The sequence below is a fragment of the Excalfactoria chinensis genome, chromosome 2, assembly GCF_039878825.1.
Source record: "Excalfactoria chinensis isolate bCotChi1 chromosome 2, bCotChi1.hap2, whole genome shotgun sequence".
Lineage (NCBI taxonomy): Eukaryota > Metazoa > Chordata > Aves > Galliformes > Phasianidae > Excalfactoria > Excalfactoria chinensis.
Genome location: NC_092826.1, coordinates 107247924 through 107369819, shown reverse-complemented (window position 1 = coordinate 107369819; position 121896 = coordinate 107247924). Strand labels below are relative to the sequence as shown.

General features: G+C 39.6%; 1 protein-coding gene across 1 annotated transcript; it reads left to right on the top strand.

The window, feature by feature from the left end:
- The first annotated feature begins 342 nt into the window (after positions 1–342).
- On the top strand, positions 343–82612 carry HIBADH (3-hydroxyisobutyrate dehydrogenase). Its single transcript, XM_072328662.1, has 8 exons — positions 343–501; positions 8096–8256; positions 12631–12740; positions 16621–16742; positions 66709–66842; positions 67667–67743; positions 74753–74909; positions 79384–82612. Exons 1-8 carry the CDS (start codon positions 420–422, stop codon positions 79540–79542), a joined length of 1002 nt encoding a protein of 333 aa, XP_072184763.1. The 5' UTR covers positions 343–419; the 3' UTR covers positions 79543–82612.
- Positions 82613–121896: the final 39284 nt, after the last annotated feature.

The following is a 121896-nucleotide window of genomic DNA, read 5'->3' as shown; positions in this document are numbered from 1 at the left end:
GAAAGGCAAGCGCCTATGTGGCTCACTGCCACAGCGCGGCCCGCTCCCTCCCTTCAGGGAGCGGCCTTAGCATAGAAGGCAGCGGCGAGAAGCGCTGGAACGCCTCCGCGGGCAGCGGGGTTAAGTTACCACCGCCAGCTGCGCTGCCCCAATACGGCGCCCCAGCGCCTGCCCGGCCCCCGCCGCGCTCCGCCCCGCTCCTGGCACCGGCCGCGGAGAGCTAGCAGCGCAGAACGGGCACGGGGCGGCCGTCATCGAGCGGCGGGCGGAGCCGGGCGGTCACGGGGAGGAGTCTGCGCCGCCATCGGCTGCACTCCCCGAGGGCCGGCCGCGGTTGGCTGCTGCAGCTGCCGCTCACGGCGGGGAGGCGGAGGGGAGGGTGGCGGTTGGCCGGAGGTCACTCGGCGCCGAGGCGCAGCATGGCCGCGGCTGTCGTGCGCGGGGGACCGGCGGGCTGGTGGCGCTGGCACCGGCGGGTGCGTGCCGCTAGCGCGGCGATGGGTAAGAACCTGTCCCCCCCTGCGGCTCCGCGCTGACACGGGCGGCGGGCAGGCCGGGCCTGGATCGGGGCTCGGCCGGGCAGCGTCGCCGGTCCCCGCGCTGTCACGGGCGGCACCGCGCCGCGCGGGCCCCGCGCCACCCCGCAGAGCGGCGGCCGAGGGGATGGAACCCACGGGAGCGCAGCGGGGCTGTCACGGCGCGATGCGGCGGCACGGAGACCGGCACGCTGCCCAGATCTGCGAAGGTCGCCTCAGGGGCTCGGAGTGGCCTCATCGCATCAGTGTTCTGCCTCGTTTACTTCGAATAGCGTGCGTGGAGAGTGAGAGAACACACACGTGTTCTTGGCGGAACCAAGTGACACATTAACGATACCAGTGATATGGATCTGTTCTGTTCGGCCGTCTTAATCATTGCACCTAGTTATTTCCCCTAACCTGAAGGCAGACCCAGCAAGCACTTTTTCCCGTGAGAACTCCACACGTGCTCAGTTCACGGGTGGTGAATGGGGGGATGCATTTCAGTGTCCTCTCAGTGCTAGGGGAAGAGGGAATGCTCCGGCAGTGCAGCCACCCGAACCTTTTCCTTCTCTGAGCCTTAAAAAGCGTGCTTCAGCCTCACAGTTTGACCTGCTGAAGCAGATAACTGAAAGCAGCGTTTTCAGTCTCATTTTGGAAGTGATGTAACCAGCCAACATCAGTAGCAGCTCATGTATGTCATGTTAAACTCCCAACAGACTAGTAGGTGAAGACTTTTCAAGTAGTAAAGTGTGGTACGTGCTTCTAAAATCATGGCACTTAAAGAGATTTGGGAATTACTCTGATCATTACTTTAAAGTAAGTTTTTAAATTCTGATTTGGCCTTAAACCTCGTTTAAACAGATCAGTGAAAAGCGTTTGACACTTAAATTTGGAATCAGCTCTCAGTGTTCTCTTGCTCAGTTTTATCTCTGTTACTAATGGGTGACTTTTCTTCACGGTTGCAGCTCTGATTTTATGCCAGGTAATAGCTCAAGTGCAGCAGGTGTATTGGTCATGTGCTTGTAAAGTTAAATACAGGACACCTCCTTGTGCATTCAGTACCTTTAGTGGCACTGCTGTTTTTGTAGCAGCAGCTTCCAATGCATTTTGGACTTTCTGTGTATGGTAGTCATCAGGAATATCTGTAAGAGCTTTGACATCCCATCCTGATCGATATCCTGGTTGCCATGTTTCATGGTGAGAATACAGTGCGCATGAAGATGGTTGGTGGTGAGCACAGCTGCAGAAAGCAACCAAAACTATGACACTGACTCTTTAAGTTGAAAGATACTGTGCCATTGACTGAAAGACCTTATCAAGAAGCTAACTATAAGGAGAAATTGTGTCTCTCTCTGCAATCTCCCACAGAACAAAGTTTCACCCTCAGTGTTTAAGCTATTGACTTAGTAGTGACTGCACTGAAAGTCCTTTTGACTCTGAAAACTGTTCATGGGATGAAGAGCATTAAGCTTTCTTATCTGCTAAGCTCTGTTGCATTGTTACATGTCTGGTTATCTTAATCTCTAATGTCTATTAGGTTTGCAACCCTTTTCTTTGGCTTTCAGTAGACTAAAAGTTGTATTTTGATTAGGGATTTCAATGAGTGTTGTTCTGAGTGAACACTGTGGTAGAGAAGAAGCTCTGTGCACTCTGATGAATCTGTCCAACACAACATAGTATGACACAACACAGTGGTCTGTTGCCATTCATTTACTGAATGTTCCTTAGTTTGTTAGTTGCTCTTGGACAACAAACCACGGTGGGTTGGTTCTTATGTATATACTAGAGAATTAAATCTTCTGGGAGGAAAAAGATGAAGGCTGATTGTGGAAAAGCATCTTGGTTATGTATGTTTGTGTATTGGCATACTGGATAGTTGGCAGAGAAGGTATTGACTTGTGATGTGCAACTGATACTGTTGCTGACAAAGGTGCTTCTTGGAGAGGATGTTTATGGTCATAAAGCATTTTTTTGGGCTAGGCGTAGATAAATCCTTCCTGGGGACTGTTGGTAGGGATGAAGGAAGAGGGATGTTGATGGCTGAAAGATTTACGGGTCAAAGAAATGTGTCATCTAAGGGAGCTGTTCGTCAAAGAAGATGATACCCTACTAGAGCATGCAGATGTCATTGCAAACAGCTTTGTATGAGTAAAACCCATTCAACTTAACAGTTTAAAAACACTTCTGTTGATGCACGAGCTGTGTGTGAACTGTTGGATGATTCCATGCTCTGGTGCAAGGAAGCATTAATTACTAAGGAAGGATTACAACTGAAAGACCTACTGCTCTAAAGCCCAGCGCATTACTTAATTAAGAGATCAAGTGTACACTTGATGTTCTTTTTAGATGAAAAGTACTTAGTGTATGTTTTTGTCTTTATTACATTAATAAACATTTAATAAGATATACCTACAGATAAGAAAAATGATGTAAGAATACTGACGCTTAGAAGATAGTGTGCCTGTTTTTCATCATCAGACCTTTACAGAGGTGAGGAGAACCAAGTGGGACGATTTCAGTGTAAAGCTGGCCAAATTTAGAGTCTTGTAATCTTCTTAAATTATGATTTTAGCAGAGTGCAGTTCTCAAAATCATTGCATGAACTTTAAAAGCCTGTGACCCTTGGGCAATTTAAATTCCATTGGCAAAGCTTCTAGGAGCAGAAAGACCTGATTCGACATGAGTACAGCTAACCTTCCTAACTTCTGTGTTTCTCCATCTATTTCCCTCCATGATCTACTTCAGTAGAGACTGCATGAGTTTCCATAGAGAACTCTGCACAAAACACAGAAGCTCTCTCTGATCCTTTCTTTTGGAGCAGGAAAGTGAAAAGAGTGGTGGTGTTGGGGTCTTTTTGTTGTAGCAAAACTCCATACTCTGAGTCAGTGGCAACAGCTTTCATTCAATGGCTCATACTGAGCTACTATCATGTTTCCCTGTCCATGTCAAAATACTTCACAGGCAGCTGTACTTTATCATACAGCCCCAAACAAAAAAAGCAGCCTTCTTTATCAGCTTTGACTCACTATGGTCATTTTCCCATGCTCCTGTTAGCTCTCTCCTACTGGATGGGAAAGAACCCAATGCTCAGTGATTCAGAGGGTTCAGGATTGTTAGAGAATTCATACCAGAGATGAATTTGTGGGCTCTTATCCTTTATGCCACTTACATTTATTATGTTTGGCATGGTTGCTAGGAATTCCAGCCCAGGAGCTAGGCACTTTTGGTGAACGTAGTTCAAGATGTGTTTTTTACAGCCAAAAAGTAAGTAAAAAAGTTGATATTACAGTTGAAGAGTCACTGATTTCTTGGGCTTATTCTTGGCCAGTTAGTCTGTGCCTTAGAGTACAGGCAGACTAGACTTTTTCCAGCTGTCCTGTCTGTGATCGTATCCAGCCACGAGTTGTTTTTATTCTGTGAATACAAGAAGATGGAGCCTGCACTGCATATGATACTGTCTGTGCAGTCTACTCTTTGCAATGAATTCAAGGCACTGCTGGAGTTGAAATCTTCTTAAAGCTCTAAGAATCATTGCCTCAGGAAATAGTCTAAAATGAAATGTGTGTGAAATGATCTTTTCAACTTGTAGCTGTCATTGTTCAGTTCAAAAAGAAAGTTACTTTAAATAGTATTTAGTAGCTGGAGAAGACTTGCTTTTAGGGTCATTGACAGGCCAGGTATTCTAAGGACAGGATTAAAGGCAGGTTACTGTCTGTGCACTTCTGACTTTCCTTTCTTAATAGAATCATGGAATCATAGAAATACCCAGGTTGGAAAAGACCTTGAAGATCATCAAGTCCAACCGCAGCCTAACCAGTACCCTATCTCTAAAAAAAACCTCTGCTAAATCATATCCCTGAGTACCACATCCAAACAGCTCTTAGACACATCCAGGGATGGCGATTCAACCACCTCCCTGGTGAGCCCATTCCAGTACCTAACCACCCTTTCTGTAAAGAAGTTCTTCCTAATGTCCAACCTAAACTTGCCCTGGCGCAACTTGAGGCCATTTCCCCTCGTCCTGTCACTTGTCACTAGTGAGAAGAGACCTGCCCCACTCTCACTGTAAGAACCTTTCAGGTATTGGAAGAGCGTGATAAGGTCTCCCCTCAGCCTCCTTTTCCCCAGACTAAACAGCTCCAGCTTCCTTAGCCTCTCCTCGTAGGGCTGATTCTCCAAGCCCTTCACGAGCCTCGTTGCCCTTCTCTGGACCTGCTCCAGTACCTCCATATATTTCTTGTGCTGAGGTGCCCAAAACTGGACACAGTACTCGAGGTGAGGCCTCACCAATGCCGAGTACAGGGGCAGGATGACTTCCTTAGTCCTGCTCACCACACCATTCTTGATACAAGCCAGGATGCTGTTGGCCCTCTTGGCCACCTGGGCACACTGCTGACTCATGTTCAGCCATGCATCAATCAGTACCCCCAGGTCCATTTCCTCCACACAGTCCTCCAGCCACTCCGTCCCAAGCCTATAGCGCTGCCTGGGGTTGTTGTGGCCGAAGTGCAGGACTCGGCATTTGGTCTTGTTGAACCTCATCCCATTGGCTTCATGTATAAGTTCACCTATGCTACTGGTCCTATTTCCAGTGAAGGAGAATTCATTTCATGCGGTTTCAGTGATTATTTCAAAAGTAGCTTCTGTTGCTCCTGCTACTGATGTTCTGTACTCTGTTAGTTGCTGGAAGTGAACTGAGCGTTTTTTCAGCTGTGCAGTTTCAATAGATTTTCTCATTAAAGCCAAATGGACTCAGTGCCACAAGGACAATTGCTGCAAATGCTTACACAATGAGATGGCATTAGCTAAGCATATGTGTATGTGGATTTGCAGAATATGAATTTTGAGGTTCTTGAATTATATGCTTCTTAAAAAACCAAATGTGTGCTGTGTATCCAGAACTCTACTGTAAACAGTGCCTAGATATTCAAGCTGGACATCACCTTCCATGTTGGTTACTGTGGAGTTTCATCGAATATGAAAATCCAAAGAATTGTGTGTGCTTAAACATCCTCTGTCCGGCAACTTCCCATTGGCTTAAATAGCCATTATGTTATATTATGTGCCAGGATTTTACAAGTAGTTGATTAAAATGTAACTGAAATCAACACTGTTGTGTATGTTTCTAAGGGACTTTTATTCATCTTTTGAAACAGTTTCCTTCTATTTGAGTACCTGAGGGTCTAGAGGTTTCTTAAAAGCTGTCAAATATTAAAGTAGCCAATTTAATGTTGGACTGTGAGAAGTTAATGAAGTTAGAAGCTGAATCACGAATTGGATTATTACTCCTAAGACGTCCCATTTCCTGTAGATTCGAACATTAATTAGCATAGAAAAGGAAATGGAACCTGATTCATTAACTTTTAGGAAAAGAGATAACCACTGAGATAGCCAAAAGGGGAAACAGTAGCACACAGTGAGACAAAACTATGGGGATTGACTGGGATGTTGCCACATATTACAGCCTGTCTGTATTTAGCCTTTTGGGGATTGTGAAATAAAGGGCCTTAAGAAAGGCATTATAGTAGAATGAGTTAGCTTCATGGACATTTACATTGAGAGGAGGGTCTTTGAGAAGTAATAGAGGTAATTGTTGGCAATAGGTTTGTTGTTATGGTCCGATGGCCAGAGGCTTTTTGCATCTTAATCATAGAAGGTGATGATAGGCAATCATGGGAAGTCATTAAAACAAAGCAGCCTTCTGTAGTGACATGGTGGAGACAAGCAAGGCAGGTGAAGAGAGGAAATGACACAAAACAGCGTGAGCAAAGTGTCCTTCTCAGTTCCCAGTATTTCATCGAAGGATGAGACAAAATTGCATACAGTGAAGCAGGTGGCCAAATTTTTATATAACTGAGAAAGAAAAGCTGTATCTCACATTAAAGTTTTGCTAGAATTAAGGTAAATAGCATCCACTATACACTGGTATTAAGGGGTAAAGATGCTGAAAACCAGGACTTGAACCTCTTCAGGAAGCTGGAGGCTGCTGACTAGCAAACAGAGTAGTTTTAGGTCAATGGAAGTGATATACTTGGGAAGTCTGACTCATAGAAACTATGAGAAGGGACTTCGAGATGATCTTTATGACTGATGATGGTGTTTTAAGCTCTTTCTTCATTTGTTTCCTAGATTTGGCATGTAGAGCTTCGTAAAAAAGCAGTGTGACTTATCTCAATTTGCACTAAGTGTTTGCCCAGTTCAGTTTTATTTTAAACTGTGCTACTCCTGTAGCTATGTAATTACTGCAGGCGTCTGTTGAAGCTGTTTCAGACCAAAGTTCTCTCGACGAACTTGATCTATTAAATGTGGCACTTCCAAAATAGCTCTGGAGATGAAAGAGCATGACCATTGCTGGCTAAGAAGGAGCTTAAAGTCAGAAAGACTTTAAAATGATTAATCAAGTGTTATTGGCCTAGAGAGGATTCATCACTAAGCACTGAGACCTCTTAGAGTCTAGATCCAGCTTAAGCACTTCTGTATGTGTGCTTCTGAGTTACAGTAGTTCCATGGCTAGCCTTGTTTCTGGTTGCTTAGTTGCCACATGTTGTAGTGTTTGTTCTGCGTAACTTTTTCCTTTCTTGTGAAGGAGAAATTATCCTGTGTAACTGACAAAGAAATCTAGGAACCACCAAATTTGCTGGCATTGGGTCAGGAGTGTTAAAAAGTGGTGAAACATTGCTTGCAGTATGGGAATGCTTGCAGTATGGGAATGCTTGCAACACTGCTTTCTATCCAGCATGCTGGAGGCCTGCAAAACTAGTGACTAATCCAGCATTTGATACTCACTGACTGTAAAAAGTAACTGGCTGAAAGTGCAGTGTTTTCCGTTGGTTACGGGATATGCTTTACAGTTCTACCTTGGTAGCAGAGCAGATAGAATTCAGCACACATCCCAGTAAAAATTTAATCATTTTGTATTTATACAGTATTTTGTTCTATTTCTCAATATTTGCTTTTAAACTGTAGTGCAAGCGATTCCATGGCTCAAAGAATTGGCAGTGGTTTATTATGGGGAATTTCACCTTTAGATTTGGGCTTTATGTCTGACTGCAGGATCAGAATAGTCCGGTTATTGCCTGTATGTTAGAAGCTGCAGGAAATAAAGTGGCAGCCTCAGTCCACCTCTAGAGAACAAGTGCAATATCCCGGGGCTGTAGCCAAGATTGTGGAGAAGTCTATAAAAAATATATGAAAAATGATTTTGCTTATCCAGTTTAGGATTTAGACACATAATGGAACAGAGAGAAGCCTGCATGCTTTTAAGTCCTCAGACTGAAACTCTGATTTTAGCTTTCAGGGATGTTGCTGAAGTTTGATTATTCCTACACTCTTTGAAACATCTGCATTTTCCTCAGTAATTTTATCCGACAAGTAGAAAAATCATTCTGGGATGGCATTTGTGGCTCAGTGTAAGCTTTACAGTTTAAATTATGTGGAATAGGATTCACGCTTTCCGCACTTTTGAAGCTTAAATATTTAAGTTGTTTAAATCATTGCACACTAATTACGTGCTTTTTGTTGTGTTATTATCACACTTTAAGATATGGAAATATTAATGTTTATTGTTTTGAAATCAGTATGTTCTAGGGCAATGGCTTCCAAAACCCCCGTTGGATTCATTGGTCTCGGGAACATGGGAAATCCGATGGCAAAAAACCTGATAAAACATGGGTATCCAGTTATTGCATATGATGTTTTCCCAGAAGCATGCAAGGAATTTCAAGACCTGGGTGCTCAGGTATAGTAGTACACTTTCTCTGTTCTGACAGTAACTGTATGTATTCAGTGGTGATTACATGTAATGGTTTTTAAATAATCTGTTTGGCTTGGTTTTTTTTGCTTTGTTTTGGTGAAGATCCTATTCAGAACTAAACAGCTTATTGAATGCAATCAGAATCTGTGAGATTTTACATCAAGCGAAGGCGTAATTTCACCCTAAGCTATTTTCATGCTGTCAGCTAGAATTGCTACCTGTTTTATTTGTGTGTGTCATTGTGTTTGTTGTTTCTTTTATGAGAGTAAGTTGATGGCCTGTTCTTTCACCTCCTTTCTGTTGCTTCCTCCTCCCCCAGGTCTAGATGGCCAGTGAGCTGCTTTTCATCTGGTTCCTACCTTGACCTTTTCAGGTTAGATGACCCTAGTTAAAAATTCCTGCTGGCATAGCTGTAAGGGTTATAGGGACATACGAGCTTTCCTGCTGCTTCAAGGTGCAGTCCTCGTGAGTTGGGGAAAAATCTAATTATTTAAGTGCTTATTTTCTTGGAGGTGAGGAAGGTTATAGTGAGAGAAGAGGAAGGAATGAAAAGGGAAAAGGGGGGAAGGAAATTGATCACATTAAGGAGGCTTACCTTCCTGCCATATACCCTGTGAAGTCTTGGCCCTGTTCCAGCCTGTGCTATTGCTTTTGTTAGTCTGTTAATACACCCAGAAACCCATTTCATTTCTCACATGTTTGGGGCTGTCTTTTCTGAATATCTGAAACATAGATGTGTGGCTTTGACGTACTTCAAAGCTATAGCAGTTCAGGTAGTTGTGGATGAAGGATAGGTACGTAGAACATGGAAATAAAGAATGTGCTTGAATAAGGAGAAACCAATACAAAAATCATGCATGGAAGAAACTTTGCATCAGTGGCAAGGAAATTTTAGGTAAACCTAGTTAGAAGAACTGTATGCCATGAAAGTCTAAACTTTTGGAGCTAATTGCAGCCATTTTAAATAATGAGATAACGTTAAGATTTCTGACATATGACAGTGAAGTGCACCTCTTGATAATTAATTATTGTTCATGTGAAATAATTACAAAATCTTGGCCTGAAGTAGGAAAGTTGGCTTTTTAGCTTCTTTTCCTATCTGCTGTTCTTGTTTCATTGAAGTAGCTGAGACCCTCAGTGATGAGCCACATCTTGAGTAAGAGACTGCACGAATGAAATGGTTTGAGCAATCACTTACGTTCTGAATTCACTTTCTGCAGTGAGATCTCTTTACTGTGCCTGCCCATTTGGGTAACTTATTGCCACAGTAACAGAATCTTTAGCATCCACTGCAAGACTTCATGTGGAATATTATAGGTGAACTATAATGCTCTAAGAGCCAAAGCTATGTTTTAAGATTGTAAATCACTAATAGAATACATGAGTAGGCTTAAACACAAATAAAACACGCTTAAAGAAAATATTTGAACATAACTTCCTCTTTTTGATCTACGGGTGTAAATCCTACCTCAGCACTTTTCTCAGGACTTAGAAACTTGTGGGTCCAAAGGGCCTTGTAGAAACTGATGTAGAAGGAACATTGGGCTCTAAGGACTGCTTTTTCTTTGGTCTGGCTGGTAGGGTAAAACTATCAGGAATGTTACAGAGGTGAAAAGATGCCCCCCAAGAGACAGTAAACATCCTCAAATGTCCATTGTTTAATGTCAGTGCTACTGCCAGGGTAGGTGGAAGACAGGGGTTGTTTGATTATAAAGGCTGTGACTCCAATTACATTATCCTCTGAAGTAAGAACTGGGAGGTAGTATATGTAAGGAGGCAGCCACCTGCCTGCTAATAGTGACTGGTAAGGGAAGAACTGACTGAGTGGGAGTTATTCACCCCTCTAACAGCTGGGGTGAAAATAGGGGGAAAAGTTTACAAATGGGGAATAATGAGTAGTAAGTACTGTGAGCAAGTGAGCTTCTTGCACTCTTGTTCTCTACTGTATTTTTGCTTTCCTCATATTTAACCTTTTCTTTCTCACAGTGCTCTGCATATATCATATTATACTTACATTGTCTCAGCTTATGTATCTTTCAGTCATATCTCAAATTTGGAAATACTGCTGGAGTCAGCTGATGAGTAGAGCAGTATAAACATGGAACGTTTTTGTGCTGTATTTAGTGAGAATGGCATTTCAGGCAAGAGGATCTGTTAATTGACTCACTGTAAATATAAAGAAAAAAAATAGGGAAGTATTTTAGAACAAATATAAGCAGATGTACATGGACATCAGTCAGTGACCAGTGTGAAGAAAAGTCTGTGCTATCCAATTGCATACTGCAAAAATTAGCTCGAACTGACCCATGTCAGAAGATACATGGAACTTGGGCTGCCAGTCTCCCTAATATGATCTATATCAATAGTCAGCAGTATTTGGTATTTTTTTTCAATGTTACATACATATTCATAATAACTTCAAATGCTTGATGTTTTTTTAATAACATCCAAATCATTCAAGTTAACATAATTCTGAGACGCAAAGTTCCAAGTAAAAAGAAAAGCGTGCTGCTTGTTGAAAGAGCTAGCTAGGTTTCCCCTGAGATTATTAATTATATTGGTACCAAAAAGTCAAGAATAACAATTCCCACTTGAATTCCCGTGTTTTTTGCTGTACACTTCATGGTGGCAGAATGATTTTCCTTTGTGTGACTGCAGAAGCGCTGTCACACTTAGTGTGCATTCCTAGTCTCATTTTTTCCTTTGTCATACATTTTTGTAACTTGAAATTGTAAATTGTCGCATTTTGAAAGACATGAATGGAAAAATGAATTTCTGTATACACGACTACTGCACTGTGTCTTCTATCTGTGTTGCTTGAGCTTTCTTTATATCAACAATAAAACAGCTTCATCTTATCTGTAAGGCTGAGTAGAAATGTGAGGCTGTTACCGTTTTTAAGATGTGTGTGCAATACTGCATTTTTCAACATGCTGAAAGATGAAAACAGACCACAGGATCTTCAGTCGATAACTTGCAAACCTTTGAGAATACTGGAGGTAATATTTTCAAGTAAGAAGATGTATATAAATCCAGGCTCTAATTACACATTTCCTCTCTACTCCTCTAATAATACACATTGGGACTGAACTGAACCAGAGACACTCTGAACTAAAGGCAAAGGTGTCATACACAAGTCATAAAATTAACTAATCAGGTATAGAATCTTTTCTGCTTATAATTGCCTCATTTATTCTTCCTAATGTTTGTTCTTTGGGCTAGGATATGTTTCCTTTTTCTGTCTGTGCATGGTACAGATGTTGTTAACTTACATGTTCAAAACAAAATGTACAAGTTTTTAAGTCCTTTTTTATTTTAGAACGTTTTTACAGTGAATATACGTTCTTGCTTTCTTTTACTTATTTCACAGTAGTGGCAGTCAGGAAGTTTATCTTGTTGTATTCCAGAAGTCCTTTAAGTTTTTAGTTGTCATTTTTTCCAAATATGTACAAAAATGCTTTCTTTGGTGCTAAGACCTTAAAAAATAACATTGTATACTAAAAGATAATATATTCACATAAATGCCTTAATATCAAAACTAACACAAAAAGTTAGCAAATACCTGTAGGTATAAACTGATAGGGAATGATGAAATGAGATCAACTCTTTGCTCATTTGTATGCCTTAGAGAAAGGAATCAATCTTAAGAAAGCTTTTAAACTGCAATTTCTTAAACCCTAATGCCATGTGGAATGGAAATTCTGGTTTATTCATATTGCATTATAAATGCATATAAAATTGTACTTGAAATATTTCTTTAAAATTCAAATATATATATACAGTATATTTTTCAATTTGTTTAGACGTTTTGGTGAATGATGCTTGAACTGATAATTTTTTTATTTACAAATGTCAATATAATATTTTGAGAAACATCATTGAGTTTATCTGATGTTATTTATGGTGAGGTTGGAGATACAGTAAGTCTTTTTCTTTTTTCCTCAGTCTCCCTCTCTCAGTACAGCATTAGAAGAGAGGAATCCAACCAAAAGGTTGGAATCTGAACAAAAAAATAAGACTTTTGTGATCCTTAATGTTGTTTCTACTTAGAAACGTAGAACAGTATTTTCTTTAGAGGCGTGTTTTAGCATGAATTGAAGATTCATGAATGGATTACGAACATTTCCACTGATGGATGTTCTGGAGAAGCAGAACATCCTTTTTTAATTTATTTTTATATTTTAATTTTCTATCTTACTCATTCAAATTAATTGACCTTTTCATCATAAGGCCAGATCTTGCCTTCTAGGTTTTTTTTTTACCTGGCTTAGTTGTCACTAATGAATTGCAAATGTTTGGCAGCTCTTCCTCAAGAAGGGAAAGCTTACTTAAATTTTCTTATTTTTTTTTCTTTTAAAGGTAACGGATTCCCCAGCAGATGTAGCTGAGAGAGCAGACAGAATTATTACCATGCTGCCTTCAAGTCCCAATGCAATAGAAGTTTACACAGGAGCAAATGGAATTCTAAAGTAAGAATTTACTGCAGTCTGAAGAATTCCCTCTTGTACTCAAATCACTGTTACAGTGTTTGTCACATGATAGCTTGTACTGGAAATGCTGTCACGGCTTGAAGCTGTGATTGAGCACCTGGTGGGAAGGCAGGGCCAACCCAGGGGAGCTCAGGTACAAACAGCATACCTGAGTGACCAGAAGGGATGGAGCCAGGATTCATCCCTTTCCAGACCTCATTTAAGGTTTGGTAGGGATGGCAAGGGTATCTTACTAAAGATACCTCACGGGCATTTTGAAGGTAAACAGCTTCTTTCCTTTATTTCTCTTCCCATTGCTGATGCTTTTGAGTAGATCTTTATTTGCTGTGACCTGGGACCTTGTTGCTCTGCTGTCTTGTTGCTCTTTCCACTGTGTTAAATAACTATTGCTGCGACTCTTAATGTGCTTTCAACATACTTATCTTGATGCTCTCTATTTTTTTTTTAATATTGATATTTCTAATTACATGAGGACTCTTAAACTGTGATTGTTTTGATTGACTCGTGGCTAAAATCAAATTTTATTTCAGGTAGAATAGCAGTTTATGTGAATGTAAGACAACTGACTTAGCAGACTTCTCAGACATACATCTCTTACAGATAAGGTTATGCCCTGCAGACAAGTACAACTAGAATAATTGCTGACAACAATTATTTTTACTTTTTTCCTAGACATCAGACCTCATAAATGAAATGCTCTGAAAGATGCAGTTGTTTCTCATTGTGTTAAAAGTGAGTTAACATAGAATAGCTGACAAGACTCTGTTAATTTCAACTCATATTGTCTGTGGTCTTGCAGACTCCTTACTGTTGATAAAGGAATTCTTGGATTTTTATGTAAAAATGAACAGTAGGGATCACTGAGAATTCTTGAATCTGGTGTTGTATATCACACAGAAACAAACTGTCTTATTGCTTAAACTACAGTAACATCTGTATCTGCTCATATCTAAGAGTGAAGATCAATGTTACAATCAATTCCTTACTTTATTGGATATAATTGGCTTTTCTGAGTATAAAAGGTGACTTAATCAGCTTCTCATTTTGGCTTATTGAAAATGCTTTTATACGCAATACTGTTAAAAATAACTCTATGTGCTGAATAGCTTGAGGCCTTGAGCTTAAGTTCAGTGGTTTTAATGGAACTTGCACAGAAGCAGTGGGCTTTAAGATTCAGTCTGATCTATCTTTTGCCATAAGGTTCCTGAATGTCTGAAAAAGGAGTCGCTCTCCCTGTTCCCAAAACTATGAAATAAATCTGTTTAAGAGATGATTGGCTTCAGATTATCAGTTTTGTGTCTGACTGATTTGACCAGGGGAAAAAAAAAAGCGAAAATATGTCTGAAACCTCAGTTTTGTTTTGCTATTATTTTCTAAATTCAAGTAGGCTTCAGTCTTCAGATCTGCAAAGAAAACTGCTTCACTTTGCCTTGTGTTCACTAGCTTCACTACCTTTCCCTGTTTATTAATCAAGAAAATACCTGAAGAGTTTGTTTAATGTGTAGCAGTGGTTTTGTTAGCTTTTGTGGAAGGATTCCCACTGAGTCTAAAATCCATTATTTGCAGAGTTCTAATAATAGAAATAGTTTCAGGGCTTGCCAAATGAATAAATGAATAGTATTAAAGCCTCTTCTGGCCATGTGCAGATTGCTTCTAGCAAGATGACTAAGGCCACTCATTACCTAGATCTTGCAGGATTGTGATGCTATCCATCTTAATAATATAGAGGAAGAAACATACATACAGATGAGAAAAGTACAGTAGGTCTTCTAAAACTAATGGAATTAAAGTTGTTGCTTGTAGGCTGTATTAAGGTGTAGTGACTAGAAAATGAAATGGAGGACAGCGATTTTTCTTTCCTGCTTCCAACACAGGAAGCTAAAGGGTTGCTTTCTTCCCTTACTGTCTATGGTTTAATTCTGCACAAAGCAGGACTGAGCAGATCTAAGTCTCTGTAGCTTAGACCCTTCAGGGAAGAGGGGTAATTGGATCAGTCCCACAAATCTGGGCAAACAGCTGTGGGAGAACTGTATCCAGGATGGCAGTGCTTTGAAGACTGCTTGGCAGTACTTACTGCCTGCATTATACCAGTTAATACAGTTAATCTTCTGAGTACCTAATACTGGGGGAAACAGGATACAGAAAGCTGTCATGCAGTTTCTCAGTCTGCATATTCAAGAGAAGAAAGTGTTATTTGACAGCAGTGTTTAATTGTTGCTCTGAGTGGTTTCCTCACTGACAAGTGGTTTGACCCTGATCATATTATTATTTTCTTTTAACTTTTTTGAGCTTTTTCTGAAGAGAACGTTGATATTCTAGAACATTTAAGGGTTAACTTAGTCATCCTGCTGTTTCAAGGGAATTTGTTCCACAGAACACTGCGTATAGAATCATAGAGTCATAGGATCATTAAGGTTGGAAAAGACCTCTAAGATTATCAAGTGCACCTTATCACTATGCCCACTAATGATGTCCCCAAGTGCTGCATCTGCATAGTTTTGAATGCCTTTCACGATGGTGATTCTTCCACCTCCCTGGGCAGCCTGTTCCAATGAGCTGCTGCTCTTTCTAAGAGCAAATTTTTCTTGGTATCAACTTGAAACTTAAGGTCTGAAGTGTTAGTCATCTCTGCTGACGCAAGGGAGGTTCACTTCTTTTATGGCTTTAAACTAAAAGAGGGGAAACTTAGGTTAGATGTTAGGACAAAATTCTTTACTCAGAGAATGTTGAGGCATTGGCACGGGCTGCACAGAGAAGTTGTGGATGTCTCATCTTTGAAGGTGTTCAAGACCAGTCTGGATGGGGCCTTTGGCGGCTGGATCTGGTGGGTGGCAGCCCTGCCCATGGGTTGAAGCTCAGTGATCTTGAAGGTCCCTTCTAACCCAAGCCATTCTTTGATTATTACTTGTCCTGTCACTAGGTATTGGGGAGAAGAGGCCAAACCCCACCTTTCTCCTTTCAGGAAGTTGTAGAGAGCGGTAAGGTCTCCCCTGAGCCTCTTCTCCATGTGTAGAAAGGCTCTTTGTCTAATGTAACATGTAGCTTTAAATTACTCACCTTTTTATGACTTAAAAATTATGCTGTTAGATTTCATAGTGCTTGTGGGTCCAGTGGACATTAAATAATAGTGCAATTGAATGGAAGGAGGGCTAAGTGTATAGGAGATTGTTGTTGAAGGCATTTTAAAAGTTAATTGCCTTGTTTTAATCACCTGTGCAACTTTTTATGTTCCACCACTTGAGATACAATTTATCTGCACAAAATTACCAGTTGTCACCATGGAAATTTTTCTACAGGCTTTGCTTTTAAGTCTGTAATGGGCTTTTGATGTTCAAGTTATGATCTTTATGTAAAATAAATTGTGAAAATAATTAAAAGAATGCAATCAGACCATTCTGATAAGATGCTTAAAATGCTGTATATGGAAAGAAATCTATATTAAGGTGTATAAAAATTTTAAGCACTATCAGCATTTAGTTCCATTGCTTGGAATGTATCTTCAGTGATCTGTATATGATAAACTGTTAAAGCTTGTAAGATGGCAGGCTTTCCTAGTGAACTCCTTTTGTGTGTGGTTGTGTTTGTTTTGTTTTTTTTAATGTAGTATCTAGTAAAATAAAATAAAAAATAAAAATCACTTTAGTGTGCCTGTGTGTTTTCAGGTCTTACTGTGTTTTGAGCCATTCAGACTCAGTGCAGTAGATACACTCAGGAGTATGCACACTGAGCAGACCTTGCTCAGTAGATTTTAAACCCGTTTTTTATATGCTAGTAATTAAATGTGTATTTATCATACTGAGAAAAGTCATTGCCATGATAATTGCACCGGATATTTAATAATAATTAATCTTTATTTTAGGAAAGTGAAGAAAGGCTCATTATTAATAGATTCCAGTACTATAGACCCTTCAGTTTCGAAAGAATTAGCTAAAGCAGTTGAAAAAATGGGAGCTGTTTTCATGGATGCACCAGTTTCTGGAGGTAAGTCTTCATTAACAGTCTACCTCATTGGATGGCTTGTCTTGTTAGCTGCTACTCTGTGACCTTGTTGGCATAATTTTCTTTTTTGTTACATTACATTAAAGATACTGTATATTTTCTGAAACATGGACAGATATTTACCTCTGTGGAAAGAGTTTAGTGCTTTCTGTGACACAGGGCACAATTCTGTTTGTCATCTCTTGGCTGAAGGCAGTGCTGTAGCAGTTAAGAACCTCAGGATGATAAACCAGATCTTCTAGTGCAGAGTACTTTTTGTTCTTTGATGCGGTTGTACTACAAACTTCTTTGGAGCAGTTGAGAAAGCTTGGTGTTTAAGTTGCTTTACAAATGTTTTTACTCTCTAGAAATATGCTTTTGTGATTGACCTGGATTAACTGAGTTTTCACAAGATACACGGTCCTTTTAATTTAGCTTCTTTCACAGAGCTGTATTATGATGCAGGTGTTCACATCACTTCAGTCTCCATGTGTTTACGTCTGTTATGGCAAAGCTATTTGGTTACTGTTGGGCAGTTCTTCTATTTTGTATGTATTAAAGCTAAGAAAAAGGAGAAAAGAGGATTTCATTGCCAATAAATGAGAGTAGGAGCTTTCCTCTGATTCATAATGTTTGTGTGTGGTTGTGTGTGTGTTAGTTGTCTATTCTTGAAGCTGGAGATTGCTAACTACTGATTTCTGAGCACTGAATCCATTGTAAGAAATAATCTAGATTAGGGAAGTCTGTCATTTTGTGGATGAAGGAGAGCAGTAGCATAAAATTAAGGTTTTGATAACAGAACCTTAGCTAGTTGCTGTTGTTGAATTATTATCTGAAACTTCTAGAATTAGAAGATGAGGAAAATTCATTTTATATGAGAAAATCTTGTATTTTTTCTTTCCACAGTTCATCCTAAGAAATTAATGTAAATAGTTTCCTTTACTTTTACTGTCTTAATCAAGATGACTCAGACAGTTACATCTGAAAGAATAAAAACACAAAAGGTATGAGAGAATTTGGTTTCACATCATTTATCAAAGTCATGATGAATGAGCTAGAAAGTGTACAGCTGGTATTTCAAGTCATCGGGATGAGTGTAGATGAGGATCAAAACCTAACCTTTTTTTTTTTTTTAGTCTTCTAGTGAAAACTGAGGTAGGATTTGGCAACACATTAGATGCCAAAATAATCATCTTAATTCTAATGTGAATACAAAGCAGGAAGAGCCGAAGGATATTCAAGATCACAGTGGGGGAGACAGGGATTCTTGCTTACAGCCAAAATATTAGGCGTTGTTTTATAAATACCTGAGGTGTGGGAGCTATAGTGGCGAGGCTGGTCTCTTTTCAGTAGTGCGTGGGGACAGGACTAGGGGCAATGGGCTGAAACTTCAGCATAGGAAGTTCCGCACGAATGTGCGCAAGAACTTCTTTACAGTGAGGGTGACGGAGCACTGGAACAGGCTGCCCAGGGAGGTGGTGGAGTCTCCTTCTCTGGAGATATTCAAGACCCGCCTGGACGCCTACCTGTGCGACGTGGTGTAGGGAGCCTGCTTTGGCAGGGGGGTTGGACTCGATGATCTCTAGAGGTCCCTTCCAACCCCTATAATTCTGTGATTCTGTGATTCTGTGAAGTTAAATAAGTTCTCAGCAGAGGAATGAAAAGCAAGGAGAAATGTATGTATTTATATCCGATCCTTTTCTAAATATAGCATAGAGCTTTATTCTTATTCCTTGGGCAATTCTGACATCTTTTATGTGGTTCTCTTCAATCCCTTTCCCCCTCAATATGTTGTCTATCTGAGGGAATTTTTTTTTTTTTGGACACATCTCTAATTTGTTTTTACTGATAATTTTTTTGCTTTAAGGCTGATTGTGCTATATCTACAAAGAAAGAAAGGAAAGTTTGATTCCAGAGCAACTCTAGCTGTCTTTTGTGTCTTGTTTCTTTGGAAAGTGTTAGATCTGAGACTGGGTTTATATTACAGAATACCATTGTCTAGTCTGAATACACATGGCTGTTCAGGTGTTTAGTGGTTCATCTAAATACAAGTTGTTTGCTGTTTGATGCGAATGTCAGGTTAAGTGATATTCTGAAGGAAGGGGAAAGAGTTTTCTGTCAAATAGCACACTGTTCACATCATGTTTAAAGAGTGGCCAGTTGCTTGAAAACTGGAGATTAATCTTCAGTGTTATGCTTTGGGTTTTCATGTCTTTCAGAAACTAATGCATCTTGTTGTTCTGGGTATTTCTGTGCATCCTGACTGCATTGTTTGCCGTTGGACAAAGCACTAGATGGAGAAGTACGCTCAGCTCTCTAAAAATGGGCAGGTGTTTTGTTACTGTAAAATGCAGTAGCCTTGGCAGGAGCATCACTGAGGGAGCTTACAGTCCAGACCCATTAAGTGGAAGCTAGTGTACCTCGTTACTGTAGTGTTATTTTGTGTTGACTAACATTAGAAAATACTTCTCATCACAGTAGGTGCATGCAGATTATGCTGCTAATGCTTTTTAGAGATAGCACTTGCTTTGTCCTGGGATTAGGATCCCTTGGTCCCTGTGAGAAAACTATGTCACAGTCCAGTGCTGCCCTGCTCTGTGAACTGTTTGTGAATGTATGTGAATGAGAAGACATCTTCACAATCCAAGTTTAATATTTTTTAAACCTAGTGCAGCAAACATATTTTTCTTAAGATTAGATTCTGCACCTTTGTACGTGTAAAAGGCTTTTAGTGCACAAACTATTACAGTCATATCTAAAACTGATTTCCGTTGCCACTGAAAGGAGTATGGGCTGAGCAAGAGGTCTAAATTTAGCCTTGAAGATCTGGGTCAAGTTAGTCTTGTCACTGGAGGTTTAATTCTCACTGTGCAGTTCAGAGTGAGCTTTTCTAGTGTTTTTTGCAGGTATCACTGTAGCATCAGTCTCTGTTTGAATTCAGTACACAAAATACAGATTGTCTAAAGTACAGTGGATAAAAAGTTTGTGGATCGTTGTTTTTAATTTCCAAAGTGATATCTTCTTCACTTTAAGCACTATTAGTGTTCAGATACTGGCTATCAGTTCCTGTTTGCTTCAAAATATGTTGTGCTGCATGTTGCTGGAACTTCACAAAGATGTGAATTAGCATCTTGATTAGCTTTTATGCTTTTGCAGTTATAGGTACATAATTGAAAACTGTTTAGGTATGTTACTTTAGAAACTTAGGTAGCTCTTTCCCCTCACTGTCTGTGTTAGCCAGGGTAGGAGTCAATAAAAATGTCAGGCTGCTAATTGTTAATAAGAGCTGTCATAGAGAACTGGAGTCATGTTAAAGTAGCAGTAAACACATTCTTGCAGGAACAACGGGCTGGAGTTTTTAATCCAGCTGTCACTTCATATTATTTCATCATACAGTAGTGCTTCCATAAGCCCCAGCTAACTGTTAAGCAATGGAAAGAATATTACTAAAAACACTGACAAATTGAGACTTCTGCTGTCGGGATAAAATGTGAGACCTGGAAGTATGTGTTGCAGGCTTACTTATGTTCAGCTTGATCTATCCTTAGCATGGTGCAAAGTAAAACAATGCTTAGAAATGCTGTGGGTATCTTTTGTTTTGTTTTGTTTTGTTTTTTCATTCTAAGATTTTATTCTTTTAAGGAAAAATAAGGGTGAGCTTTTCAAAACTGGAGAAATGATTGGATATCAAAGTGTAATTTATGGCAAGATGGAAACAGGTCAATTAGAAAACTGTTGAATGTTTCTTTTGCTCTAACACTGAGGGATCATTGCGGGGCCATCTCCAATAGAGACTTACATGGGTTACAAGTATATCTATGTACATTCATGCTTGCAAAGATTATTTGAAAGATATTTTTCATTTTCTTAAAATGGTGATGAGTGGTTCAAACACTGCAGCTCTTGGCTTATAAAATGTTCTCTAACAATACATCAGTGATGGATTTGTCATAATAAAGCTGGTTTTATAGAGCTGTCTTTTGTTGGAGAACCTCAATAGAACTACTCTTTAAACTGGCTTTCCTAAGTTGGATACCCTTCACTTCTTGAGCTTTATGCATTTGTTGTTTAAATTATTATTATATATATATATTTTTAAGAGAAATTCAATATTATGAATTCATGGGAGTTGGTCAGTTGATTGAACAGGAGCAGTTTTAAACTAAAGGAGGTGAGTTTTATATTAGATGTCAGAAATTTTTAACTGAGAGGTTGGTGAGATACTAAAACAGGCTGCTTAGGTAAGTTGTGGATGCACCTTTGGAGGTGTTCGAGGCCGGGCTGGATGGGGCCCTGGGCAGCCTGATCTGGTAGGGGGCAATGCTGCCTACGGCAGTAGGTTGGAACTGGATGGTCTCTTGATTTCCCTTCCAGCCTAAATCATACTGTGATTCTATGATTCTAGCATCTCTAACTTGAGAGACTATGTACTTTTTTACTAGATGGAAGATACAAAAGAAGGAATTGTCTGTATTTAGTGGTGGGGATTATTTGTTAGCATTTGCCTTTGGGGCCTATTAATGCAGTGATTGGAAGATGTGTTGCAATCCTTTAAACACTGTCAAGAAGAAGCCTGCATCATTAGTTTTAAATCCTATATAAGTGCATTCATGATTGCCACAATGTTCTCTTTGCTCCCGAGTGTAGCACTTCTACCTCACTTCTTCCTCTGCTCCTCAGTTTCTCTGTATACATTTTTGCCAAGTGTTTCTGATCTTTATCATTTTTTTACAAAGCTTAGTGATTTTGGGACAGCAGTAGAAATTCAGTGTGCAGCCTTGTAATATTAAGGCATTATGGAAAATGTTACTGAGATTTTCTGAAACTTATTCATGCAGGAAGTAACTGATAACAGAAGGGGAAGTATCGGACTAACTGCCATTGAAGGAGGCCGAAACAACATCAAGAAAATGTTTTCGAAATCTGAGATGCTTAAAAAGCTTCTGATTCCTAATAATGCCTATAGAAGATTTGAAACTATTTAACGATTTTTACATTTGTTGCAATAAACCTTCTTTAATAGAAGCCTTTTTCCTTGGAGACAAAAGAGAAAGGAGTGAAGATCTTAAAGACACACACTGTCAAAATGACTCTGAGGAAGTATAAACCCAGAAATCACTGTACTGGCAGCAGCTTCCGTTGCAGAAGGATTAGTTCTTAGGTTTACTGATGTGCTAATTTTGAGTGTAGTTGTCTTCAGTGGGCGTTATACTTTTTTGCATTCTCCTTAAAATGGAAATAAAGATAATATATAACCATCCAAGAATAAACAGATTTATTGAGAGTGTCATCTGAAAATGTTCACTGAGGTGGAGAGAATCATTCCTACAATGACCTAAGGTGTGGGATGACTGATTTTTATTAAAGTACAGTGTATATTTTGGCATTAAAAGTGCATGTAGTCTGGCCAACTAGTGACCCATTTGTAGGGAAACATATCTGTCTCCATTTATTCGAAGGTGTAAAGATGAGTTATTCAGGCAGGCCCAATGGGATATAACCAGGAATAGTGGCTTGGAAATTATTAAGGAAAGAAAAATGCATGCTGTGTCTACCAGGAAAAGCTTCCTAACAACATTCTTCACACTCTGTGGAATAGCTTTCCAAAGGGGATGGTTAAAGCCAAACATCTGAACATGCCTTAAACTGTACTGGGCAGAGTTCTAGGAACTGTTCTGTAGGGAAAAACTGTTAACTGGCGGAGGGATGGCTACATGATCTAATAGGTCTTTTCCATCTCTAATGTCTGCAATTCAGTTGTGTACTCACACATGGTGTTCAAAAACACTTAAAAGAAAATAGTCCAGATGGAAATTGAAAATCCCTGTGGCACTCTTTGAAAAAGAGCAAGGGATAAGTGTGGAATTATGGCCAACATTCCTTTTCTCAATAAAACTGTTTCTAATATCCATGGCTGCATGTAAACTGTTACTGAATTCATAATAGCTGCTCTGTTTACTTATGGTTCATCCCATCAAACTTTTAGAGAGGGATACAGAGTAAGAAAGATTTCAGCCAGTTGTAAGTTCTTAACTTTTTAAAGTTAAGGAGGTACAGGTGGTGTTTGGAAATGTTTCTGGAATGCATTGATGACTGAAACTTTCTGCCAGATTTGCTTTGTTCTTAAGTGTCCATGAGCATCATCTTCTATTTTTGCTCATTACATAGTGTGTTGTTTAAAGAGTGCATTTTTCATCTAGCTAAGGAACTTAGCATGACTGTTGTGCTTGGGATGGTGGGGATGATCAGCACCCTGTCTCCCTCTGAATCCTACTTGTGTACTGCATTAAATGTGAATGGTACACATCAGGAATGAGCCCAACACCACAGCACACTGGAGCTAGATGGATAAACTGGAGCAGGTAGCACAGAGCAGAACTGGAAGTACACTATGCCTCCACTTCAGCCTTCACCTTGAGGACAATACTCACCAGCTGCAAGCACTGGGGGTGCCTTGGAGAAAATGTAGCATGTTCTGACCTTAAATTAAATGCTGTTGTACTTGCAACAATTCAGTGTTGCCTTCAGTGTACATTTTCAGTTTGCAGGTGCAACTTCCTCTTGTTCAAACAAAATAATCCCACACCAATCCAAAGAAACCTGACTTGGTTAGATGGATTTAGCCCCTGAAGAGTTAAAATTGCAAGCTTTAATTTGTCTTATAATGTGAAACACATCAGTAAGCATTACACTGAACACGTAAGAAGAAACATTAATATCCTAAGTACCTGAATCAGTGTCTCGGGAGATTTTCATGCAAACTGCTCTTTTGAAGAAGACTCCATTGTTAGCCCCATTAAACACATACTATTTTAAAGGAGTGGAATAAAACAGGTAGGAGAAACTTTGCTGTTGGATCAGAAAATGGTGCAGAGGCCTTTGAAACTAGTCTTTGAGAGTAAAGCGTTCATTGACCCTTTGAATGGCTGAATCCAAGATCAGAAGGAAGAAAGGAAGGTTGATCTTCAGTTTCCCCTCAACTGAATGATGTTAGTGTTATGAGTTAGTTCTGTTTTTAAAATCATGGTGATGAGTGGAGTGAGGTGGGGGTTTAGGTGGGAAAACCATTGTAAGTTGCTAGCTTGTAGAAAGTTGTCTTGTAGTGGAGTGCATCTTTGTTCTGACAAGTTTCTTAAGTTGCGCCAATAAAAAGAGGGGGAAAATGGTCTATCAGAAGTATTCCCTCTGTACTTTAAACAAATACCTGAATATTACTCAATTTTAATGTTATTTTAGTATTACCAGCTTTGAGACAATTCAGAAGCTTAAACTTTTGCTCTTGATTAATCCTCAAAGAGCACATAGTAAAAACAAGATTTCCTAATACTTTATGCTTTGGCCACGTTTGAAAAGTCTATGATTTGTATGATGAAACAAAAGCATAAGAAAAACTGTATGGTCTCTAACTGTTGATATGCAGTTAGAATTCATCTGTGAGCACACAAACTATGTAAATGTTCACCTTTCAGTGTCTTCAACAGTAGTTGATTCACTCCTTCTATCTCCTCAAATGCAGAGGACAAGTGAGTTCCTAAACTGGAAAGCTAGAGTTTCTAATTACAGTTCTCTTAATGCAAAGCACAACATGCAACCCAAAGTGGAAACAAAATGACTTTCTGCATTGTGTTTGACCTTTGACTTTAACTCTTAAAATGTAGGTACCTCCCTTATTCCTGTAGTTAATTTAGATGGAAGAAGAACTGTGAAAGAATATTGAATTTGTCTCCAGTGAAATTGGAAGTGTAAAACATTGTGTATCACTTTATTAAGACCTTTATGTATTTTAAATCACATAATGATTTGATGCTATCATTATATGGTATTTAACTCTTCATAAACTTCTGGGGCTTTTTTAATATGTAATTAAGATCATTGGCAATAATACTAATCTGACATGATTACTCATTTATGTTATTTGACTTGAGTTGCTGCAAACTATTAGATCCTAGTTGCTTTGCAAATCTGGAGGTTAACCATGTGCAGTCAGAAACAACACATTTTTTGCTGTCCTTTTCTTTTCAATCTGAGTATTTCCTCTCCTTTCTGAGAATGTTTGGTAGGAATGCATGGCCTGTGGCTGTTTGTGTACTTGCTGAAGTGAGTACAGAGAAGATCACTTGGACGTGGGCTGAGGAGACTTCTTCTTGTGTTTACTTTGTTAGATCTCTTGGTTTTGCATAAGTTCACGACTTTTCAGTAATCAGCATAAATTCAGGTTTTAACTATGGATTGTATGTGCAGGTATATAACTATACTTAGGTCTTCAAACTTGGTTGATGTCTCATGTTTGTCTGATATAAATCTATTTCCACAAATTGCTACAATCGATAGTGGTCTGAAAACTGTATGAGAGATCAGCTCTGTAATCTTTTCCATGAATAATGTGTTGAATGTGGTGAAAAAATAGATATTTTTCTTTCTCTTTGAGAATTTAATGGGCAGGTGGTGGGTGGGAACCTTTTTGCTTGCGTACTATCAGTGCATGAGGCCCTGCTGTAATAGAGCTCTCTTTTAGAGCTTTCTTATCTCTATCCATCTTAGAGTTTACATTAGTGGGAGGCTAGGGGTGATGCCAGGGCACTGTGAAGATTTTGTAGTGGAAGACCAAATGAGGAGCTGATGTGGATCTGGCAAACAGGAGAACTTCCTGAGCTGGAGCATCTTCTCATCAGCCTTGGCCTGAATCCTGGCTGCTTCTGAGTGCTCCCACCTGCTGCAAGATGGAAGTCCCACAGGGAACACTAATAGCATCACTCACTGCCTCCACGTGTCATAAGATGTAAGGCTTGACTGCTGTGGAACAATGCAATAAAAGTTTCCCAGGGCCAACACAAATGTACATGCACACACAGATGTTCCAGTGCTGAACAGAACTAGGCTACAGGAAGGCATTTCTATTGGTGATGAAGTAACTGACATGTAGTAAAGAAAATGGCAAGTAATCTGTTACCGGTCTGTCACTGACACATTTTTTTTTGTACTGTATGAGCATGCTTAGCAATTCATACTAGTGAAGGTGATTATGTACACTTAACTTAGCATGTTGTTTTCCTTAGCAGATAATTACACCAAATTTGAATGAGGCATGTTTTGATAACAGGGTTGAAGGACTCTTAGAAGATTGAAACAGTAGGCAGCAAAGCTTGTTAAGGAGGTTTTATTTTACAAGCCCTCAAGAATTCAGAATATGGCTTGCATACTACTTAAAGTCCAAACGTCCCTTATAGGCTCTGTTTCAGAGCCAGCATCAAATCTATGCTATACTTGTCTAAAAATCCAAACATGCACTCTTGGCCCTTACTGTTTACTGAATCAGAACCCTACTGTATCCACTTGCACTGTATCTAATTTATCATTAGTTGACCACAAAAACTAAAGTTATTTATATATTGGCACCTAACGACTCCACTATAGTTAAGGGTCTGTTGGCATTCTATTATAAACCTTCCCTTTGAGAGGTTTATAACTTGGTGGTTTTACTTTTGCTTCAGGCTCAAACGCCCCATTTTTAGCCAAGCACAAATTCTTGTACAGAATTTCATTTAAATCAGTTTGGTTGTTCTTTATTTTTGATTGTAAAAGTTGGTGAATGGAAGGGATCACAGCATTTAATTTTGGCTTCAGAAACATTTTGGTCAGACTATATAATGACAGAAAAATGGTGCTTTTATTACATTTTTTTTTTTTTGGTAGGCACTTAACCCTTCCGTGAATGCGCCAAAGTTATTAAAACCATGCTTTTTTTCAGGTTGCTCCCAGTACTCTTATGTCAAACATCCTTTCCCACCCACCCACCCATCTTGTCTGCCTTTCCCAGCAGCGTGTTTTGAGGAAACATCTCCAGGCTTCTGGCATCAGTATGGGGGATGTAGATGCAATAACATGCAGTGGATGTTCTGTTGTGAAGCCTGAAGCCAGCCAGTACAATGGAGCAAACAGATGGAATTTAATTGGAAAAAGACAGGCCAAATGCAGTTGTCAGTCAAATATAGCCCTATGCGGCTAAGAGTGGCATTTGCTACGGCTCTGCCGTTGCTTGTGGGATGCGTGTGAATTACTACTTGGGTGTCGTAATCCTCACAGTCTAAAAGTGGTGTGCATTACCATTTTCACATGCTCCTGGATGCTGAACCACAGAGGCATTTTGGCTCCTTCTAGTAATAAATTTTTACCAAAGTACTGTAGTATTATGCTAATTAAGTTCTTGCCCCACAAATAACATATCTATAATGACTCAGTAGCACTCACAGTAACACGGTGCCAGTGTTCTTTTACATGGTGATTTAAGAATACAAAGGAGGAGGACTGCGTACAGAGAGACAGAAGCTTTTATTAGACCAAATAATACAGTTGAAAATAGAAAACAAGTCTTTGAGTCAGTTCTTTCATCACATTATGCAAGAAGCAGTAAAGTACAATAGCTTTTTTTTTTCTTTGCGATTGAATTACACAAATGAAAAAGCTACTGAGTAGAAAACAAAGTGGGAAGAGGATATGTGGTTTGGCAACTTCTTGCGTCCTCATCGTTTTGAGGTCATCTAATTTCAGGTAGTGCGTTTGGATCTGTAGAGTGATTCCTACCAATTGGACAAATGCACAATAAAACTGATTTCTGTTTTGTCATATGTCTCATTGACAAGAAAGAAAACAAAAGCAAGAGTAAAGTTAACTGTGGATGCAAGTATCAACAGCATTCTGAACCGTGGGCCACCGGAACCCACTGAAGCATTTGAGAGTCTTCCGTGTCTTGTTTTTTTCTTTGCTTTTGTTTTTCCTAGCTCTAGGTGACGTCAAATAGTTCATCCTGAGCTATACAGAGGATTTGTTGTTTGGTGTCACCTACATCCAAGGATTTATTGTTTTCTGTTTTTCATATCTAGCCTTGTTGATATATAGTTTAAACCTTGTCAAAGAATAATTTGGCACAATGACTTCTACCCCTTTTTGCCTCTCATAGAAATGGGATAGTATAGTGTTACAGTTTTAAGGTTATTTTCAAGGCAATGTCTCCTGCAAATGTGATCTTGAAGTGGAATCATGTATGCTTGGCAAGCTATGTTTCATTACTACTGTATTTGTGTCTCTTCAGCACAGCAATGTTGGATTCATTATAAAATGCTATCCCTCACCTCCTAGTTCTATAACTGAAGCAGAAATAACGTCCACTGATCCACTGTGTTTTGTATTCTGCTTTTTTTAATGAGGTCACAACTGGGAATGAGCATTCCTGAGTCTCTGTTATAATGACTTGAGTATCTTCTATATTGGCTCATGAAATAAAGCACGTTTTCTAATTTCCAAATGTTGCCCTGGATTTCCAATGATAGAATATACAGCACTTCTTGGGAGAAAGAGAGCTGGAGAAAGTTTATTGGTTGAGAGGTACTTGTCTGTAAGTACCTGGCACAGAGTGCAGTTGCAAAAGAAGCAACTAGGAGTGTTTCTTTTATTGGTGTGTGGATTCAGCATGGAGATTTTACTGTTCTTAATGCTCACGTAGGCTGCTGAAACTACACAACTTTGTCTGCAACTTTCCCAAGTCTCTAGGATACAATCTACCTATTCGTGGTTATTTGCATGTGTTGCTTCAGTTCAACCTTGGACTTTTACTTTTTGACTTTCCCAAGTTGAGGATGCATTTTCTGACAGCAGTACAATGTGGATATAGTAAAACTTAGAAGGCGATCTGTTCAGCACTTGATTACTTTGCCCTGTGGAAACCAACAAATGTTACTGTCAATATGAATAAGTACTACAGTGAGGTAGAACTCCGCAGTTTTCAGCGTATGCATTAAAATCAAAGGGTAGAGAGAGAGCAATTTAGATCATGCATAAAACCACTGTATTAATTGTTGCACGCTCTTGACAAATAAAAGCAAGCAAACTAAAAACAGGACAGAAGGATGGGCCTGATATTTTTTCTGCTAGATCTTATATGTTTGTAAAAACCTCTGTAATATTTCTTCAAGTGTTTAGGAATTACTAGTACTGCCTCACATCTAACCTGTGTGTTGTATGTCTAGAATGGAATGACTATTGAAAAGCGCACAAAAAAACCCAAAACAATACAGGTTGGTATCCCTGTTTATTCAAACAGGAGATTATTTCTTAAACTACATCCTGTGACTTGTATGTCCTATAAACCAGAAGACAATAAATCTGGTGTATTTGGTGATAATGGAAGTACTGTCGTGAGATATAAGTAACTGCTGCCTCTTCTAAAAGTTATTTCTATTATTATGACAATGCAGCATAATCATAACTTCATACAAATCACAGAGTTTTAGCTATTAACTAATAATATTTGAATGTTTCACCTTATTATACAAGCGATGAATGTTCCTTGTTACGTTGACTCCAAGTGCAGTTGGTCAGCCAGCAATTTCTTATTGTGAGCTTCTTCATTAGCAGAAATGCTGCAAGATTAATTTTCTGGATTTTCTGTTGTTTTCCCTCGTATTGTGGTATCTTTTAGAATTCTTACTATTGTAGAAAAGCAAATAAGGATTTAATTGCAGTTCTGTGCTCAGTGCTAAGCCAGATACTTGGCAGACTACTGTCTTCAGGGTTTCTTTTCTCTGCTTTGCAATGACCTCAACTTGACCTAAAATTAATACTTTCTGTAGGAATTGCAATGGCTCAGGCTCGGAAGGGTTCTTGTCTGTCACTTTGTGGTTGCTTTGTGTGTATGCATGTGTCTGCACTTTTAGTTCCTAACAAAGATAGAAAAAACTAATTATGCATTTTAATGCAATTTGTATTAAACTGCTTTCAAATACTTAGCGTAGCTGCGCAGACATTTAGATAGCATCGTTTTCTTTTTAAATAATACATGCTGGAAATACAGTAGCTTTAAGATATCTGTCAGTCTGTCTGTTTTAAATCCATTTAAAATACTAATCATAATTCATGTTCCCTCATTCTTTCCACATTTAGGAGTGTTACCTGGGTTTGGAATAGCCAGCTGTCTCAAACACTATCCGCATTTTTTAAAGGAATAAGAAGTCTTGGCAGACACTGGAACAATTAATTGCCTTTTTCAGCCAAGTCAGGTTAGGAAAGTATTTCTGGGGGAGGGGGCCGGGTGGGAGGAGAATACAACCTTCTGGCTTCAAGTTTGACTCTCATTAACCCTTTAGGAATGGTAGACTTTCTGCTAAGTAAGGTTCTCTGTCTCTGACAATTGTGAAATTGATTTCTTAATTAAAATATTCCAAACCTCTATATGTAAGACCAATATGTTTTATCTGGGGGAGATGTCTGAGATGAGATGACACATGCTGAATTTAATTCATGATAGATTTGAAAATGTCTGAAGTGAAATAAGCAGTAGAATCTGTATTAAGGAATCATAACCTCCTTGTGTGTGCTTTTAGAAAGAAGGATGGTGTTGTCTGAGACACAGGATCATGTTATCTTCCTCTAGTGTTAGGACAAAGTATTTCCAAGTTGAATTTGCTCACCACATTCAACACCTTGTCTTAACCACCACTGCCTGGTTAAAATTTAATTTCTACCTCCATATTTTTGCTTATTTTCATTCTAAAACCAGAACAAGTACTAAATGTAGTGTTCTAAGTGTAGTGTTCTAATTACATGCGTCTTCGCATTCCTGAAATGTTTTGTTGGAAGTGTCAGCAATGTTACGCAGTCTGCTTTTTCACAATTCTGTGTATCTTTTGGTGCCAGGGAATCAATTTATGGCAAAGAATTTCCAAAGGAGTTGGTTTTAACACCCGAATGCTTTTGTACCGAAGACTGTTTGTTTGTTTGTTTCAATTGTCCTTTATGGAATAAACTACTAGTAGTTTAGATTGGAAACTGTAAAGTTAAACTTTTTGGAATCGTTACTGCCCCAAGTGGGAATATAAACCATATTGAACAAAATTTATTTAGTCTATTAAAAAGTCAGCCTAAAACTACTTTTAATTAGTTTACGCTATTACATCACTTCTAGCAGGGAGTAGAACTTGTGCAGAGTAAAAGGAGCTCTATCAGGTGAGCTGACTGTGGCCCATATGGGGCTTTAAGATAATGATGAGTTTAAATTTCCTCTTAGAGCTAAGTGAGAATAAAACTGGAGGCCATAAATACTCTTGGCCAAGGCCATTAAATGAAAAAGCTGGGAATTCTCCAGCTCTTGACTTAAATTGTTTGTTTATCAGCTGGCGCCTAGTCTGGAGTCAAGAGCTGGAGATTTCTATCTGTGACAGAACTTTGAAACTCTTGCAGGACACTTTCATTTTAACTTAAGGTAACTTGAGTTTATAGCTTTGGCTTTAAAGATTACTAATGATTTACTCATTTCCTTACCATTTAACCAGAGAGGACTTTTTCCCAGGAAGGAATCTGTGTTTATTTAGGGCCTTTGTCTGCGGAGGGATTAAAAGGCAGCCCACCAGCATTGTGAACTTGATGGTAATAAAAGGTCACCAACACACACCATAAAAACGTTCTTACTATGGAATTAATTATACAGTGTAATTTTACAAAGCATTTCAGCAACCCTCCTTTTAGACTTCTGCTGCATCTGATTTTTCCTCAAATGGGGAAGAATTCAATGCTAAGGGTTGTGTGAATTAGCCTGTGTGTATGTGTACAGTGTAATGTACTCATTGGCAAGTTCAACTTATTATTTGAAATAACTGTAAAATCTTAGCTGGTTAGATCCGGACATTAAAAAGCTTTAAAACTTAAATAAAACTCTGTAACAGAAGCAACACAATAAAGAAAAAAGACTAATTAGCTAAGAAATTCAAATGATTAACTTAAACGCTGCTGCCATGTTTGGTATTTTTATAGAATATTGCATATTTTCCAACCCATTAAGCACTGTTCACACAGATTCCTGGTACGTTTTATAAGCCACCAGGTGGCATTGTAGCCTAGCCTGCTCAACGTAGGCGCTTGATAATTTATGAAAACTTGCACAGAATACAATTCTCGCCTTCACTCCATTTAGTTATTTTCTGTAGGTTTTAGGGCTTAATTTATAATGTATGATAATTAATATTCCTTTAAGCATAGTGATTTAGTGCTACGTTTTGTTGACAAGCATAAAAAAGTGTTAAAATTGCCATACCAGAGTATTTACTTGGTATTTATTTAGTAAGGTGATAACAACAGAACTGTGTTCCTATTTAAGTTAATGAATGAACTTAGATTTGTGGGCTGGGATGCTTGCAATCATCTCTTAAAAGCTGCTGAGTGCAGAGGCGTAAGAGTATGTGTAGAAGAATCCGTATGGTTTCTTGTATGAAGTGTGAAGGTTTCTTGATATCTCCAAAATAAAATTGAAAAAGCAAATTTATGAAGTTGTTTTTGAATCTTCTCTTGCCTTAAGCGTGTTTTCTAGTTACTGTTTAATCATACCCTCCTTACTGTTTTAGAAACAGATAAAAGGAAGCACGCGGCCATTAGAAATAACTAGGAAATCATCTTTCATCACTTAACTAAATTATTACATGGCTAATAACATGTGTCATGTGGCCCATTTGACAAATCTAATATGATGGCATAGTCAAAAGTGTAATAAATCCCTAGTCTGTGTAAGTGGGATTTTTTTTCCCGACCTTGTATTTTTTGAATGTGCACTTTAATGCTTTCAGCCTAAATGCTACTGCAGTAATTTACCTGCAGTTTTACTAAGTGCCACTCCTCTTGTACTATTGCCCTTTTTCTTAGTGCACTTAATGGACATAGCCCATTTTAAGAAATGTACGTTTTCAAATTAAGTGTCTCTGACCTCCCACCTTGTTCAAGTCCAAACATACATGTTTTGCCTTAGTCTGAGTGTCTGAGATGCAGCATAATGAAAATACTAAAAATCCAGATCCTAAGAGAATAAGAAAGAAAGACGATCATTCAGGTAATGCTTTAAGCAGATAAATCTTTAAAAGTAACACTGATCTGTTCACTAAGAGGAGTAGTAGTAGAATAGGTAATTGAGGCTTTTGACCCTGGATATTAAACTTTTAAACTTGATACAACAGTCTGCCTTTAAGCTTTGTTGTATACTGATATTGCTACTTACTTAACATCAAAAAGCTGTGGTACTTTGCCTTTATAGATTGTGCCTGTGTTCTGGAATTGCCTCCTGCTGTCCTTGAACTGTTTCTTGGTTTAACGTGTTAGATTTTCTCATCAAAGCTTTTAAGCACAACGTTTAGTTAACACTTGCTCTATCAAATCTGATACAGTAGACTGTTTTGGAATAAAACTGTTCTTTTCATTAACAAACACGATAGCTTGACAGGCCTCTTTCCCAGCACATCATGCTTTCCTTGTGTAATGATATGCACATGCAGATTTTACATTGCATGTAATCTTTATATTTGCCCAGTTTGCAGTCATTGCTCTAGGACTAGAGTAAATGACTGTTTTTTGCCAAGATTCCAAAAGTAAACTGGCCTCATTAAAAATAATGGTTGCTGAGGAAAGAATCTCTGTAACTTGGAGTGTTTTTCTTATAGACCTGTTTAATCATAATGCAGTTTTGATTCTGCGTCTGCCAGCTCAGTCTGGTGTGACACCGCTGCTACTGGGAGCAATAATGGGAATCACAGAGCAGAGGTGAAAAACAGGAATGTCTGGATTAAAGGAAGAAACAACATGGGTATCTTTTAAGATCCAGTGCACTAATTGAGTTAGCCTGATAAAAAATTGGGGATTGGGTGAGAAAGGGCGAAGAACAAACCAATAAAGTGCGTTTTAATGTCTTCAGAAAAGAGATTTCTACTTTACTTTTCATTTGACATAAGTAATGTGTGTGTACATATAGGGTCCAAAACGTGCTAATGTTGTGTTTTGCTTTGCCAATTTTTAAGGTAGTTTCATCGACCTGTTTTAAATCAGAAAATTTAATGAAAGTGTATAATGGGAATGTTTAATTACTATAATCAGTTACACCTACCACCATTTTAGAGTGGCTGGATTTTATAGTATTTGTATACTTACTGCTTTAAACTTTACAAGAGTTATTTCCTACACAGACACTTCTGATTTTTTTTCTTTCTTTTTGTAAAAGTTTTTAGCTTTTGGGTCAGTAAAAATGGAAATGCTGAAGCGTGCAGCATGTGGTCCTTAGGAAATATGGAAAGTGTTTGACTGCTATATAGTCCAAAGTGGGATTTTATAAGATCACGTACATAAATATATAAAGGTTGTGTCTGTACGTATGATTTTTTTGCAGTTGATGTTCCCAGTAATATTTTTTTCTAACCCTACATGAAATTTCAAACAGTACAGAAAGGCCTTTTCTTAGGGGAATGAAAAAATTTCTGCATACTGCCAAGGACTCTTAGATCCATAGCAGACGCACTGGGATCCCACTACTAAAATAAAGCAAAATCTAGTTATCTTTTTTAGCCCAGCATTGGTTAGTGGCAAAATGCAGATATCACATTAATGGTACCACATGAAATTTCTTACTCCAGAAGCTGGTTAATACCCAGCTGATACGTGCTTGGAAATAAATGTAGAGAACAAAATCAGTGCTACTTGTGTAGAAAACACCCTCCAGTTTTTATAGTAGATGCCCAGAACCATTGGCTTCACCTTTTCTAGGATTAGAGAATGATAATTTTGCAAACCAGGTGTAAAGTAGATCCATAAACTGATCATAAGGTAAGAACTAAGAAGATTTAACTAGTTTCAGAGAAGAAATCTGCAGAACCTGCTTTCAAAGTGGGATTCACAGCTGACATTGGTTGTATAATGGAGCACTATTGAGGATAGTTACGAACAATATCCCAAAGAAGTCCTGTTACAGCCTTTTGTCTGTACTTAAATTCTTCTGCATCTTTGTTCAGGGCTGTACCTGGCTGGGCACACTGTAGTGAGACTGCAGAACTTATTCCTTCTAGGACAATGAATAATAAGAAAATCTCAGCTCTGTGGTTCTTTGAAATTTATTGTTTCTCTTTGCCCAGTACAAATGGTTAGATGACCGCTGTCACAAATAAATGAAAGATGTTCGCAGGGAAAGGAATGGATTTCATCATAGAACAGGATGTTATCAACCTGTTCAGCATCCAAGTACTAATTTCATTTTACAGTGCAAAAGCAGTATTATTCTCTTAGGCAACAAGCAAAGGATTTCCTCTCTGAAGGAACAATATGAATCCTGGAAGAACAAGCATTACTGTCTTTTATGGGTTTGTAAACAATGTTCCTGATATAAGCACTTTTGTACTTCTTTGTTTTCTTAAAAATAAAGCACCAATTAGGGTGACAACTGGTTAAAAAATAATGGTTCAGGCGTTATTTTAAGTACATCATTTTGTGTTCCCATTTGAGTCTTTTTAATGACGTCGGAAATAATATTTAAAGCTAGTAGTAGTGCTCATAAACTGTTTAAAGTTCTCACCTATGAACTATATTTTTTTAGGCGCTGGTATATGTGGGGCAAGTTAAATAGTATGCATATGTGCATTTATATCCCTGTTCTTTTCTCTTATCTTACATTGCCCTACCTTACACATCAGAAATGAGCCAATAAAATGAATAACAAAAAGTGTAACATTTCCTTAGAACAACAGCAACCTAAAATAACCATTTTATAATGCCAATGAGGTAGTTGACTGTGTGCATTACTGGGTAATAAGATATTCTCTGATGTGTTTACTGCATTCAGCCTTCCACGCAAATATGTATCAAAGCCATAAAATGACAGTAATTGTAGTAGTGTACACCTTACTTTCTTGCTGAATTATTTCTGCTACATTAATGATTATCCAGTGAATTAATTTTTGTTGCAACTATAAACATTTCCAGAAAGGCGAATTGATAGATTTTCAGTTGGACAGTAACTTCATTGTGTTGTGATCTCAATTTTTGTGTCTGTGTGCAGCCTCTTGATGGTTAAAATTTACAACACTGCAGTTCCTCACAGCACTGAGAGAAGGACTTTGTAATTATTTATACATAAATAACATATAGACATATAAAGTGTTACGAAAAGTGCAGATGAATGTGATTAGACACTGGAAAAAAAACCTATGACATTGCTTTAGTATAAGCCCTTTGTTCCACATAATGTGTTGAATGAGGGATATTTGTGTTCTCAGCATAATCTCCATGTTTTACCAGTAAAAATGGACAGGAAGGTTAAATGGTGGAGGCTGTATTGAAGGAAGAAGATTCTCTAAAGAAATGGTAAGGGAAAGATAAATAAGATCAGCCTGACTGTCCAAGAAGCCTTAAGTTAGCATGGATTTTTTTTTGCTTGGGCATGGCATCATCTATAGAATTGTTCTTAACGTATGTAACAACAGTGATCCAGTGATGTGTTGGACTTAATATTTGTATTACCCGACTAGTTCTAGAACAGGCTTTGGGATGTGTGTGGGATCCAGAATTAGGATGAGTTGATACATGAACCCACAGCTTCTCTGAGCACGTGGTTTTCACTGCATTTGAGTGAACAAACGGACTGAGTCACAAATTTGCTGGGTTGTCTTTGTCTTGGATAGACAGTGACAAATACTAAAGGAAAGCTAACAAATAGTTCTCTTCCAAAGCGTGCAGCCTGCAAGAAACTGCTGGCATATTTAGTCAATCACATCCATAGATGCTCCTTGGAAAAAAATAAAATATAATAATAATAATAATAAGGTGACCAGATTAGGACAGCTATAAATAAGCCGATAACAAGAGTTATTTTCTTTGTGTTGTTTATTTTAAGTGGGTTATCATATCACAGTGAGAGAAGCTTCCATTCTTTTGAGTTTTGTGTGTCTGCACGTACACTGGCATTAACAAGACCTGGGAATTCTGTGAGAGTGGAAGCCTAATAATTATCTCTTTGCTGTCAGAGAGCTGGTCTAGTTGATGCTTAGTTTTTGCAATGTGTAATGTCAAGGTTCTATACCAGTAATTAGTACCAACACTTCCCACATACTGAATTTATGGCACTGTGACCACATTTTTACATATGTTGAGGGGATACTTCAGTAACCCTCTTAACATGAGGATATTAAGAACTATGGTATATTATCTTTCCCTGGAAATTTAGTTTGCTGCTTTTTTTTTCTTCTTCTTTTTTTCTTCTTTTTTTGTCTGACAGCAACCGTAATGAGATCAAATTGTATTATGCTGCACTGCTTTCCACTTAATTATACATTGCACTTAAAAGTAAGCACCTTGCTGTTCTGCCAGAGTAATGTGGAGCTGTTAAATACATTTTTGAAGACCTTTTAAACTGTTACAAGATATTAAGTGGCCAGATTAAGCAAAAAATACTGCCCTGGAGGCCTGCCAGAATGCAACGTAAGTTATTGCTATCCCATCTCTGAACTGATGGTATTCTAGGAATGGATGAACAAAGGAATAAGTTTTTTTCATGGGCTGGCATGTGAGTATTAGATGCAAGCTAGATAAAAGTGATATTTAAAAAACAAGCAAACAAAAAACATTACCTGGGAGCTCTCCTAGTAGTAGGATCCCAGAAACTGAAAACTGATAATTTGACTGAGCTAAAGGTAAAAGATTATCAAAGCCAATTCTGAAAAACGTCTGGCATAATTTATCAGCAGAGACACCGTCTGCAGCAGGCATGTACGCATTACCAGTCTTATCAGCAATACCGATATATTTTGCTGCAGGTCAAATAGTCAAGCCCTTTTCTAACTATAAACAGTACATGGGCACATAATTACTTGCTTCTAAACTTCAGTGTTACAGACCTTCCTTTTCTGTCCATTGCCATAATAACTGAGCTGTTTCTAGTTAGTTTTAAAGCAGAAAATACATTAACCGTCTACATTTTAAGCTTCAGTTTATAAAGATTCTTATTTACATGTAGGGAAAACCACACAATCTGTTTTAGCTCAGAATGTATTGTAAATAGTGTATCACTTGATATGCTTCTCTTTTTGTTTTCACGGGATTGAAGTCCATAATCTTAGAGCAACTTCTATACAATTTCTCTATCTTGTGTGTATACATCTAGTGTTGGTGAACTTAAGTGGTGTTTGTTGAGAGCTTTATTTACCAAATGGAACGAATGCCTTATGGTTATCCAGATCCACAAGTAGGAACATCTCCAGAAAATGGTAAGGGTTGTGAAATCAGCTCAGTGCAGTGGGGAACTAGTGTAGTGGGGTCCAATAAGGATAGGAGTGAATATGCTTGTTCATAGTACCTACTGCTTCTACATAAACTATTATGGAAGAGATAGTATTTGGGTCTTGGTTGAAGTTCGTGAATTGTGCTGTGTGGTGGGAATTTGTTTTCCATGACTGTTCTGGACATTGTCTCATTTCTGTGCAGTGGGAATTCTTGCCTGATTTGTATCTGCAGTGTCTAATTACAGTATGTCCAAAACTTGATAGGTAGACAGACTTCTAGCTAGCCACACAGTAGGTGTATATATTCCGCTGCCAGAGATGTAGCAGAATTTTGTAGGTCTGGTACTCTCCTTTATTTGTCCCTTTCACTACACTGATAACACAAAGCGCAGGCTCTTCAAGTCATTTCCACAGTTAGATGTCTATTAATAGTGGCATTTATTTTCAGTCAGCTGTTTTTTATTTGAGTTCTGATGCTGACTTGAGAAAGATTGCCGATTATTAAGAGTAAATACAAAGATGATGTAGTTCTGAGCTTCCCTACACATATTCCTAGTTCTTCAGCCCATGTGGTTTCATTGGCTTTCCCAATGACTTCCTACAGATCATAAAAATATTTGTGTGAGCGCTTCAGAGAGTGATATTACCATGTTATGTAAATGGCCAGTGAAAGGGCCAAAACATAGGAGATAAGGATGAAACTTGTGGACCATCTCCAGTTCCAGATAAAATACAGATCATAGAGGTATTTTTCATGCCTTGTGATGAAAAGAGCTGATATCTTACTGGTTTGGTGACATCAATACATCTTGTTCTCATGGGAAATAATCTCCCAAGCTGATCTGTAGGAAGGAGTTTATATGCCTTTTCAGTTTAATGTAGTCAATGGTATGCATAGATATGGAGATTCTTTCCTGTAAAGAAAACTTTGCTGTAGGGGTTTGAAACTTACTGGAGAAATATTGCCTGTGACTCATTGGGGTGATGAACCTTAGGAAATATTTCTCCTGACATATTCTCTAGTTCTGGTACCTGACATTTAGCATCATTTCCAAAGTAACTAGGACACAAGCACCCTCCTTTATGTAAACTAATACAATTTTATTGTAAGAACTGAGGTGACTGAATTGATGTTCATCTACTGCCTTCTCTGGCTGGGGAGATGTTTATGGAAATACTCCTCTTGTTTCCTCTTTGGGCAGTATCTCTCTCTACATTATTACCAAGACCAGCACTATCAATTTGAGTCATTAAGCATGAGAGATATCAATTCAGTATGCAGGCAGATTTGTAATGTTGCTATTGATAAGGAAAGGAACAAAGTAATTAAATATGTCTATTTTTATTTCTGTCCTTGCTAGTAGTGCAGGAGAGCATTTATTCTAGCAATTATTATCCACTTGCACTTGTTGCAATTAGCAGAGTATCCAGAATGGCTGTGGGATGCCTGGCCGGAGCATCTATTATTTTTACTATGCCTCAGCTAATGCAACTAGAGTAGAGTCTTGACCAACATAGTCAAGAGAACAGAGTTACAAGACAAGAAGGAAGACGTGACTGTTCTAGTGAAAGGAGTGCTATCAGACCACCGCTGTGATGGACCTTCTCCGGTAGAGGTTTGGAGAGAACTGCAGGAGGCTGGCTCATGATTTGTTGCATGGTACTGCTGTCCTGAATCTGTGACCCCTGGTTTGTGTTTTCTGCGGAACTTCAAAAGGGAGCGTATTAAGTGGCAATAAATTTAATACAATGCTTCCTGCTTTGAAGCTAAGATGAGCCTGTTGTAGAATTTCATTTTGCTTGGGAACTGATGTAGCAGGCTGTACCCCACGGTAAAGTGGAAGCAGCTAGAGTAGAAAAACTGATCGTAACAGTGACAAAGCAAATTGCAAAGAAGCCATTCAAGGTACCAGAAGGAAGCTTTCTTTATCTAGGATGATTGAAAACTGTGACTAAAATGTTTCTGCCTGTCATTCCGCGAGATTAAATTCTCTGATCCACCATTCTTTTTACTTTTTTCTACTGGGTTATCTTATCTGTGGTATAGCTATCACTTTGACAGTTTAATTGTGTGTGTCTCTTGACCTCATTAATGATAGCCCTCCATTGGCCCACTCTTCCTCACTTTGACCAGGTGGCCATATGGCTTCATTTTAACTTCCTCCCGTGAAATATTTCAAGTGAACATTCTTCTCCCAGGCAGGAAAATCTTCCTATAGAATGAATCTTGCTGTATGTCTCTGTGACTTGAGGCTCCTTGTTTACTGTACTTTCCTTTTCCCAGTTTGCTTTTTGCAAAACTAGTTAAAGCCATCTCCGGAGTTTGCTGTCATCTTTCATTGAATGTTTATCATCTCACTCATAGGTTTTGTTACTTAAAACTTGGTGAGACCTTACCATCTTACCATGATGTCGTAACATCTTTTCTGCAGTTCATCAAAGTACAACAGCAGGTGGTAGGTGGGGAAAGTACGAGTTTATAAAGAAAAGATGGCTTGCCGAGACTGAGAATATATAATGGTTCACTTAACCCTTCTGACATAATTCTGTCCATTAAACAGTTGATATTCAAATCTCAAATAGCAGCCCGTTTTGTCAAGTTAAACTTGCCAAGGAAAATGGGACTTTTAGCACAGACACGAAAATTAAATGCCAAATCCAAACTTCTGAGATTTGGTTAGCATACACTTATTTCATATGTGACCTCAGAGATGCTGCTTGAGGGATTTGTTGCTCCAGAGAACACAGTTGAAATGGAAGGTTGTGTTTATGATTGGCACTGGCCTCATAATTGAGTAATATATCATTTCTCCTCTCTTCATCAAGGTGGTAACTATAATTTTGCTACCAAGAGTGATCTCATGTCTCCATTGTATTTGATCTTCTGTGCTTTGTGACTTGAACAGAATTACTATTTTCTCAAGGTGATTGTTTCTGAAGGTAACTAATTGTGTTGTTGGTTGACTGTATTACTGATGGTAGAATAAAACTGTACTTAGATGTCAGACTGTTCTACTGCATTCTGTGTATGTTAACTTGTTTTGTAGTTGGCTTGCTTATCTGACACAAGCGGTGAAGTTGCTGTACATATGCACAGAACTTCAATGCAGGGACACTGACACAAGGTTATAAACTGGAAAATAATTCAATATGATTATAGAGTCTCTATTACACATTACTGATAGTATTTAAATGTGAAACTGAAAGGCAGTTCTGAAAGAAGTCTGTGTACAGAGTAGATTTGTGTATTTCTTGCCCGGACTTCCTTTAACAAAGCAGTAAAACAGTAGCATTGCAGTATCATCATGTCAGATCGCACAAACGAAAGTCTGGGACACAAACAGTCAAGTTCAGGATTTCACCAGGCAGATCTCTATTAGTTTAATGCATTTACGTGGAATAATTACTACTGTTATACAATCATTATCCTCAGGTAATATTTCAGTAGTAAATGTTCTTCTACTCATGTGTGCTGGTCTTTTGGTTGTTTTATATAAATGGAATGGAAGGTAAATATTAAGTTGTATGGAGAAAAATCCAGTAGGGGAAAAAAGGAATTTTCCCTGGATTTTCACACCAGATTCCTTTGCATAGTCAAAAAGTTGTTTATTTTGGAGCTGTAGCCTGGTAACACTTGTTTTTGTCTTCTTATCTGCACAACCCAAAGATTTCTTGTCTCTTGCCACCACTTCACAGGTGCCTCCATTAGACCATGGCCTTGCCTATGTCTGCAATTTCTTTTCTCTTTTGAAAGTCTCAGGTCTGCAGTTCACCTTTTGGCAAGTTCTGTGAAACGTTGGGAAGTGTTTATTATATATTCTTTTCATTCATCACATATGTTAAAATAATGCAGGTGAACTATATTTGTGTTTTGTTTTCTGTTTTTTTAGTGTAAGTTAGATGGAAGCTGGCTATATGGAAATAACAGCTCCCATCTGTTTTGGAATAAATTAGTTGTCATAGTGTCTTTACAAGGTGAACACTTGTCATAGACATCCTTCTGTTTCTGACTTGATTATACTTCTGACTTGACCACTTCAGTTTTCAGGGAACTTGAAAACTGCTGAAGAATGACCTTACAGGCTCCATTATTAATCTCACGTACATAAAGGAATGGTTCTCAAAGAAAACATTCAGAACTCTGCACATAATGAACTGAGGCAAGGGAAGTACATGCTCTGCTTTGTTTTCTTTCTCTTTTGGTTTGTATTTTGATAGAAATGGCTAACATTTTGCAGAAGCAGTTGAGCCAGGTTGTCTAATGTTTTGTACCAAATTGGATACTAAAATACTTGCATTCAGGTCCACACACATATATTCTTTTCTTCTAGGCTCACTGCAAGTCTGCTTTTAGTATAGTATTTGTGAATAAATTGGATCTACTCTTAATTCCTTTATGAGAACAGTGTCTGAGAAGAAGTATGGTAGCTGCTGGGAATGTGGGAGACCACAGATGCCCAACAGCTGCTGTTGAGGGGATCCCAATGCCAAGCAGAAATCAGCTTCAGTACAAATGATCTCTTATCTCATAACACTGTCTCAGTGAGCCCAGGCAAAAACTCAACTTGGCTACCAGGAGTAACACAGTGAGTGCGACAAGATGGGTACTCAAATTGAAATGTTTAAAATAAATAAATACATACATAAATAAATAAATAAATAAAAGAGGACCAGACTTTTTCTGGCAGTCTGGATGAATGGAAAAGTCTGGCTAGACAGGAAGGTTACTCTTTTTAACCCTTTAAAATGCCCTTTAATTATTGGCAGTGACCCTAAGTGAACTAATTCTGATCTACACAGAGATTTATTTCTCTAATCTCTCTAAGATCTGTTTCTGTTTTCAGAATAGGAAAACTACAGCTGTCTTAACCTTCCCTTCTGCTCTGCACCTTTTGCCACCTGCTGCCACTCAGTCTAAAAGTATTGCAATTTCTTCGCCCACAACCCACCATTTAATCTCCACATTGTGAACTAGTTATGTTAAGGGGGAAAAAAATAAGATAAACCTTTTACAAGTCCCTCAGACTTATTCTGATCATTTGAGAGTAGAAAATAGCAAAGATACATTGGCTTCTGGGGAGATACGGTGACAAAAGTACATTCAATTAAACTGTAAGGCAACAAATTAAGATATGTGATCAAACAGCATGGAGTCAAATACAGTTCAGTGTTGATATAAACTGGTAATCACTAAGGAAAAAAACACTTGATTAACTCCTTATTGCTGCCTGATTCTGAATTAGCTGGGTACACTTAAGACTTTTTTTTCTTAAGCTGCTAACTGTATATCCTTGCATGCTAATTAGCAAAAGCTTCTGTTTAATGTTGATCAGCATATAAAACAAATGTTGGTGTGTATGAGAAGCAAGTCCTAAAAAGTAATACTGAAATGTAATTCCAGTATAGAAATGAGCAATGTGCTACTCCACTTTTATGGGTAACATGTTCCGGTTGTAATGCTTTCACAAGTATGCAGCTAAAATGGAGGAGACCTTCAGACTGATGAAATAGAATTTAAAACATAGGAGAAGGAAGAAAATAATAATAGTTTCCTTTCATTTTAACTATTGCACTTCCAAGAGTATACATGGGTAGAAGTATATAGAGAGGCAGGGTATATGGACGGAATAAAAAGCTCATATATGTCTGTTTTTTTAAAGGACATTGGGGCCAACTGAAAGGCAATAAACCAACAACTAGGACTCTTTTTTTTTTTTCTAATTCATTGCAGTTTTAATGTATGGAGTGAACATGCTGCCATAAGTTATCATTTAGGGCAGAAGCTTGTTAGATTAAAGAATTAAATCAGTATATACAGCTGCCAAGAACACCCACAGCTTCATTAGACACAATTAAACAGAAATCTATGAGACGTATGCATTTTCATACTTCACTGCATCAAAAACCTAGCAGATGACAGAGGTTAAGAATGAATAATTTTCATGTTACTCTCATGTAGGATCTCAGACTTTTAGATTAAAAATAATAATAATCATAAATCTTCCCTGATTTTTTGCTTCTGGAATTTTTGAATGTATGTATGGGAGAAAGCTTTAAATGAGAACACTGAGCTGTGTGAGCTTTAAAGCTGTATTTCTAATGAACATCAGCACTGAATTTCACATAAAGCAGGGATAAAACTTGCCATGGGAATTCTATGAGCAGACTTCATGATTTCTTTGGCATTTTTGAAGGAAAGGCATAGGGCTTTTGTAGCTTGGTCTAGAAATACCTGAGTGGTGCAACTCTTCTTGCTTCTGGTAGGAAGGAGGTAAGAGAAGAAAAAGTCAACAGAAGGAGCTTTTTCTTCCTGCCTTGATTCTGTCTACTTGCACTCTTTTTTCTTTTTTTCTTCATATTACTACTCACATTTCTTCTGTTGGTGGGGAAATCATTATGCCCTGTTCTTAGCAAGAAAATGAGCAATTAAGAGCTTGGCTGTCAATTCTCCAACTACCCTGAGCCTGTACTATAAGGTGCACTGTGACTGAGGGAGCAGAAAGCTACGTAGAATCCTGTTGGCTTGAGGGTACTTCTGTAATGGGCTTACATTGCAAGCTTTTGATAGCAGAGGGGCTGCAGGGGTGACCTCTATGACCACAGCCCAACACTGCCCCATATCAGGCCAAAGCCAACTGCACTTGTTCCAAAGGAGACTTGGTGCTGGCCAGAGCTTAGCCATGAGATCCCTGCAGCCCACGGAGGAGCCTTCTGTGCAGCAGTGGATATGGCTAAAGGAAACTTCAGCCCACGGAGTGCCCCCACAGGAGCAGTCCTGGTCCAGGGCTGCAGCCTGTGGTGAGAAGCCCATGGTGGGGCAGGAGATCCGGAGGAGTTGTTGCTTTTGGATACCCTTGCTGGAGTGGTTCCTGCAGATTGGGCTCCATGTTGTGGTCATGTGTTGGAGCAGCACTTGAGGAGCTGCAGCCTGTGGGAAGCCTATGTGGGATCAGTTTTGAAAGGGTATCCCATGGAAGGGACCACACATGGAGCAGAGGCAGAGAGTGACCATGAAGGAGCAGCAGAGGTGAAGCATTATGGACTGACTGACTACAGCCCCCATTTCCCTTTACAGCTGGGGAGGAGGAGATAGAATAAGGTAGACGGGGAAAAGATGGTTTTAGTTTGCTTTTAGTTCTCACTGCTCTCGTCTGTTATCAATAGGTAATAAATTATATTAATCTCCTTTATGCTGAGTCTGTTTTGCCCATGACAGTAATTGGTGAGTGAATTCCCAGTCCTTATCACAACCCACAAGGTTGGTATTTTATATCGTATTTTCTCTCCCTGCCCTTTTGAGGAAGGGGTGTGAGAAAACAGCATGTCGGAGCTCAGCAATCTACTGGTGTGAAATCACCACAGCTTCTCAGGTGAAGAAGTTAGTTGACTTGATACTTGCACTGTATTCTTGAAATACTTTTCTTTGGATTATGTGTTCTTGTCTTATTTTCAGTGAAATGCGTCCTCGTGTTGCTTCTTTAGATTCCATTTATACAGCTGTATCTTGATTTGTACTAAGTATTTATGTCACATAAATCAAGAAGAATAGATTGAGTCTGGCTGCAGTATTTGTATTATTGTTACAGAAACCTTACATAAAGTTGGCTTGATTTTGGTCAGGCACCAAGAGACTGGGGGTGATGTCATTGGAGCTGTCATTGTTTTATCTGGAAGGTGTCAATGAAACTGAACTCTCTCACAGTGCTAATTTATCTCTGCATGGGGGTGTCATGGGTTTTGGTGATAGAACATCGTCATGTGTGTAAGAAATGGCAGAATGGAATTCGTTTTAGATGATGTTTTCTCTCAGACTGTTGCCCATTTTTAAAAACAAATGCTTTTTCCTGCCCTCTCTTTAAGGAGAGGATGAGGAGGTGGATGTGAGTTCAGTGCCCATCTTTCCATTGAAGACTATAGGCTATAGACTTCTTAGGAGCGAGGCTTTTAAATCTCCTTTGAAAGCAAGGATCTTCAATCAAATCCAGATGTGCCAATGATGTGCATTTCTATTCTACTTTTCTTTCTTTCTTTGTCTCATTCTAACCCTGCCCAAATCAACAAAAATAATCTTCTGTGGGAATGGTAATCCTTTTGACTTCCTCAGGGTTATTCACACCATTTGTGAAGACCCTTCACTGAGACTGTTCATTTTATGCTTCAGACACCTTGCTTTATTGAATTTGGATGCCTTTATAAAAATATGAGCATAAACATGAGCTTTTTCCAAAATCACCTCTGGTACTATCAGTTTTATTCTGAATGCAGACATCTCTTTCCCAGTGTCCTTGCAGATGTCTTTATTGTTTGCTCTGATTTGCAACAAACACCTTTCCATCTCCCTCCTACCACTCTGCAGTCTTAGAAAGGTTTTGCTGTCCCACAATTATTAGTACTCCCATTCACACTCCAGTCTCACCAAATCTGATTAGGGTTTCTCTTTTTTTCCACAAAGTTGGGTATGTTCTAAGCATTGCTGACATTCTACCTAGGTTTGCTTTAGAATCTCCCCATGCTATTGATATGACTGTGGTCCATGACCCAGTTATCTCAAACCTTGGTAACTTGTGGGTGTTTTGTTTTGTTTTGATTTTTTCTTGGCCTCTCACGTTCCTTTGTCTCCCTTCTGTTATCTTTAACCTAAAGACTGCAAACTGCTTTAAATGTTTTCCTGGAATCCTTTTCCTGGTTTCTGATCTCTGTCTGCATCACAGATCTCTTACCTTTCAAGGCTTAAAACAATGCTTATCTCACAAGTATATCTTTTTTCCCCATCTCCCTCACTCATGCCAAGCATTCTGCCAGCACGGTGTGCTGTGCCATTTTTCCAGTTTCTCCCAGAGCTTGACTCATATCTTCCTTCACAACGGCCCAAGTTCCTCGTTATTAATCAACTCAGCATCTCACAATTGCATTTCAATATTTTCCCCACAGTCATCCAACACTGGCTCTTTAAAAATTGGTTTAGCAGTTACTTTTAAAGACAAGAGCGTTTGAGTGTAGATGTCTTCCCCTCATCCTTTGCTCTTCACCAAAATTCACTTTTGAAAGGTGCTGAGAGATAAACACTTAGAAATGCAACTTCATTCCTGTGAAGGAGAGCGGGGTTAGAGAAACTTGGCTTGACTTGTTGTCTTCTGCCCTGAGTATTGTGTATTGATTCAGCCAAGCAACCGTGCTGTCGCTTTGTACTCGTTATAGTTGAATTCTTAGTTTCAGAAAATCCCATCAGTATTATTGCTCACTAACAATATTTCTTCTGCTTGCTGGTAGTTTGGAAAACAAATACTTCAGATTTGGCTTAGATGCTAGATATAGACACACCAGTTCGTTGTAGCAAGCTGCATTATCTGCTACAGTCTCCTATGACAAATCTTGAGTAATTATTCTAAACAAAGGCATGCAATTTCATGACAGTATTTTGAGTGGAATCTTTAGATACAGAGAAACTCTACACTATGATGCCATACTCTTCCTCACCTAACGTTTTTATTACACACTGGCATATTTACATGATGAATCCTCTAAGTAAAATCTTTCATATCTCTGCATCAGGGGAAATTTTTAATAGCTCAGGCTACTTTTAAATTATATTCCATAAATAAACATGTGAAAGAAGTAGGTGGTTATTGCTGCAGCAGTCCCCCTAATTGAACAAATCCAAACACCGGTGTGCTAGAGAAAATGAGAAATTCTACTTCTCGTTACCTGTACCCCTCGGTTAAAGTAAATATCTCAAACAGAGCTCATTTCTTTCTCAGCGATGTTTCATGTTTATCTGTTTGCTTTTTAAAGTACTTGCCACATGAACTAGAATTCTGTCCAAGTTTACTAGCTCTTGTTTCCAGTAGTAAGTTATGTAGACAGTGTGGCTTTAACTCGTGTTTGATTAGAAGCTGTATGTTTTCAAATTAATTTCTCTCTAAGCTCTTTGCAAGGAATTGTAACCCACTGCAGAGAGGTTACAGTACTATGGACTTTGTCTGTTCTGCCTTAATGATACAAGGGAGTAGTTGAGCAAGAATAAATGAGGTACTTTTGGTGGGTAAAAATGTGAGCTGACTGTCAGTGTGAGATCGGTTCTAGGAGCAGTTAGCCAGCAGTAATAGGGCACACTTGAGTAATTGAATTTGCATAACAAGGCTTGCTGAAGAGAGCTGACAGGCCCAGAGATTTGTCTGGCTGGAGATCTCCAGATGGACGTGACCACACAGCAGCTGGGTGGCACGTTTCTCAGCATGGCCAGCAACACCCAGGCTGTCAGCTGGCCCCTGCGATGGCGGAGCCCTGGCAGGACAGCTGGTGGCTTCTGACAGCCCGCCGCCCCGCTAGAGGAGCTTTTCATCCTGCCTGTCAGGGTACGGGACCTGCGGGGACCAGTGGGAGGATGTAACAAGTCACCAGTGAGAGTTGTTAAGATGCTTCAGAAGCCTACTTCTGTTAAATGGCTGCTGCTGTGCTGCTGAAAGCGAGCTTCCTGAAAGCTCTTTCCATCCTTTAACAAGGACAGGACAAACCCGTTCTCCAGCATTTTGTTTGGAGATCTCTCTTTTGGTGTTAGTTTCTACATGTTGGGTTTCAGTACCAATATTTGTGCGTCTAACCAAGCATGCCCCGTCAGTGACATAAATGGATTTTGATGGACTCGATACATTTGTAAGACAAAATGCTGGAGCTTTTTTCCTCCTGTATTCCTTCCATCTGAACTAATCCTGCTGTATTCTGGATTTACCATATTCAGTCAGAAGGAGCAGTTTGTGGAAATACGCTGTAAAGGAAAGTGTTAATAACAATCCTGGCAACAACCATTCTACTTGTACAGTGTGCACAAAAAGACAGTATAGGTAGGAAAAGAACGCGTGATTCTAGTAACCTCAGTCCTCAGTCATCCTCCATCAAATTATGTAAAAAATCATCTTTTATTGTTCCAGTTCACCACAAGTTCATAATTTAGATCATTCAATTTCCAAAATAGGAACAAAACCATTACAAACTCTCATCAGCTTATCCTTTCTGGCCCCGTTGGTGGTACATTCCCCACTAAATAGGTGCCACAACTGACAGAAGTAGGTGCTGCAGCTTAACATACAGGCTAGTGGTTTGAGCAGACCCTTTTTTTGGTGTATACAAATCACCGTGAACAGGGGGAACTAAGATTTTTATTGGACATAGTATCCCTAAATGTCCTAACTTCTTAAGGATTTTCTTACTTCATCCAATTCATTAATTTACTTTCATGTGGGAAGACTGGAGGAAGGATGTTTCCTACTGTTCTTCAAGTATTAGAGTTTGGACTGTTCTTAGGAGGTATCATCCATTGATTTTGCCTAGACAGTAGCCCTAACTGCTGCCCTGAAAAGCAGTATATCAAAATGGGACATTAGTCTTTTCCTTCTTATTGTAGTCTCTACTAGAAAGTAATGTTTAGCCTTCGTAAACATGACCAGTAGATACTGGTATTCTTTTCTGCCTTTATCACTTGATTGGTACTGCGACTTATGATTATGACTTATTATGACATTTGTCCACCCCTACCTTCCACCTCTGGAAACTTCACTACCTGTAACAAGCATGCCTAATTCTGCTGTGGCCTTTCTCTGTTAGCAATCTCAGCTCAGGGCAACCTGGCTGGAAGCTCTTCCCCACCCATTCCATAATGCGAAGGTAACAGAGGCACTCCCGTATTACTGCTGTAATGGTTCATGTCTCAGCAGGTGGGCTGAGGTTCCCTGTCTGCACTTCAGCACTCTGCCTTTGGTCAGGCCAGAGCCTGTCTTCGATGGAGGAGGATGTTGTACCTGACTGAAGTCAGGACAGTCATTGGCAGAAAAGGCCTTGCACATACAGGACCCTGTATTGGTGAGAGCAGTGTGAAACAGCTTTGTGATCCGTCCCAGCCACACAGTTTTTGAGCTGGCTGTAGCACATTAACTTAGTGCTGGGTCTTTCTTTCACTTCAGAATTATTTTGATTTGATGGGGGGTCTTTTTATCGAATGCATTGCGATGGCGCTTTAGAGGCTGTCCAGAAAGGGTTTTCTCTTCTAAAAGAAGTCCACATGAATGGGGAACAAACCAATAAAGACCGCTCTGTCTTGTAGACTTGTGACATTTTTAGTTAATTTTTTTTCTTATTGACTACATTCTTAATATGCAATAAGTTTACAAAAATATATATCTCTCTCTTTGAAAGAAATGGAATAGTCCCATTCAGCCCTTATTTTTTTTTTTATATCCATTCATGAAAGAAGCTGACATTACAAGTCACAGTTTTTCTTGAATCCTACAATGCTGCAACATAAAACTTAAAAGATTTAGCTTGCAGAATGGTAAGCTCAAAGCATTTGTGTTCAAACAGCTGTGATAGATGAGCAAATCACTAATTTGTTCTCTTCAGATTAAAAAAAAAAATCCCAAAAACTAGAGAACATACTTGTATTCCTTTGCCACTGTATTTTTTGGTTGCATACATTGTTTTGGAATGGGAGACGCCTTCAAGTCTGATGTATGTATATTCCCTTTAAGTCTCTATTCTAAGTAAACAGAAACCTTTGACTGTGCTTTTATCTGATTCCGGAGACGTCCTTTTTTTCCATGAATTAACTCTAATTTTGGGAAGTACTGTCGATTGAACAGGCTTTCCTGACATGCCAAACAGCTTCCTGAGGTGATGTTTTCAAATGCTTACATCATCATTTGACTGTTTCATACATTGAGTTGTAGCTATCTCTTGATATGAGATGTAAAAAAGCCTTTTTTAAGACAAAGTGCTGCATCTTTTGATTCTTTATGAGATTCTGATCCACTTGCTTTCCAGTTTTTGCACAAAAAAAGCAAGGGGTCTTACTTGAGACAGATATGGAGGCTGCACTGAGATAAGGAATGCAGTATGAAAAGTATTCCACAAAAGCTAAGAGGAATTATTGAAAGGCAAAAGTACACCTTATATTTTTAGCCAAAAGCGATTAAGGAGCTGGCATTTCAAATGTTGTACCAGGTATCATTAGCTTCCCTGATAAGACTGCAATGTTAGGCTCTGTTTAGCAGATCTGATAATTGTCTGTATATTAGCTGTGCCAGTGTGGATACTTTTATGCCAGTTGCTCAGTGGTTGGTTCACGCATTTAATTTCTGATGCCATGTAGATTATTCAGTTCACATTTTGAGCAGTTATGTATTTAAATATATATAGAATTAAATATGCTTTGTGGGTTTATCAGGCAACAACTCTTTTCTGCCTTCCTCCTTCATCCGCTTTCCAGGAAAAGGGAGTTGTGGGTGTTATCAAAACCTCTTGAGACATCTGTGTGCAGAGAGCACAGGCTGACTTCCCCCTGAGGCTCTGGATATTTAGCCAAACATATTGAGTACTACTACAGACATATTTCTATATGTTTCCCCCCTAAAGAGCCCACTGAAGTGTACTGTGCTAATTAACAAGGTGTACAGCATGAGCGAGAGCAATACTCCTGCATGTCCTCTCTCCTGTTAGAGGAGACAGGATACTGCAAGGACTGCAGGATAAGCATGGAAAAATTGCAGTACAACAACTTAAGAACATTTTTTCTATACTTTTTTATCATACAACTGCAGTTCTTTTTCATCCTCGTTCCAGGGTGTCATTAAAAAGCCAATTTGAAACTGCAGTGTTATCTCCTTATTTTTTTTTTAATTCTGATTTAAGAGCTTTTAAAAAGCATAATTAAAGAAAATTATTTTAGCCACTGTTCTCTTAACATTTTGGGGGCATTTAATAGATAGCTATAAACCAAGCAGAAAACACATGAAATTGCATTGTCTGTTCCAGGTTCTTACCTCCTCGTGATATTTTTTGATTGAGGATGTTGAGAACAGTCTATTGAACTATTTACACACATGTTGGAATATTCTAGAGGATACTTGGAGGTGACAGGTTTTGGGATACAAAAATATGGGACTTCTTTCTTCAGTACTGCCAATAGCTGCATTTATTCGGTGTGTGTGATCCGGTTCATTTCTGATGTAATTGATTTGTGTAAAATGTTGAGAGCAGAACATAAACATGGCTCAAGAAGGATGCACGTTTCTTATGCATGAGTCAAATAAGCCTTACTGGTTTTCAAGTTGTTTTTCTCCGCATGTGGCTTTTGTAATTCATTTTTATTTATTTAGATTTTGATGCTAATATTCTCTCTTTTCTTAGGAAGAAATGCTTCTTCTGTGCCCTCACTGGGTACCTTTTCCTTTTTGCTTGGACTGCTCTCTGAGCACTAACAATTGAATCTTGTCCACTATTAAATTTTCTATGCTTAATTTATCCTTTGTTGTTGTTTTTGTAACAGACTTACACACTTGAGTGTTTTTTTTTATTTTTCTCTTATTTTCTGTTGTTGAGGTTGCTTCATGAGGACTATGTTTGTATTCCCTAGTTACAGCTTTTGTTTTCATAAGATACAAATCAACTTGAGATTCCATATTCCAGATGATCTATCTTCCTTATCTCTATTTTCCTCATCTGTGGGCGCATACATGTGCCAGCGTATGTGCAACCATCACCACCAGTTGAAAACTGGTCTCTCATCTAATCCTTTAAACTTTTGTTGTTCTTTAATATTACACAGAATCAGTCATTGCTCTACTGAATCTTTGCTTGTTTTTAGGTCCTTGCTTTCAACAGTATTCCTGGGCAGTATGCCATACTGTTATCTATCCATATGAATAAGGCATAATACTATGCCTCCCCACCTCTGTGAAGATGAAACTCTTGCAAGCTGTGGTTTTCCCCCTGTTTGCTTTGTGCTCCCTTGTTGGACCTGACTGTATCATGCAGCTGATTAGGGAAAAGTAATGTCTGCTCCCTTGTTTCTCTGCCTCTCCAAGAGGCAAATGCAGTGAAAATTGTGTTTACGCTAATAGGGTCTTTAAAGGACTTTGCAGAGCAAGTGCACAGTGAGGAACCATGAAGATAGAAACATGTTATATAGAAGAGGAAGACTGTGGTGCCTTCTAACAGCAGATGTGAGCTAACTGCGAGAGCTGGGCTGATCTACAAGAGTCCCATGGTGATGAGGATAGTCATCAACTGCAGATAAACGAGAGGGTTCTGGACATCCTCATAAACAGATGTACAGTCTCTCCTTGATGACCTAAACACAGCCTCTCTGTGTTGAGACTTCTTATTGCTGGGTTCAACACTTCCAGGAATTGAGTGCACCATGTCTCTCTGCTATTGTGTGGCAAACTCACTCAGAGATTATAAAAGCAGGTTCAGAAGAGATTTTAAGCAGCTATCATATGCTTTTACCCATTTGGGCACATTGCAGCTAGCAGTATTTGAGAACAGCCTCTGCAAAACAAGCCAACTCTTACTAGTCAACTGGCATACAATAACGTTTTAGATTCTGAGTGGAAAAGTGAAGCTTAAACATATGTCTGTGTTGGCAGCATAAATTACTTTCCTGCATAAGTGTCCAGAATTCCTTTATTCTTTCTTTACATTTCCAGCAGAGCTCTTAACTGGGAGCTCAGACATCGGGGTTCTTGTTTTGTCCAAGTTTTAGTCAAGTCAGTTTGATGTGTTCCCCTTCCCTTGGCTGCCAGTTGTTATAAGTTAATACTTGGAATGATCAGGCTCTTGTCTCACCCACCATCATTCCATCCATATGTGGACAGATCTGGGGATTTCAGTCTCAGTTCTTTTCCAGTCCCTTGTCCTGAAAATCCCTTAACCCTCAGAGTACCAGGTGATAACAACAGAAAGTGAGATGTGAAACAATTTCATTTTAAAAGTAATTGCAGTAGTTTTCACCTATTTTGTAGTAGGGCATTTTAACAGTAAGCCATAGCAGTTCATATGCTTGCAGAAGTTTGTGTAATTTTACAGACAAATGCCACATAGTCCCAGCAGCTTTAATCTAAGTTATTTATATCTTGTGACGTACAGGATTCACAAAAGACATTTTAAAAGTTCTACATTTTATCAGACTTGTGGCCACGTTAAATTAGAAGGAAGCATGGAGAAGACAGAGCAGCATCGTACTAACCTCCTTGTGATGTGTCATAGAGCTTTCTTCCTTGTTTTTGTGGTTTATTCTCTGTGGAGAATGGTTACATTTCTAATTGCATTGAGTGGTGCTGTATCATGATGATGATGTTGAATTGTATATGCAAAAATCTTTACTGTAAAAGTAATAGATTCTGTTGTTTGGTTATTTCTTCCCCTTAGATTTGTGATATAACTCGCACAAGTTTCTAATCTATCTGATGCATATTGGTCTTATTAGGTGGAGGTAGTGTTCTTCTATGAGTCATACAGCATCACTCTACAAACCATTCCTATTTACAGATCACTATTTTTATTGCCTCGTTGACCTTAGAAAAGCACGAACAATTTCTGATCGTTTCCTGATACGAATTGACAGTAGCAAGTCCTACATTGGCATATTCTAATTCTTTTTTCTTACTTGTATCAACCTGGGGTTTGTGTTTGGACAGCCATTTTGAGACGTTTCACTGTACATCAAAATAACAGGTCCTAATGGATTGCTTCCTGCTTGACTAGACAAAAAAATACATATTTAGAAAGAAACAAATAATCCAGGCCTTAGCAAGCGCAGAAGAAAGAGCAGAATGAAGTGTATTTTCTGTTATCAGCTTTGCTTTATCGGGTATTTATATTCTGCGTGTGATTTTATTATATATTAAATTCTGACAATAAGGTAGCTTTCCCTTGCCGGGGTCAGTGGTGTTCAGATTAATCAGGCTGACACTTCATGCCGGTGGGTCATGAACTGTTGATAATAGCATTAAATGGTGATTCACTTGCTGCGGGGAGCACAGCTCATTATCCACTCGCTATATTAAATCATCGCCACAAACAGCCAGAATCCAGCATGTGCACGCATATGCACACACACACATGCACTATCTCACTCGTGCATGGGAAAATCAGGGGTGCACATCTCTATCCATTCCTCTGTTTACTGCAACTGGTTTCCAGCACACTGGCACTCCAGTGGCTCCTCCTCGTTTGAGAGACTGGAGTTGTTCTGGAAAATCTGTCTGTGTATGAAACAGGACTCTGTGGTTTATTTTCTAGCTTCTCCCTGATGGGAGAGTATTATTTCTGTAGCCAGTTCTATGTTAGACACAAACAAAGAAAACTCCGTGCACGTCTCTTCAGAAATGTTCTGTTTTCCAACATTAACAAGATGCAAAATGAAAACAATTGAAATGAAATTGCTTGGATTTCCCTGAATACGGATTCTTGTTTAATGCTGTGTTTGAGTGATTTCTGTATTAGTTTCAGATGTGCTGCTTTCCTGTTCAAAAATATTTGGATTAAACAAAAAATAAATAAATAAATAAAGGAAAAGCATATTAGCTCCTGGCCTATTGCAAGAAAAGGTGTGGATATCGTAATGGAAAACTTTAAAACTGCCCAAATTTCTTACCAGTGGGATTTGTGTTGTTGACAGGAGGGGGAAATACACCCTGCAATGCTTGCAGAGATATTGCAGTTAGCTGTGGATCTTACTTAAATTATGTTCTTACAGATGAAGTGGGAGTTGAAAGCATTGCAAGGCATGTGTTCAGCACTTACTGTGAAGCATAGGGCTTATTTCTCTACCAGAGAGCTGGTGAGCTTTCTGCCTCTGTCTTGTCAGTCTGCGCCGGTGTCGTTTGCTTTAGTGCAGAAGTGAGCATTTAAAGGCACTGCTCAGAGGCCCTTGGCCTTAAGGTACAGTACCCCGAGCTAATCAGGGTCTCTTACCAACATTGCAAGTGTGGACAGTTTAACATAGTTCCAGAAAACACAGAGCTTAATCACTGTACTGCTATTAATTAGCAGTTAATCTTGTTAATCTTGCCGTTGACCGGTGTACGTACATTTATTTCTATCTATCTTATGTCAGTGCATACATTTACAACGGCTCTCAGAAAGGGAAACCTTCGTTGAAGCCATTAACACGCTGTAGGCGTTAAGAGAAGTAAGGAATGGATTAGCATGGGAAACATTTTAAATGTCTCAAATTGCCTTTTTTTTGGTGAGTTTTCGGTGGAGGTGAACTAGCAGCAAGGAGCTGCTCGGAGAAACAAGGTAGCATGACAAACCTGCGGGCCACTAGAGGTCACTGTTTGGTAATCAACTTCTAATGAACCAGAACCGTCGGCAAGGCCAATAAATTACGCTGTGGATTTTTCTAATTATGAATTCCTATTTAATCATTCAATGACAAGTTAACTGTGGCAGTGGTTCTATGTACTTTGCATACACAGTTATGTTAATGTACTATTATATTTCTTAGGATGGAGGTCCTCCATCATTAGAGCAGTTCATTACCAAAGACTCTCTTATCTAATCATAATTACTGATTATGAGGAATAATTAACTTTGTTACCCTCTCGATTCTGTTCGTAGGCAAAATGCAGTCTTATTATTTTCTTCTTCTTATAGAAGACCAGGGCACATGTTGACTTTAGATAACTTTAGTTTAAAGAAAAAAAGGTTAATCCAGTTTTGTGCAAAATCTCTTTAAGTTGTAGCGCTCAAATAGTTGCAATTACTTGCAAAAAACACTCAACAACAACAACAAAACCAAAACAGTACAGTAATGACAGTGAGTTTCTTTAAGCTGACATTTCATACAGTTCAGTGTGAAAATGTGTTTTGTTTCATGAAAGTGCAGCATTTGGAGCACGTAAAGATGGGTAAATTTAAACCATACGATTGCATATTTGTCCTTCCTGAAACAATAAAAGTAATAGTATAAATAGCGTCTCTTTTTAAAAATATTTCCATGTTAAACTTAGAATTAACGTGATGTAAAGAAGTATTGCTCATAATTCAATTACAGGGTCTGAATTCATTGGGTAAGAGTCATTAAATGAATTTGAGAACATCAAATGGTACATTACATTTTAGGCTGGAGGGCAATGCTAAATGTGGTTCTATGGAAGATACGTATTTGCTATTTTGCAAAGGAGTAATAATAGAATTATGTGTAGAGGGTCCCTAAGCAGGAAATAGATATGAGAACAGCCATAAAAATGAACAACTAAAAGATGCCTTAAATGGAAGGTCTGGATCACTCCAATTTCATCTGTTCTTCTAACAGATTGCATTTTCTGCTTTCTTTTTTAGTGTGGAATAAAAGTTCTAGAATTAACCATGAATATTAAGTATTTTATATTAATATTAAGTATTGTGCTGAAAGTAGAGAGCACAAAATGCTATGTTGCTCTATGGTTATAAAGTTAGGCTTGCTTAAAAATAAGCATATATTTTAAAGGAGAAACCGAAAGGTGATGTATGGGTTCTTTACTGTATCCTACATTAAGATTCAGTGGCAGAGTGGTTGCAGAAAGGCTCAGCACATCTACAGCCATGTGCTGTGATAGTGGCTCACCTGATAGAATAAATCCATGGTGCTCACGCCAGGCGTAGCACTCTAAGGGAAAAAGGCAAAAGTGATTTCAAAAATGTTCAATGCAATCTTCAGCCCTGTTATTATTTTTGAAGTGTTTCTTTCCAATTTCACTTGGTAAAACCTTATCAGCTGTCCAATCGTAGACTGTACCTGAAGTAGGTAAAATTAAAACTCTGCTTTGGTCATTGTCTTCAGCAGAAAATCTTTGATGCTTTTAGAATTACACCTAGTCCTTCTTTCTGCGTCTTGCCCAGTGTTGTTTGGTATTTAGTTAGACTGATGCTGTTAGACACTAGATACATTTTGTCAATGTAAATAGGCTCCTACTGCTTGGGATACTCCTACTGACTGTGGCATTGCCACATCTTAAGCTCTTGGATAAACCTGAAATGCTTAGGCTAGGTATGCCATGCTCTTCCACCCCCATTTTAATGTTCTTTTATTGTTGAGTTTTTGGTTTTTGCAATGTTTTTATTATATGACAAGAAAGAATTAATGGATACATGAACAGAAATTGAACTTAGTGACTTTACGCTTCTGCCACTGGCTTTCTTAAAAGGGAACCTTTTATTAAGCGGAGCACTAGAACCCATACCTGTGGAGCAGTGCAGTTTAAATGCATGCCTCGGTGTGATTTAATTTTCCTTTTTTATTTCTTAGCTGTGTTCTTAATGCCTTGGTGGTCACAGATTTGTACAGCAGCTATATGGTGCTCAACTGAGGCTGATGAGATCAAAAGCTGTGATGCCGAGATGGAATTCTGGTTCTGCGTGTGGCCTTTGCTGTCCCACACAAACCTTAAGCTTATGTGGTGATTTGGTTGCTGTTGTTCATTTGGGTATTGCTTGTGGATTTTGGCTAGAGCAGATAGAGCCGCTCTTCTGGCATATTACTTTTTATAAAGGGGACATTGCAAATGCTTGTTCCTTTCAGCTTTTTCTTGTATTGTTCCATAACGGTTTATTTTTAAGTTGCTGATCTTTGGTATGGTGTGGAATATCCTAAAGAAAGTGGAGTTGTAGAGCCATCAGTATATGTTAAATATGAGACTCTGCCACCATTATAATGCTAAACGTAAAATATTCTTGTTTTTGCAATACGTGTTTGAGAAATTCTTTTGTTTCTAGGATGTGATGAATAATCCAGCCAGCATGGGAATTGTGCTGGAGTCTGTTTGCTGAAAATCAGTTGTGTGGAGGGATAGCGCTGGCCCACATGGCTGAGAAACTGTGTGCATGTTTATGTTTCATTTTCAGATCTTCACTAAAGCTCCAGAATTTCAAACAGTAGTGCTGGCCAAGAAGATCTTGGGTTATTTTCTTTGTTTTTTTTTGTGATTACACTGTGCTTACTCAGAACACAGCTACGGTTAACCAAATAGCTAAGTGCCATGTGCTTTTTACATTTGGACTGTCCCAAAGTCTGATTGGAACACTTACGGTATCCCACTTATGGGATACCTGGAACATACTACTTCAATTGTGCACTGGCTGACCAGCCTTCTCACTGATGTTGGGATAACAACTGAAATTCCTGCTTTGAACTGTGCTATACCCTATACACATAGCCCAAGATGATAGATGCTTGCAGTTGTTAAGTTTTAATATTTCTGTATAGGCTTGTGGCCCTAAATGAAATTTGGAGACCATACACACGGATGTTGAGGAACAGCTAACTCTGGTACTCCAGCAGGGACACCCAAGGGCTTTTCCTGTTCTTCAGGGCTTTTTATGGTGGAGTATGGATTAAAGAGAGGGCATATGAGAGATGACTGGCATGAGCTGCTGCTCAAAAATGTTTTTGATGCAGAATTTGGGTATTAAAAATAAGCTGCTAATTTAATCGATTGTGCTTTATTTCCTTTCTTATTGCAATGCTATGAACCATTTTCCTTGGTAATTTTCCAGGTGCTCTGGTATTTCACTTTGCCATTGCAATAACTAGAACTAAACACAGTGCTGCCAACAGTACAGTCTCATCAGGCCTTTCTTTCAGCTTGTACTTTGTTGACAAGGTTAAAGCACCTTCTGTGTGCTTTTTTTCCTGTTGCAACTTATTTTCTTTGGCTAATCATCTTGGAGGTGTCAGTTGCTACTTAATACCATCTTGTAATTTTTCTGGTGCATTTGCTTTATATTAAGCCTCTTTAACAATAGCTTCTGCTCAGTTTTTGCATGATTTATTGAGAGGACATATTGTTTTCTGTGTTTTGGCATCCTTCTGAAATACATCTAAATTAGATGGAAGATTTTTATGCTAGTGTCCATGGCCAAGTTCATACAGTAATCCCTGCGGAATTCCACTCAGTGCTTCCTCTAAAAGCATAAAGCTTCTCATTACCATTTTGCTTGTTTTATTATTTCTTCATCATTCTCTCTGCACTGCCTTCTTGATGACATTTACGTATTTTTTTCTGTTCTCTTGAGCCACTGTAGCATGTGTGTTCCTGTTGTTCACATGCATGTATCCTCTTGATTCCCTCAGCATATTCCCTCAACGCCCCTATGGGTCCTTGTATGTACACCAACGCCTCTTGGGTTGCCACGTGGAATGGGAGAGGTTGGTGCTGGCTTTGTCTTTGCACAGCATATAACAAAATATTGCCAACCACAAGAGCAACACAAGTGCTAAAGAAAGGGTATTAAAGTGTGCTCTGCCCCATCTTCTGTCTCTGTATTATTCCAAGAGGCAAAATGCATTCAATTACTCTCCCACATGCTGGGCTCTCCAGAACAGGTAGCATATTGCTCACCTCTCTCTCATCTTTCTTTCACTCTGTGCCAGTGTTATGAAAATAGCTGCATCGAGCATTAGTGCTGATGCTCACAGCCTGATCCACTCCTCGTTCTTGCCTGTGCTTGCGGGAGGCAGGGGTGGAGGAGGAGGAGGGAATTATTATTCTGCTGCTGACACAGGGAGAATGAGAGGGGCTTGATGCAACAGAAGATTATGTTCCCTGAGGATAAACAAACAGAAGGAGATAAATTAGGAGAGAGGATAATCCTGTTAATATGTGCATTCCTTAATTCTGATTCAGTTTTTCAAAACGTACAATTTCACATAGGTTAGAGGTTTAATTAGTACCTGTAAACCATCTCTTGAAGTTTACCTTACAGGTTGAGGAGTGATGCTTTGAGTTGGCATTTGAGAAACACAAATCCGCCCGTAAACAGGAATGGTGTGTTGCGATATGAATATCGCATGAGGGAGAAATAATAGCGTGCACATCATCGTTCCTTCCTCAATTAAAAAAAATAAACTTTTGTTTGCTGGACTTTTTTCACAATCCTGTTTGTTTGGAATTCAGAGCAGCTTACTCCTTGCAGTCTTCTGTTGCTTTTTCAGCAGAAGCTGGGCCATTGTGATATTTATCTGAATTCAAACAAGGCTAATTAAAAGAGCTGCTGACAGTTGTTGTGATCTGACTTTGACTGGAGCTTGATGGTCATTATGGGTAAATAATGAACCAGGTCTGCAAATGTAGCAGCTGCCAACTTGGGATAGAAGAACAGCTATTGCGTCCAATTTAAGGATCTATCGACCGCTTCCCTTCTCCCTGCAGATCTTCTTCCAAGCAGAAAACTAATGTTTTCTACTGCTTTGTTTTGTGGTTTCAGCTATTTCTGATATAGACTATAATTTCCTCTTAAATATTTAACCTACTCCATTATTAGCTTTCAGAGTTAACAACTTTTCCATGGGGCTTTCTTCGCATTTTTATTGTTTTGGGTTTTTTTCTTGGTTGTTTTTTTTTCCTTCCCAGTTTGTTTTTATGTACAACGTAAGTGCTTTCATAATTATGATAATGTGTATTTAATTTGCCTGTTGCTGAAGAATAAAAATCAACTAGTTTTTTTTCTTCGCGCAGCCATAATTTTGCCGATCTTATAATTGGATGATGCTGTAAAAGGGATGCATCTACTTCCTCAAGAGTGCTTTTTCTCCTGGAGTTGCACTGAGCTCTTGTTGTACAAATCTTCAAGGCACTGACCTGAACCTCCATTTCCATTTCTGTTCAAACATCAGTAGTTCATGAGGTACGGTGGTGCAAGGCTCTATTCATCAGGAGAGCAAGATAGCAATGGCTTTCATTAAGGCATAATTCCAAGTATGCCATCGCTTCATCACGAGCTTTGCCTTGTCCCATTAGCAAGCAAAACTGGTGCGTGTAAGGAAAAATGGCAGATTTTAATAATAAATTAAATTAACTTTCCGCTAGAATCCCTGCCATCATAAACACAGAATGGACATTTAAACGTCACCACAGAATCTGATATCCAGAAGAACTTCCCATTTGCTCAGCTGCCACACGGAGAGGCGGCCGTGCATTATGTAAAACGTAGGAACGTGCACATAATGCGGCACGACTCAGGGTCTTGCTGGGAGGAAATGATCCCGAGCGTGCCCCTAAAAGACAAGCCCCGTGCTCTGGGATATAATGATGAAAAATTGCCCGTTTATTTGTGCCTTTGTGCTTCGGCAAAAAACCAAACTTTGGGTTGTTGCCTGTGCTGCGGCGGAGGGGCTTTGTGTGTGCGTGGTGCTCCGGTTGTGTGAGGCCGGGGTTACGTGCTGCTGGTCCCAGCTACACCACATCACCCCCAGCATGTGCGGAGCCATCCGTCTGTGTCACCGGCACCCCAGAGGACATCTGACATGGGCTAAGGAACAGAGACCGTGATCGCTTACAAACCAAACATGGCACGCTCTAAACCGATTGTGCACGGCAATCTTTTCGAGAAAGGACAACTAATTGAACATGATAAAGTGTAAAGTTAATTAACACCCTTAAATTTGTTGATTACTTTCACGGGATTATATTGTTCATTGAGTAGCAGCTTTCTGTCCCAGCTGTCGCCTTTTTAGCGAATGTCTCTGGTAAACAATAGAGACACCATAACAAGTCGTAAATGGTCCCTGTGACAGCAGCCCCTTGTGAGGCTGCATCTGTAGAAAATGATTAGAACAATTGCATTTTAAAGACGGCTCACATCGCAGCCCGGTCCCATCGGCCCTCTTCTTTATCTCTGGTGATGGCAGACTGGTTAAAACATTTAAGTTCTTTGGAGCAAATTAAGTGATTTACTGTGTTTCAGTTCTAAGGCAGCAGAATAGCTTCATAGCTCTACCTTTGGTGCTGATTTTTGTATTCGGGAGAGAAGTGCGATCCCTTGGAACAGTGGGGGGGTTGTTCTGTGTTTTTTCTGAGGTTGTTCTGTTTACTCTTTTCCTGGTAACAGATCAAGCCCGTCACACTTTGTCTATGAAGCAACGAGAAGGGAATGACGTTCTATTTATGTTTGATAAAATATGTCATTTCCAGTTGGTTATTTTACATTTATGGTATAATTTTAAATATCTTGCTTTTATTTCCAGTAAGGATTTGTAGCTGATGTTGCCCATACATGTTGATTGCCTGTACCTGCTGTTGCCGTTTAGTTGGTTTTTGATTTATACATGGAATGAAACAATAGTAACCTTTCTGGTTAATCTTTCCTTGTGTATTTTGGTTTAACTTCTTGCGATATGCAAAAGCCAAAATATTTCTCTTGAGCTGGCTGGTACTTAAGGACACTGCTTTGAGTCTATAAGCACGTACACACATATGCAGATACAGGCTTTCAAGTTCAGCCTAACTGTAGGAGAGCAAACACAACAAGAAACTGCTTGTTTGGGGAAACTATAGTCACTTGGGTTACACCACCTTAATTTTTTCTTGTTGACTATTACATCTATTTTGGGTCATAAGCCAGTTGCTGAAGTTACATCTTGCTCAGTACGCTGTATGTCGAATAGGCCATCGTTGAAATGGATGTTTGCCTTCTGAGCTTCTTCATGTTATAACCCTCATCCTTATCTTGTTCAGGGCAGCCAAGTGCTGCTGCATTCATGTTCAGCTTTGTCAACAGCAAAAGTTATTATCTGCAGGTGCAACACAACAGTGATCTACATGTCTTGGCATAGGAGAATGGTTGGTTGCTCTGTGTATTCAGCAGTGCTGCTCCACATCTAACGCACAGCTCTGCAGTTCCACTTCTTTTTAGCTTGTCTACATCCTCCTCTTCTTATGGAAATGTAACACAACTGAAACTAGAAGCAGATACACTCATGTGGAATCTTTGTTAAATTTCTTTTTTTTTAACAGTTTCTGTTCTTTATAATAAGCAAGCTGCTTGTAGACAAACTCCTCTTACTGATGTAGCTCTAGGGGTAGGGCCTTTGTTTTTGGTGCTGGAGGCATCCGTTGCAAATTACAAGACTGTTTCCAAGGTACTAAATATTGCAGGAGCTGTAATAAGCAAGGAAAAGTGGATATGGAAGTGCTTGGTGGCTGGAGAACCTATAGGCTGCCTGGCTGGGAGCCTATAACTTGAGATTGTCTGAATCCAAACTGTCTCAGGACAGCTGTGGCCAGTTGCTGCTGTCATATGAGGGCCCCTAAGCTTCTATTCACTTTTTCATATAAAACTGTGAACTTAAAAGCAGCTCTATGTCAGGTTCACTAGGCAATTCAGTGAGAACCTCATGGATTGCACTAATCCTTGCCCTGCAAGTGACTCAGGCAGATGTGACAGGATGTTTTAAGGAGCAGCTCTCTATTTACCTGTTCTCATTACAAGACATTAATCTTCCAGATTTTGTCCAAATCCTTTTGGTACCCAACTGGGAAGCCTGTCTCTAGGTGGGTATACATATCACAGACCTACTCTAGAACTTCTCACTGTGCTTTTTTCCCATATTCTTTGTGTGTGTGTGTGTGTGTGTGTGTGTGTGTGTGTGTGTGTGTGTGTGTGTGTGTGTGTGTCCCTCCCACTGGCTAGCTCTCTTATCTACAAACCTGTTCCTGTCAATTTATATCTCTGGGAAACACTCTGATAGTCTTATGATTTACTGACTCAGAGTTGAGCTCCTCTGTGCAATCTGCTGGCGTGACTTCCTTAGAGGATTCTGCACATGGGCTGGGGGGCTCTTAGAGTGAGGCCAAGCATAGGGCTGCAGCCATGGGCTCCTGCAGCCCTGCCTTGCAGAGGAGGAGGTCTTGCACGTGCTGCTTGCTAATACAGTTTCTCAGAAACTGCTCCCTGAGGACAAGAAGAAGCTCTCAGTATTTTGGAAAGAACAAATAGATCCTGAATGTGGACTTTTGACCCAGCATGGTACACAAAGCGCTATTTAAGGTGGTAAGAAATACTACAGAAGTCATGAGCTGCATAGGCTTTTGTTTTTAAAAGCAGAATTTTCCAAGCCTTTTGCATTATACAACAAATTGCTCTTTTTTTTTTTTTTTTCCTAGTTAGCTAATTTATTTTTTCTACTTGAAATGTAAGTGTTTGAACAAGTGAGAGAGTGCAGCTGTCAGAAGATTAACCAGCTGAAAACTATTGTCAGCATTAATTTTGCTCTAATAAATGACTCTCTGAAGCTATTTAGCAGTCTGTAATCTAGATACAAGGCTATTGACCTATGATGGATAGTACTGGATTTTGTTTGTAAGCTTTGACTTAAATTGTCTACTTAATTTGCTGCAGGTCAGATCACAGGATTAGTGGTAAAGGCCATTATGTGGTTTGAATAAAAATAGCTGGAGGAATGGAATGAAAATCATTGTGTTTATTAATGTAGCAATCTTTGCGGTCATGTACATAGTAAGTTGGTAGCCAACAAGATGACAGTGACCTGTTTGTGTTAGTTCTAAATCTATGCTTTGCTCTTTGCCAAGTTCTCAGGATTTGCCACATGAGTTGGCTGGGGAGGAGTTGTTTGAGTGAGATTAAGGACTGGCTGCAGATGAGGTATCTTAACAAGAGCAGAGAAGTCTTTACCACTGTCAATATTTCAGTGCAAAACTGCTTTTCTAGGAGCAGCGTGTTTCGTATATATCAGCTGAAAGCTTTGGGTCTCTGTTTTTCAAGACATTCCAGTTTGGGACTCCCCAGTACTGGAGTGAGCGCAGCAAAGGGCCACTAAGCTGATGAGGGGACTGGAGCATCTTTCATGCAAGGAGAAGCTTGGAGAACAAAAGGCTCAGGGGGGATGTTATTCAGGTATAGAAGTATCTGATGAGAGGGAGAGAGGCAGATCTTAGTTGTACCAGGACAAGAAATGAGTGCAAACAAAAATATATGAAATTCCCATTTTGGGAGTATGTTTTCATTTGTCACTGCACAACACCTAGCACAGTGCAGGGTGTTCCACTTACACCCTGGAAACTACTTCAATATAAGGATTGTTGTGGATGTGATGGCAGCTAGTTCATGAAAAAGAATTGTGAATCGTAGCTAGAGAACAGCCTGACTTATGTAGAAGCAGAATGGTCCGCCCCACAGAGGGAGAATAAACCATTTAACCTGGATGTTCTGTTTGCAAGTACACTGTTAACTAGTTTTATTTCAAATAAAACTGTTGTTTCATGTCAAAGGGGCCATAATCTGTGACTGAACATCCTAAAAGGCCAAAGCTTGATGCATAATGCAGAAAAATGTATACTGGTTACACTTTTTGCTGAAGTGAAAAACAGAGGGGAAGCTGATGTGTTTGGGGTAAATTTTCGTAGCAGCTCTACCAATTAAATCTGTTGGCGATGAGGAGATCAACATTATATGAGTAACTTGTATTAGAATTAGGCATCTTTTAATGAGTGAAATATTTCATGCAGATGCTAAATATCACATGGGAAAAAATAAAAAGAAAGTGCTTTTTTTGTGCTTAAGAATAATATGATCCAGAAATATGAGGTGTTTTTACTGACCTGTGGTAAAGATGGGATAGATTTTTTGGAATAAAACTGAGGATAGTGTGTTTGTACGTGTGTGTGCCTGTCAATCGTTTGATATTGGTTTTTCATAGTACTCCATATGACCGTGTATGTTTATTTATGTTATTTATATGATTGTTTTTATGTTTATGCATAGAAAGCTAATATAAGGTTTCTGTGACATAGCAGAACTTTGTTTCTAATTAGGAACGTGATAAACTGCGGAGTTTCAGAAGGCAAGCAGTAGGTTTCACATGTCTGTGACTTTTAGTTGTTCAGTTATCAGTCAGCAGGCATTGATAAAACTTAGCCCAGAGTTTGGAAAAGCTGATAAAACCAGAGTTAACTTTGAGCAACTGTTTGTTCATAGTCATGTCTGAAGAGCGGTTTGGCAATGCAGACATTTTATGTAGTGATGCACTTACAATTAATTTTATGGGGTGCAAAGTCACAGGAAGGGTTAGTTGTTTCTTCATATGAAACTATAAAAAGTCACATTACCCGTTTCCTGTAATTCTTACAAGTTGTTTGTCTGTCGTTATTGCTGAAGATGCAGCCTTCCTTAAGATGGCTTTATCTTCTCAAGTGTTTGAGAAATAAGATGTATGATCCTGTAAGTACTCAGACTATGTATACTTATTAAATGCATACATTTTACATCACCGGACCCTTACTGATCAGGTGAAGTTGTTAGGAATGTTTAAAAGTACTGATGTTAAATCCAATGTTGTCTTGATTCAGGTGTTGGAGCTGCTCGAGCTGGAAACCTTACTTTCATGGTTGGTGGAGTGGAACAGGAATTTGATGCTGCCAAAGAGTTGCTAGTATGCATGGGTTCCAATGTAGTCTACTGTGGAGAGGTTGGAACTGGACAGGTAATGGTGGAGCGTTAAGGGTTATCTCAGACCTTTGCTTTTGCTACTTTATTTTTCTTGAATGATATTCACTCTTGCATTCCAAAATGAAATGCCTTGTATTATGTTTTCTCACTTGTTTCCTTATTCTTCACCCATGATGAAATAGTATCTTGGCACCATTCTCCAGTATGTTGTATAGAATCACAGAATGGCCTGGGTTGAAAAGGACCACAACGATCATGTAGTTTCAACCCCCCTGCAATGTGCAGGGTCACCAAGCCAGACCAGGCTGCCCAGAGCCACATCCAGCCTGGCCTTGAATGCCTTCAGGGATGGAGCATCCACAGTCTCCTTGGGCAACCTGTTCCAGTGCATCACCACCCTCTGAGTGAAAAACTTCCTCCTCAGTTAGCTTAGAACCAGAATATCTGACTTGGTGCTTTTTCACATTGCCTTGTTAAATTATGCATGTTAAAGGATACGGATTTTTATTTTATTTCTTCTAAATTTAGGTTTACTGAATGTCCTGAAGGATGAAGAGCACCCATGTGCTATGTATACTAACCTACCTAATGTACTAAGAAAAAAATATTTCCTAGTCTCTAACCGTAGGGCATTTTTCACTGATGTGTTGTACTACTATACGTTTATGTTTACTGATGCTACCTTTTGAGAAGAGCTGTCTGAGCATGTTTAATCAAAACTATCCCCCATGTAGTTAAAAAAATCCCTGTGTATTACTTATGCATAAATGTAATGCATTTTCATTAGAAAATGCAAAACAAAAAAAAAAAAAAAAAAAAAAAAAAAAAAAACTAATTGACTGATAATCTTCTTTTCAGGCTGCAAAAATTTGTAACAACATGCTTTTGGCCATCAGTATGATTGGAACTGCTGAGACTATGAATCTTGGAATCAGGTTTGTTTGATTTTTGTATTGGATTGAAGGTGTTTTCTCTGTGTTCACAGACTTGTGTTTTACAGTTGACTTTTGCTGAGACAGTGATAATTGGATGGCATAGAAAATCTTTTGCCAGAAATTCTCTTATAAAAGCCATTAGCATGCTAAAGGTATTATTTAGCTAAGGTAGGGCTCTTCAGAACAGGAATGTTCTCTTGTATTGACTGTAAAGGTTGTTACATTCTGCATCTAAAGATAAGACTTTATTTATTCTGTTGGAGCACTTTATACAATAATGTTTGTCTTACATTACGTGCATAGGGGGTAATATAGAGATAGATATCAGATTCTAAGTGCGTTGTATTCTGAATATTATTTTCTCACATGACTCCATGTTGGCTTTGTTTACCTTTGTGAAATCTTCCAAAATGCATTGTCAAGTAAAAGTTCTAATGCAGTGCATGTGTCAGGTTAAGATCAGCGCATAAAAAAATAACCTTTCTGTCAGAGTTTGTCACTGTGGTTTGACCTAATTGCCAAAACTAATGCTTTGTCAAAGAGCTGGAGTGTGTTCCACTCTGCTCTTTTCAATGCTAAAAGCACCATTTCATTTCTAGCAGGTGATACATTTGACTTGTAAGAGGCAGTATATTCAAACAAAATGATTTTTCCTCTCCAGTTGTAACCAATTTATTTTTCCTGTTGTGTTTGAAATTTTTTAGATACAGTGAGTGCAGGCACCGCTTTAGTACTAAAGTATTTGGACCTTCCTAAATTCTCTTGGCCAGATCTAAAACATTTGCAAATTTATCTGCAGTTCTGTGTTTGAAGAGATTATCTTCCAATTGTGTATCTTTTAAGGGCTCTTCATGAATTATTCATCTCACAGTTGCATCCTTCCAGTTGGTCTGCTAAAACTACAGAAAGTGTAGATGCTTATCAACTGGGCTTTAGACCGTGTGCTCATGTGGATTTGCTGCACTATAAAAACAACAAGAGGGCATCAAATGCTTAAATAAATAAAAAAGAACACCTACGTATGCACACATACACGAGGCAGCGTAATGGATTCACATTTCCTCTTAATTACCATATCAAGATGCAGTTGTTTTATTGAATTGCCCTTGTCTCAGATGTTAGACTATCTTGACCTATTAAGTTGTCATGTTGTAATTGAGATAAAAGAGGAATTTGCTTTGCATCAGTGCTAATTGGTTTATCAATATCGTGTACCATTTACATTTTAAAATTGAGAGTCTGTAAGATACAGAGGCACGTCTGTATCAAGCCATAATAAAAACGGTGGCATTGTATACAACTGTTGTAATTCAGTATGGTGTAAAGCTTTCATCATGTTCTGGTTTAAGTCATGCTTCGCTTAATAAAGCATATGCAACTGAATTTTCTTTTTTTTTTTTTTTTGTATTTATAGGAATTACTATGTCTAAAATTAAAAATAAAGTCAAAAGCTTTGGAACACGGGTATTCTGGGCAGGTAATCTGTGCACAGAACAAACGGATGCCTGCAGCCACTGTAGTAAGATTTCTAGAATTTTCATATTTCATTTTATTGGTTCCCATTGAAAATTTTGGCTCAATTTGTATTCAGTGTTTGTGAGCAAAAATCCATTATTGAGGCGACGATATACTGACCTTCCTTGCTTACAGTGATGGCAGTCAAGAAGGAACTGTAGCTATTGTAGAAGAAACCTGCTGATTATAACCTGAATAATATGAAAAGCCTATATGAAACCTCGTGTGATATTTGGACTAAATGAGATTAAGACGTATGCAGTAATGTAAAGCAATTCAGGACCCTTGCACTGATCTTAATGTGCTGTGAATTAAACCCTGGAGAAGACTTTTGTATACCAGTAGAATAAGAGCTTTCCACTCTGGGTGCGTACAGATTTCCAACATGCAAGTTTCGGTTTTCTAATTGAGAAAAGTTTTCAGTTAATATTAAATGGGTTAGTTGTTTGTGTGGGTTGTTTCTTCAAGTATAAAGCTTTAAGGATGAGTGGACTACATAGCGAGAAATGGTTTGACTACTTGGAGAGAGTTGGAAGGTGAACTGATAAGGAAAATCGACCTAATAATGGTAAAAGACTCTGGAAACCTCAAGATACCCTTGGAGTAGAAACCATGGAGCTCATACGTATTGTTGACGTTTAGACAGAATATAAAATCTTTGTGTCATGCATCGTGTATATTTGCTGGATTGTTCTAGTCTTGAGTTTTAAGGACTTTGGATAATCATCTATTCAAAATATCACTGACTGAACTAGATGTAACTATAGTTATTATAGTCGTGTTATAGTACCTTTCAGAAATCAATATGTTCTGGCTTCAAAACAGCGTGGCATTATTAATAAACCACTTCTCTATTGTTTTCATTAACCACGTGGCCTCACTTTTCACTTGATTCATTTCAGATTTTTAAATTACGTTTGTTATTGTTTTATTTATATTTGAAATTAGAGAATTTTTCCATACTTCATTGTAAATAGCAAATAGAATCTTGTCCAAGGGAAGGAAAATTGTCATTAGTGAACAAAAAATCCCCATAAGCACCCAGAGAAACAGGTGATATTGCTACATAATTGTTTCTTTTATATTTACTCGCCTTTATACTTTACTCAACATCATCCTCCTTTACTAATGTAGATGTCCACTTTCATTGGAAGTTATTGGATTTGGATTCCATAAGTAATATTAAAAAAAATTCAGTCTGAGTTCTGACTGTTGAAGTATCTTTTTTATGTTTCCACTAATTTCATTATGCCTTATGAATGTTGCCATTAAAAGTTACTGACACTGTGGCAGTCATTCTGGAAATGAATTTACATTTTCCTTTGCATTATTGTTTTTCTAGCACAATAGTGACACTCCTCAGGAGAAAAATTTCTCATAAGTAGATTTTACTATATGGTTTTATTGATGATAGAATCATAGAATTGCTCAGGTTGGAAAAGACCTTCAAGATATCGAGCCCAACCACAACCAAACCATACTACCCCAACTCTAACAACCCTCTGTTAAATCATGTCCCTGAGCACTGCATCCAGATGGTTTTTAAACACATTCAGTAATGTGCATATCTCAAAATGCCATAGTGAATGGCTGTGTCAAATCAATGCACAGAACATGTGTAAGCTTCACAAATAAAAAATAAAAACATTAGTTGTTACTATTTGCAGCCAGAGACTAGTTTTCTTTTTCTCATTGATGTCAGTTACTGAGCTCTGAGTTCCAGTGTGGCAGTGTCTAATACTAGCAATGTAAGCCTTAGAAATGAGTTATTGATGATAACAAGTTTGTGTTTGGGTCAGATGGAAGCAGCTGCTCATCAAACAGTGCTTAGTCCCATCAAAGACTCAGGGAAGGGCTTCTCTGCTGACACAAGATAGTACAAGCTAGTTTATTGGGGTTGGGATACAAAGGGCCATGACAGCAGTAAGTGGTCTTTAGTACTGCAGAATCACTGTTGGGCTTCTAACAGCAGAGGAAGTCCTCTCCACTAGAAGGAACTACTGTGGTACTCAGATTTCTGTCAAAAGACTGCTGCTTCCTTAGCAATTGTACTGTATATTAGTTTGTGCCTCCTCGCTTTTATAGATCTATCAAGAGCGAAGGCAGTTAAAGAACTTTGCCATCTGTTGCCAAGCCTCCAGATCTGGTTTTAGTGAGCATCCTTGAGCTGTAGATGAGAAATGGGAGCAGAAATGGGAGTCAGCAGCATAGGGAGGCCTGTGCACCAGCCTGAGGCATGCGGTCCTGAGTGCATTCCCATCACAAATTTTAGAAAGAAGGCCTTAAAACTGAATTCCCCTGAGAACTCTGTGTCTCTGCTGTCTTCATCTAAGTCTTCTGCAGGTTACTAATGAAGCTTCAGAGCACTTACCTTGTTTGAAACACCGATAGCATGATCAGTTTTAGCTGTGGTAGAAAGGTCATAAGGTTCCATTTGAATATTTTGCAACTTGATATGGTATTTATCCCAAGCACCTTGAGATGTGAATCTCTCAACAGTTCAGCTACTTCAGTTGTTATACCATGAAATAAGACCGGGGCATTTATTTTTGTTCTTCTCTATGAAATATCTTGTGAGTTTCTCTGCTTGTTCCAGACTGAACTCCTAGAGGTATGTGTGAAAAATGCAGTGTGTTATTTTGTCAGAGCTCAGTATAAACTTAAATACTGAGCAGTGGCTCAAAGGGATTCTGCTTGAACCTTTATTTTGTTTGTTTGTTTTTGTGCTCATTGCGTAGTTTCTGCTCTTCATTTCATTAGGAATGTTACTGAAGAGGCCGTAATTTGAGGCAATTAAGTGTTTTTGTGCTCTATTAGAAGTGCAGTTAATACAATGACTTCTTTTCTGCTTGTAAGGGAGAAGAATATTTTGGTAATTGTAAATTCACATGCGCAAGCACAAGCTCTTGCCACATCCAATGGCAAGTTGTTATGGGGACTGGCAGACTGTCATCATTTTGATAGCTTGAGCAGTATATCTCCTGAACAGCAATGGAGCTCTTATGCAGAGAGTATCATATGTTCCCAGCCAATTTACAGGGAAACAGCAATAACATTTTATCATGGTTGAGAGCCCAGTAGCTGCTTCCTATTAAACTTGCCCTTTCAGATACCTGTCTCGGATTAATTTGTTGATTTCAAATGGAAACTCAGTCTTCTCCACTGAAGCATGACTTTCTAGGATAGACTCTCACTGAATGACAATTACTGTATATTCTAGCTAGTTTCAGACCATTACAAGCCTTGGGCACAGTGGAAGACAGAGGACTTCTTCGGTAACTGATTTTAATATGTCTAATTTTAACTGTCAGTTATATATGCACCACTGGATGAATCCTCAGAAAGATGAAATGCAAAGCACTTCTAACTTGCTCTTATTAATGATACACTTGCTGCAAAGGAGGAAAAAAAAAAAAAAATAGGTTCAGGTCTCCTGTAGAGAATCTGCATGATGTTTTAGGAGCAGCGGAGTTTGAAGGAGCAGGGATTTAAACTGACAGTGTCTGCCTTTTTCCTTTGCTAGAGCAAAAAAGATGCCGGATGTAATGCAGGCGGTATTTTACATATCTGGATGACACACAGTTATCTTTTAAAATGTATTTTCACAGAGAGGCTGTTGGTATACTGTGAGGAGAGCACTTTTGGGAAGGGTTATATACATTTGGAAGTGATAGGTCCTCTGCCTTGCAGTGTACTCGTAGCTGTAATTACAGATCTCTGCATGCAACTAGATGTGGCACAAGCAGGCACTGCACCGCTAAAAATACTGATCTGAGTGTAAGAAAGATAAGGAAACAAACAAACCAAGAGATTTGTTTTGGCCAAAAAGCAGCTTCTTTGTGCTTGAAAGCTGCTCAGGCACTGTGTGCTCCCACTGTATTTGGGGTTTTTTTGGTTGGTTGGTTTGGTTCAGTTTTGTTTGGTTTTGGTTATTTTAAATGGCAACGATTAAGGTCTTTATTTTGAGAGGCTCTTGATGAAGATTTTGATACGCTATACAGGATAAAAGTACAATTAAAATACTGTGAGGACATATTGGTGCTGGAAAATATGCTTTTGTAAAAACAAAAAGCAATTGAAAGGTTTCAGAGGACTTCAGTAAATGAGGAGGAGGATAAAGCCCAGTCCCAGGGGCTGGTGCAGCAAGCCATAAATAAGGCTGCACAGCAGTGATGCTAAAAAGGTACCTTTGCAGTACAGAAAGTGAGCTTGCTTTGCATAAGGAAAATAGAATCACAGAGACGTGTGCTGTTGTGGGAACAAGAAGCATATTGCAGAGATCGCTGCCTGAAACATCGTTTTTCAAATCTTAAAATCCTATTGGAAAAAATAGACCTAAATTTAGGAACTGTTCCACTGCTAATGAGATTTAATCACCTAAAAATTAAAACCTAGAGAGTTGCAGGGCCTGGAAGTGGTGTTAGGATTCCCCTGACTGTGGAGATCTGCAAAATGTCTGTGGTAAAAGCTAATGGAAGGTCCTGTGTAAAGGCTGAAGTTCCTCTGGAATTTTGTGGGCAAGTTTTTTCTTTTTAACCTGTTTTCTTGTCCCTGGCCAAGGGGGTTGTGATATAACCATTTTAAAATGTCCTTTTCTCATCTTTGATTGTTACTGGAATTAATTGCCTTGATTTCTTTCTTGTATGACTGTAACTGACCATTTCCACAGGATCAGATACACTACTGTCGATTAGTGTTGGTGTAAATGTAACTGGAGTAAAATTTACATTTGCAACTTGATATCAGCATCAATACAAATTGATAAAACAGTTAATTTTCTAAAATATTAAAATTCTTTCAGTCTCCACTGAGCAGCAGTTTATGCCATCAGCTCTATTTTAGAACAAATGGAACCATTCTAGAACAAATTTTCTACTTGGACAAGCTTTGTTTTATCAGGATCAGTAACCTTATCAACAGTTGACCCGGAACTATGATGTATGTTTGTGAATAGATAGCATATGTCACAGTAAGAGGCAGACTTGCTTCATAAGCACGAGTATGTAATGAAGATTAAGTAACAGCAAAGCAAAATACAGATGTATACAATAGTAATATATATATATTTAGAAATATATCAGGTTTGGTTCTTGCTTTTCAATTATTTGCTTTGTTTAGCTTTAGATAATACAATTTTGTTATGAAGAACAGGTATGTGGTCTAGTCACTGGCAGAACACAATGCCTTATAACAATTAGAATGGAGCTGCACCTCTGAGAGGACCTTTATTTTGATTGCACTTTCAGAATTGCTAGGTTGGAGGCACTTTGCTTAGTGCCAAGGAAAAAAAGCTCTGCAAACCTACTGCTTAAAGGGTGGATTGATGGTCTTTAATCTAAAATACAGCTCCTCTACCCCCAATATCAATACTGTGTCATTTTTCATGGCTTATAGTAAAGGGAGAGAAATGATGGCAGAGTCCTAAAATATAAAACAAGTCACCCATGTCTTGCGCATTTTGACATTAACAGTTCTCTTCCTTGACCTTTGACAGATTAGGGCTTGACCCAAAGCTGCTGGCCAAAATTCTAAATATGAGCTCGGGTCGCTGTTGGTCAAGCGATACGTACAACCCTGTTCCTGGAGTGATGGAAGGAGTACCATCTGCTAATAATTATCAAGGTGGCTTTGGAACAACGCTCATGGCTAAGGTATGGAATACTTGCATGTAAAGTTGTAGTTGCTTGTTCTCTGGGCTTCTAGCAAGCATTCTTAATGAAAAATTGTGATTACAAGGGAATGTGTGGCCATTGAGAGAAGGGATTGCAACCTATTACTATAACTCTGAATTAATAAGTAGCGTAGGGGACTTTAATCTCCAGCCTCTTCCTAGCTATTGTTACTGAAAAGCCACTCAATGAGATAATACGCACTTTCTCAGTTCTGAGTTGCCCTAGAGCTCCTGATGGACTTGAGTGTATGGCAAGTGCTCAGCAAACCTTTTAGGTGGCTCTGGAACTTAAGAGCCTCAGCTCAAGTTCAGGAAAACCCCACTGAACAAATTAGTTGCACATAATGACAAAAGCATCTAAAACTTCTGGCCTAATGTCTTCCAGATACCTTATGCTGTGCTACCACAAATGCCTTCTAGCATCCCCTTCCTTGCTGAGCCAGTTCCTAAGGTGTTTGCCTGAGATTATGTGGAATGCATAATGAAGACAGGCTTCAGCCTCTGCGGGCTGATTTTCTACAGGTGCCTGTGCACATGTGCTGTGACCTCTCTTGAATTGTCATTGGTGACGACAAATATAATACTTCTTAGAAGTAATAACCCAGTGATTTAAATTACTTGTCTGCAAAGTGAGACATCTGGGTTTTAGGTCCTTCTCAGCACAAAGAAGTTGTAACTTACAGCTATCCCATCCCAGGAGGATACACTTAACTGACACACTTAGCTGTTTGAGGAAAAGTATGGTCCTGAGTCACTCTGTGGTCAGGAAAGCAAAGCCCTTGGAGGGCAGAGGAAAGTAGGCAAGGAGGTCAGGGCTGTGCATCATGCTGATGAGGACACAGTTGGAGGGAGGAACTGTAGGACGCTGACTTTTGAACTTCTTTTGCTTTTACACAATGATTGCCTACGATGAATTACAAAAACGGCCCCGGAAGAGAACTCTGATCTCATCCCTGGATGGCTGGTGTGCAGTATTTTAAGTTTATGCAACAACAGCCAGCAGCTTTCATTTCTTTGAGGGATGTGTTAAAATACTGGAAAGCAGTAGCTTTTACGTCATGTTCATGTCTTTAGACACAGGAGGCAAGAAGACATTATTAAAATTCCTGATTTATAAAATGATTCATATTATGCATTTGAATTTGGCCAGGGTTATTGATTGGAGATAAGCAATCTGGTCCTGGCACTGCCTCAAAGCTCTTGTTTCTATCACATGCAGCTTTCAAACTGTGTTCTGCCTGTTGTGCATTGCTTCACGCTGGAATCCCTATTCTTGTGATTCTTAACTGTTACTCTTGTCTTGAATAACCTCATAATATAAATGGGATGGGCCATATTCCCATCCGTTTTAACTTTCTGTGTAAATGGTGAATTTTTTCACCCTTTTGTTCTGCTTCTAAGAGGGACCTTTGTCTAAGATCTTCATGGAAGGAACAGCAGCTTGCCTTGTGCTTGTTGAAATTGTCAGCTTTTGGTTAAAGTATTATCAACACATAAGAGGATTGTTTCTCAGAGATTTTTAATTGCTCTTCACCTCTTCTGATGCCTCATCTGCCTATCTTGTCTACTAGACAGCCTATAGGCTGCCTCGGTAAGGAGGAAAGACAATAAATTCCTTTCGTGCCTCTTCAGTATCGATAGAAAATTACTTGAATGAGTAAGGAGCCAAGAGAAAGCTGATCACGTCTGTGATATTAAATGGTGAAGTAGTGGCCAGTTTTGAGACACTGATCCTTAGTTTGTCAGGGGACTTCTGTGATCCCTTACCTCTTGGTGCGTGATAGATCATGTAGTATATAAGTTATTTGAGCTGGGTACTCTTATCTGGGACGTACAAAGCATACTTTTGCTGCTTACAAGAAGCAAAACGCAACTATATTCACAGCATGGTTACTGATTAAATGTTGTCCTTGAATCCTGAGAAAAGCAAGATTCGTATCCTAGTGTTCATGACTGCTTGTGCTTTATTCCAAATGGCAGAGATTCATTTACATCTGCTCCAAAATAAGTCTAAGGAACCACATCTTTCTACAGTGACCATTTTTTTTTGTGGATCTTTTTGTTGTTGTTATTTGTTTTAACTTCTTAAAAATACATTTGCAGCTGTCTCCTGAAAGAGAATTGTTCCCCTTTTCCAAGCTGAGAAAAAGTGAACAGAATAGTTGGTACAGTAAGACATCTGCAAGATTCTATCAGCTTCATAGAGTATGAGAGGAGCCGTAAATTATGCTCTGATTTTCACTTTTTCAGAAAGGTCAGCAAAAAGACAAGTTTCCTTTCGAGCTCTTTTGTGCTATTTCACTCAAGGAAGCTCCAACTTTGGGAGAAAAGGCGCAAAATCTTTTACAACCTAAAGCTAAAGATAAGCTTTATATACAGTCTGTGCTTTTATTCCTTCAGAGTTCCAATTAATAGAATGAAATTTAAAAAACAAACAAACAGAAACCCCTGGGACCTTCCTGACTTTGGAGTCAGGAGTCCTGGTTGAAGTAAATGTTGAGATGCTATCTAACATTTCAGCCATCTTGGAGCCCAGGTTTCATTGTGAAAGCAAACAGACCTGCTTTATAAAATTGTCCTTGTGCTAGCAGTCTGTTCAGAATTATCAGGGACTGCTTTTATGCAAACCCCTTCAGAGAATAATAGACCACTACTACTGAAACTAAGGGCCTTCATTAGTTTGGAGCAGGATGATTTTGCTGTTCTACCATTACATGAAGTGATACAAGTTTTTTTGAATGAAGTGGACAACATGGCAACAGATTTCACAAAGAGGGGCTGGAGGAGGTTAGGATTATAGCATGGAATATCTTACTGTAAGTTAGGCTGAAGTCACTGTTCTTAGACTTAGGTCATCAGTCATTGCTAGGCAAAAAAGGAATGATCTGCAGTGATGCAGACGAGGAATCTTATCTGAATCCTGTGGCATGTGATACGTATGTTTTTCCCATTTCCCTAGATCTTGAAGTCATTCAAGGGTAATAGGAAGAGTAACTATAATTCTGATTTGTATCAGAATGACCTTTATAGAGCCGATTTACAGATCGAAGTGACATTTAGAGAATAGAGTAAGATCTTGAATTTCCTTGTGCTAATTCAAATACAGACGCACAGAAAGTAAAGACCTGTCTTGTAAGTCATTCTTGAGAAGCCAGAAGTGCTCTCAGCAGTACTGCAGTCTCTCAGTTCTTCTTATTTGTCATAAATATATATATTTTTTTAAATTAAACCCACTGAAAGTGCAAATTCTATGAGCTACCACAGTCTTGGATGAACAGCAAATCTCGTCACATGCTGGTAACGGTGAAGAAGTATCTCTGAAGCTTTCTTAAAATGTAGACCTCATAATTAAGTTCTGTTCTCTTGCAATACCTTAGAAAGGCAACCTTGAGAGCAGGCGTTACTGTCATACTTAGAAAGAGATCTATTTCTATATCCAGGCCCTTGTTAGCTGTTCTTTCTTCAGTGAGCTTCATGTCTGATTCAGCTTAAAATTCAAGACGTCCTCCAGCCTGACTCGTCATTTCTGTCCAGCATGCATGAAGCTGATTTTTTCTGACTAACTATAGTCAGTCATCGTGCTGCTACTTGCCTTTCATTTTTCTCCTGTTTATTTTGGATTATAGCTGTAGTTGACCGAATGCTTTTGGAGGACAGGATCTCAAATCATTCTTCTTGACGACCTCATTTTTTGCCTGAAACTTGGTGCTTAAAAATGCAGTTGAATTATTCTCTATATCCCTTCATCTTCGCTCATTACAGAAAACATCAAGTTGTTGCAAAACCAGGACAGTTCCCCAGGGAATTCCTTAATACAGCCTTTCAGTGAGACTGCAAACCATTTATATTCACAAAGTGGCTCACACCTATCATTCTTTCATTAATTGCACGGTGGTCACATTACAGTAAATGTAAGTTAGATCACAGGCTTTTATTTTGTTGCTGTTCAAATACCTCCATCTTTGTTTTTAACCTGTTTTTCGCAAGAAAAATGTCCTCTCACTCAACTAATATGAAAAGTATGTGAAATACTTAAGTGAATACCTAGAGGAATCTTAGTTTTGGAGATAATGTAGTAAAGTGGAGTGAAAAAAAAAGTCAGAGTCTTGCTGTCAGGTTGCACAATGATCAAGAAAATTCCCTCTGTCCTGACGGAAGCTGTCTTCCTTGCAGAGCTGTATGTAAGTTGGGTTTTTGGACTGGGTTTTTTTTCTTTTGTTTTGTTTTCCTATTGAGTAACATTTTGTTACCGTTTTCAAAATGAAAAACTGAACAGACTTCTTTCTTTTAGGACTGAAATCTCATATGGTAGACTTCTCTTAACAATGAAAGTCATTTAACATATTGTATATACATGGCTATTGATAATCTTGACACTTTCTTCTTGACTTTTTCTCTTTTCCTTTCCTTCCCTTCTTTCTCTCTGCCCGCTTCCTTCCTCTCCTTCCTCACAGGATCTCGGCCTGGCCCAGATTTCTGCCACCAACACGAAGACACCAGTTCCTTTGGGATCCCAGGCGCATCAGATCTACAGGATGATGTGTGCAAAAGGCTATGCCCTGAAAGACTTCTCGGCTGTGTTCCAGTTTTTACGTGAGGAGGAAAACTTGTGAGCAGTCCTTTGGCAATGAACACAATAACAAACCACATTATTATTTTTTTTTTTTTATCCTTACAGCTCATTTGAGAAATATATGGGTTTAATGAAATACTGTGCATACTGATCTCATACAGACTAATCATCTTTGGTTGTCTAAATCACAGCAAACTCCGGGACTTCATCAATCCTTGATAAAGTGAGCCAGAGGAAGGGGTTGTTTGGCAACAACCAATCACAGCCAGCCAGTGATTTCATTTTATAAGAACCATCAAAAGTCTTTTTTTTTTTTCACTAGATGCAATAAATAAATAAATATTTTTTTAAAAAATTAAACACTTAATTGTTTGCATATAAAATAATTTACGTTATGGCTGCAAACTTAGGTGAATCTTGAGCAGTTATACAGTGATTTAATGATATATAGCGATCTACCCAAATTAAAAGTGAATTCTGTATGCAAAAAGGGAAGAGTTGTTTTTTTTTTCAATGAAGAAACACAGTGTGAGATGGATTTTATTATTTTTTTCTTGGACCTGCTAGCCTTGCATTGATAAGTAGTGAATTTTTCCTGGGGTTCAGGTTGCAGATTAAGTTTATAGGCACATGTTACTAAGTGGAGAGCTGTTACAGCATGTTTGCCTGATAGACTTAGTTAAAATAACATGGTATGCGTGTCTCTCCTGTAAAACTCTGTTACTGTATTTTGCTAACCCAGTTTTATATTTTCTTGTATTCTGTCACACATTTTCTGTCACACATTTTCAGAGCCCAAAAACAGCACTTTCCAGAAGTTCTAACCAAGTGTGCATTTGCTTTAGGCGACTACTGCAGTACTATAAACCTAAACAAACCCCATTATTTTGAAAAGAAATAAAAATCTATGCTGGTAAATACTTGCTCCATGATTATTTGCTTTTAGTTTTGATGCAATCTTGCACACACACAATTCACTAAAAAGGTACTGAGCGGTCTTATATTTTAATTTGCTTGGGTTTTTACAAATTATCTTGCAATAACAGGCTTTTGAAGAACTCTTGACTGTGTGATGCATCCAGTAGTATGTTTGCCTATGTATTACCTTAACCGTTCACTGCTTCTGACAAAATACAGGTGTAAACTTAAATTTACAAATGTAAGTACTCACATCCATACTGACTCACAGGTTCCAGGCTCAATCCATGGTCAATTATGCATTTACATTCCAATTTTGGTCCTGTGACAGATCCTTTTATACACGCACATTCAAGTAAGAAAATTGCGTGGTTGAATTAGCTTAATTCAGCATCTTCAGAGAGCTTGAACATTACGTTTTAACCTGTTGGTAACATTATATAAAGTCATTAAACTACTGATTGATCTGGTCTCCTTCCAGTTTGCTTTGAAGACTATGATGTCCCAGGTTATTCAGAGCTTTGGGGCTCATTAATACTGTATGAGTCAAAGACTACCAGGAGCAATCTGACTTTTTAATAGTTGTTCTTCTCTCATTTGATAAAACTATTGATTTCGTTCATTCTTTGAAATCAGACACAAAACTATCTGCAATAAAAACTATTAAAATGTCCAAGTCAACTGTGTGAGTGCTGGAAAATGCACAAATGTGGAACCACTGTTAGAGGTGTGTGGTTCAACCTTTGACTACAAGATCACATAGAGGTCCTTTTGTTTTCCTGTGGCATTCCTGAGTCACACAACACAAAGGATGGACCCGGTCTCATAATAAATTTGAGACTACAGGGATGTTTTTGCTGATAGGATCCTTGTTCATTTGGTAGTTTTACAATGAATGAGATATTAAATGGTAGGAGAGGGAGGCCTGGTTAAGTCTCCTCTGTATTTGACTTGGAGACCTGTCTGGTAGCAGGATTGCTGAGGATTTCTGCTTGGTGCATCCTTCTAGTGTCCAGCCCAGCCTGGAGCAGCAGTTTCTATCAATGTGTTTGCTTGCAGGAAGCATAATCATTTGCTTTCTCAATATGGTACATGCACATATAAATGTTAGGAGCCATAAGGAACAGGAATATGTTCAGTGAGACAGAGCCTTTGAAAAATTTAGTTTCTGGAATTGTAAAGTCTTTGTTAAGCATGTAAAAAACTTTGATTTATTTCTATGTTTCTCCTGAAGGCTTGTAACTCAAACTTCTTGGGGTCCATTTCTCCTCTCCTACAACCTCTGATCAAACTTTGAATTCCTACTCTGAAGCTCACGTTGGAGTAGAGACTGCCAGAATGCTCTATTGGCAAACCAACAAAACTGGTCTGTTTTCTGGTCTGTTTCTTAGAGGGGGATTTTGGCTGAAATTAAAAACAAAAACCAAACCAAACAAAAGCCAGCTTCAGGGCAGACAGCCAGCATGTAAAATGTTAGACTAGGCAGTTACTTTGGCAAAGTTAGAAACAACTTTTAACATAAATCTTACTATGGAAGGTGCCTTGAAACTTTTAATAATGTCCAATACCTGAAGCCAGTAATACAATTTCTGGTAGAACACACATATTTTTCTTAATTCTGCAGGGGAATACTGTATTACTGGATACATATAATGGTGGTGGTATTCACGCTGGCTACATCTATTATTGCATCTGCCTGTGTGTTTAATGCATCTTTTGCTCTGCATGGGGTATACTTCTGGCCTATGGAAATTAAGCAAGTACTAAAACTGTTGTCACTGCCAGAACCAGGTGTTGAAAACAGCAATTTATTGAGCTGAACAGAAAGACGGTGAAATTGGTTAAATTTCTACACTAATTACTTCCCAGTGCATACACACAAATTAGGTACAGCAAATTAGCTGCATATATTCTAAATGTCCCAAAGGGAAACTTGAGGTAACTTCTTTTAAAATTGTTTTGAATGTTAAACTAGCCCTCCCATCATGCTTACTTTGGAAGTTCACCTATATCAGATGCATTTACTGACTAGCAGGAAAACACTGTCAACCAATAAAAGTAGTGATGGTTTAATATATATTTATATACCTAAGCAGCCTTCTCTCTTGTATGATTCAGTATAACCCATCTTAAGCAACTGTTTTTGGTGGTCGTGTAACAGAGGAGGCCTTCTATTAAAACTGCTGAGTATGATGTTGCTTTAACTTTATTTATGGCTCTTAACAAGCCTCAGGTGGAAGAAGAGGCATTCTGACCAAGTAAAAGTATTATGCATGATAGTCTGGCTCTGGTTTAATCAATGGGAATGTTGCCATTAGCTACAATCTTGCCAGGATTTCATAGCATTTTTTGAATGGCTGTGTGATTCCAATGCAGTTGTGGCCAAGATGCAGCTTCAGGGCATCTTTCAGGCAGGGATGGTGCCACATTTCAGGCATCAGGATTCTGAGAAGCTGGGGTGCTGGCTGCAAAAGGAAGGAGCCAGCAGGAGCTGCTGGAGGTGATATTGCCAGTCTTGTCCCAGCCTTGTCCTGCAGCAGATGATGAAGCTGCTGAGGGCACAGAACAACTGTTGTTGCTTCCAGCCTGAGGACAGAGCAGCCCATCTTTTCAGCTGTACAAATGTTACAGCTCTGACACAAAAAGGTGTTCCTAAATGATCTGCAGAACAAAAAGACTGAGGCTGTCCATGGAGCAAGCAGGGAAAGCCATCATGCAGAGGCTATGATGCTTATGCAATCGATGTCTTTCTGCAATCTTAGTTTTCCATCGTGATCAGCAAGATCAAAATCAACCAGGCCCAACTCAAAGGGTACTTTAAGACTGGAGTGGTACACCTTGCTTTTGATTTGCCTTTATGTCATCATTACTGTCTCCTCCTCCATATAAAACCAGATGTAATCACATTTTTCTCAAGAAAAAGCTGAGAATACCACCTGTTTAATAAGAGGAGACTGTCTAACAAGTTGTAGAAACTTTGATGCAATGTAGAAGTTTCCTCTGTGTTTTCATGACTCACTGAAGCAATGTGTGCAGCTTGGGCGCTCTGCAGTGTTCTAGATTGGTAGCACCCTCTCAAAGTCATGGGGCTTTACAAAGGGAAGCCTTTTTGTTGACTTCCGTATCAAGTTCTTAGAACTTGCTGCAAGCCTTGCAAAACTGAAAAAATATACTTCTGCAGGGGGAGAAATTTAATTGAATGTCTACAAATGAATAAGCAGCGTTTTGGAAGAGCTCAGGCTTGCAAGACATGTTTGACATTCTATGCAGTAGCATAATGGATGGATGGTCTTTAAAGGCTGCTGGTATTTTTAAGATTTGTTGCCTCCTATACATGATTTGTCACAGACCATCCTGTCTGCTGGCACAGTTGCACATAATTTTTTCTCCAATAAGAATAATAGCAACAGTTAAAAGAATTTTCTTAGGTGGACAGAGAATGAGTGTTTTTATGGCTGGTGCGCTCAGTAAACGTATGACATGGAATTAGGCATCCATATGGCAATGATTTTTTGTTGGTGGTCGTATTCATCATAGATTGTGAGCACTTGCAGTCAATTGAAACAGGTGGATAAACCTTTTTTAAGTACTAAATGTCTTCTTATAGCAACTGTATGATAAAAAGCCATCTGGCTCCTTCTGCGCTGACACCCAGCTCTTCCTTTAGACCTTGGCCTGAAATGAGATCTTGATTTTCATTTGAGTTCAGAGATAGCTCAGTGTGTTTCTTCGTTTGGTTTTGCTGAGCCTCCCACTGATGATAACAGGGTTCTGCTTAGTAAACGAAATGTTAGGCCTGAAAATAATAAATATGCTTACATACATTCTATGAATTTTACTGATTTCTAAAAGTCTTGGAGTGATATTGTGATATCACACAACTGATACAAGGGTAAGTTTGCTCATACCTGAAATGCAGCTACCCTGGAAAGAAAAACAAGTATTGTTACAGTTCATTTCAATCCCTATAGTATTTTAAGCAAAGAAAAACTGTATATCGAATATCTGTTTTGTTGAAATTCAAATGAAAAACCAGACAAGTAAAACTAAAGTAACAGTGATTTGGAAAGGGATTTGGAAAGTAACTTAAAGAATTCTAATCTCTGAGCTGCATACTTTGTTCTCAGTGCCTCCTTCAAAATGATTCCACAATGTTAGCTGGTCTGTAATCACTGGTTGCAGACAGACCTGAGCCAGCTGCAGTTTGCTAACATATCTGCAGCTCTTTTGTCCCAGAGACTTTCCTGGAAATCTTGGTGAATACTTGGTCAGCTAGCCTTGAACTGGGTGTTGTATAGGCTGTTTGCAATACCAAAACGGGACAGTTTGTGGGTAACTCTAGGAGGATTCCAGTTATCATGCCTGTTTTTCCATGAATGTAGGTGCTGTTCAACTTCAATGACCAATATTTAGTAAGCTCATGTGTTGGATGTTGTTGCTTTTGTCTGTTTTACAGCATCATCTTGGCATCATCTGCTTTTTCTTTGTCTGTTTGAATGATGCACAGGAGTATGCCCTGCCTGGTGGTTCTGTTGATGTTCAGTCTCCTGTAATTCACACAACTGTGGGCTTTTCAAGGGTTATCTTTCAGATCCCCAGCTTCCCACTATATTCCTGACACATTCTGGGTAGCTTTAGAATCATAGAACCATAGAACAGAATCACATAGGTGAGAAAAGAGCTTCAGGATCATCAAGACCAGCCATCCTCCTGATTTCCCCAATGCCATTACTAAATCACGTCCCTTAGTGCTATATTCTCATTTGCCATACTGATACGTATTTGGTTAAATATTCTAGTTCCATTCTTCTCTACACAATTGCATACACTAATAAAACCAAACCAAACCGAAACAACAACAAAAAAGTCTTCCAGCCTGTTAGTAGATATCTGCTTTATATGTTATGTGCCTTTATATGTTAGTATCTGCATCTGTTCTATGTATGACAGTATTTTGGTGATAAGCATTTGCTGTCTGTTATGTTTAACTGTGATGTGAATTGTTGGTGTTGTGTAATAATAGCACCTCAGTCTGCAGGCCACGAGGTAGACTAACTGATGCCACTCAATGGTAATGGAAGCTGGAGCTTCAGATACATGAATTTAAGATATGCATGTATTCCTGTGCAGTCGGACTTCAATGCAAGCTCTGCTTGTTTGCAGCTATGGTTTGCATGTAACCAGAAGCCTGCAGTGTGTCAGCTGTTTGAGTTCATTACTCCTCTGAGCTGTGGTGCAGACACTAAACGGGGCCATTGCATTACTCCATCACTGCCTTTGACTTTGCTGGGGTTGTCTTTGCAGTTAATGCTAAAAAATAGCCACCGTCTGCCAGGAGAAGAGGAGAACAACACTGCTAAACCAGTGGAGATCAGTAGGTTTACATCTATCACAAGAGCTAAAACCAACATGATGCTCTTCCTGGAAGGCCACTATGTTGTGTCCCCAACCCCATTGCTACAATACTTTTTATTTCTGCTTGTCCTAGGAAGGGAACTGTTTGCTGATGTGGATGCAAACTGAGTCTGGGTGTAATAAAGAGAAGAACTAAGCAGAACCTGTGCCAGTGTGGCTTGCCAGGCCTGTCAGGGTGAGATGGCTCCTTGTCAAACAGATAGGGACTGCAATGGGCTCCCTTCTGGCGCTGTGATAAAGGTGGAGAGGCCAAGTCCACAGATATCTCTAGATACCACTGCTGAGCTCCCAGGCAGCAGAACGCAGTTCCTGTCTCTGTTGCACCACCCAACGCTGAAGTTTGAGCAATAAACATCACACCAGCCCCTCCAAATTCTCCCATGGGCCACTTGCGGCTATAGTTCTGGCAGCTTTGTCTGCCTTGGCCCTTGCTGCCTGGAATCTACTTCTGCACTTCCTCTTGAAAATTCCCTTTTCAGCTCTGTGGGCCTTCAGTGTGAGTGTAAATAAGATGTTAGGTCTTACTTGCTTTCCATGTGTTCCCAGTAGTGCCAGAAAGCACATAATGAATGTGTCTCCCAGACTTAATAAGTAAACGGAGCTATAAACGGTAAGCCAAAAGGATGGGGATGGTAGGCATTTATGGGATAGTAGGAATTTGGTCATTGAACCCGTCGTTGTGCTACTTCATGACTGCGGCATCTCGGCTTTTGCTGTGTGTTTCTTTTCATATGAGGAGGAGCCAGAACTGGCTCTGCCTGCAGAACTGTGGCTGTCACTTTGAAACACGCTCATTGTGTTCTTTTAAAGCTCAAATGATAAACTGCCATTTTTGTATATCAAGTTGTAGTTGCTTTGTTTTCTTTTTAAATCCATTTTCCATAACTGGCTGCTCTAATACATTTCCTACTTCCTTCTCCATCCGCATAACAGCCTGCATGTTATTGGCTATATATACCATCTAAAATCACATTCTGGAATCTATGAGAAACTCAAGTCTTAAGGTAACCCTGCCACGGTGCTGTTAATAACACATTGCAAACAAGAAAGTAGTAAGTGGAAATAATGCACTCATTTAGAAGTAATAAATCCTTTGATCTTTCTTTGAAGCAGGGGTATATGCTTAAACTACCAATTCAGGGACAACCAGATGCCCATAAAGAATGGTTCTTTGCTTTGATAGAAAATCGCTGAGGCCTGCCCAGCAGCTCTGGTCTGTAAACAGATTAGTTAAGTGCTCATCAGCTCTGATTTGCATAGGACAGTCTTTGCACACAAGCCCTACTTCCAGCATTAACGAGCTATTTACTTGCAGGAAAGCTACTGGATTCCTTTTAGTTAGCAGTCTCAAGCAAAAACTGCTTTGTGAGAATGGGGAGCATGACTTAGAAACAGCGCCTTTCCCTGCAAAGATGTCAACATGCAAATGGTGACCAGCGGTCTGGTGTGTTTTCTGAGTGTCTCTCATGGTGGGGGGTGGGAACTGCACAAATAGCTCATACCTGGAAATGTGGAAGAAAGTGACTTCCCTCTGCTTGCTGGTGGCTTTCATCTTCAGTTTGATGAAGAGCATACGTAGGAGGGGATTGTGAAGCAGACATGGGTGTGTGAGTGAGAAGGATCCCAGAGCTGAAGGGTTCGCCGAAGAGGATTTCCCTGGGCTGTAAAATACTCATCACCTCAGAATAAAATAAACTCCTGCTGGATGCTCGCTGTTCTGTGTGCAGAAGCTGTGTGCAGCCTGCAAATTTGGGAGCTACGTTTTCCCTGTTTAAACTTCTTTTTGATCTGCACAGTTACTTTTTTCCCTAATAATACAAAGGGAGGTCAGCCTTAGCCACGGCCAGAGCAGATGGTGGGACTCACCCTCGAGCATTGAAGAGCACTATACTTTAGTATCGTTTGCATTTTAAAGTGCATTACTTCTCCAGTTATTTCACCCTGGCCAATGGTTTGCTATTCTTCTGAATCAAGAGAGCAGTAAAACCACAGCTTTTTCTGACCAGGACAAAACCACAAAATTGGGACAAATAGAAGCCATGATGTATTGATGAAACTGCTGTCAGCACTTTCGGAGTAAACCTGCTGCAGCTGGGAAAATCTTAAGAATGATAAACTAGATTCTTTCTGCATTAACAGTCTCACAGACTTTGGGGTGACAGGTATACAGCCAGGAGTATCATGGAGGTACATGAGTTTTGAACATGGTGCCTATGTTAGACTCGGGAAAGTTAATCATGAAGTTCTGCCTTACCCTAGTAACTCTGAAAAGTGTGATGACTCTGTTTTCTCACTGCTTGCACTCTTTTCCCTTTTGCTTGAAGAGTAAACATAATTTGTTGTCTTTGTGCCTGAAAAAATAGGGTGGAAGGCTGGACTGAGGAAAACACGTATCGTTCTCCCAGGCATGCTAAATATAGTTATAAACTCTTCCCTGTAAATCCCTGCTTGGCTTTCATTTCTTTATTTTGCTAGCCAGATGCTAGTTTTTCACCTAGGCTATGACAGAAACATTACCCAAACACCTCCTCAAAAAATAAGATCTGCATTATTACAGGGCACTCTGCGTTAGTCCGTCAGCCGTCTGCCTTTGAAGGCCTGTGTTCAGCCCCTCTGTTTTATAGTGCCAAGATTCAAATATGGGATTGCTAGAGGAAATTAATTACTAGTAAATTTAGAACAAAGGAAAGAACCTGCAATTTCACAGCATGTAAAACACCTCTTGGAATTCTTCGCTTTCTTCTTGGAGACCAATGTGTCAAATTCTTGGAATTATTTTAAAGGGTTTGGTAAAAATGCGTAGCTGTCCAGCAAGCCGTAATAAAATCTTACGCTTAAGGATACAAATAGCAGGCAGTAATGTATTTTGCCGTTAGCCCCTTTAGAAAACTCCAGCATACTGTGCATTGCAAAGCACTGGAGTCTGTGCTTTTTTTGGCGCTCTGGGTGCTGAGTATGGCTGAGGGCAAAAAGTGAGGTTGAGTGGAACACAGCTGTGATCCAGGGTGGGACTCCTCTGTTGGGATGCCCTGCCCCTGAGCACTGCAGCTGCTGCCTAACTCCCACAAACCTTCAGAGGCCAACTAGCGGCAGCAATGGGCTCTCAGCCCTGCATGGCTTCACACTTCAGTACCCAAACAAATGCATCTTTCTGAGTTTATGGAACCCTCTTCTGTCTTCATCCACTTCTTAGGTGTCCGTATCTGCTCATATTGCTTCATGTCACGTCCAAGGTGGACAAAGCAACATCTTCAACAATCTCTGCATAAGCCCAAGCCTTCTGTTGTTTATCCTATTGCTGATTCTCATTTCTCCCTCTCTGGCAGACTTTGCTGTTTGGTTCTAGACCAGTCTGTAAAAACAGTCTCTTCTTGCCTCCACCCACAGCCAGTCTGACATATGGTCTTGTGCCTTCTTCCATCACACATAAATGTACATGTCCATGTTCCACAGAGACACATCACTCTCATCCCTAAAAACAATCATAGAATTACTAAGGCTGAAAAAGACTTATAAGATAATCAAGTCCAGCCATCGACCCATCCCACCATGCCCACTGACCATGCCCCTCAGAGCTACATCTCCACATTTCTTCAACACTTCCAGAGATGGTGACTCCACCTCCCTGGGCAGCCTGTTCCAGTGCATCACTGCGCTTCCTGAGAAGTATTTTTTTCTAATATCCAACCTGAGATCCAGCCACCACTGTTTCAGTTTTCCTTTCCTTTTTCTTGTTAATTGGCACGCTTTGTCTCCCTCAGCCCTTCTGCTCCATTTGAACTGCACTTCTGTTTTCTTGTACTCTGCAGCCCCTAATATTCACACAGCTGTTACACATGTTGTGTAGCAAGTTTAAAGAGTAGCAATAGACACTAGGTCTGCTTCATGCACTTGGACTTCTTCCTTGAGCTTCTGTACACAGGAGTGCACAGCAATTAGTCTGAAGATAACTCCATATATAAAATACATAGACAGTGGACAACAGCTCCTCAGAACCAACTGTTGAACTTCCCAGACTTACTGGAAATGCAGAAGTTTCTGGCCAGGGAGTTGATTTTTCCCTGCTATTGAAAATCTGTTGGTTGTAGCCGCTGAGATCTGTCTGTGTCACCTCAGTTCAGTGTGAGATTGCAAGCCTTTGCCTTCTCACAGTACAGGTCTGATCCTCCACTAATTGACATTGATTCTGTATACAGCCGCACTCATGGACTTCTGTGGGGATTCTCTTTTCTCTCATCCAAAGTGAGATCCAAACTGAAACGCATCTTCAGTTTGGTGAAACATCATTCCTGTAACCATATCCTGCATGTTGTAAGTGTTCTCGCTGGAAAGCATGCTGAAACCAACCCAAATCAGTTGCTTTTCTGTTAGAAGAATCGCAGCACCCAGTTAGCTTTGTATTTCAATAGAGATAACCAGGTTATTATTGTGGAAACATGACAAAGTAACTTTGGTTAAAATCTGTTCTCTGTGTGGCCTTGTTTTTATGACTCTGGACTTTAAAAGATTTCAAAATACATTTGCGTTTGTGAAAAAAATGTATTTTAACAACATAATGGCTGACAATACCGTGAGTTGCAAAGAATTCCTTTGATGGTGAGCTACAAAGTCCTCAGCAGCCCTGGTGGGGATGCAGGGCTTCCAACCCATTAGTCTCTCTTTTATTTCATTTATTCATTTTATTTAAAAGCTTCCCTTCCCGAAATCCACAAAGGAAGAATAGAAAGCAAGCATTAATGTTTTTCCACTTCCTTCTCTCTCATGTTGTTGTTAACAGTAATTTACAGTTGCTCGGTTACATTGAGAAGGCTGTGATCTTTCTACCTAAAGTAATAAAAAACAGTATGTTGGTCCTACTAATTTACTGCATGCCATAAAGGCAAACAATTTGTACTGTACTAAAGGAATATTGCCGAGGTATTTACTAAAAAGTGTTTAATATTGAAAAAAAAAAAAAAAAAATCCCTATCTTAAAGAATTTCCTTCCTTGTCTCCTTACTTGCATGGGAAAATTGTGACAGCATTAGGCATATTAATCAGCTGTAATCAGTAAGGTAGACCTGAGATGTATTGTACTGTTATGAATGTGAAGGAGTGCAACGGATAAATGTGCACCTGTTTCTTTCCTTCTTTTACTTGGGTTGTGCCATTTGGGCATGTTTCCACCATCTGCAATTCAGAAAATCTGAATACTTATGGAGTGAAATGAAATTTTGCTATCTATTTCAATAGGGCATGAATTTTTCTCACATGCAATTCAGATTGGAATATGGCTCTTCAAGTTACAAAAAGCACTGGGATTTTCCTTATGAAAATCATATGCTAAAGATGATCTTAGAGGTCTTTTCCAACCTTAATGATTCCATGAGTCTATGACTCTGACATGAAGACAAATAATTCTGCAGGAAAGTCAAAATGAAGAATGAAGCCAACCTCTGCATCGTATTACCATGCGATAGGATGCCTCAAAAATGCAAAAGGTACAAATCATCTCAACTTAAAAGTTGGTGGCCTAATACTAAATGTCTAGAAGTCAGGAATTGTGTGCTCCCAGTTAGGAAACTGCCCTATTTAACCTTTTCACAGATGAAGAGGCCAATGAGAACAACTTGTTGGTGACATTTGCAGACATGGCCATGCTGAACAGCACTGTTATTCCCTGCAGCCTTAGGTGTGGGGAAGAAATCAGTGAGACCCTAAAGGTGAAGTCGCTGCTTGCTACCATTATGAGTGCACTGCCTGGCCTGTCAGTGCTCTGTGATGCTGTTAATAGCTGCATCATAAGTGGGTATTTGTCTTGCATATAGCTGGAAAACTGATGAACTTAAATATCCTGATGTTCCCGTAAGAGATCCCCTTTTGGTGTCCAAAGAACTGGGATTGTTGCTGACTGGTTTCTGCAGCTAGGCTGTGGTTTGGTCTAAGAATGGCAGGGTGAAAATGCTGTACCATTTTGTATGCAGTAGATACTTATTTTTGAATTTCTCAAAGCGTGTGTTTCATAAGCCAGAGCTTTTGTCTCCAGGGATTTTTGTTGGTTTTCCACAATAACAATGTTTAACTCCAAATGGAAGACATTCCCTGCTGTTTTCCCAACCCAAAAGCTCACGTTGATGAAATTCCCATGGGCAGAGCTTCTCTGGGGAGGAACAGGGACTGAGCCCTGCTTCTCTGCATGTTCTCATCCAAGGCACTTCCCACAGCCAGCCAGCTCACTGCTCTGCAATGAGATGGTGCACGCTGCTCTGCCCTGGGGTCAGGTCAGAAACCTACGACTTCACTGTAGTATTCCACCTACACAACCAGAGAGATCCCCAAAACCTCCACGAAATACCAAAACACCCCTTCTAAATGATTTTCTTGTTCTATTCATTCTATAACCAGAACTTAAGGGAAAAAGATCTAAGCTCTAAGTGAAAGATCTGTAATGGTGCCCAAACAGGATACATAAAAGGAGTCACAGTGAACACAGCTCGGGCTCTAAGTTGGAAATTCATCCTGGTATGCAGTGGTATAGCTATTAAGATAATGCTTATTACTGTGCAAAAGAGATTTTGTCTGAATCTGTACTTGGTGCTAGAAATTTGTCTTTTTCCCTTTATAGCATGGCCCTGTGAGCAGTGATAGTCATAATCAAGGTGAAATGCAGGCTTCACTCCGAGTATAGCTGCAGTGTCCTGCTTGGAGGCTTTTCTGCTTTTCTGCTAATGGGCAGAAGAATATACTCCAGATTCAACTGGCAATAATTTCATTTGCCATAACTTGTTGAAGCACAATGATCTCGTGCCTGGCAGCCTAAATCTTACACTGATCTAGGCTGAACTACTGCCTCTAATTTGAGATAACAAAAAGCAAGCTGATCATAAACAAATAATGACCAGAAAGAGAATCTGAACTGGCTGGATAGGCTATTTGCTGTGAAACTCACTCGACTCTCTAAATAACATTTGGTTTCTATCCAGAGAATGAATAGTTTACCTCACTGAACAGATAAAATAGAATAAATAACAAGACCCTAATACACTGAATCAAATGAGAAAATAAAAGCTGTGATAGATGTGACCTTTGGAGAAATGTTCAATTTGGTTTGTCACTGTTTGGCAATAATACAGTGTACTTAGCAGGAGGTAAGAGCCAGGCAGCAAAATGTCACTGTTTTCTGTTATCACCTTAACGCAGAATGCAAGTTTTTAGCAGGCCCAATACATTTAAATAGATTGCTTGTTTTCTTTGAGCATTCACAGAGCTTTTGCACATTACATCATGAATGAGTAAATCCTCTCAGCCCTTCTTTTCGGCTCATCACTCTCACAGGTGACTTCAGTATAACTTTAATGTGTGAACATGTCTCCAGGTTTTTGTTTTTATTGTGCTGATGAGCTGGCCTTATACTTTGCCTTTTTCTTCTGATTTAGATCAAAAGGGTGACTTGCACAGTGCTTCCAAAACACTGCCAGGTGACAAATCTCACCTCTCCTGCACTGTCAGTTTGCACATTCAATATGCAGGAATTTTGCTGTGTCTTTACTCACGGACCTCATACCTCCACAAATTAAATCTCAGTTCTCATGGAGACCCTCCCCAAAAGAACCACCTGCCAGCTTACTGCTAGCTTACTTTCCTCCTCAGATACCACAAGCACATGCTGTGTATTGACATGCAGAAACAAGCTCTGAAGGAGTGACCTGCTGTGTCCAACAATTTCTATACCAAGTAGCTTTTAGAGTTAACTTGAGATTTAGCCAGACTGCTCATTTGCACATCAACATCTTCACAGTCCTCTTTAGCACTGCTGATGTCCCAGTGTTGCTTTTAGGATACGCTTTGATATTTAGAGATATGCGCACATTAGAAAGCTGGATGTGATCCTGGCAAAAGTTCCAGGAGTATTTTGACCAGCTGTGCTGAACCCACGTTAGTAATACTGCTAAAAGCGACAGCCTGGAGGGTGCTAACCATGCACATGCACTGTCACGGGCAAAGGCGTGCTTTGGACAGCCTCAGAGTGACAGATTACAGCAGCAGGAGCAAATTTCACTGCCAGACCATCACCTGCATGGTGCCACCATCACTGCCAGCAGCATTGCCAAGGTTCCCTCCATTCTAGCTCACCTGGCCTTGCAGTTTTTGCTGCAGGGCCATGGCCTAAGTGTGTGGACAGCACATATAAGGCCTGTGCTCACGAAGCATGAGTCAGCTGGGTATCCAAAGAGAGGCCTGATTAAGCCTGGTGGTCCATGCAGCCTGGCATAGGGATGAGCTCTGTCCCAGTGACCAGCACAGAGGCCTGAGGAAGTCAAATGAGGCAAATAAAATGTTTTCTGATGGCATCCAGCAGTTCATGAAGAAAAGTGACAAATTCATTCTTTAGAATACATCTATCAGCTTTTTCAAGCTCGGTCACTCAACCACTGGTTTTCATAGTCAGGGTCATAGACAGCAGAATCCTTGACTCTTTGTCTTATTTGAATTCAATATTAAACAAGGGCTTTGGCCTTATAGAGGTCTTAAGTTGGAAAAAACCACTAAGATTATCTAGTCCAACTGTAGACCTACCCCCACCATGCCCACTGACCATACCCCTCAGTGCTGGATCTACATGGTTCTTGAACACCTCCAAGGCACAGTGTCCCCCCACACACACACCTCTCTGGGCATCCTGTGCCAGTGCAGCACCAATCCTTCTGAGATGAAATTTTTCCAGTACCCAACCCAAACCTCCCCTGGCACAACTTGAGGCCATTCCTTCCCATTCTATCGCTAGTTACCTGGGAGAAAAGCCTGACCTTCATGATAATTACCATTCTGTACATTCATCCTTTAGAATTTAGGGAGTTCTTTGTGTTTTTTTAAGCTTTTTGTGCTATTAATTTGTGTTACAGATATCCAGTGATAGCTAGACATGAGATACAGGTGCGTTCATGACAGATTTCAGCATCTACTGATACATCATAGCAATGAAAGCTATTCCTTGGTGGTAGCTAGAGCTGAAGTTCTTTCTGACATAATCAGTACTCTCAGCTGTGTCTCCAGCTTTTCTTCCTCCCTGTTTACACTAAACTGAGCTGGTAGAATTGATTGGAGAATCTTTTTTTTTTTTTTTTTTAATGTAAAGTTTGCACTTGGAAATGTGGCTATTAGCGTAAGTACTGTAATTTGTTGTCTGTGTGAGCGACTGTAGTTACAGTGAAGCAATGTATGCAAAATTGTTCCCTTTGATTTGTGGTCTTGTGTAAGAATAAACACCACATCAGGTCTGACTGTATTACACAGAATCACAGAATCATAGGGGTTAGAAGGGACCTCCAGAGATCATCGAGTCCAACCCCCCTGCCAAAGCAGGTTCCCTACACCACATCACACAGGTAGACATCCAGGTGGGTCTTGAATATCTCCAGAGAAGGAGACTCCACCACCCCCCTGGGCAGCCTGTTCCAGTGCTCCGTCACCCTCACCGTAAAGAAGTTCTTGTGCCCATTTGTGCGGAACTTCCTATGCTCCAGTTTCTGGCTCTTTCCCCTTGTCCTGTCTCCACACACTGCTGAAAAGAGTCTGGCCTCGCCACTTTGCCTCCCACACCTCAGATATTTATAGACCCGGATCAGGTCCCCCCTCAGTCTTCAATCATTGCTCTGCCTCCTGTCATTGACAGCAACAAGTAGTGGACCTGGAGGAAAAAGTGTGACAACAAGGAAAGCACAGGGTGACATTTTTCCTGCTCTCCTGCACTCTTTGTGTTTTGTACTCATTTTTTCTAGTTTTCTATGGACCTGAGAGATGAGGGCACCCAGCACCTCTCACAAGTTGTTCTGTGTGAGTTTGTGAAAGAATCGTATCTGTTCCCTGATATTTGAGCTGAAAACTGCACAGAAAGGCTGGCCATGCAGGCAGTCATTGAGCCAAGATGGGGATGAAGCCCTTGGGGATGAAAGCCACGAAAGCAGTTTAAGGGGGTAAACATGAGTACTGCTATTTCAGTTTTTGCTATCAGAAAACTTCTTGTTCTTAATCCCACTTGTGTTATATGTACAGAAATAATCTCTTCAGACTCTGGAAATGTTACATTTCCTTTTAAAAGCCCAAGGGGATCTCAAGCACACAATCAATGGCTGTATTCTACTGGTCTCAATTTCCAGACTGTGTTTCCAGCTTTCAAACAGCTGCTCCTTCCATTTTCCTCCTGTACTTCCTAAGCAAGGAGTGACTGAAATGAAAGAAATTAATAGAAAAATTAAAATAAAATAAATTAGCCTAAAAAAGAGAGAAAGAGAGAAAGAGAGAAAGAGAGAAAGAGAGAAAGAGAGAAAGAGAGAAAGAGAGAAAGAGAGAAAGAAAGAAAGAAAGAAAGAAAGAAAGAAAGAAAGAAAGAAAGAAAGAAAGAAAGAAAGAAAGAAAGAAAGAAAGAAAGAAAGAAAGAAAGAAAGAAAGAAAGAAAGAAAGAAAGAAAGAAAGAAAGAAAGAAAGAAGAAAAAGAGAGAAAAGAGAAGAAAAAGAAGTGCTCAGATATTCAAATAATATCCTGACATTGCCAAAGTGCTAGCGGAGCTGTATCTACCTTATGAACCCTGTTATTGCCAGTTCAGGGCCTTGCCCTCAGTAAGGAACCATTGCCAACCATCCTTTGAGCATGGAAATTTATGTTACTATGTTTTCCTATGTAATTGCTCTGATTTTATTTAGATAGGAGGTTAGAGTATTAGTAAACACCTTCAAAGCAAGTGGAAAAGATTAGCTGTGGGATAGGTGGGAAGCTGTTTTCTCACTGGGATCTTCAAAAAGCAAAGATTCGTAAAGCTTTCAGGATGACTGGGGACAGGACTGACTTCTTGTTAAATCAGATAGGGACCTAATTAGAGATTTCTGAAAGCAACAAAGCACCCTGCAGCAGGCAGTTTCCCTGCTGGGAGAAAACTCACTGAAACATAAGGATAAGGCTAATAGCAGCTACTAAGAAGAAAGAAAAAAAAACACATCCCTTTTAACTGTTTTAAACCCTCAAGCAATTGGACATCACTGGTCAAGGTTCAGAGGAGGTAGTCTAACTTGTCTGATAGGAAGATGGGAGACACATATCTGTTGCCAGAGGCTACAGGAAAGGGTTGGACAAAACAACTGTGGTGGCCAGCAGATGAGCAGATATCTCCTCTGCAAGCAGAGGGATGAATTAGCCTTACAGTTGCTAAACTCAGGATAACAAATCTGCCTAAAGACTTGTTTCCTCATTGGGAAAATAACCTTTGAATGGATCTCTGGAGCAGGAGAAAGAGATCAAGGAAAATGTGTCAATTTGGGCCAATAAAGGAAGCAGAAGGGCCATAAATGGAGCAAATATGCATCCCAAGGCAGCAGGCACCCTTTTTTTCTTTCAGCAATTGACAGTGGCCCTCAAGGTGTTGTTACACATGATGGGTTCTGAGACTTGATACTGCATTTCTTCTTACTACCATTTGCATTATATACGACCCTTTCCTTTTGCGAATGAAGAAATCTTGGGGTAGAATTGGGAACACATGGGAGAAAATTATCCGTGCTCCATCTGTTTTCGATCATTCAGATTCTAAGTATACATGTTTATGAATGCATTTTTCCAAATGGAATGCAAAGACTAACCTGAAATTTTGATTTTGCATTTTATTTTCCTACTGCAACCAATAGAGGCAGAAATCTGGAAACCGGGAAAGCTTCAGGGCTAAAATCCAAACAGCATCAGCTAGAAAGTCTCTCAGGTAAGCAGGTATTAATAGCTCAGAAACAGCATTGCTGTGATCAGTGTGAGTAAGGCAGTCTGGCACCACGGGCCTTCCTTTGCACTTTCTGTGTGCAAAAATGATAGTCACTGTTTGCTTGGGTGAAATTGCGATTATTTTAATACTTCGCAGCACCAAAAATAATGAAAATTTCCATGATAAGAAGTAGTAAACAATGAGAATTACTGAAGACATTTGCCACTAAGCTCACTTACTTAGCACTGAAGAGATGATGGGGCTCATGTGTTGGGTGATATCGTTTTAGATGAAAACAAAACTTTCCCAATAAATGTTGAATCCTTTGGTAATGCTAGCTTGCTTAAGTAATATCTGCATGCTCTGCTAGTTTAATTTTCATAAATATGATTGATTCAGATGTTGACTTTACTACCACAATTTTTATAACCTCATTTAATCAAAACTACATGTTTATTATTTCAATTTTATGTATTTTAGTAATTGGATTGTGTACCTTAATAGCACAGTAAGGCTTTGCATTGTTTACCAAGGAAAAAGCTGACTTGATATTGTTTCTTGTATTGTAATACTCTTAATTTTGGGGGGGAGGCAAGCTAAATTTTTATGAAGTTACTTTACGGGAAAAGTGTTTGATCAGTTTGAAGAGAATGAAATGAGACTGACTTCAATAGTTCTTGGGTGCCAGCATTATTCCTGCTTATCTCTTGGATCCTTCCTCTACAGCAGGCCTTAGTCTGATGGTGTGGTTGTAGCCTTCTAGTTTTGGGCAAGCGGATTCGATTTCTGTATTATTCTTATGGCGTTCTGTTTGGGAAATGAAAATGGCCAAGTTCAAAACTTGCAGCAATTGTTAAGATTTATTCGCTTCTTCCACTTTCCTATCACAGATACAATCCATAAAAACAGTTCATTCTTTCCTTTTATTTCACTTTCCAACTGAAATACTCAAATAGGATAAGAGGTTTGGAGTGCCAAATTCAAGATCTTTAGTGAAAATTAGAGTTCTGCCTGGTTGGATGATCAAAAATGAGAATTCCCAACTTGCTACTCAGTCTTGAAAACTTTAGTCTTTAGCATTAATTAAGTGTAAGCCTTGTTACCTGAAACTTCTTTTGGCCTTGTTTGCCAATCTCGTCTGCTATTATGGCAGTACTTCTTTTCATTATCTGCTCTTCCGCAATAGGACATATATACAGTAAAAGTATTGCCTGCATTGTTTTCCATCTTTGCGCATTTCTAGAAGTTTGGCAATTAAAAAAGGACAAAAATCTGAGTTGTATCACAGTGCTTAAAGAATGTTTTTGATAACTTTCATCAAAATGTGCACCTTGATTCAGAGATTTGTTTTTGCAGATGCACTCTATGAAAAACAAACAGTGAATTGTCGGTGTTATTAGTTGAATCTAGGTTTTCTGGGGAGAGAGATACTTCAGGTACCATCTGATCAGATGTTTTATATTACCAGAGGGGCTGTTATGCTTATTTTTAAAGAAGATGATGTGATCAATACATGAATTAATGTAATTTATGGATTAACATTTATGTGCTAGCAATTATGCCTCAGTGGTATTATGCTTTAAGCAGGCTTCTTTCTGGGTTTTTTATAAACAAGATAACTGAAAGTAGATCTGGCAGGTTGACCAGTCTGGCAAGAAGAAAGTATAGATTGGGTGGCAAGCATTTTTTCTCCAATGCTCCTCCCTGCTTTACCACTCCTTACACTTTCCAGCATAGGCATATCGTATCTTACAGGTTAGAGGGGATTTGTGGCCAAGGAGGGCTTGAGCAGAAGGGTTCTGTGGAATGTGCCGGCACTGCTGAACAAGGCGTTCATGATTTAGTAGGTGGCAATCTCTCTTTGGAGTCGGAATTGAACTGCTGACCCAGCCTGGATTTTAAGAGACTGTGCTGATAGAGCTACCGTGCTTGGGGTGAAACTTAAAACCAAGGTCCTGTCTGCTTGTGGTCATTAAAGTCTTCTGGCATACATCCTCTCCTAAACCGCTATGTGTTACTGCATTAAGTGCTGTATTTCAGAAGTAGATTAAGAGATCCCTTTGTATGGTTTCTAGAGCACTTTAGGATTGTCAAGGATGAAAACATACTATATAAATGTAAGTTACTGTAATAATAAAATGAAATCATTCTGTTCTTCATCTTTCAAACAGCAGCACATCACCTTTACAAAGAACAAAACCAACTTGAGATTTCTTTAGTATGTAAACTCAGAAGATGGTGACCAGATGTGGGTCAAGATCACCTTTAAATCAGGGTTTGGATTTCAAGTTAAAGGCTGAACCTTGGCTGAGGTTCAGATTCTGGTTTAATGGCCAAGAAATCCCCTAAGGGTCTCCAATGAGATTTCATCTCAACACTGTGAATATTTGATGAAATCATCTGTTTTATTGTAGTTCTTGTATTTGCCCTCATCTTTGAAGGGGATGCTTTTCCGCAGGTTGTGAAAGACAAGTATCTTTGAGTAAGACTTAGTACTAAGATCTGGATGGCAAGGGTTTGTATCTGATAGTCTCACTGGGGCTTGGTTCTAACACCAGATGTAGAAATAGGTTTGGAAGCAGAGGAGAAAGTACTTCTAGAACATCGGGTAGCTTTACTGATCCCTATTTAGCATAACTTTTCAAGTCCTCATTAGTCATTCTTAAGAGCCACTTGGTAAGTAAACTATGTAGGTACTTAGACTGTTCTTAGGCTTAGATCTGAACTATTTACACATCACTTAAAGACATTCAGTTAGCACTTTGGGAATCCACTGAAACACAGGCCTTCAACACATTGCTTTCTAACTTTGCCATTTGGCCAAGCATTTAGCCTGTCTTTGCTGTCACATGAGCTGGTGGTTCTTGTCTGGACAATATAGCAGTAGATCAGCATTAGCTTTAATCGTGGTATGGATCAGCCTGCATGCTTCAAGCTTGCCCATTTGCTGTAGGATCTAGGGCAGAGAAATTGAAGTTTTGTGACAGAATGGAAGTGCTTGCTAAGTAGCAATTGCAAGAGGGGCCCCATTAGGTAAGCATGTCCAAGAAGTTTCCCTCCAGAGGTTACAGAGCATGCAGTGGAAAAAGCTATTTGAGGACAAATTGGACAGCTGTACTATAGTCTTCATTACTTCTAATAAGATTTTAGAATAAACATTTAGCTATTTGAAAACACAATTGACTAGTAAATCATGAGTTAGAGTGATCAGCTCAGGTCTGACAAAATAATGTGGTATGCAGTCAAAGAGTTTGCACAAATAGAAGGTGGAGGGTCAGTTCTGCCATCAGTTTTATGCAGGTAGGGCTGGATGGAAAACAGAAATTCTCATCTGAGGAAAAAGAACCCCACAAAACAGTGATTAGCATTTGCTTTTGTCTTTCCTTGGAGTGAGGCTTCAAGCTCAACCCATTTTACAGGAAGGAAAAGAATTCTTGCTCCCGAAGATCCAACATTTTAATAACTGAGGAAAACCCAGCCGTTTCCATTCTAGATCATCCAACTTTTGTAATATTTGGGTAAAAGACAACTTCCAACAAAATGTTCTGATGGGTGGATCTGTATTTTTTCTGCTAAAAACAGTCTTTAAAGTTCCTTACCTGATTTTTCCTTCATTTCCATAAATAGGTGAGTATGTGTGAGGATATATTACAGTCTGGGTAATACTCTATAGAAGATGGCTGTAATATACCAAAAATTACACAGCTCGTTAAATATGCAACCTAGAACCCAGTGAAGACAGTAAAAATCATCCTGAATGATGTACTCATTTCTTCATAGAAAGTTTTCAGTTTCTGTCAAACTTTCATCATGGTAACCTGTGTTTATATGGGTACAACTTCAGGATATTTGCATGGCTTTTTCTGTATTTGGGAGCCATGTATTTGGGCCTGAGAACATCACAGTACTGGGATCAGGAGTACTGAAATGTATGCATGTACTTTAAGTTGCTCCAGCAAGGGAAACTCGCTTTAATTGAAGTACCGCATTTTGGTCTAAGTTTGTTTTCTGGTATTAGAAACTTTATCACTTTGATCCCCAGGAAGAATTCATCTGAATCAGGTAGAGCCAGAAAAACATGTAAATCTGACACTACAATAGGAACACTTGCTTAAAATGAGTAACGCATCTTGATAGCTTTTTTGATAGCTAAAATAAACTTTATGCAGCACAGTCTTGATAGCCTGTTGAAAAATGAATGGATAAAACATGTTTTAGATCAAGAGCCAGCTATTCAGTCACATTGCTTCTTTCTTTTTGATTCGATATAATAAAAAGTTAAATCCTCTGAAGAGTCGTTGTAGCAAACTGACTGGGTCTGTTATGGTAAAGTGTGTGTTATTGTAAAGAACCAGTTTCATGCAGATAATTGTCACTGCGATAGAAACTGATGCAGAGATGCAGATGCCTGCATTCAGCTAGCCCTGCCAATGGCTGTTTGGATGCCTGTAATCAAACTGAAAGATGAGTGTGCGCTAGGCTGGTGCAGAGTTGTTTCCTACAAGGTTTTATGCAAACAATTAAAAATATATATTATCAAATAAAGCTTTCACTTCTTCGTTCCATCTGTACTTTCTATGGCTATATTAAAAACAAGTCTTTGGAAACTGCAGATTTTGATAATAAAATCCAATAGTCGAGAATATGCTTAGCATATTCATTTCAGAATGTTTAACTGCTCATCAGGTGATCAGAGTTCTTTACAAGAATACAAAACTGGAAGTTTAATGCACTCCTAATGGTCAGCACAGCTCCGCAGCTCTGAGTGCAGGACATCTGTAGCCAGTTCCCTCTCAGGCTGCCAGCTGATACGTTATCAATTAACTGGCAGACTGACCAAACATATCTGTGCTATGTTTTGCCTAAGACTGCTGAATCACTTTGTCTGGGACTCTCAAACAGTGATGACAAAGTGCATTAAAAATGGCAAGATGGTGGCCCGGCAAATACAAAGAAAATGGCCTCATGCTGTGGAAAGGACCTTATTTTAACTGCTCTGTGCACAACTACGTTTATGATCTTTTATACTGAATCTGACGTGCTGTGAGTACAAGCTTTCTTCTAGTAGCACCATCAGAAAGCTGCACTCTTGGTTCTTACTCAGGCAATTCAGAGAAACCTAATATGTAAACCCATTTTAGATGGTAAAGAATTAAGGGATGATGGTTTTTCAGAATGATCTTCGTCAATCACTTGTGAAATAACTCAGAGAACTGAATTAGTTCAATAGCTAACATAGTTTAATAAACTAACACAGTTTAATTAAAGCATCAGATTGGGATGGAAACTGGTTGATAGAAAATGTAAAATTTTTTGTTAGAAATACTCATTTATTCAGGAGGCTGTGAGGGAAATACAGGTAACAATTCTAAGTGATTACTTAGGCCAAATGGAATGAGATCCTCGCTACATGCCATAATTTGTTATTTCTTACAGAGAGTGTGATGCTGGCATAGCAAGAAACAGCAAGTGAGGCGAGTGGCTGCCTGAAAAACCAATTTAAGATGATGATAAGCACAGCAATGATGAGAGGATGTGCAGGGGTGAGACTTCCCTACATCTTGACTCCAGAAACATTGATTAATGAGTTCATTGTATGCCACTTGCTTTTGCAAAAGCTCTGGATGAGAAGTACAAGCAGATAAGTAACAGAAGAGGGCAGTGAAACAAGACAGTAGGGAGACTAATCTTTCAGCTGAGATGGGAAGGCTTTGTGGAAGGCCAAAAATATTATGAATTATGGAGATTATTTCTGTAAAGAGAACATTTGAGTCTACAGGGACAACTTCTAATAATAACATAGGAAGAAAACTAACAGAAAACATCATGATGGAATCAAAACCATCAATGGGCAAGATGTTGTTAAAATTATATCTTCTGTAATATGAATTTATTTTTTGACGCAAAGAAATATAATCAGAAAAACGTGTTCTATTGCCGTGTCCACATCTCAGGCACTGTTTTGGGCAAAAACTCTCTGTTAGATGGATCTGAAAGCTTTTGCTCAGTAATATTTCCTGGGTTCTGCATGCATGTGTGCACAGACCTCTGGAAATCTCATCTGCAGGTCTGATCAAGCTCGTCATGGATCCAGTCTCTTCTGTACATGTTTTCCTGAGACAAGAATGGCACCCTGACCAAGCGCTTTCAAAGCAGAAAGACAAACATCTCAGGTCACCACAGCTCCAATGCAGCACGTTACCCAACCGGAGCAGTTTGCTGTTCAAAATGTAAATGCCAGTAGGGCTAGAGGAGAGTTTCAAGAATCAAATTCATGGACTTGAGTGCCTCTGTGCCGCCATGTCCTTAATGGGTCTATAACAGGGCCCACAACTCCTTTAGCTGTCTGCTTGCCAGACGGAGCAGTGCAGCACACAGGCCAGTGACTGTCCCTGCTGTCTAATTGCTTGCACGCTCACCAGCACCAGAGCTCTGGCTGTGTTGATTGCTGCTCCTCCAGACAACACACAGACATGCTTCAGGGGAGAGAGTGTGCCAGGGACTACTCCCAGCAGGCAATTTCAACTCAAATACCCTCATTTTGAGGGGGTGGGGAAGGGAAAGAAGAGACCATGATATGTAAAGCTGAGCCATGCTGTGCTGCTTGGCCTCAGGGCCAAGGAATGGGCCCTGGTTATTTTACTTACTAGACATTTCCTGTGTGTCTTAATTCTCCAGCTGCTCAAGAGCAATAGCAGGACTTCCCTGTTTTGCGAAAATAAATGCCTTTATAATGTGCTGCAGGAATAGGTGCTATTTTAAGTATTTGCCAGAGATTAATCCGATATTTTCGCAGCTTGCTGGGAAAGTGGATACATGATGAGAAATCTCTGTGCTGCAGTCATGATTTTGACTGGGTTTCAATCTGTGATTATCTTAGAATCTGTAGTTGCTAGAATTCACTATTTCAATTTGGTCTGCTATGGTGATAGCTCTTGGTACAACATTCAAGCTTGGAACTGAGCTGGAGTGGAAAAGGAAAGGGGTTCAACTGCATTGCTCTGCCTATTGGGTTGCTCCCTTTCTGGACAGTGTGAAAAAAGTCAACAGTCTTGTTTTTCATTGTCCATGGCCAGGGCCAAAGAATGCATGAAAATTATCCAAGAGAGGAAAAAATGAAGTTTTGCTCTAGCTTCAGGGATCCAGGATACTTGCCTTTCTCATCAGAGAGAGTGCAACTAGACTGATATACTATTTTCCATCAATCAAGTCAGCAAAGCCAGGCAGAGCACTTCCTTTGACATCAATGCAGTGGTGACAGTTGTAGAGTTAATGCATTCCTTCTTAATGGAATACCATAAATCTAGATTCAGTGCTGCCAAAATAATGGCTGCAGCTCTCACTGAAGAAGTCAGCCCTCTCTCTGCATTCCTACGGGCCTGAAACAGTTTGGTTATAGATCTGATATTAATAATTTACTGTTATTACAAAGGATCTCTTAAGACACTCTGCAAGAGCCGTTTACCTATATGGAATGATACTGTTGCTTCTTGGCTGAGCATGTCACAGTTTTTTATAAATTGCATAATATTTAACAGCTTCAGAAGAATGATTTTGTTCTGATCTGAAATAAATTCAGAAACAAGCAATTTATATTTTTCTAGGAAGATTTCACAGGTGTGTCAGAGACTTCTTAAAACACCTGCAGCTTTCTCAGTTTTTGTATCTTATTTATAATGAATATTCAAGGCAGAATGCAGATGTGATAATATTGCTATGGGAAGAAGAACCATCAGTTAATTCACTGTCTGTATTATATTTGGATACTGAAGGGGAAAAAAAATAGCAGGTATACTGGGATAGTCAGCAAAGGATCAGATCAGATTTAAGAATACTTTGGAAATCTAAGAGTCAGAAGACCTCTTCACAGTCTTGGAGAGTGGCTTTGTGACTGATGTACAGACCAGAAGGCTAAGGATGGAGGAACAAAGGGCATGATCTGCATTGACAGCAGAAGTCCCAGCACTGATAGTAGCACAGTGCCTGCAGAACATCTTGATTCTCTGTCTCCTCTTCCACAGGAATGTACTCAGCCCCCAAGGGGGTACTATTTGAGACTGCCTAACTGGCTGGAGTTAAACAGCTTTATGGCACTATTCAGGCTCAAGGCTTTACCTCTCATGAGTTTATTTCACTCTGCAGGGATCATAAAGCACCTTTCAAATTACCAGCCAGTGCAGGGGCATAGCACAAACCATTGTGATACAAAGTCTATTTAGCTTAAGATGCAAGCGTAGCAATGCTTTAGTCCCTCTCTGTGTGGGAATCTGGAGACAGAAGGTAAATGGTCAAAGGACAGATGGTGCAAGTGAAGGACAGAGGTGGCTCTAGACACTAGTAACATGCATTTCGTAGAATTGTAGAATGCTTGATTATAAGCATGCTTTAAATTCTGGAAGGCCACAATGGGATCTCCCTGGAGCCTTCTCTTCTCCAGCCTTCAGCGTTTCTTCATACAAAAGGTGCTCCAGCCCTCTGAGCATCTTTGTGGCCCTCCTCTGGACCCAGTCCAACAGCTCTAAATCTTCCGTGTGCTGGAGGCCTCAGGCCTGAATACAGTACTCCAGATAGATCTTAACCTATCATCAGCAAACTTACTTAGGATGCATTCTGTCCCTTCATCCAGGTCACTCGTGAAGATGTTGATCAAAAATAGACCCAGGACTGACCCCTGGGGAACACTTTTAGCTACAGACCTCAAACTAGACTCTCCACCACTGATCCCACCCCTCTGAGCTCTGCCAGTCAGCCAGTCCTCAGTCTGCCTCACCATCAGCTCATGTATTCCACACATCCTAAGCTTACCTATGAGGACATTATGAGAGAGAATGTTAAGAGCCTGCAGAAGTCAAGGCACACAACATCCACTGTTCTCCTCTCATCCACCTAGCTGGTCATGACATCATAGAAGGCTACCAAATTAGTCCAGTATGATTTCCCCTTGATCAGTCCATGTTGACTACTCCTGATAACCATCTTCTCTTCCACTTGCTTGGAGATGACATCCAGTATACATTTTTCCATCACCTTCCTAGGGATGGAGGTGAGGCTGAGTGCTCTGTAGTTTTCTGGGTCCAGCTTCTTGCACTGTTTGAAGACTGGAGAGACGCTGGCTTTCCCCTAATCTTCAGGCACCTCTCCCATTCTCCTTGATCTCTCAGAGATGATAGAGAACAATTCCTCCAGCCTCATCAGCACTCATGGGTGCATCCCGTTGGGGTACATGGATATGTGTGAATTAAGTCTGCCTAGATGATCTCTGACCAGATTCTTCTCAACCAAGTGCAAGTCATTCTTTTCCCAGACTCTCTCTTACCTCTAGGGTCTGGAATTCCTGAAAGGTAGCAGAAAAGACCGATGCAAAGAAGTTTGATAACCCCACCTTCTCAGTATCCTCTGCTACCAGGGCACCTACCTCATTCAGCAGCAGTCACACATCTTTCCTAATCTTCCTTTTCCTATTGACACACTCAACAAAGCCTTTCTTGTTGTACTTGACCTCCTTTGCCAGCTTTAATTCCAAGTGGGAAGCCTTCCACGTCACATCCCTGCATTCCCTGACAACATTTTTATATTCCTGTCAAGTAACCAGACCCCTTTTCCACATTCTGTAGACTTTCTTCTTCCATTTGAGTTTTACTCATCCATTCAGGTCTCCTGCCACCTTTGCCTGACTTCTTAATCTTAGGGATACTTGGAAGAAGTGCTGCTTGAATGTCAATCAGCTCACTTGGACTTTCAGTGAGATACCAAGTAAGTCCCTGAAGAGGTCAAAGTTGTGTTGCCTGAAGTTCAGGGTTGAAATCCTACTTTTTGCCTTGTTTCTCCCATGTAAGATGCTGAACTACACTATCTCATGATCTCTGCATCTAAGGCTGTCCCTAGTCTTCACATTCCCAGCCAATCCTTTCTTGTTTGTAAGAACGATGTCCAGCAGCACACACCTTTCCTCCTTGGCTCCTCCGTCACCTGCATCAGAAAGTTATCTTCCATATCCTCCAGAAGAAGGCATCATCAACTTCCTCCTGATCTGGCAGCCTAAGGTAAACATCTATAACAGCGTCACCCATATTACCCAGCCCCTTAATCCTCATCCATAAGCCTTCAACTCATTCATCATTCATCTCTAGGCAGAACTCAGTGCATTCCAGTTGTTCTCTCACATAAACAGCATCATCCTCACTTCACCTTGCTGGTCAGCCTTTCCTAAAAAGTACATAGCTATCCATGACAGTATTCCAACCATGCTGAGCTGTCCCACCATGTCTCCATGACTGCAGTGAGATCACAGCCCAGTGACTGCACACAGATCTCTAATTCTTCCAGTCAGCATATGCTGCATGAGTTGATATGCAGGCACTTCAGAGAAGAAAAGGGAGTAGAGGATGCAAGAAGAGAGGCAGAGGATACTCAAGCTCCACATGTTCCTTATTGGTCCAGTCCCTGATCTATACCTGACAACTCTTGGCCTGATCTCGGTTGTTATTCAGAGGCAGCTCACTGCAGTCCTGGGGCTGCCCAGGACCCCATCCAACCTGTCCTTGAACACCTCCAGGGATGGGGCACCCACAGCTTCTCTGGACCATCTGTTTCAGCACCCTGCCACTCCCTAAATAAAAAAATGTCCTCCCCATACCTAATTTAAATCTCCCCTCTTTTAATTTAAAACCATGCTGCCTTATTCTGTCATTACCTGGCAATGTAAACGTTTGGTTCGGTGCTGGGCAGGGCTTCCCAGGGATCATCAGAGGGCCCCCACAGCAAAAATAGGAGCACTGTGTCCCCTTTACTGTCCCAGGGGACTCATCGGCCTACAGGTGGTCACAGAAGCAATGCCCTGAAATGGAAATTATTGCTCTTAAGCTACTGTGGCCCATCAAATCTGGTATCTGATTTAAGAATACATGAGTGATTGTAAGAAATTCTCAGCTTTTGTTTTGTTTGTAACCGAATGCCTTAGGTCTGCAAAGAAAATGTGCAGGTTGCAAATAAAAGAGAAGCAGAAGGTAGCCTAGGGGGTCCAAGCCCTGAAGGCATATAATGTGTTGATTCAGTTTTTGGAACAGATTTCTTGTTTATTAAACCATCCACCTGATTTTTAGTGGGAAGTAAAGGCTTGATCTTGGCACAGCTAAATCATAAATATTCAGCATGCATTTAATTCCTAGATGGAGCCAACAGTGAAGGTCAGGTCTGGAGAGGGACAACGGCACCTACCTGCTTTGGGATAGTGAAAAACTGATCATGGGACATGAATGGAGGAAGTCTGACAATGGTTCTGGCTGCAGACATTTTGATTTGGGTGCAAATAGCCTGGCTTTTGTTCCAGACTGATGAAGACACACCACTGCTCATGATACTGCTCTGATTGGAGGGTTTGGCTTCTGGGCCAGACAGGCTTACATCCGTCCAACTAAGAGCATGGGCTCATGTGGGCAGGCATGCGCCAAAGCAGATCCCAGGGCTGTTCCCCAACAGAACCACAGAATAAACAGATGAGCATTCACTGCTTTTTAATGAATGCTGGATGTTAATAAGCAGAATAATTTGCAGTGGCTTGACTACTGACTTTTTTTTTAATTTGCAACTAATGCATGAAGGCATTCCTAATTGTAATGATGCCAGTGACCTATTGTCACATCAGCTATTGCAGACTGCATTTACTCAAACAAAAAGTTAGTGGTGTTCTTTTTTATTGTACTGAAAAAAAAATGCAGTGGGCAAGCTTTCAAGAATCACAGTCAGAGTACAGTATGTCTGCATTTAATTACGAGGCTGGAGCAATTAATACTTGGGCTCTGCTTTGTTCTGTATTCCATGGCTTGTTGAGAAAACACAATTCTCAAAATCTTTCCATTTAAAATGAATTAAGCCTATTTATAGTTAGGATGTTAGTTAGGATGGAGGGGTTTACGTACAACTGCTTAGGGATGCAAAGTTTGGGCTACGGCTTGGAAGACACCAGTTCAATGCAAAGTATTCTTTAAGGCAGTAGAAAAGTCTCTTAATTTCTGCTGATATCTCACTGGCTTTCTGGGAAGCAATTCCTTGTGATAAAGCAGGGTCTTCATTAGTTGCAAGGTGCCTGCAATTATAGCTGCTCCTCAGTCAGTCCTTTCTCAAGTTTTATTCATACTTTCTGTGTCTAATGTGACTTATATCAGATTTGTCCTCAGATAGCCAGAGAGCCTCAAGCCAAGTACTGAACTACTGAATGTAGTATACATGGCTTTGCCCCTTGTTCATGAATTCCCTTCAACACCTGCAACTGGCCTAATTCAACACAATATTTCTCAAGCACATGCTTTAGAGAAAAACATATGCTTCAGACCCACTGATGTAAAATATATATATATATGATACTTAAGACCTCCTTTTTTATTATTTCCCCTCACAACTTCACCTTGCAACACTTTCTTAATTGCAAAACAGCTTTGGCTTGAACTTCTGTGTCTCAGTCTGCTGTACTGTGACCTAAAGAACAGTACATACACATGCGGAAGTTAACTGGTCCCTTAGGAGCACTCTTGCACTGGAGAGTGAAGGAGGAGAAGGCATATTTGCAAATAGCTGTATTTTCTTTTTCCTACTTAATTGCTTCTGTTTGGAATTCTTTAATTCTTGCCTTACCATACAGTCATTTTCAAAGCAATATTGACCAAAACAGTTCTGATTGCTTTTTTTATTACAATTTTGATTGTGACATTTTATTAGAGGGCACTATGACTATGACACCCCAGAGAAGTTAACTGTCAACTGGCTGTGGCACTTCTGGCATTTCCTAGTTTATACTCTGATTAGCCGTGCTGTATTAATAAAGTCCTTTTAATACGATTTTGTAAGAGTAATTTCCTAGGGCTTTCAGGAAAGTTCATGGAAAAACAAACTTCATCACATGGCAGCACACTGGTGCTTCTATGGGTCATCAACAGAGCTGAACCCTTAGACGTCTAGTAGGTGAGCTCGCAGAGTAACCAATAGTAGTACTAAGTATTCATCCTTCTGCGAGACCAGTACTAGGAATATTCACCAGTTCTCACAGTTATGTGCTGGCAGAGGAGTAGGGAGGCTTGGAGTAAGATCTTGTGTTCCATTTATGACTCTGGAGACATCTTCCTCATCTCCTCCCCTTCTAAAGCATGGATCTTGGCCAGGTCTCCTGCAGCCTCTCTGTTAGACAGCAGAATTCTCCTGCCCCAGGACCTTCACAGAGCTGGGCAACCTCTGTCATCTGCCTGGCCCCTTCACAAACACATGTTTCATTGCCTGTTGACATCAGTGTTGCAAACAATGTGATGTCTCCTTTCTCTCATCTCATGATTCCTTCTTAGTCTGCACACTCTGGCTCCTTGAACAGCTTGTTACCTTCTGTACTGTATTATCTTCACAGGTACTTTTCCATATTTCCTTGCTGGCCTCCAATGCCGTAGTATTGAAAACACCGGCCCACCTTTCTTCATCCTCCATAGAGTCAAAAATGACAGATTCTGCTGTTGAACTATGCTGGCTTAACCTTTGCTCTTATCTTGGTACCCAACCAACACCAGCCCAGAAATAGGATTTTATATGATTTTTGAATCTTCGAGGCACTTGCTGTTACTGAAATTGATGTCTGTAGTGTTAAAATGAACATTTTTCTGGTATTATGTTTTCTACCTCTGATCTTTGTAGATCATAAAGTAAAGGTATGATGGTGATGATGGAGGTACAAACCAGGTGAACACAATCAAAAGGAAATCTTTAGGTTTTTGCAACTGTGCTCACAGCGTTCGTTATCCAGCAGAGAGCATAAAGTGCACATAGATTCCCACATACAGCGCTTTGCACAGTTCTTTGATCTTTGACAGGAATCTTCAGACAGCTTTTGGACTGAGAGACATTCTCTTATAGTTAAGGATATAATTTTATTTCTGTGCAAACACTTGATCCAGTTGTGGGAGGTTTTCTTAGTCTTAAAATGACACAAAGCCCTCAGAAGGAGATGAAAGTACATCACTGTAGCTTTGTACTTGTGGGAATATTAGCCATTTGTAATCATGGGGAATAAAACAAAATAAAAATGGAAATACAGAGAGTATGATGCATAGTAATCAGTCACAGACCTGTAAGACACGTATTACTCATGAACACAGGATCAAACAGCTGCTTTTCCTGACTTTTACAAAGCATTCTTGACATAACTATATTCCTCAGTGAACAATTACTGTATTTACTGCACTAGTGACCTTGATGCTGATTCCTCACCTCTTTCCATAGTTGCTTGTTAAAATTCAAGCAATGATTAGGACATTTTGTCCTATAAAGTCTTACTGCACTCTTTTCATCTCTAGGAGGCAAAACCAGCAGAAATTCCTACTCTTGTTCCATACTCTACCTCATCATTGGTGAGATTTTTGTTTGTTTGTTTGTTTGTCTATTTAAAACACTTCTTATTTTTTCCAGCCTGGGAGGCATGAGACTCTGTGTGTTACCTTCAGGAGCCACACTTTGCAAATTGTCATCTCATTCCTTCCATCCATTACATGGTTTCCTTATGCAGAGCCCCAAATCTCCTGAGCTGCCATGCACCAGATTATGACCACAGCTGCCACCTCTTGGACTCATAAGGGACAGAGCCACAAGAAAGCAGAGAAATTAACCTCTTATTCTTTCTCCGACTACAGCTGAGAATGATTTCAAGAAATCGCTATTGAGAAATGCATCAACATATTGCTGGTGCCTTTGGCCTGGTGAGTGATGATCTAATTTCTGTTTAATTGACTTGCAGCCAATTTAGTTTTCAATCAAATTTTGAAATGTCTCTTGTTTTCTATAACAACCAGCTCACTCCACCAAATGTGAAAATAACATCCTTCAGTTCGGGATTAATCCTGCAAGACGCTGCGCACCAAGTGGGAGGGGATGTACTCAGTGTCACCTACCTCATTCTTTATGTCATCAGATCACATGACTTCTCTGAAGCTGATCTGACAGTTCATGAAGTTACATCCTGTAAATGGATAAATGTATGCAGACAAATATGTTTTATCATTCACTGAAGAAGCAGAAATCAATTATACACAGCGCTCCTAATTCACACTTGCATTACTGAAGACTTAGGTCAGTGTGAATCCATTATCCAACTCAAATTTGGTGTGAAATGGTCTTTCAATTATTTCTCTGCTTTACTTTCTCAGTTAAAGAGAAGAACAATAAACCAAATCTCTTGACCAGTCACAAATGTACCTACCCTACTTCTTCCTAAGAAAAAAATCTGCATGAATGTGATCAGTAGCAGAATATTACATGACACAACTAAGTAAATGACTGGAATTAGTTAAGATAATAAAAATACTCTGTTTTCCTCATTAAAGATCTTTACAAGAGATTAAATTGAAAAGGACAGTTGAAAGATCAGGGTCAACAGCTGTTTCGTTTTTAGCTATTTTATTTCTAGTTCTCAATCATTTAACATGTTATATTTGAGGGTTAAAGGGTAGGAGCAATGAGAAGATGGAGTTTTTCAGGGGAAAATTCATTAGTTAATTAAAAATACAGTTTATGAGAAAAGAACGGACAGAACAGGATTCTCTCAGTAATAACTTAAGATTAAAACCTCCAGCCAATGTCTGGGGTAGGGACAGGCCTTCAGATTGAAGTTTGAACTGGTGACACATTTCCAGAAACCTATCACACAAGAAGAAGAAGTAATTAACTTTGATGGAACTGGCACTGGCAAGAATGATCCACAGCATACCGAGAGGTCGTGTTTTGTCACTAAATGCCTCCAGGTTCACAGCACCTTAGTTGGGCATGTTGCTAAGGCCCTTAGTGCAGTCAGTGTGGAAAAAGGCAAGGACCTTTCCAGAGGATGACTGAGTCAGATTTTTGTGGGGTAAGAGTAGCTTGCTTTTTTTCAGTCCATAGCCAAAGCAAGGTCGTTTACTTTGCCTCAGTGCTCTAAGAGTTTTTAGAGAAGTCAGATGATATCTCACAAGCAGCACAAAGATAAGGAGAGGAGCTCTTCTGTCTTCTTAGTTTAACTTCTGTCTTAACTGCTAACTGGGGCCTGAAACCTCTGGAATCAAAGGTGGAAAAGGTCACGTCAGAAAAACAAGGTCTTTCTTTGTGGGAACTCTTCAGGCTCCCCTTCATTACATAAAGTGGAGGAATCCAGCTACTCTTTTTATTTTTATTTTTTTTCCATTACAAACTCTGCTAATAAAAACCAAAATCAGACCAGAAAAACACACTTTCTCCTGATGCTCTGTTTTCTCTTCCTTTCCTTCTTCTTGGCCTCACCTGTACTAACACAGTCACACTTTCAGTAGCCCTTACTGGAAGCAGTGCCAGTTTTCAGATTTTATTAAGAAGGCTACATCAGGAGTTTATAATAGTCCTTTTATACTTTTAATGCTACCCATTTTACTGCTTCTTTAACATCCATTGCCCAGGCCTGGCTTGTGTTCCATGTTCCCAGATCTGAACAACAAAACACCTCCATTAATTTGACCTTGTCATTCCTATTCCTAAGTTTATTAAGCAGTACAGCTGTGATTTTGTCTTAATTTCCCTGTCATCCTTAAACTTCATTCAAATCCATACTTTCAGTCACTGCAGAGGGAGAAAGCTGGTAGGGAATTTGAAGTTCCCTGTGCCCTAAGTAAAACTGCTGTTGAACACTTCCTTTGACCTGCCAGTGGGGAAAAATATCCCTTGTACCAAAGTGGGTTCAAGTCAATGACACGCTCTGGATAAAGTTTACGCAGCCATACTGGTTCTTGAAGGAGAGTTTTGAGTTTTGGTACTCACTCTCATAATAAAACACGTTCCCAATGGTTTTCCTATTACTTTATCTGCTTCCTTGCATCCCTCCCTTGCTTTTGGATGTGATTCAGCTGCTCGTTGTTTCCTGCAGCCTGGTGAGGATGTCTGACAGAGAGATCAGATAGGGAGGAAGGAAAAGACAAAATCCTGCTCATGCGTGTTCCCTGAGCTTTGGCGGTGGGTTGCAAGACGCACAACTCATTTTCAAAAGTGTTTAAGCTTCTAAAACCAGAAGTGACTATTATTTTTCTCAGAGGTACTTTGCAACTTAAGTTATGATTGATATTAAGGCTAGTGAATGTAGCAGCATCCAAACAGGAGTTCAGGCCAAAATTACTATTCAGAAAGTTAAGACACTGTTCTCTGAGATACTAAACTTCCACTGGTGCTGTGCATTGCTGCCACAGCGCTTCCTTGAATTTAGCCATCCACCTGTATTTTCTGCTATTCACAACCTCAGAAAACTTGTCTGTCTGGAATAAAATGCCTGAAACAAATATTGATTGAGTTTGTGATGCAAGCCACTCCTTAGGCACATTGTTGCTTAAGTCAGGTCAAAGATTCATCATGCTCTTTGTAAGGTTGGAAATATCAGATAGAAAACATCTGCACAGTGCTGTTCCTACCTGAATGTTACTCCTGCTCTGGTTTTACACACTGATGTACCACTCCGCCCTCACCACACTGATGAAAACAGACAGTGTGGTAGAGTGTGACTTCCCTCCATTCAGAAAGCAAGCATCACTGTGTACCTAACTGGCAATATATTAATATCATTACTGTATTTAATATAATCAGCACTGCCACTAATCATTAAAACCACCAGCAACATTACATTCTTTTCTAAGTGACAGGCTTGCCAAGAGAATATAAAAGCCTTTCTTATCTAGTCATAACAACATGAATGGAGGCATCTTAATGGAATACCTAAAATAACAATAAGCAGAAAGGAAGTCTTTTTTACCAAGAAAAAAAAAAAAAAAAAGTTCAGCTATTGACTAATTTGCTGTAAATCTGTCTTTTCCTTTCTAATCAATCGTTAACAATCAAAGGCCACCTGGCTTAATTGCGCTTAATTTTCAGGAAGTCTGATCTGGCATTTCTTGCACACTGCTTGGTTGAAGTGAATGAAGAACCAGGGAAACAATAGAGCTTATACAGAAATAGGGGGGAAAAGAAGAAAAATAAAAGATGCTAAGACATCTTTTTAAGCATCCACAAAAATGTGTTTTTTTCAGTAGCAGCTACAAAATATGAAACATAATGGTCATTTGATACACCAGCAAAAAAGCAACACAACTCTTCTTCTCCTTAATGTTGTCAAAGAGTGAAATCACACACCCAAAACCACAGCTGTGCCTATTTTTTTATATATCTGAAAATCAGTGTTCTGTAATGTGACCACTTAGTTACCGACTACAGTGGTTTTGTACAACGACTACCTTGAACATATCCTTTGGTATATAACTTATGGCCTTAGAAAGATTTGAGAGTATTTCACTCTGATAGAATAAATGAATATCCTTGACAACAATCCTCTTTGGCATCAGGAAATATTTTATTGTAAGGCTAGCTGGAGTCCTATCATCTTTCTCATTCCCCTGTGGGAAGTTCTCCTGTTCAGACTGTGCCCATTCTCCTTAAAGAAGCAGAAGTGCAACCTCAGCCTTCTGATGGGACATGACATAGTTTGCAGGGGGGTAGTATTTGGGGGCCTGGTCCTGGAGTCATTGCAGTAGTCTGACGAGACTTTGGCAGTGGATGGAGCCTTTGTTTTATATTCTTGCTAAGTAATTGTAATAAATATTGATAGGTGTGCTCTGTTATTAATTTATTTCGGGCAGCGTGTCTGTGAAGCTGCAGAATAACCTTGACGGGAAGCAGTGCTTACCACGCATAAGTCTCTCTGCTGAGGGCATGGCAAAGACCAGGGGACCCTGTCAACACAGCTGAAAGGTAATGCCAGCAATGGCAGCATCTTTGGTGCTACAGAAAGGTAAGATTTTGCTTAAAGACAGAAATGTAAAAGAATTACTTAAGTATCTATCCGATTTCTCCTGAATGACGTTATCAAAAGATGCAGTAACACTGGGGTATTGTAAGAGTGAAATAAGGCATGTCATTCCTTTGCAAGGAAAGGATGTGTCATTCCCAACTTGATTTTATTCGGGATTGAGCCTCAGGTCTGGTCTTCCCTACAGCACTGATTCCCTAGCTACTCAGGCCATGCTGTGTGTGTTTGTGCAGCGCCACAGACGTATCCTGTCTCCTCAGGCATAGAACACTGTTTGGCCTAGTCTTTTTATTAGATCAAGGCTTTAATCTCAATTTCAATTTCCTCCATAAAACTTGTATGCAAATATTTTTCTAGCTCACAGAGCTATTATGAATGGGATTGCCCTCTGGGTGGTTGCCATTCAGCTTGGCTGCCTGTTCTGTAGACTTTACTGGTTGGCATCAGAGTTGTTTTGCACATACAGACTCATCTGCAATGGTATCAGCTATTTTTTCCCCAGCTTTGCCAGATATTTTTGCATGTCAGAGGTGGCAACCTATCTGTAGTTCTTTGTTCTTCAAGCTACTTCAGATACGTGCATAGCACCTTTATTAGCAGCATCAGTGTGACTCTGAAATATATTTCTTTCCTCTTCCCCTGCACCCAAGAAGAAACACTTTATATAAATGTCTTCCAGTCACTAGTTGTTGGTTAGTGATCAATGGAGAGTTTGATTTTTCTTCTCTGTATCTGACAAGATCAGCCCTTCAGTCCAGAAATAAGTTACTCTTAACTTATACATCATCTCATAGAATACCCTGAGTAGGAAGGAACACAAAAGGATCAAGTCCAGCTCCTGGCTCTGCACAGCACCACCCAAACTCTATGCTTGAGAACACTGTGCAAATGCTTCCTGAGCTCCAGCAGCTCAGTGCCATGACCACTGCCTTGTAGAGCCAGTTCCATATCCACCGTCTTCTGGTGAAGAACCTTTTCCTGACACCCAACCTTACCCTCCTGTGACATGGCTCCATGCAATTCCCTTGGGCTCTGTTGCTGTCACCAGAGAGCAGAGCTCAGCACTTCCCCTCCAGTCCCTGTGACGCTACCATGAGATCTCCCCTCTGCTCCTCTGCTCTGGGCTGAACAACCAAAGGATTCAGCTGCTCCTCATACATCTTGTCCTCTAGACCCTTCACCACCTTTGTACCCTGGATGCTCTCTAACAGTTTTACATTGTGGAACCCAAACCCACACCCAGTGCTCAAGATGAGGCCACACAGCGCAGACCAGAGTGGGACAGTTTCCACCCCCTCACCCAGTAGCAGTGCTGGGCCTGGGGCACCCCAGGGTGCAGTTGGCCCTGTGTGCTGGCAAGGCTCTCCAAATGGCCTGTTAATCTAAATGGCCAAAAGGATAACACTTTATATTAAGGTTCAATGAATGAGTAATTCAAAAAGCATAACAAGTCCGATAAAAGGACTAATAAATGGTTAGTAAGAGTTGTTACAATCTGTATTATAAAGACCAACAGGTTAATTGGTTTCAAATAACCATGGTTTAGATCTGTTTGTAATCCTTTCTGTCAATATCCAACAATCATGTATTTAATTTAAGCCATAACATGTAACTCTGGTATGTGTGGTACATGAACATACGTAATCACTGCTTTTAATCTCTCCGTTACAGAGCTTTACCACCCAGGATGTTTTGAAACAGCAACAAAAATCAAACCAAAATATTATGAAGCTAGTGAAGTTTCCTGGAAAAGTTGCCCTTAAACTTTCATCTCTGTTTCTTGACTATAGCATGGCATTTCTTGAAAATGGGTTGCTTGTGGCCTCTCACATCAAGTATAAAAAGTGCATTTTGTACGAGGCTTTCCAGCTGTGGAGTGTGTCACTCCTTTAATAGCAAACTGAGCTGAGACTTCTGATGGCCTCAAACAATCACGTTAGCCTTTCTCCTTCTCCATTCTCAACTTTATCACAACAATCTATCTCTGAAACTTCTGCATGTGTTTCAACTGAGACAGAGTTGGCAACAGGACAGAATGATAGTGTATTACCTGAACAAAGCTAATACTGCTGATCTTTTGATCACTCATATGCCTTGCATGTCCCAGCTCTGATGCGCCACGGATCCCCCTGTACCAGACGTGCTCCTTATGGTCTACCTGGCCTGTGTCTGAGTTCTTGCAGTATCACCCACTTTTACCCAAACAGTGTAACTGAAACATATTATCCTGAAAAATCTCATCCATACCATTTTCACCACTGAAAAAGGCCTGGATCTAAATGTTTATCCTTACCGTGAGTAGCAAGCATCTCTGCTCAAGCCAGCATGGTGCCACTGTACTAATGGAGATGAGACTTTGCAGTCACTTGGGTAAAAGTACAGGAGGTAAAAGCCAAATTTACACAGTGAATTTTCTTTGTGCCTCTGGCCCAGAAAGTTGTCCAGTGCTGTTGAACTACTCATTATTGCAGATTTCCAGTAGCTGAATGCTAATATATATTCTGAACAGTGAAACAGTTCATTAATTGTGATAGTGATGCTAGGATACTGAGGCAATCACTGCAGTATTCCACAAAAAATGAGGTGAGCACCTCAGCATGTCCACACCAGCATAACCTATAGATGCTATGTTCTGTGCTGAAAAGACAACTGCTCCTCTTTAAGGTCATTCCCGTAATTTGCTCCATTCTAACCAGAGAGAAGTTTATCCGAAGCAAATGCTCACTTTCCTTCTCTCTTCACATCAGTCACTGTCAGCTTGATATAGAAAATATGGCTGTTAATAGCTTGCAGTGGAACAAACATTTGCATAACTGTTACCTCAGAGCCCATAACTCTGAGCTAATTGGCTGATGGTGATTAAAATGATTAAGTGACTGTAATTTATATGATTAACCAATTAAGCCACTCTCCTGTGATTGGCCTAAGGTATGCTCTGGGATGTGGGTTTGTTTCCCAGCATGCATGCTGGCAGTGCATGATATTAAATATTCTTTTAAATACTTGCTATTGTTCCTGCCAACAACACTCAAGGTGCTTTAAAGGTAGTTAATTACTGCACATCACTCGTGTAACACAGAGAGTCGTATGTTGAAGGCAACACATGAATTATTAACAAAATAAATCTAGCACTGCTAGGATAACACAGAATTACTGAAGACAGTAACTAGGACAGTGAGTTTGATCATCCAGAACTGATGGATGACTGACTGGTGTAAATGGGTATGATATCGCTGCCTTGAACAAAAGTTATGCTGATTTACCCCAGCATGACATCCAGATTGTGATCCTTGGAAACTGAAAATCTATCAGCAAGTCTGGTACAAAGAAAATAAAATAAAAATAAATTGTAAAAAGTAGAGGGTAGTAACTGGAATTCCTTTTAGTTAAAAGAAGTGAACTGACTTGGTAAATTTGTAACTGCTTCCATTAAGAGGGCATTTGCCAGGGGAGTGTATGTTGTTTGAGTGAGAGAGCTCTGGCTCTTGTAGGAACTAGGCAGGTGGGCAGGAAGCAATAATTAAGCATATTCTTTGTTAATCTCCTGCTAGGTGCACCGAAGGGAAAACTTGCTGTGGTTTCATCCCCCTCTTCCCTCCCCCCTCCCACCTTCCTGTGGGTTGCTGTTGCTGAAATGAGGGACTGCTGTGTTCCCAGCCTTTCCCCCTCTCGCCTCCTACCAGCAGACAGTTTAATTCCATGCTTCCTGAGGCTAAACACATCACCTTCCTTCACATTACTTTCAATTTCAGCTGCTGTGTGTCCTGAAATCTTAAATCCATTGCCGGTTACCCTGAGCTATCCATTCTGACACTGCAACATGCTAGGCTGTTAAGAGATGAGAGTAACACACTTTTTGCAGTACCCTTCAGAGCAGGTTGCAATTTCCTTCATGTTTTCTCATTTTCTTGATTAGTTACTAAGGTCAATATAATAAAGATTGCTAGTGTTTTACTATCATGTGGGTTAACTAGTTCCATGTGCAGGGCTGTCCCAAATGGTGGCCTTGGCAAGCAAGCAAATATCGTGCTTTGCTGTTGTAGCTACTCCTGATACTTAACTGCATTAAGTGTCATTGTGATGCTAACTGGGTATTCCCAGTGCTTGACTGGACAGTTTTTTTTACACATTTTGGTATTTTAGGATAACAAATGTTTGAAATGTTGATTGCTTCCCATTTTTAATCTGAGTATTTTGTTCAAAAAGGCTTCGGCAGGTTAGCTTCAGTGTCAGGATATCTGTTTTACAGTATGCTGCTGTGAAATTAAACGACTTGCCAATGCTCCTGTGCAGAGCCTAAGGAGAGGCAGAGATTCATCCTCAGCTCTGCCTGTTAGATGACAGTGTCTCCATCCTGCTTACAGAATGTGCCCAGAAGACCTTAAGGGATGTCTGTGAAACTCTTCATGAGGCTTTGATCCTAGCAAATAGTATGGCACGTGTGTGTGATTGTGTGTCCGTCTGCCCATCAACCTCATTACTGGCACATCGCAACCACTTTAGACTTGTCCCTGAGAAGTGTTATGAAAGCCATCAGCCCCAACAGAAGTGAACAGCTACAGGTTTTAACACAATGAGAACAGTAGTTAAGGCTGAGGCTGGGGTGCAGGAGCTGCTGTCTCAGATGCCACGCATGACCTTGGCCCCTCACCTCACCCCTCTATGCATCAGTTCCCTGCGGTTAAAAGGAGGCATCACGCTTTCATCACTCCCAGCATAGCTTGAGGACAAGGCCATTAATATACATAATGCACTCTCGTACTACCAGAATGACCTCCATAGAAAAGCTTATAAATAAACATAAATAAGGACCTGATGAGTAAAAGGCTGGGCCCTGCCCAGGCTTCAGCAAGACTTAAAAGGACCACACAGAAAATGCATCTTAAAACAGACCATTTGAAGGTCATAGCCTCCTACCCTTACCTGTCAAGACCTGAGCGGAGGCTTTGCCTGCAAAATGATGGCCCTGCTGATGACATCAGCACTCTACATGCAGGTTTTGGCAGGTGTTAGCCATTCATTTCACCTTTGCAACTGTTCATCCAGGAATTTCTTAGGAGTCATGACTCACTGCATGTTTTTGTGGCACCTACCATTCAGCTGTATGGAAAAAAAAACCTCATTTCTGCTAAGGATCTGCTGCCATGATATCAGAAACTGAGCAAAGACAGAGCTTCTGACTGACCGGGTTGGGGTGTTTTTGTTGTTTTTTGGGTTCTTTTGGGTTTTTTTGTGGTTTTTTTTTTTTCTTCTTTTTTGAAGGTTTTTTTTTTTGGCAGGTTGTAAAATATTAAAAGATGGTCAAGTTTTAAAACTCATTTTTAGATATCTATCCACAGCCAAATCCTGTTGGCCTAAGGGATCAATCAATGAAACAACATTACATAGAAATGCTGAATTCATGTTATCCTGGATAATCTATATCTCAAAAATGAGACTGAGCTCTTAAATGACCTGCACATGGATTTGATCTTCTCCTCCCTTTTAACTTGCACTTCAGTAGCCTGGCTTTAAAAAA

Excerpts from the sequence above, each read along its gene's own strand:
- HIBADH (XM_072328662.1), top strand. The coding sequence starts at position 420 with ATGGCCGCGGCTGTCGTGCGCGGGGGACCGGCGGGCTGGTGGCGCTGG. Across the intron at positions 8,257-12,630 it reads TTCAAGACCTGGGTGCTCAG|GTAACGGATTCCCCAGCAGA; the intron begins GTATAGTAGTAC and ends TTTCTTTTAAAG. Across the intron at positions 67,744-74,752 it reads ACTATGAATCTTGGAATCAG|ATTAGGGCTTGACCCAAAGC; the intron begins GTTTGTTTGATT and ends GACCTTTGACAG.